General features: G+C 39.9%; 5 protein-coding genes across 17 annotated transcripts; 2 read left to right on the forward strand and 3 right to left on the reverse strand.

The window, feature by feature from the left end:
- The first annotated feature begins 218 nt into the window (after positions 1-218).
- Positions 219-2,064, forward strand: socs1a (suppressor of cytokine signaling 1a). Of its 2 annotated transcripts, XM_003454927.5 has the most exons (2): positions 219-431; positions 1,312-2,064. In XM_003454927.5, exon 2 carries the CDS (start codon positions 1,369-1,371, stop codon positions 2,014-2,016), a length of 648 nt encoding a protein of 215 aa, XP_003454975.1. In that variant the 5' UTR covers positions 219-431; positions 1,312-1,368; the 3' UTR covers positions 2,017-2,064. The 2 variants fall into 2 exon arrangements, with proteins under 2 accessions (XP_003454975.1, NP_001297020.1); NM_001310091.1 differs by lacking the exon at positions 219-431 and having other exon boundaries at positions 1,369-2,016.
- A 10,795-nt stretch (positions 2,065-12,859) lies between these two features.
- clec16a (C-type lectin domain containing 16A) lies at positions 12,860-66,942 on the reverse strand. 5 transcript variants are annotated; one of them, XM_013277400.3, is made up of 24 exons: positions 66,703-66,942; positions 65,803-65,931; positions 64,561-64,694; positions 62,474-62,622; positions 59,236-59,341; positions 56,243-56,248; positions 53,812-53,935; positions 53,507-53,681; positions 51,798-51,848; positions 50,041-50,157; positions 44,863-45,160; positions 43,586-43,697; positions 43,328-43,428; positions 37,728-37,847; positions 37,273-37,382; positions 34,475-34,519; positions 30,942-30,992; positions 30,671-30,799; positions 30,080-30,200; positions 23,633-23,784; positions 21,779-21,983; positions 20,015-20,185; positions 17,027-17,164; positions 12,860-15,222 (listed from the first exon to the last, which is right to left on the reverse strand). In XM_013277400.3, the coding sequence occupies exons 1-24, from the start codon at positions 66,774-66,776 to the stop codon at positions 14,732-14,734; spliced, it is 3,309 nt and encodes a 1,102-aa protein (XP_013132854.1). In that variant the 5' UTR covers positions 66,777-66,942; the 3' UTR covers positions 12,860-14,731. The 5 variants fall into 5 exon arrangements, with proteins under 5 accessions (XP_013132854.1, XP_013132851.1, XP_013132853.1 ...); XM_013277397.3 differs by having other exon boundaries at positions 12,860-15,327; positions 66,703-66,941; XM_013277399.3 differs by having other exon boundaries at positions 12,860-15,327; positions 44,929-45,160; positions 66,703-66,940.
- Positions 66,310-70,636, forward strand: dexi (Dexi homolog (mouse)). Of its 4 annotated transcripts, none has more exons than XM_005459433.4 (3): positions 66,310-66,393; positions 67,477-68,082; positions 68,687-70,636. In XM_005459433.4, the coding sequence occupies exon 2, from the start codon at positions 67,646-67,648 to the stop codon at positions 67,913-67,915; it is 270 nt and encodes an 89-aa protein (XP_005459490.1). In that variant the 5' UTR covers positions 66,310-66,393; positions 67,477-67,645; the 3' UTR covers positions 67,916-68,082; positions 68,687-70,636. The 4 variants fall into 4 exon arrangements, with proteins under 4 accessions (XP_005459490.1, XP_013132857.1, XP_003454976.1 ...); XM_013277403.3 differs by lacking the exon at positions 66,310-66,393 and adding an exon at positions 67,056-67,223 and having other exon boundaries at positions 67,303-68,082; XM_003454928.4 differs by lacking the exon at positions 66,310-66,393 and adding an exon at positions 67,056-67,223.
- Positions 70,637-71,308: 672 nt separating this feature from the next.
- ciita (class II, major histocompatibility complex, transactivator) lies at positions 71,309-91,997 on the reverse strand. Of its 4 annotated transcripts, none has more exons than XM_013277415.3 (23): positions 87,610-87,776; positions 87,261-87,341; positions 85,851-85,916; positions 84,859-84,894; positions 84,673-84,714; positions 81,576-81,701; positions 81,373-81,432; positions 80,788-80,835; positions 79,396-79,623; positions 78,908-78,958; positions 78,578-78,691; positions 78,431-78,490; positions 78,099-78,316; positions 76,672-78,011; positions 75,940-76,476; positions 75,230-75,409; positions 75,072-75,143; positions 74,904-74,984; positions 74,714-74,797; positions 74,499-74,582; positions 74,318-74,401; positions 72,219-72,302; positions 71,309-72,120 (listed from the first exon to the last, which is right to left on the reverse strand). In XM_013277415.3, exons 2-23 carry the CDS (start codon positions 87,298-87,300, stop codon positions 72,045-72,047), a joined length of 3,711 nt encoding a protein of 1,236 aa, XP_013132869.1. In that variant the 5' UTR covers positions 87,301-87,341; positions 87,610-87,776; the 3' UTR covers positions 71,309-72,044. The 4 variants fall into 4 exon arrangements, with proteins under 4 accessions (XP_013132869.1, XP_019213964.1, XP_005459511.1 ...); XM_019358419.2 differs by lacking the exon at positions 87,610-87,776 and adding an exon at positions 87,522-87,573; XM_005459454.4 differs by lacking the exons at positions 87,261-87,341; positions 87,610-87,776 and adding an exon at positions 90,613-91,997.
- Positions 91,998-93,434: 1,437 nt separating this feature from the next.
- On the reverse strand, positions 93,435-110,653 carry nubp1 (nucleotide binding protein 1 (MinD homolog, E. coli)). 2 transcript variants are annotated; one of them, XR_003219933.1, is made up of 11 exons: positions 110,496-110,653; positions 108,476-108,580; positions 108,220-108,353; positions 100,563-100,631; positions 100,416-100,448; positions 100,233-100,323; positions 99,991-100,145; positions 97,096-97,206; positions 95,778-95,964; positions 94,793-94,906; positions 93,435-94,689 (listed from the first exon to the last, which is right to left on the reverse strand). XR_003219933.1 is itself a non-coding variant. In XM_025906856.1 (10 exons), exons 1-10 carry the CDS (start codon positions 110,524-110,526, stop codon positions 94,854-94,856), a joined length of 969 nt encoding a protein of 322 aa, XP_025762641.1. In that variant the 5' UTR covers positions 110,527-110,653; the 3' UTR covers positions 93,820-94,853. The 2 variants fall into 2 exon arrangements, 1 of the variants encoding a protein (XP_025762641.1); XM_025906856.1 differs by having other exon boundaries at positions 93,820-94,906.
- Positions 110,654-126,478: the final 15,825 nt, after the last annotated feature.

Here is a 126,478-nt window from a genome sequence, read left to right on the forward strand (position 1 = left end):
ACCAACAAAAACTGCTCCCATTACTCGAATATGCCACCTCTTTCTGTAAACGTCCTGCTGTCATGTGGCTTTGCGGTTTTTTGTTTTTTTTTTTTAATTCTTGAAATTTCAGTTCACAGAAGTCAAGAGTAAGCTAGCTCTCGTCCCTCTCTTTAGTTTCACTTTCGTATTCCAAGAAAGGAGGAGGCGGAGCAAAGCCCTCTGTTAAAAAGCCTGTGAACTGTTTACCAAGCTTCACACACACAATCTAACGGCTGGAGCTCAGAGCCCAGAAGGTGTAAAGGTTAACCCCAAATGCAACTGTGCACCCTGCATCCTGACACCCGGGGGATTATTTGCAAGGATTTCTGCTCTTTGCCATCACAGCTTTCGCACTTTGGGATTACAGACCATACGGATCCTTAAACCGCTACATCTGTCAGAACAAAACGGTGAGCCTTTATTTCTCTCTATACATATTTTAAGAAAAGGAAAAAGAAAAAATGGATATATTTGGTTGGGTTGCTTTTGGGGGGTGGAAAATGGCGATGGAGAATCGTGGCTGCTTTTGTTTTATGGGAAGACAGCGTTCAGAAAAATGTTAAACCATTGATCAGGCTCAGGTTTCTCTGAGCGCACTCTGGCTGAAGTGAACGGTAATCATAAGAAACTTTACAAGTCAGAAGTATTCGTCAAGTTTAAGAGATCTGAACGGCTTCAACATGTGATCGTGTCGGATTTATCAGCACAGGTCGTCACCAGTGTTAATCATTACTCTTTCCTTGAATTTAGCTCAACTTCCATCCACTGATGGCGCAAGTTTTTTTTTTCTTTTCCTTTTAGATAATTCGCGTTAAAGAAGGAAGGAAAATACTATTAATCACACAAAGGATACTGTTTATATTTTATTATGGGGGGAAATAGTAAGAACAGGATGCTTTAAAGAAATCAAGTCAATGCATTTCAGCGTAAATATTTTATCTGAATTCTTAGTTAGATGATGCTCAAGTCATTACAGAAGAAGCAGTAAAATACTTTTTGTGTGTGTGAGTGTGTGTGAGTGTGTGTGTGGGGAGGGGGGGGGCTTACGGATTGTACAGTAGTCTGGCTGTGGCAACCATCACTGTCGATTTTATGCCGGCTAAACCGCAGATCCAACTCATAACAAAGCTGAACTGCTCAGTGGAAACTACAAGGCGTTTCTCGTCTATCGCGCACAAGCGCTCTTTCTGCTTTTAGAAGTCTGGGTTTTTTTTAAGCTGCTGTGAAAGTGATGCTAGCCTCAGTTGTGAGTGAAAAAGTCAATGACCTTTCTGTCTGTTTGTCTCTCAGGATGTCAGTGTGGTGGTTAGAGATGGGAGAGGGTCTGGGGCCTCTCTCCCCTGTAGGATGGTAGCCGACGGCACGGTCGAAGGCCATGACAAGACCCGCTTGTCAAGCTTGTCATCATCCTCATCCTCATCCTTGTCTTCCTCCTCCTCCTCAACACTTCGCACCGAAGTGGAGCAGCTTCAGCGTCAAGCCAATCAACACCGCAGGACGCCCTCCGTCTATCTGACTCACTTTCCTACTTTCACCTGCAAGGAGGACTGCAGAATCATCACAGACACAGCGTCCAAGCTCGAGCGCTGCGGCTTCTACTGGGGTCCCCTGGGAGTGGAGGACGCTCACCGCATGCTTCGGGACGCCCCGCTGGGCAGCTTCCTCATCCGCGATAGCCGTCAGAAAGACGTCTTCTTCACGCTGTCCTACCACGCCAAGACCGGACCGGTCAGCGTGCGCATCGACTACAAGCACCAGAAGTTCTCACTAGCGGGCAACGAGCGGTCTTTCCAAACACTCTTTGCCCTCTTGGAGCATTACATCAATTCTCCTAAGAAGAGCTTGAGCGTCCCTTACAGGAAATGGGAACCGACGCTGCAGGAGCTGTGCAGGAAGCGCATCTTGGAGCTGTGTGGAGGGGCAAGCCAGGTTCCAGAGCTGCCGCTCACACATGTCGCCCAAGACTTTCTGTTGGAATTCCCTTACAAACTGTGACCAGCTTGCCATACAAACTGTTGACAGTATTATTTATAATTTCAAGAAGGTCGCCCTTACCAAGTAACAGCAAGGGATTGGTAAAGCCTGTCTGCGACGCAATGGAGATTGAGACTGCTGAGATATGGTTACAGGGAAAACCCTTTGAGCTGAAAAGCTCCCAAATGCTCGAAAAGGGAGAACACGTTAGCAGTCGAGTGCAGACGGCCTCCAGCCGGAGTGGGTTTGTGGCTGACATTTCAACATATATTACCTCTAGAAACTCAACTCCCAGTTTCACATGGACAGAGCACCTTTTGCTCTTGAGGAAGTATGAAAAGTTGGGACGTGCTGCATTAAAAGAAAACTACAGACACAACAGAGCTATTACAGAGATGAAAGAACCGGTGGGCTCGCCTGTGAATGCTGCAGTTCCACTGGAAACTGTAGTCCAACATAAATATTATCCAAGGACGTTAAGAGAGCGGACTTTTAGACGCATGGAGGGATGGCGAACGGTACTGTTGCCGTGCAACAAGGGAGATATATTTTTGTAGCAGGTTTAAATACTCTAATAATGTGGAATGTTTACATCACACATGAATGTCAATCAGCACTGACTCTCGAACTCTGTGAGCTGTCTCATTCTTGAAAACCCAACGGGGGATGTCAGATTGTGTTGAAGACAGGCCTCAAACATGTACTGTAACTTAGCTTTCCTGTCTCCCTCACAAAGCTCACATGTGAGAGTTTCGTGACTGAATTGAACATATTTTTTTTACATGTCTTATTATTCTATTTTAAATAAAGTATTTAAACTCACTGCACTAGTTATGTTTTACTTTTTAACTTTTCCTGTCATTCCGCACTGACTTGTGGGAGTTTTGTGGGAGTTAAGTGAGAGAAGGAGGGACAAACACACACACCCTCACATTACAGACAGGCAGACAGACACGAGGAAATGTGGAAGGTTATTGTACAGTATATCGTCACCGTGGTGATTCATCTCTGTAGGGCAAAGTGACAGGTGGGTGGGGTTACTTTGGTAGTAAATGGACTGTTACGCTTAGATACAGACACACTTACCAGAATCAGGGGGAGAGGTGACACGTAATGAAGTGTGTATGTGTGTGTATGTGTGTGTGTGTTGCTTTTTCAATCTAATTTGGATCCAGTACAGATTAAAATGCTCTCAAGAGGAAGTGGGAAATTTTTGGGGTTAGTGGTTAGACAGATACATGATAGATCAAGGTCAGGCTTCGAGTTATGAGAAATAAACTTTGAGTAGGTAGGAAATGCACTAATTGTATGTTAATGAATACAGTGAGTTGAAGTAATACAAGAAATCCGGTGATAAAAGTGAAGCCAAACTAAACTACAGAAGCACTAACTTAGAGGCTTGCTTTTCAATCAAACCTGGGTTTGTCTTTTCTTTTGATATAATCAGTGCGGCGACAGCAGGTGGGCACACCTGGCTGAGTGTGACTCACATGACTGGAATGTCGGCGTATTTTTTTTAATGAAGGTAGCATTCACACTTCATTGTTACTACCACGCTGCCCTAAAATGAACTAAGGGGTGTGACTAATACCTGATGATAGTGATGCAAGTGTGACAGTACACATACTTAAATAAAGCTGTAGAAGTAGCAGTAGTAGCAGCACAACCTGAGCGGCCTCAGCCGATACTTAAGGCACTTGCGTCTGACTTTTTAGACCTCAGTATGAATGGATTTAAAAGTCATTGTTTGCCTGTTTACATGTGGAGTATCCGGCTTGTGAAGACATTCACAGACTGCCAAACACCAATCAATCTTTTCAAATGTGAGTGTACACAGTGTGAACAGCTCTCAGCTACCTGGGAGTGGACTAAAGTATTGGGCCATGTCACTTAATCTTTGAATTCACATGTTTTCTGTCCCTTTGCTACAAGTGTATAAAGTCAGTCACCTAGCCATGTGGTTTGCCTTTACAAAGATTTGTGAAAGATTTGTGAAAGCTCACTAAAATAGAGTGTGGTGTTGTAATAGGATACCATTGTTCCGGCAACCTTTGTGGCATGGATTCCTATGGCTCAGCAGCTCCCGTGGACACAATGGCTCAGTACTTTTGTCCATGGAGAGCTGCCTATCTTCCAGCCTTCCAAGGCTCTTTCCTGTTGGCTTGTGTACTGCTTAAAGGAAATCTGATGTACTAGTAGAGAATGCTATGATGGTATCCGCTGGTTTACACTTTGGTTTTTACAGAAATCAAAGTGAAGTGGAAGTAGAGCAGGTCATCTACTAACTGGAAGGTTGGTGGTTTGGCCTGGTTGGCTACTGGCGGCTCCAGTCTGCACGCCAAAGTATCGTTGGGGAAGAAACCGAAGCCCAGGTTGGTCTCTGATGTGTTCATCGAAGTGTGAATGTGTGTGACTGTCAGATAGAAAGCACTTGGGTGTGGAAAAAAGTGCGTGTATTAATGGAAGTGAATGGGTGAATGAGGTATGTTGTATAAAGTGCTTTGACTGCTGAAGCAGAGTAGAAAAGCACTATATAAGAATCAGTCCATTTCCATTTAGATATAAAATATAGGATGTTCACGAGTGACCGTATTAGTTGGTGTCAATTGTATATTGTCATATTGCTAATTACTGAAAGAACCAAGCTAAGTGTTAGCCCCCCAGGTGCCAGTTTCCCAGCTGATTAAGCCTTTCCTTTCCTTCCTAAAGTCTGATTTCATGTAAACTGATGTTGTTTTTGTACATGTAAAACTGCAAATGCAGAATGTGTGGGAACTGTGATCTACATGTGACTCCAAAAAAGGTTTATCGCCTAAGAGCATCACAATTTGGCTGAATTTTGCAGTTTCATGACATTTGTGAGAGCAGTGTGTCACCGTTTCACACTGTGAAGAGCACATTTCATTTCTGCTCTGACGTTGTCAGCTTACCTAAACTCTTATCCTTTCCTCACACCTAACCAAAACTCCAACGCTGAAAACCAAACCTTACCAATAAAGCTCTGTGTTCTTTAGGGGAATTTTTTTTTTTTGAAGAGTCTAGACAATTGAAGCCACACACACACACACACACAAACAAACATAAAACAATGAGTCATACTGAATATAATACTCACAGTTGATTCAAGTAAACTTGACTAGTTTGAGGATATAATTACCTCAGCTTGAGGAAGAGGAACACAAACCAAGTCATAGAGTTGATTATGAGTAACGATAATGATTGTAATGCCCTTGCTTATATAGGCGCTATCAGTCATCCATTCTTATAAAGACTTATCATGAAATTATATTTGATATTGACATTTGAGCGCAAGCTGTATCTCGTGGAGTGGGGAGGGAGGGAGTTGAAGGCTGGTGACGAGTGAGTCACACAGCGGCACAGTTTCACTCTGAAGCGTTTTGGTTTTAAGGACATTCCTGACTATTTTGAGAAGTGAAAGGTGAAGTGAGGTGTTCTGCAACTATGTGCTTATCAGCTGATTTCTGTGGAATCCTCCGCGTGGAGTTTTCTGTCCTTTACTTGCACGCGCTTCTACAGAAATCAATTGACAATCAATGCCCAAGGGGAGAGAGAGAGAAAGGGACACTCAGAACGAGGCTGGCGGAGAAATGTAAAAAGAGGAGGTGTTGCATGACGTTCAGTATGAATACGATGCTCCATTTTCAGAACTGTGATTCTGCTGTACTTTTATTGGGAGGGTTCTGATGAAAGAGATCCGCCCATCATCGCAGCACACGACTGCTTCTGCGGTGGAGGCTATTAGCCCCCTTTTAGCTTCCAGGCAGGCTGCTGGAGAGCCTCGCTGCTTGCTTGAGTTTTCTTGGACGAGTCTTTCCTGTTACTTCTTGTTGAGAAGTGATGAAAAAACAGATTTCCCTGAAGAATCATTAGTCATCCATTTCCTGTTTTCCATTTCCTTCTTCCAGTTCTTGTTAGTGGGGATATTTCACAATGAACGATGTGGTGATGGCAGATGTGTGGAATTGCTGGTCATCAGATAGCTGCAGCAAGCTTCAGATCTGACTTTGCTAAAAGCGAAGAGGCTCTTCACTGAACCAATCTTCTTATCATTTCACAGATGACCACGTTGTATAAACAGCCTTCTGGTCATTTTTCCGAAGAAGTAAGAGGGAGGGTCTCACACTGAATTGACGACACCGATCCTGGACATTAGCTATAGCTACGCTCCTCTGCTCTTTGAATCACGTGAGTCTGGTGAAAGCCCCAACCAGACTGGTTGGAGGAGGCAGAAGCGGTTTTTCTAGTTTTTGCTTCATACGATAGTGTGGGAAAAATATGTACAATGCTCATGTCTAAATAGTTCCCAGCTGCTAGGTCATGGCTGCAGCATTTCCAGACTTCTTAACAAGAGGAACACACACACAAATAATTAAATTTTTTCTCAAACGACTAGACCAGGGGTGGGCAATCTCAGTCCACGAGGGCCGGTGTTCCTGCAGGTTTTAGATCTCACCTTGGGTCAACAAATGGTAAATGGACTGATTCTTATATAGCGCTTTTCTACTCTCCCGGAGTACTCAAAGCGCTCTATACAACATGCCTCATTCACCCATTCACACCCACTCATACAAGCACTTCTAAACTCAAGTGCAACGTAAACTACATTCATACACATTCATACTCCGATGAACGCATCGGAGGGCAACTCGGGGTTAGTATCTTGCCCAAGGATATTTGGCATGCAGACTGGGGAAGCCAAGGATCGAACCACCAACCTTCCGATCAGTAGCTGATCTGCTCTACCACCTGAGCCACAGCCACCTCAACACACCTGAATCACATGATTAGTTCGTTAGCAGGCCTCTGGAGAACTTCAGGACATGTTGAGGAGCTAATTTAGCCATTTAAGTCAGCTGTGTTGGTTCGAGGACACATCTAAAACCTGCAGGGACACCGGCCCTCGTGGACTGAGATTGCCCACCCCTGGACTAGACAATCACATTTGATCTGATTCCCTCGTTGGATTCAAGACATACGTCTTTCATGAGTATAGCAGGTACAGTAGTAGCAGTAGCAGTTGTAAAAGTAGTAGTAGTAATAGTAGTAGGACAAATTTATATTATATATCCATATCATATCACTGTAAACCAACACAGTGACCTAAACAACCTACTAACCAAACCTAACCAAATAAAGCAATCAAGATGTGATTGCAGTGCAGACTTTTAGCTTTAATGAATGGGGAGCATGTAGCTGAATCTGAGTACACTTCAGAATTCATCAGCAGTCACATCTTCAATTAGTTGTTTCTCTCTTACTCTAGACTTTCCCCATCATTCTGGTACAAATTAATCTCGGTTTCATGTGTCAAGAACTAAGCAGGCAAGTCTAATCTAGCCATCTTGTTCTTGAGTGTACTGATATTCAAAGTATCTTCTCTCGCAATATCTTTACAGTCTAATGTAAAGATATCAAATGCAAGTTCAGAACTTGAAATCAACCTCAGGTCTTTTACCCACTTGATATGTCATTGAACAACGAGGAAACAGGTCTCACCTGTAATTGCGATTCAGTCAATTGTTCAGTTACCTTTGAGTCTTTGTAAATGAGTTCTGTGTAGGAGTATATTGCTGTAACTCCTAAGCAGTTCTTCCAAACTTTAATGAGGTCCCTTGAAGTAAAGCTGAACATCTGAGACAAAATGTCAATAAAGTGTCGTTGTCCAAACGTGTATGGATCCAACTGCATATGTAATGAACAAACAGTTTCATGCTTAATTATCCTTCAGTAAGCATATTTTACTAAATACTTAACCTATGACTTACATTGTGGGTGGTTGCAACTAATAACTGATATTAAGGGTACACCATAGAGCCTTGTAACTGGTAGTAGGATTATGCAGTATAACACAGAGGGACATAAGAGTGCGCCAGCAAAAGATAGAAAACCATCGACCCCTTCACTTTGTGACCAATGTTAATTTTACATTATCTACATCTACTTGTCTGCCCTCAGACTCAGGTAAATGAAAAAGGAAAGAAAAGACCATATTTAAGTTTTTCCCCCTAAAATAAAGCTCAGATTTAAAAATTTTCACATGAAGTGCTTGTTATCTTTGCATTATTACGCAGAGACGTCAAAGAGACTTTTAAATGGTCCATCATTCATTGCTTTGTGTACTCCTTGAGAACATTTTGAATTACCGACACTTACGAGGAACTTGACATTGTGCAGTTACCAGAACAATTTCAGATCCTTGAGTCACAGAACAGCAATTTATGTTTATGCTTTGGCCTCCTCCCTCCCCCCCCGACACCCACACGCACCCACACACACTTGGTTTTGAAATGAATTTGTGCGTGTCTTGAAAAGTGTCAAAGAGGCACACTTTGACTTCATTCCATGATTTATCATATCAGAAATACCTGACTGTCATCCATCTACAGCCTGTAGCTAGCATGAGTGTGTTTACCAGAAAAGGTCATAGGGTAATTTGGCCAGAATAACATCTTAACTAACTTAGCCTCAACCCAAGGTAACAAAATCTGCCTTCTAGGTCTCCTAACACGTTGAAGGACATTCAAAGCTCTTTCAGCTTTTACAATATCCCCAACACGAGTGTCTGAAGTGCACACATAAACCTTGACAGAGCTCCCCTTGCGTTTATGGATGGCTGGAGACACTCACTGTTGTCCCTCTCTCTCGAACTGATATCAGTGATGATTTGAACCAAAAATTTGTCATTGGATTCGTCATACCATGAATTTCAGATACTGTTCCTCTTCTGTAGATAGGCTTGATGCTTTCTTTGTCCTTCACTTGTCCAATTTCCTCAAATACTTTAAGGACACACTGCACACCATGTTGAGATAGGCCAAGTTTTCACCTAATAGCTCTTTGGGAATCACATTGTTGGTGCAAAGTTCCTATTTTATGTCTATCAAACTGTGTCATCTTTGGCAATTTTCACAGATTTAACTAAAGACATGGAAATTGTTGGGACTTGCCTCTAAAAACGATCAGGTACAAGGGCTGCACTGAAAATGAGTGAAACACCAGCCAATGTCCAAAGAAAAAACTTCGAAAGACCTTCAGAAAGTCTAAAGAACTACTGCTGTGATAAGTTATTGCTGATCAGATAAAACAAAAGAAAACAAATCACATGAAATCTTGTTTCCTTGGAAGCAAAATATAGAGAAATGATGGATGACTCAAGACTTTTGCACAGCACTAAATATCACAGTGTAAAAAAGACATGGTGCGGGTGGGGGGAGTCAGGCGCTTAAGCATTTCTTAGCGGAGCGCAGTCACTTCCTGGAATTTGTACTGTTTGCCTGGTGATACTAAGAGCTAGCTGTTTCCCGTTTCCAGCCTTTGGGCCAAGTTAAGAAAAATTACTTTTGTCTGCTGCACATTGTGGCACACAAGTCTCCTTAAAACATTACAACTGTTCTACACGTTATACTTAATCCATTTCTACTAAAGCTGCCAAACGCTCGCAAAGGTAACCTCAGTTCAGCTGCACCGTGCACCACGAACAAAACCAGAGTGTAAGTGCACCAGTTATCTTTGATCAACTGCATCATCTTAAAAGTGGCACATATGTAGTACGATCCACTTTTAAAGAGAATCATCGTTTCATACATACGAAACACACATGAGTGCACAGACTAATCTCCAATTATCGCAGTCACTGCGGTTAGTACAGAGAAAACACACACACCGAGTGTTGCTGCAGTACCAGGAACCTCTTCACTTTTACGCACACATCACCAGACTTCCCTGAAGAGAGGAACCGCGATAAACAAAAAAAAAGTTGACACGTACAGACCACACAATGACTGAGGGTTCCTGCAGCAGCCACAGGACCATAACATAAAGGTGCGAAGCGTAACGTCATAGGCTCAAGCATATTACCTCTCACATGCACATGCACATGCAAATTCAAGTCAAAAAGCCTCATACTTGGAAACATCCTCATTATATTTGTTAGAACTGCGGATTAAAAAATGTTTCTTTTTAAAGAAATGTCAGATATCTACATCGAAGTTTCATAGTGACATCAAGGTGGTTGTTTCACCTTTGTCCTGATGACTCCCCAGATTTTAGGGCCAGATTTTGAAGGCCTGATTTCTCAGAAATCACCATGTTTCAAAACCAAATACATCTGAACTAAAATTCAATCAAATGACAAATCAGCCTTAAAAATATTCTGCGAATCCCTTGTGTGTGTGTGTTACTTGACACCAAACTCAGTCGGCGCGTCAGAAAGGAAATGCAACCCAAACATCAGTGGAAATCTTCCCACACTCTCAGAAACACAGAGGAGAACCTCCTCTGCTGTGCTAGAGTATCGAGCTGTGATTCTGTGAAGAGGGGAAAGAAAACCACAAGCAAAAGAAATGAGCACCATCCTCTCTCACTTTCTGTCTGCAAGTAAAACCTGAAGGGCACTCAGAGAGCACAGACCTCAACCAAGGCCAAAAGTCCACTATTGTCATTAGTGGACTGGGCTAAATGCCTTTTTTTGAAAAGTGGATGCCCAAAGTGATCAAAAGCCAGACAGTTTGTTTTTTTAAAGGCTTTCTCAAAACAATGTTTCGATTAAGTGCAGTGGAAAAGTACTTTTTAAAAGCCAAAATCCATATGATAATGTGACTTGGTCTAGGGATCATCTGTCAAAGCTGAAAACAGACTGATCCACACACCATATAAAGTTTGTTGTATGGGGGGTTTGAACACAAGGTTATAGACTGCCTTGTGATATAAAATGTATTTGTCTTGAACTCCCATACCACTCAACACAGAGGTGTAAGTGCGAGCCTTTTGATAGTCTGTAAATATCCATCAATGCGTCAACTTTGTTCCACTTATCAGAGTCATGTCTACCAAGTGTTGGCAGTCTATCGTATAGCTAGCAAGGATAATCTGTGCACATTTTAGAGACATGTTTTTATGAAATCCAACATTGGGATCATTGAACTTGCCCTGACTCATTGATTTCAAAGGTACCTCATGTGCTACATTGCTTATGGGACAGAAAACACCATTTAAAAAGTGAAGCTAATGCTAAAACGCTCAGCTTAAACAGCCAATTAGTCCCTAGAGGATTTTTTTTTTAAAGTGACTACCTTGACTTTTAAAACTCACCTGTTTAAATCTTAATATTACTTAAAATTATACACAATTAAGCCTTTTGCAACACTGAGTAACAGGTGAGGGCGGACTTGGCTGCTAGCTGGAAGCTAGGTGTCACCTGAGCTAACCTTTCGTCAAACAGGCCCAGAGAGTTGCCAGTGACTCGCTGCCAACCACCAGTTGGTAGGGAAAAATGTGTATTTCGCATGTGGTTGGTGAAAGGTTGCTGGAAGTTTCAGGTTGTCGTGATATCAGTCCCAAAGTTGGTGCTCTCCAAGCTACTACTGTGGTCACCTGCAGCTTGTACAGAAGACGCTGATTTGTCTGTAAATACTCACTCATTTACTCTCAGAGCAGTAGTGAAACTTGAAAAAGGATGACACAATGTAGGGAAGTATTGCTCAAGACCACTTAAAAAAAACACACACGCAAAAACAAAACAAGTCTGGTGCCTGGGATGCAAAATTTAAAGAAATGAGGTTCCATTTGCACAATACTGTAAATTACAGTGCAAAAAACTAACTTGTGCGGGTGAGCAGAGTCATGTGCTGAACCATTTCTTAGCAGTGTGCATGCACTGGAATGTGCAGTTTTCCTAGTGATAAGTAGAGCTAGCAGTTTCCCCATTACGGGCGTTTGTACCAGGTTAATAGAAATGACTTTTTTCTGCTGTATATTGTGGCACAGAAATTCTTTAAAACGTTACAAGTCAGCCTGTACTTCAAAGTGCTAATTATTATGCATTACTTTAAGCGTTAACGAGACTTAAATGCGTGGGTTTGGAAAGACGGTTTATCTTCAAAGTGCCTTCAAAGGAAAAGTTGTACCTCAGCACAAATTTTACTTTGAAGGAGAAAGTTTGCCATTTGTTTTTCATATTTTCACTGCTTGTAGTTTGCAAGTGTTTGTAGACAACTCTTCCATCTTCCATGCACACTACTGGCAAACGGAGCTACTGACCAAACCAACCCCAGGCAGATGTTTGCTGTAACAGCGTATACCTCGATGCAACCACTTGCCAACTAGTTGTGGAATACACACTTTTCCCTAGTAACCGCTGGTTACCATGGGGTGACTGACTAGTCTGTAGGCCTGTGTGAATGGGGCTGCCAGGTCTTACATCTGGGTGGGAAATGCACATTTCTACCTTGCGACTGGAGGTTGCTAGATGGTCGCCGACAGGTCTCTAGGCCAGTGTGACTAACAACCGAAAGAGGACCTGTCTTTGTGGTACTCATTTATTTTAAAGCATCATCATATTCTGCTGATCTGAAATTGGGTTGCAGCGGAAGGAGGCTGAGCAGGTTATTCCAGATATCCTCCTCCACAGCAACACTTTCTCTTTCTCCGGCACTCCCAAGCCTGATAAGATAAGATTTCTCAAGTATACCCAGGGCCTCCTGCTTGCGTGCATCTGGAAAATCTCCAAGGGGAGGTGCCCAAGAGGCATCCTAAACCTAAGCCTTTTAAAGCAATTAAAAATAAATTATCTGCTAAACAACGGTGTGTTTAATTGTAAAAGGTTTTACACCATTTAAGCCTAATTTGCAGTTGTATCTGTTGACCTAAAAAGCTAGCTAGCTTCAGGTGATAAGTATAAATCCAGCTTCTCATAACCTCTATCTTTACAAACCATTGGATAATGCACATCTTTTATATACAGCCTGTGGCTTGCGCATCCGCCAACTTTTCTCTGACTCATCAGTCAGTCAGCTACATAGTCTGCTTGGCGGAGATAATAATAAGGTTCACACTGCTGTGTCACTGTTGTTAAGTAGAATAATTTATTGCATTTCTTTATTTAGTCATCTGTTTCAGTTAATTAACAATAATTACAGGTTTAAAAGCTCATAGCATTTACAGAGCATACAAACTTCTCACACACACACACACACATACACTCTACAATCAGAGACTTATGGAAGCTTGTGACTGCATGTTTTGGTAGAGATTGGTAGTGGTTGCAGGGAACATGAAAATATGCTCCCTGCAAAGCCTCTTATCAACTCTCCAAACTGTGCCAAGCCTCTTCAGCATGTCTGTGAACTTCACTATCATTCGGCTGCTATTTACAGTAGCAAGATGGAAATAATAAGAGACCGTATTGCTCCGAAGTTCTCATTTTAGAAACTTGTTGAGGACTGTACAGTTAAAAAAATAAGAATGTTCCGAGCATTAAGACTTCAGCTGCGTGAGGATGGCACAGAAAAAGATGGTGTGTGAGCGAGGAGGAGGTGAATGGCAGGAAATTATGGGAATAGATGGACTGAAGAGTGTGCTTTAATCCTATAATTTACAAATCAAGTCATAAATTCAAGTTAAAACACACCAGTTTCATTCAAATTGATCAAACACTGCTGTTTGGAGAGACAGGTTACCCATTACATTCATTTCTCCCCTCGTTGGTTAGCTCTTAAGATTATTGCAGTAGTAAAGCTTCATTCATCTGATTAAAAGAAAAAGGAAAAAGAAGAGGAGCATGTGAGGGTTTCCCCCCGTGACACTCATGTGAGAGCTATGACTTGTTCCTGAAAAAATGTAACTGTAATGCCACAAGAATAACGAAAAAATCCAAATACTGTGTTTTAGCAATTTTTGGAGGCAGTAAGCTCTTTTTTTTTTTAAATAAACTCTTTTTCGAATTAAGGTGTGAAAGCATTTATCTAGCCAAAGCCAGATCCATGGAGAATGAGCTCATGTTAGCGTGTCAGGAGGAAACCAGCAGATACATTCAACCCAAGTGTTGTTTTGTGCAGACTTGAACATCCAACATCACTAACATTAACCTGTGAGTTTAATTCAACAAACCAACTTTTACTTTTCTAAAATAAACAATAAATAGCTTCTCAGTTAGCAACCTGTGTCCCTACAGACTCTCAGAGTGAATGAATAACTGAATGAACAGACCTGAGCAGTACTGTTCCAGTTATTTTACAGCCCTTGAGCGATTCCGATCAGATTTCCCATTAATTCTTTTGGTTAGTCATGGCACCAATTGGTTATTCAGCTTTATGAATTAGATGAGATGATGAACATTTACAATTTGAGACCTGCTCCCTCCTAGCTTATGCTAGAGCTGACTTGATAAATTTTTAAATGCGCTGCTCACTAAATGGAAAAATATGTAAAACCTACAAACACGCCCCACCCAACCCAGCAGCAGTTGCAGGGTAACAGAAACTGCTAACCCATCTGACATGCAGTGGTGTTCTGTGTTTAGCATAGTCGTGAACACCACCGAAAAGCATGTGGTGACCCGGTATGTGAAAATATGACACAAAAATAGGTCTTCGAAAAGTGCAGCTCGCAGCAGTAGTGTGTGGTGTGTGTTTGAGCTCATACACAATCAGAATGAGTAAAAAACGTTGCTGGTTGCGCGCCTCGACACACATGTGCCAAAAAAAGAAAAAAAAAAGAAGAGAAAAACACGAGCTTAGAAAGCACAGAAAGCCAGATGTGCTTTGAGCCCTCGTTGACCAGTGCCTGTTTTGAGTCTTTCTTCATGTGCAAATACAAAATGTTGAGATGCCTCCGAAAGCCTCTTGGACTATTCACATCACTTTCTAACCTACAGTTTCCATCATGAGCTTGGTATGTTACCTATCACACTGGTGACTGCACGAGTACTGCATGTTCCTTAATCCAGCTCAGGTGAGTCTGGTGTTTCAGTGTCTAACTCTGCATTATCAGATTCTGCAGCTGTCACGCCTTCTCTTTCTTGCTCGAGGTCCCCATTAAGCTCTTTAGGTGTGCCTTCACCTTGTATTTCATCTGTTCTCTCTAGAACCTCATCTGTGGGTGTGACCGTCTCAGTCGTCTCAGTGGTTTCCTCTTTTACCGTTGCATCTGTTTCAGTCTCATCTATCGGCGAGCCGTCCTCCTCGTCTTTCCTAACCAACTCGGCGTCCCCCTCCTCCTCCTCCTCCTCCTCTGCGATAGAGGCATCTGGTCTCTGTAGGGACTGAGCCGCTGTGACGTGGCCGGTGCACAGGTGCAGGCGAGGTGGGTCGGCAGGCGGCAGCAGGGTGAGTGACTCCACGCTCAGGGTGTCTGCGCTGTTGTCGGTAAGGAGTGAGATAGTGGGCTGGGAGGCTGGGGTGAGGCTCGGGGCCAGGGCTGGAGCTGGAGCTGGGGTTGAGGGAGCAGAGGAGACTAATGTTACTTCTCCACCTCCTCCTTCACCTTCTCCACCTGAGGACGAGGGCGGAGTGTGCTCCAAAAGTATACCATCATCTAGGAGAGTGATAGAGAAGACAGTGAGGGAGCTTTTCTAAGGATTAGAAATTGGGTTGGCTTGTAGTACAATCCACAAGTCTTTGCATAACAGACAAAAACTTTTGAGTGCTCTCTTATTCACAGGGTGTCACAGCAACCGCTAACTCTGGATGTTAGATTTAGCAGATTTTCACACTAGTGCCCTTCCTGATAAAACCCCAAAGGAATCTGTGTCTCCTCCTGGGATCAAACCAGGGATCTTTCACTTGTTGGTTAAATGTGTACAATTGTTCCATATTCCATTTTGGCAAAATTCAGTATTTTCCAATTCTAAAGGTTTCTGAAACCTTTAGAATTTTAAATATACACAGCCAATAGGAACCTGAGACCACTGAGGATTTGCATCAACTGGAAATCGAGGCACAAAAGGCACTCTTGTTTACACTGTAAAGAATCTGCCAGTCCCCGCTGACAAGGTTAAGACTATTTTCTAAGCCTCTTAGAGCCTAAATGTCCTCCATCATGGAACCACTGCACAATCTGATTTTAGTAGCTGTAGCAACAGGAGCAATACTAACACAAACCCAGCCCTGACTGTATACTGCAAACTACGATGTAGGCATACTTACATCGTAAGAGAGTGAGGTATGTTTCACAAGATTAAACAACAACAGAAAAGCTGTTCTAGAGTAATAAAATAAACTAGTGTGTTTGTATGATTTGGAAACATTTGGTTTAGCCTGCTCCATCTCCACCCACATTTACGTCTTTAAAAAAAACAAACAAAAACAAAACAGTTTCATCTATCCAACTCCTGCATCAAAAGCATCGCTGTTCTACTGCTATCAATCCCATCAGTGAATCCGATCAGAGCGGCCTTTACCTGCTTTGGTATTTAATTCAATGATTCCCAGTTTATCATATGGTTGGTGGTTCAATCATGGGCCCTTACATATCACAGTGTTATTGTGTAAATACTAAACCCCAAAAATGATCAATATATCATCATACATGTCTGTGTAGAGGGTGCACACGCAGATTATAGCTTTCTATAATCTTATGTGTAAAGTCCCTTAAACAGCTGATAAGCCTCACTGTTTTCTCTTTTATTCAAACACTGTGCCTCCCTGCACATTCAGAAGATGGCCATGCTGGAGCACCTCTTAACTGACGCACAGGTCGTCATGCATACGTTGCTTTGCAAGGTTGACTATTGCAAGCTTGACATAAAAGTGGACTTATGAGCAAGAAAATGGCTGTTAGTCAATTTTTATTTATACAGCACCAATCCACAACAGTCGCTTCATGTAGCAGCAATCTACTGAATCTGCAGGGGAACAGAGCTGTGTTGTAAACATTTAACTGATGTGGGAGGTAGCCAATACGATTATTTACATTGTCACGTTGACCACACATAGGCATCTATACGACACAGTGAAACACCACTGCCAGCTACTGTGGTTTTGGAGGTTTGTGTATGTAGTTGTATTATAGTTACACCCAAAACTCTCCATATGCCAAGGAGGTATGTGTGCATGCATTGTAACGCGAATATAGTTGCTCGGCATACTGGCGTGCTACAATAATTTGCAAAGGACTGAGTTCCTTTGTCACTTAAATGTTTTATTTAAATTCAGAGCATGCGTAATATAAGTTTGTCTTTATGCTTACGCCTGCAGGAGCTGTGGTGGTTTGTGTGCGTCCATGTGAGCGTTACCTGCAGGGCTCTGAGCTGATGTCGTGCTTGCAGTAACAGAGTCGCATCGCCCCGTGCTCCCGCTTCCACTGGAGGGAGGTGAGGGTGAGGAGAGGGGTGAGGGAGTGTGCTGGGGCACGCAATGAGCCACTGCAAACCCTGGAATGAGTGCAACAGACAAACTCTGTTTACCCTTGCCATTAGTAACTCAAACTCTCTCTTAAGTGTTCTCGGCTACAAACACACATAAAAAGAGCCGTTTTTTATTCCAATATTCTACAAAATAAACTAATTAATGTGGCTCGTAAAAAAGCTTGGGTAGAATTTAGAAACCTCTATTCTTGGCCAGATCTCACAGCTTGCAAACATTTTCCAAGAAAAGGTGTCTGTTCTTGATTTAGAAAAGGCTTGATTTGAACTTCATCTGCAAGCTACTTGTTTCCACAATGAATCCAGCTCATCCAGATGTTATTTTGCTTAACCTACATATTCCCAGCTCAGTTCCTTAGGAGCCCATGGCTGTTACATATTAGCATAAGGGTCAGTGTATCACAAGCATTTACTGATGTCACGATAACTTTTACCTACCCACTGGGACACCTGTGGCAAAAGCCGATATGTTTTTGGATGTCTGTCTGTCTCCTTTTAAATGTGGAATCTCTTGAACATCTGAAGATAATTTCTTCAAGTGTGACACCAACTTTTACTTGGACTCAAGGATGAACTAATTAGAATTTAGTGAACAAATAAATAATAAAATCAAGGGCACAGTGACCTCGAAGTTACTGTGGAGGGAAGCTTCATTATATTGCATGAGACTCATTTGGATATGAGGGTGAACTGAGTAAAATGTGATGGTCAGTCAGACCTGTACCTAAATAAAAACCCTGCAGTCGTACCTCAGGATGTTCAGTGCTATTCGTTACACTATTTCACTGCAAAAAACGATGAAACTATGATTTCACTGTGACACTTTCAGGACATTATTCACCACCACAACTCAGCAACAGAAGCAGCGTATTTAATATTTGGGCAGATACAAATTTGGTAACACAAGCCCTTTATACCTGCTTGCACACTACACACACTAGACTGACATGGCATGCAATCGTAGTAATTCAAGCTCTGAACTGTTTCAGCTGAGGTAATGATAGCATGTCAAGATTTAAGAACAGGCTTCTTTTTCCATTTTAATCTACCTAAGGTGTTGCCCTCTGGAAAAATAAAACTACTAAATGGGTGCCTTGTAACTCCAGAGAAGATTCTCATGCTAAGGAGGGCAAAAGAGTCATATTCAGGAACTGAAGATACAGTGAGTACAGTGATATAACCCATGGAAATCCATTGAAAAGGGATTATATTACTGTACTCACTGGGACTCACTCACAGGGATTATATTACAGGAACAGACAGAACGACCAAAGTAAGGCATAACAGTACAAACAGTATTCACTGCTTTATCGAGTGAGGAACCATATACAGGGAACTTCAACAGATATCAAAATAGGCCTAGCCACATCACTGTGAGGTTTTAGAACCACATAGATTTCTCCAAGCCAATCAGCATAGATCAGGCTATGTAACAGATAGTGACATCATTGCTTCTAACCAATCAGCAGTAACCCACAGCATTTCGACTTCACCGTTCTTTTGGAATTTGGGAAATTCGGTTTTGCGCCCCTGCCCACTCTTTCATCTGTGGTCATAATACTGAAACTAACAGTGGTGGGTTGATGACACTCACACATTGTGTGGTTGAATAGTTGCCCTAAATGTTCAGATATGTGTTGTTTGTGTAGGATTTCTTGAAATGAGTGAAATTTTGGAATGAAAACGGTGGCGCCACATTTGATAGTTTGACACATTCACCTAAAACTGGAAAGTTTATTTTTAGATGTACACCAGATGCATGTAGTAAGCCATACTTTGGGTATAAAAAAAAAAGATATCTCACATTGTAATGTAGCGCTCAATAAGTAAATCCCAGTAAACTGGATGTTGCCACAGGATTGCGTACCATTATACAATGAGAAATTCAACACATTTAGACATTTGCAAGCCATGAATAGTGAACAGTGTCATTATGTTTAGTTTTATGAGCCTATAACACCTTTTATTGCACTTACATTGCATACACTAGTGTCTTGTCTGCTAAAGTTGATTTAGTAATTCAAGGTGCATGATTTATTTAGTTTAGATTGACTTCATGTTCTATATTTACAATTTAGATCTCAGTAATTTTCAGTAGATCTACACTTCAATGTTAATGTTTCCTTCAAAGTGGGCTCAGTATCGACTTCAAAATGGACAGTTTTCTTCTTTAAAGCCGTCTGCTCGGCTTCTTTATGGAATAAGGGAACTGCAATTCAATTCAGGTTTATTTATAGCACAAATCCCAACAACACCCCAGGGAACAACTTCTATGCTACAGAATAGAACATCCTGTATACATACTCAGTTTTAGAGTTGGAGCGATCTTAACGCTTTGAATACGAGTATAAATATCTCAGCTGGGTTTGATTTCTCTAGGACCTTCAGTTGTATCAGATTACAGCCTCACTAAGAACCATGAAGCAGTTAAGTCATTGGGCAGGACTGCACTTTGATGTGTGTGTTATATCTGTGACAAGTAGACATGTCAGTTAAGGAAGTTAAAATAAACATTTATATGTGTTTTCTTGTACATTTCTTGTACTTTTAACATGTAAACAGTGTATATTAACTTCATTGACCTTGTCAAAGTATTTTGATGAGCGCACTGTAAAGGATGAACAAATGCAAGAATTTTAAAAATGCAAGTAATGTGAAGGGACTTTTCAGCTCAGTTCCAAAGAATCCCTTTTCTATTCAAAGCATCTAATCTATGTTTTTAGGGAAACACTTATCTAATGTTCAACCCCAACACTAAAGAAATAAAAGAAATAACAAAACCCTAGTTCCACTGGGTCAGATGCTATAAACAGCTGGTCTGAGATAAAAGCTGAGACGGTACGTGCATCTGTGTGTTACCTGGTACTTTATCGACAGAGGCAAAAACTGATCTATTTGCCGTGGGATCATTTGGTGCCCGCCTAGACTGCTCGTAGAACCGGAAAGGTAGGCCGCTGGCTGAAGTGTTTGCAGTCTGAGTGAAACCCAACACCTCTGTTGCACTGGGCTGCACAGGGAGGTCCAACAAAGCTAAAGAGAGAAAGAAAAAGTGAAAGTGTAGCACTGACCTGTGGGACAGGTTCATGTTACAGTTAAGGATCTAGTGCAAACTCCAGGACACAAAATACCCACTTGTTTTTAATACAGTGACAAAATTGTGCAAGAATCTTAAACCACTCCTTATTTTTTATAATTTGTGAAGCCGGTGCAAAGACGTCTTTAACATGCAAACATGGAAATAGTATAAAGGATATGAGGAAAAAATGCAGCTGATGCCAGGCAGAAGCTTTTCAGAAGGTATTGCATGGTGGTACAATTGCTCAAATTTGGATTCATCACTCCATCAGAACTGTTGCACTGACTTTCAGTCCAGTTCTTGTGTAATTAGGCACAACTCAGCCTTTTCTCCCAGTTTCCCTTCCTTAAGAATGGCTTCCTCACAGCTACCTTTCCACTGACCTCATTTCTGATGAGGCTTTTTTAAAGGGCACATTACACACCATACTCAGGTATGCCAAGGGTTTGGATAAAAGAAAAAAATAAGTTCAGCAAGCCTGGAGAACTGTTGCTCAAGACTTCTGTAAAATTAAAAGCAAAAGTCTGGCTCCATGGAAGCAAAACAAAGTCATGAGTGATGGCTTTCTATACAGTACAGTAAATTTAATGTAAGCCAGAAATGTTTTTGTATGCACAATTATACTGGCTATGAGTCAGTCTGACACGGTTGTTGTGACCACACTGGCTATTTTGGGGAGGAGCACATCCTCCTCAACTTTGCTGCATTAGCAAGATTTTATATTGTTCTGAGTTTCGTGTAATTCTAAAGAATCTGTACTTCAGGGGGGGGGGGGGAGTACAAGTGAATGACGGGTAAATCCATCCATATTTGCCAAAGGACTTTTTATTAATATTTGCGTCAAAAGAAACACCCGCCACTTTAGCCAGAAGATGATCAAACATATCCTGGCATAACAGCAGGCTTATTATAGCAGTGTAAGAAATGACTTTGAGATCATCAGAGCGCCACAAAAAGAAAACAGACATACGACTGACAACTTTGAAAAAAAGGGGAAGAAATCACTTTTAGAACTTAGAAGAAAGACAGAAGCTAATTCAGGGAAATGACCTACACTACGTCAGTTAACAAAGAGATGAACTTTCACTTCTCTTGGACTGAAGTTTCCCAAACACAAAATTTAGTAAATTGAAATGTCTTTTAATAAATATATAAATGAATAAATAAATAAATAATTGTCTCAATTTACATTTTGCTTAAATTGAATTTTAGCATTTTCGTTGAGGCTGCTGAAGCCTTCCTAATGTTTGCTTCAGTTCTGGATTACTGATTTAATTTTTCACTGTTAAATTCTCACTGCAGGTTACTTCTGTTTTTTAAGTTTCTGTTGACCGTTTTTCCATGTTCACCAGAAAGCAGCGACTTTCTGTTTTAAATAAAGTGCGTTTTCTTGTAAAAGCCGCTGTACCGAACAGTTTCACAGCAGTTTCTGGAAGACTTTCAGTCTCAGCGAAAACAAGCCACTAGCTTAAAGAGAAAAGGGTCATTTTGGGTAAAAACAAAAGGCTTAAAAGGTGGTTTGTTTTTCTCTGTGTGTGTTTTCTAACCAGCAATCCTTTGCATCTTCATCCGCCGGGCCTGGATACGGCCTTTGGCTAGCCTCTGTTTGGCGATGATGCAGCGAATGTGGTCTGCAAAGATGAAGTTGGCCTGCAGAATGGGCAGGGGCTTGGCGTGGGGGTTGGAGCTGGGTTTATGAATGACGATGTTTAACGCTCTGCTGTCGTCCTCAACGCCGGATACCTGCATGTCCTGTTGAAAGAGGATGAAAATTTAAGATAAGATGGATCACATTGGGTGAAATTGTGTGAAAAACATCCGCATTTTAGTGTCCCCAGAGGGACAACAAAGCTGCTTTCAGAAAGAGTCAATAAACACTGAAACAGAAATGAACAAATCCATCTGCAATGTCAAACCACTCAACATAGTAACAACAAACACTCCACAAAACCCGTCGTGCAGATACGTTTTAAGCTCTTATTTAAAAGTTCAACATATCTTGGGGCAAATGCATTTTTGAAGTGATTCTGCACGCTTTTTAGGGATCTTCTGCCAGAAGGCAACAGCTCATACTCAGGTTGGGAATATTCAACAGGCCTGATAGAATCCTCTGTGCCTCTCTGATTACAGACAGCTCATAAATGGACTGGAGGGAGAGGTCTTCAGTCCTCCCATCACCTTCATGGCAGACTGCACCAGATGAGCCAGCTTCGATTGTCCCTGGACAGAAACAGTGCCATGCCATAATGGTATGCCATGCCTTACCAGAAATAAAGTAGTAATCGATGTGAATGCCAAGAAGCCTATATGACGAAATTAATTTGTTTTGTTTTAAATGACATTTTTATAGGTTAGCATTCCTTTAATTTCTTCATTTTGCTGTGTGGGCTCCCATTGATGACCGGATGTTAATCATCACACCAGCAGTACCTTTGTGAAGTACACTTAGGGATCTGTGTTTTTGTATAGTGTGGAAGTATAGTGTGGCTAAGTGTGGCAGTGTCATCCAAAAACGTAACAATTAAGTTATCTGGGTTATTGCTAGTACATGTATTTGTATAGTAAGTAAGTATAGTAGGTGAGCTAACACAGCCCTGAGGTATACACCAGTGCTGATGGATTTGAAGTTGGAGAGCGTACTATTAACTGTAACACTTTTACCTGTTAAAAAGGTATTTGACTCAGTTTCTGTTAAAGCACATGAGGCTGCAGCATGCTAAAACAACCAACAGACAATATACGGGCGTAAGGTTTGGGAATTTCCAGGTGTAACGAATAAGCTGAGTCATGCTGGTGGTTGCGTCATCTGTGTTCCCTTCATGCCTGCAAGCAAACCGTAGATCAAATTTAACATACTCATTTTACTAAAATGCTTCAAAACATTTCATGACAAGTTAAAGCCACTAAAATCACTATTTTCTGTAGGACACGGTTTCTTTGTAATTGGAGTTATGGTGGATTATTTTCAGAGAACAGGAACCGTATACGAGTCTTTAACTTCGGCTGCTCAAGAATTACCTGCTGGCAATAGTACATGGGACAAAATTGTTACTCAGCATGACTATTTTCACTGAAACAGGCCCTCGCACATGCCCTCAAGGCATCAATAAGCGCTTTGCATGTCTCCTGTAAAAAATGAACTGAGCATACAAAGAAAATGCCTGAGTAATGACAACCCAACAAGACAGCAATAGGAAACATATTGTGCTAGAGAACAAAAGAGCAGAATTACACTGGATAAGAAAAAAGTAATTATAAATCAATATGAACAGAAGTGAAGTGAAGAAGTAATGAGTACGATATTGCAGAAAAAAAAAAATCATGGTTTTCACTCAACTCTTAATTTCAACTTAAAAAACATAACAACAAAAACAACACACGCGTACACTGTTTTTTCTTACTTGCAAGAGGCCGGCAAATTTGACGACACCCCATCCAAGACGCTTGCTTTCTGGTTCCACCAGACTCATCTGGTACACATCTACAGCGAGGAATCTCTGGGCCTGTCCCCCATCTTTACTGACCACCATACAGGCTATCAGGTCACTGTTATCTGAAAAAGGGATCACAAACATAACCATCAATGTTTTTTTATGTTCTTTTTAGATCTTTTTTTATATAAAAAAATTAAATCACATTTTTGAAACTGTTGTATTTACAACATATTTAATATGCCCTTTGTAGTTTGAGCCAAAAACAGTGTATTAATAATACATATATTATTAAATAAAGGACTATTTACTCCTGCCAAAGTGTTTCAAGGTAGCTCTGAGGTGTTTCACACACACCAGTTTGAAATGTCATGACATGTCTGTAGAGACAAGCCAAACATGCGTCATGTCTCAAACCTTGGTATGTACTGAGTCATGTCAAATTTATTTGTGTAGCACTGGAGGCCCTTACATCAGGGTAGAAAGAGGAAAACAAACATTTAAAAAATGAAAAACATATGTATATAGGTCATGATATAAATCATGCATAATCATGATAGAAGTTTGATAAAAATCACAAGCAAAAAGCAACCGAGACTAGACTTGTTTTCATGTTCACAGATGTCTAGTTATTTACATCTGCCACGCTAATGTTTACCATAGATGCGACTGTCACCACCAGTCCAGGTTGTTTCCACTACAACCTTGGTAGATGCAATGTCAAACACTGTGAGAGGACCCAGTCCTGTATGGCCCCGGGACAGCTGCTTTACTCTGCAATGTGCATGGGAAGCTACCCACTAAATATATAATCAAACAAAAGTTTAAGAGGAGGATACAGACATGATTTATTGATAAGCCACTTCAAATAATAAAGTTGCTACCCTCGATTTAAATGACTGAGATCAGCAAAAATGACGTTTTAGCTGATCGCAGGTGTTCAGGAAGTTTTTTCATGCTCGGTAGAGCAAGGCCTTGCTCTACCGAGCATGAAAAAACTGCTCGGTACAAGGCATTCCCGAGGGAAATGTGAGAACATTGCAGTACTGGACATGCCAACTGGACATGATTACACAATACAACGCAGTAGCAAAGCACATGACAATAATCGTTGGACAGGTATCGAGGCAGGTGAGATCTAATGTCAGTAATCCAAGTGTTTAAATACAGTCATAGTAATGTCATAGCCAATAGTAGTTGGATTACCATGGGAAAACTTTTCCAAGAGGTAATGAGGCTCTCGGGGACTGAGGTGAACACCCCAAGTAGTCCACACACCAGATGCATGTGACTGTTTATTCACCAGAGTTCAGTCCCCAGAGTAGTGGGAAATAAGCGCGCCACTCCCCAGGCCTACCCTAATTTCTTTTGGAAAGCTTGCCTGGTGAAAAGGGCTTAAAATATGGAGGACAATTTAAAACAAAATAGTTTGGCCACTTAAAAAATAAAAAGGTGTTTCCATAAAGTGTACCAGACAGGACAATAGTTATTTATAATATTTCATATGTATTATTAAATGCATACTGCATAATGTATAGGACGGATAGGTCCTTAAGTATTTGGATAACAGGAATTTCTTTTTGTAATTTTGTCAACACACTGAATGTTAACTCAATGAATCAAGATGCAATTCAAGTCCAGAGTTTCATCTTTAATTTAAGGAGTTTAACAAAAGCATTGCATGAAGTGTTTAGGAATTATGGCCCTTTTTATACTCGGTGTAAGGAAGAGGGCTTCCCAACACGTGTCATTTGTATTGTGGTAACTTGTACAGCACTTTCGGAGCACCTTTGCACTTTATTAAAAGCACTTTAAAACTAGAACTTTATTTAGCACTGCACTCAGTACCCCATTTTAAAAAGCAAATCAGACATCTGACTGACAAGCAGTTTTGTGGCCAGATGAGAGCTGTTACCGTGTTATTACATTATATATAAAGCTTATAAATGACCTTGGATTTGATGGGCAGACAGAGGCAGTGAGTTGACGCACACAAACACACACAGTCAAAACACACAGAGTGCTTTAAAGGACAGTGAAGGTGCTCTGCTCCCACGTCTGGAAAATACATCAAGACACAATAAGCCCACATGTCCAGTTCTTCATTTCAGTTTACCACAAAACCTACTGTAAAGTAAACACGAAATACAGAACTGATGATCTGATGCGGCACCACTGGTTTTGGTGTAATTATCACCCACCTCTACTGACTCTAAATGTAAACCGGTAACATTAGACTGACGTACAACCCCCATGAGGAATTTCTCTTGCAGTCTCTCACACGTCCCTTCCACTTGATGATATTTATGTTTCATTTTTATTCCTTAATTTGAATTCTCATGTATTCTGACTAATCTACTTTTACAGTGCAACATGACTAATGCTATGAACATAAAGCAACTCAGATTCACATATCTGAGAAAACTAGTGGCTTTAATTTAGGTATTTAACAACAATATGCTTCTTACGCAGGGCCAGCAAGCTTTTGCTGCACATTCATTCATACATGCGGCCTATTTAAAGATCAATGGGGATTGCCAAGAACTCAACAGTTCCTACTGAAACAGTGAGCAGTGAAAGTACCTGCAGCTGGAGATACAGTCATCAATTTTCGATGGTAACACAAGGGATGCCGACAACCAAATGGTCAGAGAAACTAGGGGAAGTTCTGCACACTCAATCCCCAGAAAAAACAGGGGAAAAAACCGTGCTACCCCCTCATGCCTACCTAATTTCTACTGGAAAGCCTGCCTGGTCAAAAGGGCTTAAAACATGAAGGACATTTAAAAGAAACCGAGTCGACTCCATTCATTTATCACTGAACTTAATAAGACTGAAATTACTTTTATTAACATAGACAACTGGCAGAGAAAGACTTGAACCTTTGATCTATTAGTCCAGAAGAAGAAAGGTCTTCACAAATGCAGTTCTTGTCCTGTTTTTCTGATTCAGATTTTGAGGTAATTAGAATGAGACACCTGGGGCAATAAAGCGAGATATGACTTGAGATGTTCAGCCAAAAAAACCAAAAAAAACCCCAAACAAATTCAAACAGCATATGGCTGCCTAACTTCAGTATTCTCTTAAGCTTTTAAGTGTTCCCAGTTGGCTGTAGGCTGCAGAAACAATACCCCTATTCACCAAGATGAGAAGAGAAAAGAGCAAAACATGTGACTCCAGTTTCGTTACAGGCTGTCTTACCCACAACCAACAGCTGGTCACATTTCCGAATAAATATCTACATATATCATCAGTTCTGAGTTACATAAAAGTATAATAATTTGTTTTACTCATTTCTTTCTACGTTCGTTAGGGTTACAAAATCAATACACCTACATGACATGTTTTCTAGCGAACTTGAAAAGTTTGTACTGAAAAAGGTCCTCCGTGGAGGACCAGTTTAGACTCGACGCTGGTTTCTGGAAACCGGAGAAGCACGAAAAATGAATTGTGAATGCAACTGAACATTGTTCACTTTGGTCTTATTTCTTACGGCTGAGGAGATAAGAAGGATTTTTACTGTGTGGACCTTTACAGGGATAATAAACAGAGTATTAAGCTCCATGTAAACACAGCCCATGTGAACTCTAAAGGCAATAGTAGAGCGCAGATATTTATCAAGGTTAAAACAACTCCATGCACACACAACTGAATATTTGTGGCCTCACAATAAAGCACATTTGAAGTCAATTATATACTTTCCCACTATGCAACACACGGTGTGCTTTGAAATTCACAAAAAATGTGGCCCAATCAGGAAGCTTTTTTCCTCCATTATCCATTGTTTAATATAATAAAGTTTGTCAGGCTTTAGGGGGCTCACTAAGAAAACAAAAAGGATCCAACCCACACAAACACACACACCCTACATTTAAGGCAATGTTCATGAATGAAAATGTCACACTTCCAGTGTGCGTGTGACTATGCAACCACAGATTTATTCCTCCAGAGACTACATATACTAAAATACACATATGCTGTGTAATATAAGAGTTAGTAAAAAAAAAAAAATGTTGTGAATGGAGGCGGAGGGAGCCTAATGGTCAGAAGAAGAAATTTGTGGGTGGAAGGTGGCAGGTTTAAATCCCCCAGTATACAGGAAAAACCCTCCACCCTGCATTATTATTCTGAGAAGTTGTGTTCTTAGTCAACCACCTTGCTTTAAAGACAAAGCCAACAAAGGAAAATCTTTTAAACCATACTAGACTAAGATATATGACAGAAAATCAAGAGGCATAAAAGTACTGGAACTCAAGTCCAGTCAAACCTGATATGATCAAGACTCTGTTAAAGGCTATCTTTACCTTAATCTGCCACAGACTCTTGACTGGCATTTGGAATCATCAAAACATTCGTGGTTTCAACCACTGAATTAGACTTGAAAGCAAAGCTACAGGGAGACATTTGGTTTCAATAGCTGTATTGCCATCTATTTGTCACGAGTGTGTTTGAGGTATCAGCCCGGCTTCCCAAAAGACGGGCGTGAAGAGACATTTTGCACTTATAGCCTGTTCACATAATCACAAGACAAAGAGATCACTTAACATAAGCAGCACAACTGTGACACTGACTGAAAGCAAGTTAAAAAAAAAAGAAAAAAAGACAAATTGCTGTGACACTGGTTTGTTCCATCCATAAGGCCACAGGTTTACATCAGCGTGGTTTCCAAGCACCGACAGTGCAGCTGACTCAACAGATGAAATGATAAAACTATAAAAGGCCGTGGCTCACCAATACTAAGGTAACAACCCCGGTGGAATTTATTAAGCCCTCTCCCATTTTGTGGTAATTCTAAGAAGTCAATTTTATTGGTACTACCTTTTTAAGGCGATTGAGAAACAGAATGTAAAAAAACAGAAACAAATACAGGCCTGTGCAATATCAGAAGATTATCATTACAAATAATAAGACGTCTCAATCGTCTTAATCAATGACAGCAGTAAAGCCGAGTCTGTGACAGAAAACCTGAACAAAAGCCCCATAATTTGCATAATAGAGCAGATATGCAGAAATGCTCATGTTTGGGGAACTAAATAGGTGGGAATACACATGACTACATAAACAAAATCAAAAAACTTATTGATAGATAAGCATATAAAAATGATGGAAAGAAATCAAGCAAATACAACTTTATATCAAGTTTTTAAATACATTTATTACATTTACTATTAAATCTGAGACATATTATAGGTTTACCACTTGCCCTTTATATAATTTTGCTGCTATGATTGTAGTAAAGTCTGCTTTTACTGACTCATTTTATCCTTTCTGTATGGTTTAGGGAGTTTCAGTCTGGCGTCTTTACTGGAATGTGTTAATTTGTAAGGGTTTCTGATAAAGACATGGCAACTGCATGCAATTGATATTGGTTTAATGATAAGAAATGTATTTGCCTTTGTCCTGGCTCAGAAACAGTATTGTGTCATTTGGCCTTTTCTGACATTAAAAGGATTAATGGTTTCTACACGTTGCTTAAAAAGCTATGCTGATGATTTAGCGTGTAACAAATCTGTTTATTGCTTTTGGAATAACTCTGATCTTCATAAAGATTTCAGGACGTGTTTATACTGCAAGCTGTTGCGACTGTGCTGATTGTTACTTCTCTAAAGGTGCGCTTAGTCTCTCTCGAACTGTTTTCAGATGTTTGATTTTCATATTCCGTTTAGATACAAAACCTTTACCAGCTAAAGAATATAGATTCTGCAATACTCCATTTCTTGAAATGCAAAATTTTTGATGCTACTGCACGTGCACACGCACACATACGTATGTTGTTGTTGGTAGAAAGCGGACTTGCGTCGAGAAGTGGTTTGCTATGAGGTTGACACCTGTACTCGGAAAACCTTGCAAAAAAAAAGAAAAAAGAAAAAAAAAAGGGAGCCACAGACGCATGCAGAAACACGTAAACAAGAAATGTTTAAGTATGGATTTGCACAATTTGAGCACTTGCTGTGTGAGACACTGTCATCACTCTCGCTCACATTACTCTGCAGTTATACTTGCGATCCTCAACAGCAGAGCAGCGCTAACCACGTGTAAGTTTCTATTACGTCTGCATGTAACAACTACACACCTGTGCACAATATGAGAAGACAGTTCAGGTTATCTCTGTGTAAGATAAACCTCTGTGCACAGGTGTTTGTGATTGTTCCCTAAGCTCGTCTCTGTGTTTCTGTGGTTGCGAGTGCTTGTATTTTCATTTACCCACGGTAGTGTGTTGCATCTGTGCTGTATACCTACTGGGTGAAGAGCGTGAGTGAGGTAAAGGGGGTGAGAGAAGAAATGAGACAATCTCGTGTCGTTATTCTTTTATCCTGTTGTAAGCATGGAAATAAATCTGCACAGCAGCTGTAGCTTGTGGTCTGGTATTACACAGTGTACAATGAGAATGCCTTTGAGTCTCTGTGTGTGTCTTACTGAGGTCTAAGACATCGTCTGTCTTGATCAGATCTTCAGGTCTGGTCAGAGGGAGCTGTGTCTCGGGTTCTCCCTGAAGCTGAAGTGATAAGGACCGCAACATGAAGAAAACTCGAATCGCCTGAAGAGATGAGAAGGCCCACTCATAAACAAACAGGCACAAACACATACAGAGAAATTGCATGCTACAACAAACCTTCTGTCTAAAACTGGCAGTTTTAAACAAAGCATAAGAATAAACGCCCAACAGTGCTCCTCTAAAAATCCTAATAAGGCTTTTTTTAGATGACAGATGCAAACCTTTGATCACAAAAACAAAACAAACCTTTTAAAAAATTATTTTAAGTAAAAATGATTTCACTGGTTTGCTTCGATGTGTCACAACTCTTCAAGGAAAACTCAACCACAAGTCCTGACTGTCTATGTATGTCCACTGAACTTGGGTGTGTCAGTGGATTTTCTTTTGCCTGTCTGCTCCTCATTTGTGAGGACTGAGATTTCTGGAAGTGTACCAAGAACACCCAGCATGAACTACAACAATAGATTTCTCCAGGACACTGTCACTGAGCTTGTGTGTGTGAGCGGACGCACCCTGCGTGTCTTCTCCACGTCTCCACACGGAAGTCTCTTCACAAAGTCAATACCGGTCAGAGGAGTGCCAGTGGGTGGCAGCAGTATTGAGGCATCCATCATTAGATACTCCACATTCAGTGGCTTACTCTGCAACATAGAGACGACATTGTATGAGAACACCCAGGCCTAATAGCAGAAAAAGAAATGTGCTTGCAAACTCGGGCTGATTTTCATTTCATTTTGAATAGGGAGGGGAGGAAAAGCAAACATTAAACGAAGGCTAACCCACCGTCATGCTCCTGTATTCGTCCTCAAACATGTCCAGAAAGATTTCTTCGCCCTGTGTTGACAGTGACATTGAAAAGAAGTTTAAAAACAAGAGAAAACGGGGGCAGAAAATAGATAAATTCAGTACTAAAGAAAACCATTTAGGTGAAAGGCTTTCTGGGGATTTTTTTTTTTTTTGTGGGCGCAAGTCTGTGCATGCAGGGTGTAAAAAAACAGCATATGCAAGTGCATATGTTCCCATAGATACATGTTAAGTATCACTTTTATATATAATCCAGTGCTTGGTTTATTTGGGTCCATGGTCAACTTCCCAGTGTAATGACATTCTTCTACTGTTGAACACAAGAAACAGAAAGTACTGTTCCCTAGCTAATATAACAAGCTTATGCATGCCCTGTCATAATAAACATGCTATTAGGAGCACAGGGCACAAGTCCATCTCATCTGTCAATTCCCGTCAACAAAATTAAGGTGTAACATTAAACAGGATATCCAGGACAGAAAAAAAACACGACACAGACACATGTTTACGGTCTACAGAGTTCATGAGGATCTTTTTTGGAGACACTCAATGTGGTTTCGGTTTCTTTTTGACACCTTTACCTTTTGACACATTTGCATTACCTGCCTATGCAAGCAGTTTGTCTATGACAGTTTAATAAGAACAAGGTGTTCTTCTTCAGTGTAAAGTACATTCAGAACTGGCAGACGTAGAAAAGAACTGGTGACTTTTCCGACGTGTTCAAACACACCACCACCTGATTCTCTTTCAAACAGTGGATATTAATGGTGGTATAATCAAAATAAATTGAGATTTTAAAATCTGAAATTAATATGTACTAAAAAAAACCAAAACCCTCACTTTGTAGAAAGCAAGCTGTTTGCCGTCCAAAAAGAATAATTTGTCAAACAACTGAAAGGCAGGTCTTCTGGCATAATGTAGTATAAACAGAGACATGGACAGAGAGTGCTTTTCTCCTATGCCCAAGTGTTTGTAACCTAACAGTCACACAGTCACACTCCAGTGGATACATCAGGGGCAACTCTGGGTTCAGTATCCTTCCCAAAGCTACTTTGACATGCAGACTGAAGGAGCTGAAAGATCGAACTACCGACCTTCTAGATCTGCTACAGAAAGCTCTAAGATTTAAGATCATTGATCTGAAAGTGATGTTCAAACAGAAGCAGACTTTTCAGCTGAATAATAATCCAAAACACATTAGCCATTTCTCATAAAGAAATCAAGGTCAGATCTAAATGGCAATGGCAATTATATTCAATTACATAAAAGTATTATATAATATGATATATCATACATGATATTATATAATATAAATGAGTAATTGTATTAAATTAAACGTCATGTGCTTGCCACAAAAAATAAAGATACTGGCGGTTGCCAGTGCTACTAATCAGTCTCTTAGTAGACATGTATGGTATAAATGTGAAAATCCTTCTTGAGCTACTGCATTTCACGATTGTCAGAAGAATTGACCTCTGACTTTGACCTTAAGGTTGAGGACACTGAGATTCGAACTTGTGTGAGATTTTGAAGTAGATGCACCTATGGTTTTCATTTCAAAATCCTAAGTCGTCTCGTTCTTGAGTTATCACATTCACAAAAGTGGGTGTCCATACCGGCCCATCCAGCGGGGTGACAACAATAGCCTACCAGCCTTTAACAGCTGAAGGGTAAAAACACAAAGACCTGTGTAGGTTGAAGGAATTGTATTTTAACATACTTAGCATTAACTTGGTTAATTAGCAGCACAGACAGAAAGCAAAACACCCAAACGTGTTACTTTTTTTAGCTGAACGATGACACAGACGTGACTTAAACTGACCTAAAATTGATTTTCAAGTCAAAACCATAGTGTGATCGATGGCGGTATACTGATAATAGATTATCAGTATACCGCCAGGTTAACTGATTTTATTGCTTCAGCTTTATTTACCACGTGGCTATGATTGCATACGAAAGTGTGGAAAACTCTTGAGCTGATGGTTAGTTCTTTACTTTTTGCATCCAAGGGCACAATTTTCTGGTCAGTTTTTATGTACTCATATGATGTGCCTTGAGCACTGCAGACTTTCTAAAAGTCTTTCAAAGTCAGTATCTGATCATTTTCAGGATCTTTTTTTGATTAACCACTTAACACGGACCAATGAATCATTCAAGAATAAAAAAACCACCTAACTATGTCCCAGTGTTGTGTCCACACGAAGAACCAATTTTAAATTTTATCTTTAGGCGCTTTGTTACTAGCAACCAGTCACAAAAATGAGTTATTCCTGTTTTTTACAATGCCTTAGGACAGTAAACACACAAAATCAGACTCTCACTGAAAAGCTGTGGGGGGGAAGTACAAACAGGAAGACCATATGAGAGAAAACCTGAATCACATTTCAAATGAAAGACTATGTCATGAATGAGGTGGTCTGAGTTTCCAGCTTATAAGGCCAATCGTGTACTCACTTTTCCTCCAGAAGAATATTATATCACTGCTGATGTTTTTGCTCTTTGAACAAATGGCTTCCCCTTTAGTTTTTGTTTAAATACAATACATTTATATAGTACTGTTTCAAAGACGATCAAATATCCTCTTGTCCAAATAAATCAATCCCTTTAAATTTGTTTATGTTGACTGGACATGTTGAAGTTTCTGAATATTTAACTACAATTTTGTTTTTCTTTTGATTTGTTTTTGTTGTGGTTCATCAGAAAACCCTGTTCAGACTCACAGAACCATAAAGTTTCCACTCTGAGTTTGTAATTGCACCAATACATTTTTTCTCTGTAAAGGCAAAACCTCCAAATGAACAAAAAACAAGAATTAAACATTTTCTGTGGTTTTCCTTTGTTTCGTCTACAGATTTAAACATTTTTTTGGTATTAGTTTCAGTCACTTCTCTTCAACATTTTCCCAAATGTCGCAAATAACAGAATCATGACTGATGCCAAAACTGATATTCAAATAATCAAAATGAAACAGAAAGACATCTACCGGCTATTTAACCATGCAACTATGACATATAGGGTATGGAAAACACTTTCAGTTTTGTCTCTTATACAGTACCTTCAGAGAAATGGCTCCAGTTATTGTCAGTGTCTCATGCACCTACAATAAAGTCTTATCTCCAGAAGGTTTTACTTTCATTTGTAAAGTTTCATTGTCAGACAAACCAGAATTTACCGGCAGGTGCTGATTGAACTGAGCTGATTGAAGAGACTAGAAGGACTGGATTTAAAACCAGACTTTTTTTTACTTCCTATTTTGACTCCTTGTAAAGTATCCTTGTCTGTCTGGCAGAACAACAAACTTTACATTGTACGAATGCCAAAAATCTATCGTTGCAACATTAAACACTTTAATGTTTAACGCTAATGACAATGTTAACCGCCGTGCAAGTTCTTTACATTTTTTTCATGCTGATATACAATCCAATGTGTGGGCAGGTGAGACATAAAAAACAAGGCTCTTATTTTTGTAGGTTAGCATATGAATGAATGAATCTGTGTTATTATGTACTCGCCTTGTAGAATTGTCGCAGTAAATGCAGACTCTCCTCTCTGGCACCCTGCAAGCACAAACATGACAGTCTGAACAGTCACTCGGGTATCTCACACACACGCACACACACACACACAGACAGACAGACTCACAAACACATAAACATGTAACATGCAAAAAGCACAGTACAGATAACAGTGGAGGACACAGGGTGAGATAAAACTGTAAAGGATTTGCATTATATTTCGTGCTTCCAGCGAAAACGGTTTTTCCTCTACTAGAAGTTCGAGTCCGTATTTGTGTCAGATATCTGTGGTTTCATCTGCACAAAAAAAACAACAAAACAATTTGCAAATCTTTTTTTTCTTTTCCCCCTCTTCATCTAACTATTTATTGTTCTATTATACTTCAATTATTATACTTCAATGCAACCAACACCCTTACCTCTTTAAACTGTATTTATTATAACATTATTTAGTATAGCTCCAACAGCACCCCCCCCCACTCCATGTGCAATATCACTGATCACACTGCACCTCTCAATGCACCTGCTAGTTAGATGGCATGTATGTGTATGTATATAGATGTAAGCGTGTATGTGGAAATATGTGTGTGTATGCATGTACGGATGCAAATATGTATATATACATATTTATATACATCGCCTCTGTCAGTGCGCCCCAGGGTGGCTGTGGCTACAATGTAGCTTGCCATCACCAGTGTGTGAATGTGTGTGTGAATGGGTGGATGACTGGATATGTAAAGCGCTTTGGGGTCCTTAGGGACTATTAAAGCGCTATATAAATACAGGCCATTTACCATTTACCATGTATGTATGTGCGTGTATGTTTGCAGGTGTATGTATAACTTGTACATATCTTTCTTGTGTAAATGTAAATTTGTCTGTTATTGTGTAAATACTTACGCTACTGTGTACTCCACACACATGGAGAGATACCAAACTGCCTTTCACTGTTCTTGTAACAGTGACAATAAAAAGCTATTCTATTCTATTCTACTGTCTCTCAGCTAGCTGCTAACAGAAAGCCCTATCATACCTCATATCAAATTCTTCAAAGCCAATAAGTGTATTTCCCATAACATGACTCAATTCCTCTAAATAATTCTGCTATTGCCATTACTGGAAAATAACACAGTATAATAAAATGTCAAATCTGCAATGGAATTTTCCAGATAAGTTTTTCTATGGACATTGATAAGATATAGACTCAGTGAGCACCACTTACGCAGCAGCTTACTTCACTTGTAAAGACAAAAACTGTGTTACTGACTGCTGTTCCTGAGAAAAACAGACATGTCAGCAATACTTGATGAACACCCACTAGTGAATCCCATTCACAGGAATCTGTAAGTGTAATGAAACTGTAACATCAACGCCCACGTGTGTTTTAAATGCTGCTGTGATGAAAGTAATGATCTGAAAGTTAGTAAAATGGTTGATTATGGATGATTATAAGCAGACAGTAATGTTCTTCGAATTAGTTTAAAATGTAAGCTTTAGATTATATGGGCCGTACGGTGATGCAATGGTTAGCAATGCCACCTCACGGCAAGAAGGTCCTAAGTTTGAATCTAATCTGGAGTCTTTCTGTGTGATTTCTCTCCTGCAAGAGTCCTCTCTGGATTCCTCTCAAAGTCTAAAGACAAGCATAGGGTTTGGTAAATTAATAATTCTAAATAGACTGTAGGTGTGAATGTGAATGGATGTCTCTCTCTATGTGTTAGCCCTGCAACAGACTGGCAACTTGTCCAGGGATAGGCTCCAGCCCCCCTTAGACCCTGAATTAGGATAGGAGGAATTTTAGCCATGGTCAGATCACCATCTGTGTGATATTAGCCGTTAGAGCTAAATTAAGAAAACAGGAGGCTTGACGTGCAGCATGTGGTGGGGTTGCTGTGCTCCTCCTGTGAGCTGATGCCCAAAATACCCATATAAAGGATAATCTATTGTACAAATTGAACAGGAAAGACAGTCTTGGAAACTGGGCATTTTTAGCAGTCCAAAGCCTGCTTGTTTGGGTAATAATGCTCTTAATGAGCACTTAAACCATCAACACAACCCTTTAAGCTTAAACAGCCTGGACTCCCCTCCCCCCTCCAAAAAAGTGTCTCTTCATTACTATTAAACTGTGTCAGAGGTGGGAAATTCTCCAAGCAGAAACCCCCCAAGTGATGTTTAACCAATACCAAAAAAACAGTTAAAGTTTCACCAAACCCGCTGCGAAAAATAAAAGCTTTTAAAATGACCAACATAAGGTTTCAGTTTAAAATTGTGAATTTTGTAAAAAGAAAAGGAACTCGTTGACAGCTGTGCAATTTCTTCCTTGAACTTGATGTGAGTGCAAAAAACAAAAAACAAAGGGAGTATTACCATGAAGTGACAGAAAAGGAAATATAACTTCCCTGAAGGATAACGAAAAAAAAAAAAACCCCAGATATGTAAAACAGTGTGGGCTGCAGAAAAAATGGAAGAGACAGGAAGAGTGTCTGGTGTCAGAGAGAGCAGGACTAAATGTCAGTGTTTAAACAGGGGGAAGGAGGAGATGAGATGGGAGGTCTGTAAAAATATCATCGGTCACTAAGTGGCTCTAACGAAGAAGCCTTGCAGCTGTGAATTCTACAGAAGTGACATAATTACATGGAAAAGGGTTGCTTCACTCCTATGGATGACACAATTTTCAGGATGTTACTTCCTGCTGAGGTCCCATGTTCCCTTAAGCAGTTTGTGTTTGCGAGAGTCATAAAGTCTGCTAACAGGACTGTTGAAATGTCACAGGAGCATGCTTGGGTGTGCTGTACCTCCAGGCAGGCCAGATGAACGTCTTTGATAATACAGTTGCTCCCAGACAATACAGACTGCTTTAACAAAAGGCAGCTCAGCTCGAGGGTAGCTAGACGCACTTTACCATCTGCACACAAGTAAGAGAAATGCATAAATAAGTATCAAATATAACATATTATTTCCTGTTAGGTCGAAAATCTAAGAAATGCACCACATGCATCACATCATGCAAAATGTCTATACATGGTTTGTGAGCTTTAACAGCTAAAATTTCTACCTCATTTGCATTTGCTGGGTTAGAAGTTCTCGTAACAAATGTTTTTGCTCAGTGTGCCAGTGCATACACTATATGTTCAGCTTAGCAATATGCAAATAAAATGAACATCAAAAGAAAAAAAAAAACAAGGGTACTTTTTTTTAAAAGGTATGAAACACCACACCAAATGTGGAAGTGTGTGTGTGTGTGCGCTACCTGGCAGTGCAGCTTGGCTCATAACTCTAATAAGTCTTTCTACGAGGACCACGCTGTAAGAACTCCTCTCCTGGTCTGGAACTGGCAACTGCAGACGCTCCAGAAGATCAAGGTTGATACCTACAAACAAATTAAACAGAAAAACAAAGTAAAAGAAAATGCTAATTCAGAGCCACGATCATTAAGGCTGGCACAGACGGAAGGCAAATCACTGTAAGCCGTATAGTTTTACTTCCTAAACAGCTGCGACACCACTCCACCACATTTAGGTTTTTTCAGCTGAAGGATGACACGGACATTACTTAGAACCTAAAATTATTTATGAAGTCAAAACTGAGGTGTAATCATAAAAAAGGGACCTAACTCACGAGATAAACCACTGTTGTGCCCACAAATAACAGACAAACTAGCAAAGAACCAATTTTAAATTGTATCTTTAGGCACTTCGTTACTAGCAGTCGTTGCAAAAACACATTTAATCCCATGTATTTAGCTGAATGAAAAGATAACAGTTTGACAGGTAGTAAATAGTATTTTTGCACCAAGAAGTTGATTCCCAAAGAGCTGTTTACCAAAAATGTGTGTTCTGAAAAACTGTGAAAAAACTGAAGAAGTGGGGGACATCTGTATAGTGACAATAAAGGCATTCTATTCTACAAAACAAGAAACTTCATGTTTTATGAAATAGGAAAAAATCCTTCTACTGTTCACCAGTGTTGGGACTAACGCGTTATTAAGTAACGCGTTACAGTAACTACGTTATTATTGTGGTAACGAGCACGGTAACTAGTTATTATGCCAAAACCAGGAACGCGTTACTCGTTACTGGGATTTAGATAGGCTCGTTACTCGTTACTTCGTGTGGTGGATATCGCGGAGCTTCCACAGATTCAATAACATTAGCAAGTGGTGGAAGCCAGCAGGTGGATGAAGGAAAAGGGAGGCAAGAGGAGAGACCCGAAGCGGCCGCCGGTCTGCGTGTCAGGTGAACTGAACTTCAGGTAAGAAGTTATGACCTGCAGTCTATCTGGGTCAGATATAAACCAAGTTTAGGTGGAGTTTATTTTCGGTATGCTGACATTTTCGTACTGCGCGCTAGCTAGCATGACGGAGTTTCTATACAGCTGGGTGGGTGCTATGTTACTGATGTTGAACTTTATTTTGTTCATAAGGTTAATTATTAGAGTTGCCAACCGTCCCCTAAAAAACAGAATCGTCTGGTATTCAGAGAAAATATTACGCGTTTCGTACTGAGGTGAAAAGGAACAGTTTGTCCCGGACTTCAGCTACAATGAAAAAGACACAAAGCTGAAGCTGCACAGCTGCCTCTTCTTCTCTCATTCTCTCCTCTCCTGTTTCTACTTCAATCACGAAACTGATCGATGATCAGCTGATTGGCTTTTCTCTCTTGTTTATTTATCGCCCACTTTGCGCCAGAAAGAGGAAACCAGTGGATGTCGCGTTAAACAACAGCAGCACGTTTAAGCTTGATCAGCTGTTGTTAGAATTTATTTAATATTAATTTCTAGTATCAGCTGATGTTTGCTGGAGCCACAGCTGTAAAGCTGCTGGTCATGATATCGGTTTGGTTATCTGGTGAGAGGGAAACATGCAGATGAAACCAGGAGATGTCCTTACTGAATCATCAGAGCTGAACAGGTGATGTAGAAACAGGTTTACCTTTTAGGTGACATGAATGAGTTGAAGGGAAGTTATAAACTGTTTCTGAGAGACAAATAACACCAGGATCCTTTTCTACGTAGCTGACAGCTGGTAACTGTGCAGGGGCGGATCTAGCAAAGTGATGCCAGGGGGCCAGGTAGGGCATTAACAGGGAAAGGGGGGGGACAAGGAAATACTTTTCTTTATTATTCTCATTTAAAATGTCTCGCTTTAAAAAAAAAATAATTATCTGAGTCTTACAACAAACAATTGATAGATTGATACATATATACCACCAGAACAGTGTACATCACTGTCACAACAGTGTTTGTTTTCATTCAAAGGCTTTATGATTTTTCCTATAATGGTGGGCCGGTCTCTAGTCAAAATGCCCGGGACGATTGTTTTGTCCCAGTCCAGCTCTGTATGCAGCTCATCTGCAGTCTGGTGTTACCTACATCTTCCTATTCAGAAGGCAGAATTTCCAAGTTCTGAGTACAATCAAAAGCACCACGACTGCAGTTTTTGTGTTGGATGTAAAAAGCAGGCTAGAATCATGGCGGCGGTCAACGACGGTCCAGGCGTGGGATTTCTCTCGTGGAAATGTGCACATTATTTTTTCCTTTCTATTGGTAGGTGGCACAGTGCACTTGTGGCATGTAAGCAAGATAGAAGACTGACAATCTTGCTGGGTATCCAGTTACGGAAGCAACACATTAACAAGAGAATTCTGAGTAAAACCAAAGTTACTTTCCCTAGTAACTAGTTACTTTGAAAGTAACGAGTAACTTGAAGTAACTGAGTTACTTTTTTAGAGAAGTAACTAGTAATGTAACTAAGTTACTAATTTAAAGTAACTTACCCAACACTGCTGTTCACTGAATCCTTATATGAAATAGTCTCAGTGGAAAGGTGGCTTGTCAAGAAGCCATTCTTAAGGAAAAATGCTGAAAAGATGGAAGTATGCTAAATTACAAAAGAACTGGACCAGAAATCAGTGGCAACAGGTCTGATGGAGTGATGAATGCAAATTTGAAAATTCTGGTTCAAATTGTTGTCAGTATCTACAAAGGCCTTCAGGAGAGAGGTACAGAAGTTTGCAGCCATGTGTAAAACAGTGTGGCGACTCAGTTATAGTTTGAGGTGCCATTTTACCAACTGGTGTTGCAAGTCTTGTCAAAATGTATGAATTCTGATCCACCATGCAATGCTAAAAGTATGAATTTTTCCGCCTAACATTGATCCCAAACACATTCCCAATGCAGTGAAAGCGTATCTGGATAGAAATACATACAGTGCAGGGCTCGCAAAACCTTCGAGCAGGGACTCTTCAGTTTTAGGTAGCCCAAAATAAATTTAAGTAGCCCGAATAAAACAGAGCAATTTTTTGATTGATGTTTTGTTTCCTGTTTTGTTTCATTTATAATATTATAAATTAAAGTATAATATCGTAACGGAAACAAAACCTTAATCAAAAAATTGTGAAACACAAATTACAACATTGTATAAAAATTACAATCATCAACTCAAATACTTGGTTCTAATTGAACAGAAATTTCTATGAACTTGTAAGAACTGTGTAGAACATGAATCAGTCTGTGTCAGATCCTGAATTTGAAATTTCCACTGAAGTCACGGGTAAGAGGCAAGTGGAACCAAGATCTAGGCCATTTGCTTTTTGAAGTTTGCAAAGACTGCTAAATTTTGCCAATGGTAGTTCAGTCTTTGCAACATAGTACGCTGCTCTAAACAGATTTTTCAGGTTTATTTTTAGTATGTTCTTTGCAATTGGTGTTTGTTCTGGAAAAGATATTGCAGACTGAGCAATAATGCATTTCTTGCATTTCTCATGGGTTCTAATGGGGGTCTTTCTTAAAATTACTGGTCCCAGTAACAAAGGTGCTTGTCGACTCAGAAATCGAGGGAAAACCAACAACACACCCGGCAGAACATTATGTTATTTACAGGGGTGCACATAAGTGGTCCGCAGGTGCGCATTCGCTATCAAAATAAAAGACGCGCACCAGATAAGAAGTTGCAACGCGCGTTTGCGTACATATAAAAGGGACTGTTTTTGTCCACTAGAGTGGGATTTTCACGGCATATTCTGCACCACATCTCTGTGCGTTCAGCATTTGTTTGAAGCCAGCTCACCTCCTGCAACCACTTTTCCAACAATACACGCTTCTTTTGCGGTTTGGACTCCTTCTGACATTTCTTTGGAGGTGGAGGAACACCAAAGTAATTGCTTAAAGGAGCTTCTTCGACATCTTTAAGAGTTCTAAACAAATGTCTGTCCTCCTCCAGAAAATCTTATGTACGCAAACGCGCGTTGCAACTTCTTATCTTGTGCGCGTTTTTTATTTTGACAGCGAATGCGCACCTGCGGACCACTTATGTGCACCCCTGGTTATTTAGCTCGTCATATTCCAGCCACAGAAATTCTTTTGTCCATGAAACCATAAAGCTGCACTTTCTTTTTGCCTCATAGTCTGATTTGTCATAACTTTTCCTTTTTGTGGTAGGCTTTTCTTTGGCTGTCACTTCTTCACCCTGACCTGTCCTATTTGGCTCAGCAGAACTAAAATATATATCCTGCTGCTTTTACACACACACTCACATAACGGTCAGCGATTCTCTGCGCAATCAACCTCTCACATGTTTAAGCTTGCTGTGGGAGATTTCACTCGTCAGGTTTGAATAGTAAGCTAATGAGTGATAAGACGATGTCAGAGGAATAGGTGCGCAATTAATCGTCACTCACCAATCAGTACTGCCGCTCTCTATACACCGTTCGCGCGATCGCAAAGTGAAAGCAAAAAAACAGCAAATTCAAACGCGATTTCAATATGTCACATATTGACAGTGGCTCACAGATGCCAATGACATAATTACTCAGCTACATTTCCGAAAGAATGCAAAAGCATTGACATATATTTTTCCTTCCTATTATAGCCCGACGGGCAGGGCTGAGATAGATTTTGGTAGCCCGACTGGAAAAAATCGCTAGCCCCGGGACGTCGGGCTAGCAATTTTGTGAGCCCTGCAGTGGATCACTATCAGTCATGGATTGGCCGCCCCAGACATCAACATTACTGAAGCCGTGTGAGATCATCTTCGCAAAAAACCAAACAAAAGGCAGCCGATATCTAAAGAAGAGCTCTGAATGTCCTTCAAGAAACCTGGAGAAGTATTCCTAAAGACTACTTAAAGAAATCAGAAGAAAGCTGCCTGAGAAAGTTCAGGCTGCGATGAAGAATAACAGTGGGCATACCAGACACTGACTCTCCATCTGGTTACAACAAACAAACCTTTTGCTTCATGTACTGCATTTCCTTGTATGCCTTCACATGTTTCAATAAATCACTGCAACTATTTCCAAGACCTTTGCACAGTAAAACACTGAGTGCTCAGGTAGAGTAGAAAAGCACTATATAAGAACCAGTCCATTTACCATTTGCTGTACACAAACAAATGAATCTACATGTGTTTTTAAAGAGAACAATCATACAGCCCTTGGAGTAAACAGACGTCAATAATTTTCTTTGTTACTTCATATTCATTTACTTAAATAGAGAGACAAAAGCCTTATTATTACATGTCAAAAGGTTTGTGCCAGGAAAAGGCAGGAGGAGATGAGAAGGGAGGTGATTAAGAGGCTCTAACTAAAAAAACTATGCAGCTGTGGATTCTGTAGAAGTGATTTTTCATGGTTTTTTTATACAATGTGAAATCTAAGAACATCAGTCTTTAATTAATTTATTAAGAATTACCGGATGATAGAGAGTTAAATTATGACTCCTAGAACCTTTAGAGCAAGATAAAAACCATCTTATTACAAAGTAAACATCACAAGCCTGCAAAGGAATATCTGGGTATGACAAAACCTCTTTGGAAGTGCTGTGGACAGATGATGTTAACAGTGAGCTTTTGCTTACCTTTGCTGTGTGAGACAGCGTAAAGCAGGCAGAGGACAAACAGCGCGTGGTAGTCGTCACTGGTGCAGTCAAGGGCACTGTACACCATGTCTAAGAACGGCCTGCAGGGAGCGAGAAACAGACAATAAAGAGAACATAGCTTCAGTTAACAATTCTGTCTTTCCCATTTTCAATTCGACTTTTAGATGAGCTTTACATTGCAGTGCACTCACGTGTGTGTGTGTGTGTGTGTGTGTGTGCGTGCGCGTGTGCATGTACCTGCTCCTCTGTGTGTGTGTGCGAGTAGCTGCAGCTGTCTTCTCCTCATCAGTGATGTTCTGCTCTGTCAGCTCTGGCACCTTACACTTCTCCATCACCACCATCTCTATCTCTGCACAGATACACACACCGAGAGACACACACTTAGTATTTACTTACATAAATCTCCACATATTTGGACAACCACCTACCTCACAGAGTATCATTCACATTCACATCACAAATTTAACACACTTACAGACACGAAACAAAGAGGCTCTAAAATGTATGAACCAAATGAAGTGTGAATGTCGTAAAATGTATTATAGCTGCCAGGAAACCTCACATTTGTTCCTTACAGTATTTAGAGCAAGCAGGTTAAAATTACCAATTAATAGTAACACATCAAAAGACAAAGGAATATTTAAATCTATTATGAAGAAAAAAAGATCTATTTTTAAACATATTCTTTAAAATGTTTGTAATTTTATCACTTGTTTTATCAGTCTGTTAACAGTGGTAGGCGTCTTTGTTCCATCCCAAATGGTACTCATGTCATTCTGAAACCATCTTCCCCTGCAGCCCATGACCACATTTGTGCTTTAAAAAAAGGTAAAGAAAAAAAAAAGGTTGAAGCTGTCAATGTTTCAGTATAAGTCAAAGCATAAAAAAATGAATCATTTCGGATGAGTGAAATGGTCACATTTTAATATAGACACGAACACACACACACACACACGCACACACAGAGCAGGAGTGAGAGACAGGCGGAGAGATGAGGAGCACAGGATGGATGGTGTATTGCTGTGGGACCCGATACTGCTACGTGGATTGTGTTCAGTACAAGATCAGTGATAGCCATGATAATCATGGGGAAATTAAATGGTGCCAAGAACAGGATGCAGCAAAAAGAGGGAGTCCTCATCTTAAAACAAGCTAAAGAGACAGTTTCTGTTCTGATTTTGCATCTTTGCCTGTTTTTTTACTGCTGTTACTTTTTCCAGGAATCTTTTATTTCCTGAAAAAAAACCCAATGATGAGGCTGTATAATATAAATTTAAACACAGCTGCAAAAGGATGGAGATCACATTTAAGCATTTACTTGTAGGCGCAAGTGAAAAGCAGCAAAGCCACCACATTTCCAGTGAAAAATGTCGGTGTTCTTTCTTTAAAGAGTTCTCTCTCTTTTCTCTTGAGGATAACCAGAGTGCATGGGAGACCACATTGGATTTATGGCGGTGAAGAAACACTCACAAACACAGTCCTGTACTGCTGTGTCCAACGAGACACACACTCACCTTCCGCCGTCTCCCCACTCGCTCTGCTTCCCTTAGAACTCCCACCTGCTCCTATTCCCTCTGTACCTTTTCCCTTTTCCCTCTCTCCTCTGCCACTGTCATCATCCCAGCCCTCTTCTAGTCCTCCTCCTGCACTGCTGCTTCCGCCCCCAGCCCTTTCATCATCTTCCTCCTCGCCCAGGTTCTTGTAGTTTGGCCTCTTCTGTGTTCTTTTGCGGCCACGATGGCGGGACAGCTCCAGTGAGCGCTCCAGAGACTCCGGAGGCTTGATGAAGCGGCGCATACCTCCCGCACTTGCCTGTTGGATAGAAGCAAAACAGGATAGCGGCCAGGGTATGAGGAGAGAAGGAATATATCACCTGTGTATCACTGAGTTATTATTTTAGTCAACAACACATAACCATAACCTCCAAAACAGTTTTAAACATAACATCACAAATGTACGAGTTGCAATCCAAAAGACTGATACAAAACTTTTCCATAAAAAGCCAAAGGAATTCCTGATGTTCTGATTTGTGGTCGATCAAATTTTTGAGGTTGTCTCATTGTGCACCTCTAGGCTGTTTTCAGTGCTTATGCTATTTTTAAAACACTCTGTGGAAGTCCAGTTCTGACAAGTTTCACATTTGTGTCTGCAATGCAAGTCTGAACTTCTCCACTGTTTCAAAACAGAGAGCCTCAAGAGTTTCCTTTTGGAGAAGAAAAAGCAACTCAAGCTCAAATCAGAGGACCACAGCTGGTGTTGAGAGAAGATTCCACTGGTTAAAAAAATCAGCTTAAAAAATTCTTGCACTTTAAATGCAATGCAATTGGGTGTCAAATAGTTTGATGGCTTGTAACAAAGTTTGAGCCATTTCGTTCAGATGCTTCAGGATATCAGAGTAGTCAATAGTCTGTCTGACTCTGTGAATAACTGTGTGAGCTGTTGAAAATGTTCCCAACTGCACTCCTCACCTGACCGAACATCTTTAGACTTATAAATTGTTCACTCCTATGCTCAAAGCTGCTGTTTGCTCTCTGGGTTCTAAGCTACAGACCCAGCAATTATGACTGCTGATATGCATGTCAAGTATGTAGACTTCAAACTTCTGCAAAACACAAAATCGACTCTGAACACTTGCACTTGTGTCACAACAGGACTTCCATCTAAAAACAGCAGATGCACAGAAAGCAGCTCAGAGGTGCACAAAGAGAAAGCCTTGCGAGGCAATAAAAATCAGTTATGTAAACTCGATATGATGTATCATATCATATGATGTAAGTCTTTTTGGCAGGGCAAAAGACAGGCAGTGGTCCAAACAGGAGAAACAACAAAGGGAAGCAGTCAGGTGGTAAAAGGAAATTAGATCAGCCCCGCCCCCCAAGGGACAAAAAAAAAAAAAATCACACATGAACAAAAGTATTTGCAGAAATTGCATATTAAATTCTATCTATATATATATAATTATACTTGTGTCTATTTATTGTCACACTAATTACAAAGTCTTACAGTAAATGTACACTGATGTTAATCAAAAAGCCACTTCCCACTTCATACATTTTTGGACTATTTCCTCTCTCTCTTACACAAACACACACAGGCTTTGAGGCCACTTCTGTGTGGCCATACTCGAACTTTGAGAAACCCACTTTCCACATACAGCCCCCAAACCGACACCAAAATGCACATGCACACAATCCCACAGGAAACAACTGGTAAATGATAAAAAAAAAAAAAATGCTGAGCAGTGCTGTCAGGGCTGACTTACAGTAAGTATAACATGTGTAACTGTGACAATCTTCCTGTTGCACATTTTAATGACAAACTCCTTACTGCAGCTCATGAATATGAAACTCCCGGACGTTTCACAGACTGCAAGTAATCATAAAGCAGTCATTTCAAAACTTGATGATCCTCTAGTTCATTTTCTACATACAGCACTATTAGTCTAGTCTGACGGAGTTATGACTTCAGGTAAAATTACGGTTAAACAAAAAGCTGACCAAACATCTTAGTTAAGAGTGGAAAACAATGTCTCATATTCATGTCGATGTAACTGACATGTGTTACCCGCGTTGACATTTCTGGACACCACGTCCTTATAGGTCAGAGCTGTTTTAGGGTTTTATAAACAGCTTAAATTTGTGGTTGATTGGTGTATGAAGCCAATAATTAGCAAATTAAACTATTAACTGACTGATTGATAATTAATGAGCAACTACTGTTATAAATGCTTCTTTTTTTTTTTTAGAAATTATAAGAAAATGATGACTAGGGATCTTCAGAGATCCACGTTGATCCATGCATTTTCAGCTTTATGTTCTACCAGGGAAGCTTAGCAGGATTGTGTTGAAACAGCATCCTTCCTGATGTTTTATCAAGCCTTGGTGCAATCCCTCACCTGATCCACTGTTTTAAACAAGCCATTTGGCTCCCTTACTTTTTCCTTTAAGCCATTGGTCCTCTGATTGGCTGCCCTTGCAAATAAAAAAAAGATTTCAATAACAAGTAAGTGGGGCTCATGGGGACTACTTGTGCACGTGCTAACCGTGCACTTGCAAAAGAGCAACCACTATTTAAACAATACATTGTAAAAACAGGAACTATGGAACATCGTAAAAGGAATTGACATATTTCATTCATCCTCTGATTTAGTAATTAATTTAGTAAGTAGTTATCAGATTATTAGTAAATTACAAAAATGATGGTAGTGGCTCTAAAACTAAAACACACACACACTTTAATGGGTTCAGTGATGATGTGAAACAGGACTGAATTCCAAGATAATCCTTTTTCTCTGGTTTCATTTCGTGAAAAGGTTCACCTGCTCTTACACCGAGAGGAAGAAAACTCTGTATCTCACACTGAAACTGGGTGGCCTGATTTCACTTAAGTTCTTGCGCTAACACAAACCACCAAACACAAACATGAGCACGTGACCACGTCAAAACATACATGCACATACATTTGAGCAGGTGTCTGAAACCATCCTGCCTATTCAAATGTGTGCCTAGGATAAACCCAGTATCAGTTTCTCTGCATCAACCTCTGGTGAAAGTATTGTGGATGAATCACAGCAAAAAAGCAGCAAATTTATATACATCATTTAAAAACCCTCGCTTTGGGCCTGTCTCCTCCATCTTGTCTTTCTTTATTATTAATTTCTTATGACTTGAAGGTATTCTTGTAACATTTAAACTCTTAAACATGTTGCCACTATTATTTTATTTTATGTTTTTAATTTAAAATTCAGAAAACCTTAGGTATTAGGTCTGTTTCCATGCTTTAAAAATACTCACATGTGTATCTCTGTGTGTTACTGGTAGGATTACATTGTAGTTGCCTCTAAAAACACAGTGTGTATTTTGTCAGAGACAAACCACAAACCAGTATCAGTGTGTGTGTGCGTGCATGTGTGTGTGTGTGCATGTATGTGTGTGTCACACCTGCTAGCTGACTATATTCTGGTAAACCGCTCGCAGTCTAAACCAATGCTGAGAAATTAATGGAGGTCAGGGAGCATGCACGACATATCTACAAACACACACACTCGCTTGAAAGTAGGGTGCCATTTGCAGGTCAAAAGATAAACCGAATTTTCTGCACAGTAAACGAACTGCACGAACTTACATTATACAAAAAAAAAAAAAAAAAAAAAAATACTGCCACATGCATGCAAATATCAAAAACATGTATCTAACTGGTGCACTTGCAAGTAAACACATCTACAAAAGTGTGAGAGAAAGAGAGAGAAAACACTTCTTCCAGGAAAGAGATCTGGGTTAGGTGAGCCAGCTCTGTCAGTGTTCCATCATGTGACCTAATTTCCTGCCACATCAAAGACGAACAGGAGGTGCCATTTGACCACCTGCGCAAAAACAGAGCCCATACCTCATATGTCTGCTGTTTTATCTACAATAAATCAAACAATAACACGGTACATGTGATTTAGCAGATACGCTACTCACAGTGCAACTTCTGAGTATCTACTTGGCATCTTTAGGAATCGTTAGTAGCACTTCCTCAATAAACCATGGTGATGTCACACAAATGCGTGGCATGCATAACACTTGTTCACTGCACTAATGTGCTCATTAGCGTTTTTACATGCATCAGAACAAAATGCCAAATACACTGCGGCAGGGTAAATGCCAGTAAATCACACAACCTGCACCGGCATCCATTTTATCAATGTTAATCAGTCAGAAAAAGAATAATTAATGTGCAAACGCAAATTTGTGTTGTGTAGTGGAACAAAAAAAAAAAAAAAAAAGAAAAAAAAAAAGAAGAATAAATCCCCCCCCCAAAAAGAAAACAGTAACTCATGGATAAACACGAGAAATATGATTGTTAATCTACCTGATTTTACTTGAGAGAAAAATATATAAACAGGGAAAGTGATCTTGAATGAATATCTGGCAGGTATGTATTTGGGTCTGGCTGCCTCCTGTTGTGGTACACCAAAGCTGTGAAGACATCACGCCTCTAGTTATATTCACTGAAAAGGTAGGCCGTTTCTTACAACAGCCAGAGAGTTCTTGCGCGCGCACGCACAGACACACACACTCAGCACAGAGAATAACCACAAGGGTTCTCAGAAACGCTCACTACCTCGGCACACCCACCTGGCTTTAAAAGCAGATGGTCAAAAAAAATTTAAGAAGCAGGGGCGGGGCGATGAGGGAAGAGAAACTGAATCAAGAGTAGAAAATGAGAGGTGAGGGGAACTGGATGGGGAACATTAGGTGATGAAAGGGGAAGATTAAAACGGTGGCAGAAAAGAAGAGGGAAATTACAAGAATATGCAGATGGAAATGAAAGGGCACGGAGCAGTAAAAGGAAACCGAATGCTGCTATCCAACGCCGTGGCAGGAAGACAGAGAGAAAGACAGGAATCAGGAGTGTTCAAAAAATGGAAAGGGAAGAAAAAGAAAAGTCAAGTAATTTGCATACTGTTGCCTTGATGTGGGTGAATCATGGAGAAAACCATGACCCTTCAATCTCATAACCACCTACGCACACTTCTGGAACACAACTGTGTGTGTGTGTTGTGTATGTGTCCATGCGGTTGCTTCGTAGGCGTGAGTGTGCACATTTCTTGTTTGTATGCTGAACTCACTCACAGTTTTACCTTTTACAGTGCAGTACAGTTTACAGTACATTAACATATACAGTCAGTGTGTGTGTGTGTGCGTTACCGTGCTCTTGTGCGTGCTGTGAATATCTGTCGGTGTGGTGAATACAGACAGATCTCCGTTGAAAATAACATCTGCAAGGGCATTTACCAGTGGCTGATAGTGGATGATTAGAAACACCTGAAAAACAAGTATAAATAAATTATAGTGTTAAGTCTTCATTTAGACATGTTCATCTGGACCAACATGTAAGCATTGCAAATTACACAAATATAACTGGCTCCCTTTAATTAACACGATTTACAGTCACTGGCCACTTTATTAAGCGTGTGTTAATGCAAATACCTGGCAGGAATTCATGTAAACATGAGCAAGGAATTCTGCCAAAGCTCAAACAAAGCATCAAAATAGGGGAAAGAGGTGATTTAAGTTATTCTGAACCTGGCATGACTGTTGGTGCCAGACTGGCTGGTCTGACCATTTCCGAAATTGCTGATCTGCTGGGATTTTCCCACACAAACATCTCTAGAGTTCACAGAAAATAATCTCAAAAAACAAACATATCCAGTGAGCAGCAGTTCTGTGGGAGAAACTGCCTTGTTGATGCCAGAGGTCATAGGAGCGTGGCCAGACTGCTTCGGTAACAGTAACTCAAATAACCACTTGTTGAAAACTCAGAAAACTGAGCCTACAATTTGGAACATAGGTTCAACAAAATTGGACAACATAATATTGGAAAAATATCGTCTGGTCTGATGAGTTTCTCCATGTATCCATCCTGCCTTGTATCAGCAATTCAGGCTGCTGGTAGTTCTGGTATAATGGTGCGGGAGAAATTTTCTTGCACACTCCCAGAGTATTGTTGCTGAGCCTTTATAACTACAGTATACCCACCTTCTGATGGCTGTGTCCAGAACGACAACGCGCCATGTCACAAAGCTCATATAATCTTAAACAGATTTCTTGACCATGACTATGAGTTCAATGCACTCAAAAGGCCTCCGCTGTCACAAGATCTCAATCCAGCAGAGCAACTTTGGGATGTGGTGGAACGGGAGATTCATATCACAGATGTGTAGCACCTGTGATGCTGTCATGTCAATATGGATCGAAATCTCAGGAATATTTCCAGGACAGCAAGGTGTACGTAATAACTAATGCAGCACAAAGTAAACTTTTATTTCCTCTATTCACATAATAAAGCTTGTAGAAAAAGCTTTACAAAGAGCAGCTTGACTGTATGACAATACATCACCGAGTTAAGCAGCCACAGCAAGATTACAACTCACAAGAGTGTCTGCAGGCAGTTTGGCATTCAACTATAATAATAACATTTCCTGAGGAGTTAAGATGATAAATTAGTAGGCCAAAATACTTTTGTTGGGTGCTGGTGGTTTTTGAGATTTTTCTTTGTAAAGCAAGTCTGTTTAATAGAAAAAGTCTGAAAAGGTCCGGTTAGTCAAGCCTTTTTGGAACACGATGACCTGACCCTGTAAGCTGACCTCAAAGTCTCTGCTGAGAGACCTCCCTCATTTGCATCTGTGGAGGCCCCAGGGTCTGATAGGGCTCTTTTATATAAAGACAGGATAGGACGGGAGCTTAATGTTCCCTTTTGGAGGTAAAGTTTTAATCACTGTATCAGGAAGAGGTAGAAAACTATAAATTGTCCTTGTTGCAGGACAGCCTTCAGATTGTGTTGACCACCTCTGGTGGTATTTTTTAACAGTTTTTCTGCTTTGACATCCGGGTCTCCCAATATTACAATATCAGTGCTATCTAGTAGGAGTGTGTGTGTGTGTCTGTGTGTGTGTGTAGCTTACTTGAGACAACAGATAGAGGGACACCTGAGGGTTGATCTTCCGCTCTTCAGACTAAAGAGAAAGAAAGAAACAAGATGATTTAAGTTGATATATAATAACAACAAGAACATAATGTGTGTGATAATCATTTAGTAGTATAACAGTCATGAGCCATACTGCAAACAAATAAACTTATCATGTCAAAAGAAAAAATATTTCATTTAAACAGTGTTTTAACTGTCTACTGTTCAACTATCTGCATTTATAATTCATAATAATTATGCTTTCACTTGGAATATCATCTTTTTAGCTCACCTTTGTTTTTTTATATTAGGGCTGTGTGATATGACAAAACACACTGGATAATGAAACGTGCTGTTGCAAAACATGTTGCTGTTGCATACCGCAATATTGTTTCATTGCTTTATATGATGATTTGCAATAGTCACCATGTCAAATAGTGTGCAGAGTTTATAAATGAGAAGCAAAAAAAAGCTGTCAGGTACTCAAACTAAACTTTACACTCAAACGTAAGAATAGGCTTTCTCTATGGCACGCCATATAATAAAGATCAAAATAACTGGTCATTACAACTTGCATTTATAAATATATATGGCTTCATGCATTGGTCAAAACACTCGACCCCAGGTATACGATGCCCAGCTGTAAACACTTCACACAAGCCGAGTTGCCTCATTTATATTAGGAGTGTCTGCAATGTAGCATACTATGCAAAAGATATGTAGACGAGCAGAACCACACGTCTCTGCATGAACTTAACAGTGTGCTTGGACACTCTGCATTCGAGTCGAGTTTTCCGACAACCATACAGGAGCAGTAATGATAGCCAGAGTGAAGAGTGAAGTTGTGTATGGTCATCTAGTGTGTAACTATGAAAGGGGTGGGAAACCTGTCCTGCAGGTTTTAGATATCACCTTGGGTCAACACACTTGAATCAGATGATTAGTTCATTACCAGACCTCTGCAAAGCTTCAAGACATGTTGAGGAGGTAATCTATACATTTAAATTAGCTGTGTTGGACCAAGGACACATCTAAAACCTGCAGGACACCGGCCCTTGAGGCCTGGAGTTCCCCACCCCTGCACTACGGGATAATGCCACATAAGGCCCATATTTATTTCATTTTTGATTATTTACTTTAAATATAAAAAAAGAAATAGTACTTTTCATGCAGTAATTACATAACTATTCACTGAATTTATAGAAACGCACTATATTGTGATATATATAGTATTACTGGGATAATTTAAGATTTTACCAAATCACATGCAGGCACAGAAGAGCATGCAAACTCCACATGGAAAGGCCCCTGAATGGTTTGAACTCAAAACCTAGTGGTAACCTCTAAGTCACCCACACAGCACCACCTGCACAAACTGGCAAATACCTAACCGTAACTTCTAACTCATAGTTTTTCTGAGGTGATCAAGCAAAACCACTAGTTAGTCATTAATCAAGCTAAGGAAAAAAACCTACTACTGCAAACTGGACATTTTTCTGAATTCGTACTGTTGCTTTATTAAAAGAAGTGCGAGGATGAAAAGGTAAACGATTCAACTTCATAATTAGCTTAGGAACAGAACCATGCTACACTGCATGTGTGAAATGAATGGAGGAAACCACTTTAACACAACACACGCCTCAGCTTTGAACCTGTGAACACCAGTCTAACCAGATGTATTCAGAAATGCACTTCAGGGTAACGTACCGTCTCAGGACTGACCAAAGAGTAAACATAGAGTGGCAGAAAGAGACGGTTGAGGAGGTGGTCGGTTAAAACATCATTAAGGAATTCACAGTTGATGATGAGGATATCATTTAGGTAGTGGAGGTGGTCAAGGTGCTCTGCTACCAGGTCACTTAGCTTCCCCCTGTTTTTATGTCTAAGACACAGCAATGAGAGACAGAAAATAAATAAATATATATAACATAGAATAATAAGCATGAGCCAGATCAAGGCTTCAAACAAGGACACTCCTGACATCTAGAGGCTACAGTGAGAAAAACACTTACTCTTCATCTGTCTGTACACACTTGTCTAGTTCGATGACGTGACTGCCGATAAACCAGACCAAGTTACTGAAATATGGGACCGCTGTCTTATCTCGAATGTAGTGCAGCATGTGCTGGTTGTCCACTAGAGAGAGTAGAGGCATGGAGAGTTATTACCAAGGTCAGTTCCACAAATACAAAGACTCATTCATGTGTACACAAAGCTTGTGATCCCTTAGAATTACCAGAATATAACCAGATAATTATACACATTTAAAAGCATATTAAAATAAAGGATGATCTTACTAAAAGACAAAAAAAGTAATAATTAAAAAAAAATACCCAAAGGGTCAAAATAAGGACACAAATTGTCAATCCACTATCAATAAAGCCAGATGAATTTTCCTTTTATATGTTAATTAGTCAAGAATAAAATGCTTTGCCAGTCAGTTTTTGCTCCGTTTAACCCAAGCTTGTGGCGTGAGCTTTCCAGATGCACCCTCTTGAGAGGTGGCCAGTAAGAGCAGTTTTCACACATTAGGTGTGTTTACATATTGGGAAGTGTGCACCAAAAGGGTGCACAGTCTGATTTACTGCTTTAAGTAATGCCATTCAACTGAGGCCTGCAAATTTAAAGAAGAGGAAAAAATCTTTGAAGAATGGGCTTGACCTCTTTGGCTTGCTCCTAACCTCTGCTTAGAGAAAGGCAGCTCAAGGATTATTAGCCACCGATATTTTTAAGACCAATACAGACACTGATATTTGCTGATATTTTATTTCTTCCAGCCAAACAAATCAGAAAGAGTTTCCTAAACATTTGTTATTAGTAAAGAATCATTTAAGTTGTTTATATTCTACTTGGATCATTTGTTTATGTGTTTTGTCAAGAGGCAGGTTGCAGAGTGCCCTCTGGTGGCCAAACTATGCAACATCAATGCTGAAAGCATGCCTGAAAAGTATTTCTCCTCTGTCTTTACTACTTAAACATGAATTTATCGGTCATTAAAAATGCTGATACTTCTGGATCATCAAATAACTTCTATTGATAAATCGGTCAGTCTTTAACCACTGCACTGCTTGCAGTCAGATTAGATTGAGGGTAAGCCATGTCTTGGGGAAGATTACTAGAAAATAAACTATCTGTCCTATTGCTGTATTAATTTTTATTTCTATTATACTGCAAGCCTTTCAGTGTTAGAGCACAGATTTTATTTGGGGCAAATATACACAGAACAAAGTGAATTTGTTCACAGTTAACTGGAAGGTGAAAATCTTTTTTTAAAACCTGACAATGCAATCAAAAGTTCTGCAGCTCTGCTTATTTAGAAAAAAACTTGTTAAAAAAAATCTGATCAATTTGGCTGTTCTCTTATTTAAGATCATCGCTTGTGGCTGCCTTTTTAGATCACTTTTTGGAAGTACTGTTTCAGCTTTCTGATAAACATCACACCAAAACTTCTGTCAAACGGAAGAGACCAAAGAGCGGTTATCGGTGGAAGAGTGCCGTTCGACATGAGTTTTTTGTGCAATGTAAATTTGTCCCCCAGAGGTCAGCCGGAGTTTTACTGCCCCACTCTGGTGAAAGGGTAACAAAGAGATGACCCCGAAGAAGAGAAGAGCTGAGGTCAAGTCAATATGGTTTCTGATGCTTATGGGTCTAACTGCAGAACTTTAACAAGCACTGTTACACTGAACTCCCCCAATAATAGACATCTTTTTTTTGTTGTTTTTGTTTTTTTTGTTAATTTAATCTGAAGTAAGAACCGGCTTCACTTTAACATACAGGGTATTTCAGGGGAAAACAGAAAGTACAGACAATCAAAGAAACACAGAAGTAAATGTTCTTAAAGTGTCAACTTAGCTGAATGACAAAAGCAACATCCTGTAGTAAACACCAACAGTCGCATTATAGTAACACTTTTTCATGGAAAATCAAAATGCAAATAAAACCACATGGTTATTATACTTCCAATCCACACAGGTCAAAGTGAGACAAGTAATGCATGAGCAGCCAAATTAAATTCATGAATTACACAATGGATAGGGCGACACTGACTAAATAACCACAGTGATCAAAACTGTTGAGCCCATCACCAAAATGAATACCAACATGTGGGGCTTAGCTGAAAATTAGGTCGGTGGAACAACAAACCCAAGAACCAAAATGAGATTGTTTTTTTACTGCATGAATGAAGTGGATGATACTGAATGATTGAAAAGAATTGTGATGATGCTAATACCCCATACATATAGAAGAAATACACCATTTGGAGCAAGCAGGGCTGGGTAACAATTCATGTTAAAGCTTCCCCAAAACCCCCCAGACTAAGTTAACACACTTTAGAGCTGAGGTGTCTTGGCACCATTCAACACATGAAGAAGAGTAATTGTAAAGAAACTGAACAGGATACCAAGCCCTGAGAAAAAGACTGAATGAATGGAACCAACTTACATGAAACTGGAGTTAGGCAGATGGGACGCGCAGAAAGAGGAGGAAGAGGGAGGGGAGAGACAAAAAGAGGAAGAGTGGTTGTTGAAGAGGGAGAGGGGGGAAACAGACATAGGTTCAATGTGAGTAAAGGGGCGACTGTGGAGGGGTGGAGGCTGGGAACGACCTCGCAAACATTTATTAAAAAAATAGCAAGGGCACACCTGGAAAAGGAGTTGGATATGTAATGTACATATTTAAAACTTGTTTTGGGATTTTATGGAGGAATATTTGAACAGCAGACACTGAAACAAGCAGCCCCCACCCCCAAAAAGAGCAGTTACATTACTTGAAAAATCAGCACAATAAGAAAACTTGACTCTACACAATGACTGAATGCTTTGGGTTTTGAATTAAGTCCTTTTTCAGGTGGCCATCTGTTGCAAGGCATGTCCCAAGGAATCATTAAGGAGCATCAATACGAAGTAACCTTCACTGCAATATTTTTAGTGTTGTGATACTCTGAAAATCCAACTCATTAAAACATTTAAATCAGCAAAGGGTTTTCCACAATTAAATTATTATTATGCACAAGTGTAGTAAGCAGTCTAAAATTCAGATGTTGTGGGTGGTCCCATGACAATTCTCACAGACTTGAAGTCAGAGTTGCTGCATTAAAATGATGCTTCCTCTTTCAAAGATTCCTTATTAAAGCATAGCCCGTGGTCGGTTTAGCAATGACACATCCCCCATAATACTACAATAATTCATAAATGACTTTTGTTCTTATACTGTCCAAACAAGTTGTGCTAACGGTACCTTTGGGAGTTATAGAATCAGGATGTTATGGACGGCGGAAGAAAGCCATGTTGTACAGAACAAAGTGTTACATGCGGGACGAGACGGACACAAAGCTACAGCTTGTGAGACTTTATAGCCTTTACACTGAGCAGCTGTTTTATTTAAGGTGACAATAAGCATGACATGTACAGAGAAGCCAAAACCATACAAGGCAATACCCACTTCCCCTGCAATGAAATGCGGACAGCTTGGACGCACAAGGAGCGCACATTGACGGCAGGAAGGAGAAACACTGCTCCTGAATAAGCCGCTGGAAAGGTGTCGATGTTCAGACTGCTACTAGTTTCTGTAGTCTTTCTGAAAGACCTGCAGCCCCCAGCATGACAGCGCTACAGGTGAAGGGATTTCAACACCTAACTGTGCATGGTGCTGGATTGTGTGGACTGAAGAGTCTCTTTACAGTATGGTGATTGTAAAGTTTATACTACCATGACTTATCGTGAACTTTAACCCTGTGAGTTGCCACCTCAGGAAATTTTTTTAGAACAAAAAAACCCCCCAAAACAAACTACAACAAGTCTGCTATTTTGTCGAATTTAAATTTGTACATCAAAATGTATAGCTTCTTGTTTATTTTTAATTAAATCCTAAGTGTAAAAGCATCCAATTAGCTTTCCAGGGACTATAAAGAATAACACGAGAATCTTAAAAATGTTAAGGATAAATAGTTTTAGTTTGCAAGTCAGGATAAAAAGTTATAATATTCATATTATCATATCCAGTTAGAATTCTATAAAAAGTAAATGCATGTCATGGTTATAGATAACAACATCGCTTGAACAAAATCTTGTAATGAGTAATTCTCCTAAAAAGGCTAATGCATATAACCTAATGCATATATATAATATATCCAGACCTTGATGTGCATCTACATTTACAAAAAGATTTGGATGATGTACAAAATTTAAATAAAAACAGAATGCAGTGATTTGCAAACCTTATAAATCCAATCTTATTTTATTCACAGTTGAAGACAGATTCAACCGGAACACTAAAACCGGAAAGTTTAACTCTCATGAAAAGGACTGAATAATGTTTAATTTGATGGCAGCAACAGATATCAAAAATGTTTGAAGAGGGGAGGAGAGGGGAGGAGGTAAGAAGCTGGGAGAGTAATTGGTGCTACAAAGAAAGAACATTTTGCAACTAATTAGGTTAATCAGCAACAGTTTAGAGTTAATAATGTGCACAAGAAAAAAGCAAAACAAAAAAAACCCTTGTTAACAAATTTTTTGAACAATTTTAGAGTAATGTTCCTCAATGGAACATTGAGGATATTCCTCAATGGAACATTAGTCTTTGAATATTTCATCATCTACAGCACATAATATCAGAAGATTCAGAAAATCTGGAGAAATCTTTGTGTGTGAACGCCAAGGCCAAAACTCTGAATTCGATGCCCGTGATCTCAGGGCTCTCAGTCAGTGCTCTATTAAAAACAGGCATAATTCTGGCCTCAGGAAGGCTTCCAAAAGTCACTGTCTGTGAACACAGTTCACAGTGCCATCCAAAAATGTGGGTTAAAGTTCTATCACGCAAAGAAGAAACCAAATATGAACAGATATGATACAGAAATGCTGCCAAAGCTCTTAGCTGCACTGAGACAAAGTGAAAGACTTTTTTTGTGGTCAGACAAATCGAAATGTAAAATACCCAGGATTGCTGAGCAACTCAAACTCTATGTCAGACAAGAATTGAACGGTACTCTCAGAAAGGTCCAGCAGCTGGTCTCCTCAGTTCCCAGATGTTTATAGACTGTTGTTAAAGGAGAGATTATGCTATATAGTGGTAAACATGGCTCTGCCCCATATTTTGAAACATGTTGCTGCCATTAGTGTTAGAACATAATTATTGGTTTATGAGATCTGCAAATCAATGCTTTCAGTGTTACCAACATTTTACTCCTTGGCCCCAATTTTTTGCAACTGGGGGTTGCATGTTGACCCTAAATAAGCAACAAAACATTAAAAGAAAGAAAATTTGCCAGACTGCTTTTTAGTGTGTATTTGTTACAGTGTTACCTGTCAGTCATGCTCATGCACCAGAAGCAGCAGCAAGAAGAGGGAAGAACAGAGAAAGGCGGTGGGCGGTCCCAGCATCCCGTGAGAGTGTGTGGATGTAAGCAGCGTGTGCACGTGCGTATTCACGGCACTCACCTTTGTAGACGTTGAGTGTGATGGTTCGGACTGCGATGCGGACCATGCTTTCAGGGTGGTTGAAAAACTTAATGGCCTCGGTGTACAGGGCAAAGTCATTAGTGTGCTGTGTGTGGGAGACAGAGAGTGGACGCTGGTGAGCAAGACAAGGCACTGCACCATTTTGCTCAGGATGCAAATGACCACAGAGAGAGAAAGAAAGCTGCTAAAGGAGACAAGAGTGCTGAATTTTGAAGCTTAAAACTTAACAGGAGCAGTAATCTTATTACATTACTGTTGTTTTAATGAGAAAATACTTTAAAAAATACAATATACAGGTTTTTTGAGATTGAGAATTACAGTATGTTTAGTAAATAACTAGTCCTCAACTAAAGTTCAGAGGGGTCATCTACAAAGCTAGATTAGTGAGTTAGTGAGCTATGTTGATTCTAAAATCAAGAGCTTTCTGTGTCATGTAAGTGGCTCTCTTTCCCCCTGGCTAAATCACTTTGGTAAATTATGCTTATGCTGAGTTTTGTTTTATAAACTGGCTGGAAGAACCACTTTTTTTTATAGATTCTTTGCTGCAGCAATATGTTTCATATATGCAAATTGTTAAGCTGAAAATCACTAAAACCAATTTGTATAAATTTGGGGGTTTGGAAAATATTTTTTTAAATCTTAGTATCCTTGATTCTAATTTTCTGCTTAGTAACAGCTGGAATTGGAGCTACCAGAACACAGTACACACATTAAAGTTAAAATTAATTTGACTTTGATGTGCTCACAATCTAAAGCGATTTCTATGTCTCCTTTATTAGGCAGTCTGACAGTAACGTTTAAACTGGATACAATTATACATTAAAGTTTCAGAGCTCTAATGTGCAGCTGTCAACTTAGAAATAAACAGCACTGCAGAGAGTGCACTCAGTGATAAAATTCAAATTAAAATGTTTATTTTATTGCCATGTGTGCTCTTCAGATTAATGATTTTCTTCAGGATTAATCTCTTGGCCTTTTGCAACACTGTTGAAAGGCTTTTATTTTTTCTTTACTTTGACAATGTCTGATTGGAAGAGGTGGCACTCATGTGTGAAAAAAGGGTCACATGACATGTGGAACGCTCCTTTTTATATGAGCGTGCACAGAGCCTTGACCAGAGAACCCAGCTTAACAGGGAAACCTGATAACCACCGTTGTGATACCAGTTATGTCCAACTGGTGTTTTAGGTTTTGTCAAGCCAGCTAAGCTAAACAAAGCCCAGCTGTGTCAAACGTCCTCGTAGTATAACCCCTGGACCACCTCACATACTGCTAGACTCATAATAATCTTGTGGGCATTGCAGTGTTGTTTGTTTTGCCATTAACTTTTCAAGTTTTCATCTTTTAACTATAAAATTCTAGTACTGGCGTAACAGTTCCTACAAGAAATTTGAGCAAACCAATGTACTTAATTCTGAGCATAATGAGCTTAACAGCAGGGACTTCTTCTTCTAACCATAATAAGATTTTAGAAGCTCAACACGTCTCAACATACCAGCACGCTCCACTTAGCAATTCTGAACAACAACCTGATAACTCTGGATACTACTGTTATCTCTCTCTGTGCCAGTGCCCGATCCTCCACCCGACCATTCCTCAGTTGCTGTGACCTCCAGGCAGTCATAGCTGCGAGTCAAGCATTTAAACAGTCACCCAGAAGTCACAGCAAATGAGGAGTTCTGAGCCTGACACCAAACCCAAACCGATTTTGTGCACTAGTTTTTGTTTTGTGTAGCTCTGAGAAGGAGGAAAGTTGAGCAGTTATCAAACGGCGCCATCTGCAGGAGAATAGACTACATAGCTAAGACTCCAAAATATGAATAATAATGATAATCAAACTAATAGATTAATTTAAAATATTTATATAACATATAATAATATAAATTGCTTAAAAAAGGTTTTAATTATTTTTATATCAAAAAATATATTAGACTTTAGTCCAATAATGTGTCAAGTTGGTTTTTAACACACAAATTAAAACAAAAATTTAATAGTTAACTTAAAAAGACAGATAAATGTTCTCAGATCTACACAACAGGTCTGGTTTTGGCTTCAGGGGTAACGCTACCATCGACAGTACACCAATAACTTTCCCCAGCACAAAGAGGCCAATGGAAAGACTATAGATACTGCTGAAACATCAGAGGTTAACAACATCACAAATTAATTAATAAAATCTAAAACCTCATTTGCAAACAAATAACACACAAACACACACAATATGTATCATATAGAAAAACAGATTTAGAAACAAGCCCAAGAAATTATGTGTTTGTGCCACGTTCTAAAAATACAGTTATTTGCTGTGTGCAGTATCTCCTAAATCAATGCATCTACACAGGAAGCCAGTATTTTGACAGAGAAAATGTGCTGCTGATTAGCAGAAGCTCTCTTTCTATGTTCTGCTGCTAATCTGCATGTTGGGATAAGCACACTGATAAGCTTTACTGGCAGAAAATACATGTGACAAATGCGGTTCCAGACTGAAACTTACTTTAGGTGTTTTTATTTGTTTAATTGAAGGCATTTCATTTCTAAGGATTGTGAATAACAAAATCAACACAGGCACAAGTGCAAGTGTTGTGCAGTAATTGTGACTATATAGACATACAAAAGAACCACTTAGATGCCTTATTTTTTCCTGTGCAGTCTACAGCTTCCTCATTAAACCACAAAAACAACACTGCACATGTAGAAACAGCCTGCTCGGCCTGCTGGTGTTGCCGCATGCTACTCTCTGCCCTGAGTTCACACAATGAAAAGTATGCCTACAGCAGGGCAACAAGAACTCAGTACTACAACTCCTTTTGAAAAATGGCCAAATGTAATGACAAAGTTGACAATAAGGAGGTGAACTGAAGTTTGCACAACTGTCACCCAAGCACTATTTGTATATAATTTCATATTAAAACAACTGCATGTATGTAGTAAATTAGATAAAGTATTATATGTATTCCTTAAAATTACTTACTGAGGGGTAAAAAAATTCAACAGTTTTGTCATTTGCAGTTTCAGACAATTGGCTGATATTACAAATTTGCTTCATTACACACTGCTTCCATCCTTAGTCTCTCATGTTTCACCACTTCCTTCCCTCCCTCTTATCTCTCATAAAGATAAGATATGCAGACACTGAGCGGAAGGTCCTCCATGTTTTGTTAGCCTATCTTTGCCCTCTCACAAATCATCACCCCCCACCCCCACCCAGTGGCCTTACCTCATTATAGAAGAAGTGCACGGTGTGGTTGTTAAGTTTGAGTGACAGGGTCTTAAGGAAGGAGATATAATAAGCCATGATCTCCTCATCCGAGAAGTCAAACTTGTGGACAATAATGGAGTTGACGTGGTTGTTTGATAAGAGATAATCTGTAATGAGAAAGGAGGCGACAAGTTTAGGGTACAGAGAAAAGATGGCTTTATTAGGCCTCCAGACTGTCATGCAATTTATCTAATAGCTTAGCATTTACAGAAAATAACAGTGTTAAAAGCTGAAGCTGGACTGATTAATTTTAGGTTTTCTTTCACTGTTATTGGAGCAAAGGTGAGGTAAAGCTCTTGTGGTGACTGCAACACCTTGCTGAAATACCAACTTTAGTTTATATTTATAACAACCCATTTTAAAATGGACAGTATATAATCTACTAAGATTTTGGTTCCCCAGTAACAATGAAAAATTGCAGCAGTCTGGTATGTATTGTTTATTTAAATAAAATAAAAAGGGTAGTGTTGCAATGCTTAGCTTACAAAACACAAAATATTTACATAATTATTTCCATGCACTCTTAAAGTGGACACTACATGTTTAAAAGCTAATTTACACCATGGAGCCTTGCTCTCAAAAACTGACACAGTTTTAAGACTGTCTGTGAAGTTGGATTTAAGAAATAAGTACTGAAAGTTAAAGTTTTTAGAACTTGTTTAGTACCATTGTGTGCCATTTACAGACTTATATTAGTTTATGTTAGCTAACCAGTAATAGAAACGATACCTCAGTGGAATATAAGGAGACTAAACCTGAAAATCAGTCTAAAGGGATCACTTTTGTACTGCCCCTCGCAGCAGCAATGAGTTTCATGTTAACATTTCAAGGATATCCTGTCCACTTTCACTGTCTGTCTCTTTAGCTGCAAGTGGTTCTTCATTATTTGGTTAGTTGCACTGAAATGGGATAATCCACACATTAGCTGTAATAATCAGGTTTGTAAAGCACTTGAAACCAGTGTGAAGGACAGTCAGTTTGAATCACCAGCTCGACAAACTGGAGTTAGAAGCTCTTATTTTCCTTGACAGGCTGAATGCACCGAGCCACGCGATCAACTGGCAAAGCAGTTTGCAAAGTGCAATCAGCACTATTTTATGCGATAATTTTTTTTTTTTGTCCATTGCACACATCAACCTATTTTTCCTGCAAACGTGCTGAAGGAATTCCAGATCATGCATGAGTAAGAAAATTTTTTATGTTTGTAAGTGTGATGTGCATGTGGTAACCTGATATGTTGCAAACTGTTTAGGTGTGCTTAGGAAAAGAGAGACTATTTTATTGTATATCAAAGGGTTTATTGGGTTTTTGACTCCAGCTTGTCGGTCCAGTAAACCACCAGCCACCGGGGAAAAACAGACTCTCCTCCACACATACATCATTTACAAAGTGCTTTATAAACCTGGATATTGCAGCTAACATGTGGATTATCCCGTTTCAGTGCAACTAGCCAAACAATGAACCACTTACTGCTTAACAGACAGAGAACGAAAGTACATAGTATAGCCTTGGTTTATTAGCAACTGGACATAAACTGTAGTACTAGAAAACACAAGGTAAAAGAAATGGAAACATGATTAAAATTTATGTGGTTGAAAAAGAGAATAAAGGGTTCAAGAAGCTAGCTAAAACAATGGCTAATAGCTGTAATTGTGTTAATTTCAAGTATTTAATTAATGGTACAAAAATCTGTTAATTTGTTAGCAGAAAAAATGTTTAAGTCATTAAGTGAAAAATAATAGCTTGCTTAAAATGTGAATAAAAAGTTGTATATTATTAGAAATGGTTAGCAGTTTAATTATTAGCTGTATACATTTAAAGTACATAGAGTTACATTAATGTATGGATAAACTGTGGATTAGTTAGCTAACAACGCAAACTAAATAGCTAGAAACATAGTCACATGAAAGAAAATTTTCACAGAACTTCATACCTTTAGTGATTTTTACTGCTTTTACAGTTTTTACAAGGCAAGTAGTAGGCAGTTGCAAAAAAAAAAGGTAAGGAGAAAAAGACAAAAGTGGAAAAGATGTAATACTACTTACATAGGGAAGTCTCATGACTAATGTTTTCAAAAAGTATATTGAGGGTCTGGAGGAGCTGGACACACACATAACGTCCAGACTTCTGACGGAGGATGTTCAAGAAGAAGGCAAACATGTTCTTCTCCAGGAAGAAACTGATCACAGACAGAAGGCACAAACACATAAAATGATTTTCATTCGAGTTGACTGAATAACATACAACCATCAAAATATGGACAACATCTCTTAAAAAAAAGAGAGACATCACCCTGCTTACTAATATCATGGTAGGTGTTTATTTATCATTTTCATACAGTATTCTTGATTTACAGCACTGTGCAATTGAGCAACCTCTGAGTGGTGGCTCAAGACCTTTGAACAGTATTGTAATTCTTGTTCTTATCGCAGTTGTTCTACTCAATACACCCAAATCAATCTCAGCTGACTCTCACTTTACTTTCCAGAATATTTCAACACTATTAGACCATCATAATTTATGTGCAGCAATATACTGACTTTCTGCACTTACAGGCCGCAAACCTCACCTTTAAAAAATGATCTCAGACTAGTTTTTTGTTTAATATTATGTTCCCATTTTAGAGAAGTAAACACTTGGAGTACTTTGCATCATAGAAACTGGATAATGTTTAAAATCATCACTTTGATAGCATCTAAATAAATCTGCATTTTAAATGAAAAAGTACACAAAAAATACATTTTTATCCAAATCTACTAATCTACAGACATCATCAGACCAACCATATCCACGTTTATTCTTAGAATGAGATGTGGTTCAGTACAATAAAACCAAAAGTAATGACATGCAAGATTCAGTTTAGTTTTAGTCAACCTTCTGGTCAAAACCTGTGTCATGTGTAAACCCGAGAAACTAACTAAAACCCATCAGTTCGAGAGTGTTAGTTCCGTTTACTATTGGCCACTGCATATCAACTGAATAAATCATTTTTCCCTCTTTTTGGCACTTTTGGCTTCTCCAGTTTTAGTGTAAAAAGGATATTAGCAATAATGCATACATAAAGTTTTTTTAAAATACGTCTGAAAAATATAATGTGCGTACTAGTTTGAAAAGATCAGATTACACAGGAAATGTGCTGTGTACATGCAATTTTTGCTTGTACTCGAATGACCTGAGATATTAATGTTCAGAGTAAGATGTCACTTTGACTCCCACATTAGAGTGCCACCTTCATATTTGTACTTAAAAGTGATGAATCGCACACGAAGACATGAACTGGGACTTACTCAAACACAGAGCTGTCATTCTGGTCCCCCCAGATGAGGATCTCTGTGATCGAGCGGATGGTCTCCACCAGAAGGTTCCTGTTGTGATCTGTTACTGTTGTGTTTTTTGTCAAGACGTGGTACATATACCTGATAGAGAGAGATACAGAAATAAGGTGAAAATGTAAAAGAGAAGGTGACAAAAGCCATTTGTTTAAATTTGATTGAAGCCATTAACATTCACATATCTGTATCTGAACCTAGCAGGACAAAGATAGAGTGCAGTGATCTCGTGACATTGCAGAAAGCTGCCAGATAAACCTAACAACGTTTCAAAGGAATATTGACAGATGCAGTAGCGCTGTTACTGGGCTAGTGCAGTGTAATAACCACTAACCTAGAAACTTGTGCACACAAGAGGTTTCCCTCATTTGGCCTCACTAGATCCCTGGCTCGGCATTTTATGTGCTGATTCAGGTTGATCGAAATTAACTCTCAATGTCATGCACCTGTTGGGGTTGAACGAATACTTGTTTTCGTACTCTGATAAAAGCCAGTGTTTTCCAGCATGAGCTCTTTTAATTCAGCCTCCATGCAAGCTTGACAAAATTGGTAAATACAGTTCTTCGTGTATTAATGACATTCAGATTAAAATTGAATTTAAACACGGAATTTATCGTCTAAAATAGTGTCAATTCGGTTTTTCTCTGCAAGGACTACATCAGATTTTACTCACCTTGCAAAACATGATAAGAAAATCCAGTAACCCTTGCTTTATTACAATTTGATTGAATAAATGCATTTAAACACATTCACTACTGCTAAATATTTGGCTAAATATAACGCTGTTAAAAAACGACTGTCGTTTTCAACCAGCGACCACATAGGCTAACATTAGCTTATTTCATGCTAACTACTCACTTCAAATGGTCCAGGGAGTGGATATTTTTCGCTTTCCCCTGTCCTCCAACCCAGCTCCGTGACCGGCCAAACATGGTTGCGGTTTTAATCGGGCTGCAATTTTGCCGGGCGCCTTGTTTTGCTAGTGTTAGTGTTCGTATCTATCCATTACACCCACTTTCCCGTTCGGCTAGCTGCTTAGCAAACAGGGGGTGATAGGCGGTGATGGCAGCCACTGCGGGGTCATTACGTAATAGCGTGGGCAAAGGGAGTTGTAGTTCTTTTCTCTACGAGGGGGTTTGCAGTAGAGGTGAGAAAAAAACTACAACGAATGACTTCCCATGCTATCAATGATGGTTAAAGCACGCGACCATAACAGTTACAGTGATAGACAGCTCTAAGGCCAATCAGACGCCGAAGCTTTGGTTGGTCGCTGGTTGGGACTGTTTTGATGCGGTTGGCAGAAATGTTAAGACGGGACATTATAAACTATAAATAATTCGACGTGTGTTTTTGTGAATATTTCGTCTCTCTCGGTCCAGGTGTGTAAACAACAAGTCCGCAGTAGTTTTCTTGCAAAAATATATATTTTTAGACTGACTTTTATGCTACTGTTTTTAGCCCTAGCCACCAGCTGGCATGGCGTGAATTCAACAAACTCGAGGAGCCAGTGCCAAGAATGCGTCGAGCTAGCTGGCTGTGATATTTGAATGTGTTCCTTTGGTTATTATTAGCTATGGACGTTATGTTGTTTAGCCCGTATGATTTCCTGTCGTTTTCTTCTGGACCGTACAGATAAGCTACCACATTGAGGGCTTCCTCTGAATCATCGTTGCAGGCCAGGACGGGCCGAAATGGATGCCCCAATCCGAGCTACCCACACAGACTTCTAACGCTGACAGCAACAACTTCAGGCCACGCACACATACACAAGAACCAATATCCGTGGCTTTCTTTATTTTCTATGACACACCAAATTTATGCCCAGCTAGATTCGGTAGAATCGCTCCTGGACGAACTCCCATATATGTTTTATTTGGGCCTGTTCTTTGTGAACGTCCTGATCCTCTATTATGCCTTCCTGATGGAGTACATCGTCCTAAATGTGGGGATAGTATTCCTGCCTGAGGATATGGACCAGGCACTGGTGGACCTCGGGGTGCTTTCCGACCCGGCCTCTGTTCCCTACGATACGGACACGGAGCTGGATGTGTTTGAGGGATATCTGGAGTGACAAGGCGGTCCCGGAGGGGGGGAAAAAAGGAAAAATCAGATTTTGATAATGATGTTGCTGGGATCAAGAGGTCAGGCTGGTGCTCCCTGGTCAGCAATTTGTTGGGAAAATGCCTCAAAGTGGATGCATCTAAAGCCTTTTCTTCAGAGAGGCATATCAGGCAAAAAGTAAGCAAATGGCACAAGTGCAGTCAAAAGTGAAAGTATTTAGACAGTCATAGTTTTGCAAGTTTGATTCCATACACCACCACACTGTAATTGAAGTACAGACTGTCAGTTTTTCTTTTGCATTAACTTTTTAGGAATTACAGCCTCTTTTTTTATACATAGTCACCCATTTACATAGGCTGAAAAGTAGTTCAAATGTTCATTTGGTGATGATTTCTATGGGTTCAAGACTTCTAGACAAAAGATTTTTATCCAAGCAGTCCTTGCATTTAAAATTTAAAATCCAGTTACTTTTGAAGCTCTGAACACGGAGGACTGCATAAAAACAGCTGTAGTTTCTAAACTGTTAAATACTTTTGTGCAATCCCTTACTTAAAGCTGACAGTCTGCACATGATTGTTTGATTGTTAAAATCCACCGTGGTGGTGTACAGAGGCAAAGATTGTGTAGTTGTCCAAACACTTAAGGACCTGATTGTAACAGTCAATAAGTAAGCACCATATATTCAGTACACTTTAATAGCCAGTACATCTGTTATAAGGTCAGATTTTAAAATCAAGCTCCGCCTTTTTATGATGCAGTAAATGTTTTTCTGTGTCTCTAGGTTGTCTCGACTTAAAGGCAGGTAGCCCGAGGATTCATCACTTGCAGACTTATGATCTGCGCCTGTTTGAAAGAGCACTTTGGGAAGGCGCGTTCCCAGCAGAACATCAAGCAACCACAAGAGGTTAGCGCTGGCCTCTGCTACCCTCACTTTGGACACAGCGAAAATGGAAGCACAGCATGGTGCAGGAGAACGAAGAGAGACAGCTGTTCCCTTTGGAAGAAATATGAATGTTGCCAGGGATGTGGATCTATCCAGGAACTGGAAGTGCACTCTAAAAGCAAAATGTGTTTGAAACTTGCCACATCAGCCATGGTGTGATATCCTACAATGCGACATATGTCAGTAGAACTGGTGAAGTGCAGGAAAACAATGTCCAATAAGCATGATGCATACTTAATCACTCACAGAACAACTTAAGTCACCATTTTATCCTCTAATACAGAATCCAATTCTCTCTTAAGACCTCACCTAGATTTGGGTCCACTAACATCACCCTTCCTCTCTCAGGAGCACAGCTAAGAATTATGGGAGCACTGGTAAAGCATAACACTGTCTCTGGACTGAGGCGGGGAAGATATAGGACATGGAAGCGCCGTAAACTTTTTAATATTCTCACTGCGCTATTCACCACAAGTCAGAGAGTATAAAAGTGACGAGAAAGAGGTGTTTCTTAAATGCTGTACATCTTTGTTTAACCTGCATCGCATCAGTAACTAGGCGGAGTGGTGACCACTGTGATCACAGCTGGCCAAGCTTGTCAAATGTCTGAAAGGGAGCCTCTAAAGAAAGGCTTCTTTCTTTTCTTTTTAAAAAAAAAACATTGTCATCCTCCTTTTGTTGACAAGGTTTTAAATTTAGTGTGAGGACCGAGATGCATTATGCCGACCGTCTTCAGAGGATTTTGAGTCAGCTGTTTAATTCCTTGTGTTCTCTCGCTTTTGCTGTCACAAATTTAGAGCTACTTTTTATGAAGTGTATATTCTCAACAGCAATAATAAACTGGATTCAAGCAGTGGATCAGTTACATAGTTATACAAAATGAATTGGTTCACAGGTAACCATTTCATCCACGAGCTTGGCTCAATTGTGAATGGGGAGAAAGTAAATATAAATTGTCTATATTTTGCTAGGCAGCTTTTCACCAAGATTGCTGGTGCTGGTATTTTCCCTCGTCAGCACTCAATATAGGGGGATAATAATCCACAGCCACACTGTGTAATCAACTAATAAGCAAAAAAGGGGAGAAGAAGCTTCAAGAACATGGATGAAAACACAAAGTAATTCAAGAATGTTTTTCAGAGAGTTGGCACCAGAGTTTAACAAAAGCTGATCATTGATAGCTGATACCAAATTGTTTTTTATGTGGATTAAGCTTGGCGATATTTTGTTAGTTGTTTTTGTCATGATGTCCATAGCTGAGTTTTTTTGGAGGGTAAACGTGCGTTTCGAAACAGCATTTAGACTACAGGGCACTAAAACTCAGGATACTAATAAAATATATAGTATGAATACTGTGTGTATTCCATACGTTTATATGGAATTTAATCAAACAGGAACAGAATCAATACGAGGTAAGGCTGTGAATAGGAGATAATATTTAAGGAAGTGTGTAATCTCACTGTCTCATGCTGTAAACAATGTTAACAGGTGGCTTTCTTTTCATTGACCATCAACGTCAGTACAACGTGCTTCTTAGTTTTGGTATGAAAACAGTAGCATCTGAATATGTAACAGATCTCCTAATTTTGTACAAAAGTCAGTGGCCATGCTGTTTCCCAGGCATGCTGCCCTGTTCAGGGCCATCATCATCATCATCATCATCTCACGGGCAACATACAACCTGTGCTTGTGTCGTCCCACCGCATCGGCTTCTTTCCAGACATGCACATGCTCGAATGAGATGTAGAGTTTTATTTTCCAGTGTGTATTTAATAAACTTTGAGCGAATGCCAGCTTGCAGCCTCTTGCTTTAAACCATCAGCCTGTGTATTTCTGTAGGTGTGAGGGTTTTATTAACAACCATGTGCGTCAGCGTGATGTCATAATGCTTTTTAACCACAAGAGGGAGTGAGTGCAACAGACAGCAGCAGCAGCAGTGGCGTCTAATTGTGGGAATTCTTTGAAGTCGCCACAATTCGATAATGGAAATCCCCAACAATGCCAAGTGTTCAGATTTGTTAGAATCTGCAAAGCGTGGTGGGAGTACGCTCTGCATGATAACCGTCAGATGTGATGGACTGTTATTTGACTCGACTCCGAGAAGCCGTGCTGCCAGGAAACGTAGATGGACATTTGCTTACTTTCAGGTCTATTCATAATGTGAATCCAGTATTTTCCCTTTCTATTTGTTGAGATTCAATCTTGACCCAGTTCTTTCATTACCAACAAGTCATGCTTCACATGTGAGATTAGTAATGAAGTATCTCACGAATGTAATTTTGTTTTATATCACTTCGTCGAGTGCGCACGCAGAGACTGACGTTCTTAAAGGTCAGTTTGCATGAAAATGGAGAACAGAAACATGAAGTGAAGGAAGTGAAAAGAAGGTTTTTAAAAAACCCCATTGAATTCAGTGAACACAGGGTGATCAGTGGAAAGAAAACACTATAAAAATAGTAGTAGGGTGACAGTGTCAGAGCATTTTATTGTTAGAAGGGCAACCAACAATCAGTACTGTATAATTTAGAGCCAGAAAAACACACTGTGTCCCCCCCCCCCCACACACACACAATCTTAGTGAGGACCCTCATTGACATAATGGTTTCCCTAGCCCCTTACCCTAACCCTAACCAATAAAAATGAATGCCTAACGCTAACCCTTACCCTAAACCTAACCATAACCTAATTGTAACCCTGACACTAAAACCCCATTTTGAGTCTCAAAAATGCCTTTAAATGCCTTCAAAAATGATGATAGATAGCTAGACAGGAACACACACACACACACACACACACACACACACACACACACACAGCACTACAAATACACTAATAAAGGCAGATAATGGCAAAAACTTGGACAGACGACTATAAAAAAAAGCCACCTTTAATAACAAAGGGCGACTATAAAAGTGCAATTGTGCTTCTTGAAGTTGTACAAAAAAATGAAAAACAGTACACACACACACACACACACACAGTTTGTAATGCAGATAGTGGAATCTTATGAAGAACCAGCAGCAGAGAACAAGCAGCAGGTGCTTCAGTTGTAGTGCAATCTCAAGTTTCACATAATCATTTGTTTGTGTCCTTTCCTTGCAAGCACACATGTTTGAAAATGCATTGTGCAATTTAAGTATACATCATGAGATGCATGATGAAAACAGTTCATAAGCTCATAGAGAGGAATTGCATTTTAGTGCAATAGGATGCGGCTGTCCTGCTGAATGAGTCTCTCAAGCACACCGAAAGGGATGCACTGGTTCCACATCCTGTGATGATGAAATGAGATGAAACCGGGTAAGAAAAAATCACAAAAAACTGAAAAAAATTAAGATATGTCATGAAGTAACATGAAAGAGCTCCTCACCTTAAAGTCTTAATTTTTGTACAGTTTCTTAGGCTGGCTCCTAAGCTTTGTGCGCCGACATCTGTTAGTTTGTTAAACTTTACACTGTCAAAGAGAAGTGAGACAGAAGTTAGATGTGTTTTAACAGAAAAAAGCCTATAGTGCAAATCCAGACATCTCAATATGTTTTGTCTATAATATGAATACATGAACGCTAAAAATAAAACCAAAGCAGAAGTAGCAAAAAATGTGGAAGTGCTCTTTGCTTTTCACTTGAATTCCCAGTGAACTTGTGTTTGTAAAAGCTTCATCGCAGAAATAAACATTTTTACAACCTGGTATAAAAACACAGCTTTGGGACCACCGTACAGGGCAAAGACAAAGATAACCTACATAAATATAAAATGCAGTTTTTAAGTGATTTATTTGGATTTAATAAGGAAAAAACTATTCATATGTCACGGGGTGGAATGGACAAGTATAACTGAGTGTTTTTTATTTTGCATGTGTTGCTGTGTTTTATTACTTTTAATCTTTTAATAATGTACAATGTTTTATTCTTATGGTTTTATTGCATGTTTTTATTGTATATATTTGTTAACTTGTCCCGGAGAGACTCCACCCCCCTCCTGATCACTAATTGGACACTCCTGGGAGGTCACAGAGGAAAAAAGAGGGCCAATTAAAGGGCCTGGCAGGACAGAGACAAGGGAGTGGACGCCGGAGGAGGGCAGCAGGACGCTGCCCTATCTCCTCTCACGGTGAGACTATAGTGCAGGTGAGACACAGCAAAGCAGCAGGCAGAGTTGAGAGCTCTGCCCATCTGGAGTAAGTCCCGAGTGATACTGTGCTAGAAGAAATCCCAGTGATAGGAAAGAACAGTGACTGTCGCTGCCCCCCTCTCTCTTCTGGCTAAGCTGCTAATAAATCTTTATTTTTTATTTTTTTGTGCTATTCGAAGGTGTACTTTCTAGTGTATTTCAGATCATCGTGGTTGGAGCTCTACAATGGATGCTTTTTGTGCCCACTGTCTTCCTTTTTGATGAATTATGAACTACACCCTTAACTGAAGGAAGCGAGGCCTGCACTTTAGATGTTGTTGTGACCTCTTGGATGAGTCACTCATGTGGTCTTGGAAAGTTTCACCACTGTTCTAAGTTTTCTCAAGCTGTGGATAAGAAGCAGAAGCAAGCAGTGGAGTCCCTGAGCCTTAGAAACGACTTTATAACCTTTTTCATATTACTTTGTTTCTAAATTGTTGCTTTATATTGTGGGGTGATGTTGCTTTTTGAGATCTTTTAGCTTGCTTCACTTCATCAGACAGGTTCTTTGTAATATAACAAGTCTGCCAGTAATCAGCCCTGAATGTGGGTAGTAAAACTGAACTCAGCTTTGTCATTTAAAAACTGCATTTTGTATTTACTCAGATTATCTCTGACTTATACCAAGATATGTTTGATGATATGAAGATTTAAGTGTGATAAATATGCAAAAAACTAAGAAATCAGGAAGGGGCAAGTAAGTTTTCACAGCATGTTAAAGCGATACATTTTTAGGGGTGTGGCCACTTTGACTGACAGGTGAGCATCACCTATAAACCTGGGCCTCCTGTCTGCTGTCATCACGTCAGCTAATTCAAATGACTGAACCGCACGTCTCAGCCATGTTTGTCGTGTTGTGGTGTAATTTTTAAAAGTATGTGTACGTTGCTTAGCACTAAACTCGGAACTTGTCTCACTGCAATGCATCTACACAGTCTATGGAAGCACCTTGATATCCAAGCTTGCTAGACTGACTCACTTTCATCACAAACCAAGACCCCTTCCTAATTTTAAGTAGTTACTGGTGCCTTACTGTGCGTGAAAATATAACCAAACAGCAAGCGAAAAAGGAACTTAAAAGTATATAAAAAATTAAATAAGTGAAACTATGTAGAAAAATAACTTTCAAACATGTGAGTTGTCTTGTGGTCAGTTCCCTTCCACACCCAGTCCCTGCCTGTATAAGTGGACTTTCTCAATCTTGTAAACGGGAAGACATTTGCCAAAAAAGAACCTTTTACACTGAAATGTATGAGAAATTCTTAGCCATCATTTCCAAATAAAAATGCCAAGTCTTACTCAAGGTCAGTGAGGGAAGCCATGTGTGGGAGAACAGCTGCTAAACTCTCTGCCCCTTCATCAGAAATCATGTTGCTGTAGAGACTGGAAAAAATAGCAAGACAAAGAGGGAAGTGAAATTATGTGGGTCAACAGCAAGTGCCACTTTTAGGTTCCTCTGTAGTCTGTAGGCAGATGTTACCTTAAACAGTGCAGATTAGGCAGGTCCTTCAGTGTGTCTGCTAATTTCTTCACACCCTCGTCTCCTATGCAGTTCTGTGATAGACTGGAAACCAGAAAAAACCCACACAACTAAACACATGTATCAAGTTAAAAGCTAGACTGTGCGATGTTTTTTGTGGGTGTCATGTGAGCTCATATAATTGTGTCTTCATACCACCAAAGATAAATACTCACTTAAGTATCTCCAAAGAAGGGAGTGAGACTAACGCACTGGCCAGCTTCTCTGCTCCTTTGTCCCCGATCTTGCTGTTCTCTAGGCTAAAGGTGGTGAGAGAAAGAGGCTGTCAGCTACTAGAGACATCTCATAAACATAGAGCGATGTCTTAAGTGTAATACAAATAGAAAAAGTGTGCTGTATACTTACTCCAAGTGCTGTAGGTTATGCAGCCCTGGCAGGAGATCCCACAGCTTCGGAAGAACCAGAGGACCATTTTCTGGACCAAGTCTACAGGGAACATTATCATCATTATCATCACCAGCTTCACAGTGACAACCATAATAACTTCAGATATCAAACATTAGAGCTACTTACTCAAACTCCAGCTTGTGTAGCTCTTTAACTGCCGGCACTCCCTCAGACAGGATGGAGTGAGACTCGCTGGAGCTACAAGTGAATATAACACGTTTTCACCAACCAGACACAAACCACTATGTTGCACTGTAAATCTGCATGTGGGTGTGGTGTATTACCTGTCTGATAGCCTCTTGTGAATGTGTATGTTCACCAGCTTTTCCAGGTGCTCTATATGACACACCTGTTTAGCTTTCAGAGGATGGATTGTGAACTTGGACACTGCCCTCTGGAGGAGACTTTCTTCGTCACTCTGCTCCAGCAGCTGCCAGAGGGTGATGGTGTCAGCAATGCATGACCTGGAGGACACACAACACTGTGTTTAACACTGCTATTGGTGCCGGTGAAGATCGGTGACTATCAAGTCACAAAAAAGTTCCCAATACTATCCGTTAGAGCTGTATATAACCACGGATGATCTGATATCGTCGTGTTGGTGTTGTTCCCAGATCATCATACTAAATGTTGTTCCAGGTTCAACATTGCAAGTGACCAATCACATTGTTGTGACGTTATTCTTTTGCACGCCAAGCCATTCGTGCATTTATGAAATTCCAATGTTGCAAGGACAATATCAATTCTGCTTAGCGTTTATTAAAGGTTTAGGGTTAGGATTAGGGTCAGGGTCCGTTGATCGGCGGACAGAGGCGGTTTCTCGCAGCTTAAGTACAGTTTTTTGTTTTACGGCGGTTTTTCCCGAAGTCGCAAAAGTATGACATCACAACATTCTGATTGGCCACTTGCAATGTTGATCCTGGAACAACATTTAGTATGATGATCTGGGAACATCACCAACACGACGATATCAGATCGTGCATATAACCACTACCTGTATGTGTTGATGTCGTTGAGGCCAACCAGAGCTCTAAGTCCACAGATCTGGATGCCAGAGTCCTCCAGGTCCAAACAGAAACGTCTGCCTTCAGTTCCCCCCTGTTCAAGCGCTTTCTGAACAGTGAACACATCTGGTGGGCTTAGTTGAACTCCATGAAACGTCAGGAACTCTGGAAGATTTGCTGCCAGGTGTGTCACCAGCCGTGTCCTGCCAGCGTCTCGGCCACCATCATTGTACGTAAAACTCGCCTCGTAGACGTAGTGGCATGCCTCCAAGATTTGGGAGGGACTAAGGTCAGCGTAGGAAAGCCCTTCCAGGTGTTTTGTTACCAACCCCTGCTTGTTAGCCACCATATCTCTAAAGGCTGTCTCTGTATGTGTGTGGAATCGCTGCAGTTCTGTCCTATTGTGGAACAAGAGGCCAACTGCAAATCGCTGAGTGAGCTCAAGTTCCTCCCTTTGAGGTCGCCGACGACCTTTCCCTCCAGACTGGAAAGGGAGGGTCTGGAGAAAGGACCGGTCTGTTACAGTCCTGGAGAAGCACAAAGAGAAAATGTGTCAAGGGAGATTAGGGGATTCTAAAGGTCTGAAAGTGGAAGAGAAAATAGACAGCAAGTAGAAAGGCTTAACTCGCTTTCATTTTTAATCTAACGGCATATAAACAGTGGATATTATGATATTTTAACCCTACTGGGTTTTGATGAATCTGTAAACAGTTGATTTCTACCTTGACAAAACCAGATGAACTGCTGCAATGTAACTCTGAAGGAAAGGGTTGGCCCACAAGAGGATCTGGTCATTTTGGTGATCAGTTATATCATTGGCAGTCCTTTCACTGTGTTCAGTCTTCTGTTCTGTCTCTCCAGCTTCTGTCTCATTTTCTCCTTCCTCCTTGGCACCACTTGAGAGGCATGGACTCGCTCTCAGGTGGTGAGAGAGAAAGAGGCCTGTTCTCAGGCCAAACGCCTTGACTTTGGCAGATATGTCCCGTCCTGTGGGAAGGATGGAAGAGTTGGCTTTGACCCCTTCCCAGGCCAAAGTGCTCAGCTGGGACAACAACTCCCTGTCCTCCGTTACGGCTTCTCCGCCACTGCTCTTGAGATCCTGATCCACCTTGTCTACTTGCGCCTCCTGTTCGTGTGCCTTCTTTGCTCTTTGGGGGCGAGAGGAAGTGCGTGTCTGTGTTCTGGACTTTGCCTGATTATTTTTCGAACACTTCTTCACCTGAGAGGTATTTGAAGTTTGTGTCTCAGTGTCTTCTACAGATTGAGCCTGAGCTTCAGTGTGTGTGGGAGTACTCCTGCTGTCTTTAACCATTTTTAAACACAGCACCTGATGACAGAGCCCAGTTAAAGTTCTTGGTAGGACATCCACACTTTGAGACTGCTCTAAAATCAAGCACACCAGCCGGCATAGTCCGGGGTTCCAGCAAAGAAGATTTAGGTAGCTCATGCTTTTTAGGCTCTCCAAAGCTGATTCTCTGACGCTAGGATCAGAGAAGTACTGGGACAAATATGTTTCCACATTTGCCGGGGTAAACCCGCACATCTCCAGAAGGCTGTCTGTACGCCTGAGCAGCTGGCTGGCAGTTCCCCGTGGCCTGGTGGAGAGTAGAAGAGTGCAGCCTGGAAGCAGGACCCTTTGAAGAATGGCAGAATACAACTGCCTTACTGTAAAAGTCTTTGCCTTGCTGTCTTTTTGCAGTGAAGCTGTTAGGTCTTTTTCCTGAGCTTGAAGTAGAGTTTCATAGTGCCGCAATTCGTCAAAACCATCAAAAATGATGAGCACACGCTTAGGGGCTGCGAGGACTTGAGCATACACTGCTTCTGGGTCCACACAGGATGGGGCAGAGGAGGAGAGGTTGAGCAGGAGTGTCTGAAGGCTGTAGACCGGCTCTGTCACACTCAGTTTTTTGCCATCTAATAGGAATACAAAGTCAAACTGAGGGATGCAGTCTCTGGACCAATCAATACACAGCTTCTTGATCAGAGTTGTTTTTCCCATGCCGGCATTGCCAAGCAGCAAAATGTATCGTCTGGGTCTTTCTCCATTTGAACCATCAAAGATCTGAGTGGAAAAAGATAAGCAGGCAATGATTTTAACAAGGTTTTTTTTCTAGTGATATAATCTGTCCAGTAAAAGTGACGCTCCTACCTGATTCAGTGCCAGCATGGTCTTTTGCCGATCTGTGTCTCCCTTGATGACTAGTTCCTTGTCCAGGCATTTGTTTGTATTTTTCCCAGAGCGAATTACCTCTCTTTGGCTCACTTGAACATCTACATAATGAGAAGACAGGCTGAGGCCCGTCTCCATATCCTGGTAGGTTTGACTCATGTGAGCTTTAGCTTCTTGAATGTAGTCCTTGACAGTCTCTAAAAAAGAAACAGAACTGAGTACCAAGCTGGTCCTCCACAAACCATTGTATATTCATGAGATCGTTGTGGACAAAATAAGAAGAGATCCTTAAAAGCCATGAGGTAACTTACGTGGAATATCAAGGACCTTGGGAGACTGAGGAAGAGGTGATTCCTTACATGGGGACATTTCTAAAGTGGAACAAAGCATGAAGTTTGTCACATGCCAGAAACTCATAACCACAAGGAGGAAGATTTGAGACAGATACCGATGCTCACCATTGCCTGGGGATACAGGTGAGGTACAAGGGGGAGACATGGCTTTGCTAGCTGTTTCTGACAGAGAACCCAGTGGGGACGAACTCATATGGACCGGAGCGACTGTGCCATCGACTGCAAACAAAAGAGAATGAAATGACTGCATCGGCACACAAACACAGCAGATGTTGTCTTTAAAAAGGCAGAAGCAAAACTATAATGAGGAACAACAAATAGCACAACACCACCAGAGAAGACATGAAGTAGAGAATAGCATGCACACGCACAAAACCTCTGCAACCATACCAGATAAAAGTCCTAGATAAAAGAGTTAACCTTTTTTTTACTCACCTGGGGAGAGTGGTGGCAATTGGCATTTAGAGGGTGGTGACACAGTAGGAACTATATTAGAAACAACAGTTAGACCAAGCACTACTTGTACAGGGTGTACACAATAATCAGTACACTGACATGAATAATACAGCCACCAGTGGACAGAAACAACAATGGCAAATCAATTATTACGACTGAAAAGAACCTTTTTTTGTATTGTAAATAGACATGACATGATTGTGTTACAGGTGTGTGATTGCTAATCAAGGCTGTAGCTAAGCTACAGTTTTTCAGAAGAAGCTTTATGGTCAGAAGCAATTAAATTAAAGAAGCAATTAAAACTGTACATCAACTCATTTTCTTTCCATAATGCTCAACACCACTAGTCTGCAGTGTCAATAAAAACTTGACACCAGAAGCGTCACAAATGTCACTTTCTTCTGGGCTGTGGCATAGCACTACACAGGAAACACTGTTAACTCTTAGCATGCCAGTATTTAACTCACCTAATATATATGTAGGTGTAGTGGCGCTGCCGGGGATTGGAAACCTAATGAGTGGAGGAGGAGGAGAAAGCTGGACTGGATTTCCAGCGGAATCTGAGATAGTGATAATCTGAATGGGAATCGCTGAGCCTGTTTGGGAAGGGTAGACACGAAAAAATCTTGGTGGAGTGGTGGTGACCGGTATTGGTAAAGTCTCTGCTGGACTCGGCCCTGATGCGGGATCACTGCCTGCAAAACAACCAGAGCTGGCATCAGTTTCTGGGAACTGGTTTAGTCAGCCTTGAGAGTTGGAAAAATGACAACAATGTTTTGTTTTCCAAAAAACAGCAAGAGATTTACGGTCAGAAACATCCTCATTGCAGAGCGCTGTCGAACTTGTTACTCAAAGACAATCGCATTACGTATTTACTTTGTGAAACTGCGTTGCACTATTTACCTCCTATTGACAGTTATTTCTTACACTACTCTGCATTACTTCACCACTTCATTTAAGATGTACTGAGAATGTAATAATAAATCTTACATTAAATATCTCCAAAAATGATTAACTCAATAAGGTGGATAGATTCGGTATTTGCTTTGAACCAGCACTTTCTTGCCTATTTGTGCAACAAATAGGAAGTAGTGTTTAACCCTCTAACCCTCAAAGGTTTCACGCTGCTCTGTCATTTCTCTTATCATCATGTTGGGAGATCATGCAAGTGCAAATGAAGAGGCACATTAAGCCAAAGACAAATGTACCAAAGTAAAGTGCATTACTGTGTAAATACAGACATGTATACTTAAACTTGAGTGTCTTATTTCTATTTGTGGCATAGTATTTCACTCTACGTTGAGCCAATAAATCTCTTCAGTGACCAGCAGATGCTGATGTGAATGGAAATACATGCTCGGGTTTTTTTTTTTTTTTTATCACATTGCGTGGTAAATTGGAACTATAAAAAGCACCAAACTCATGTGAAGCGAGGTGAGTAAGGTGCGAGTTCTTCTTTTAATTCATCAGCGTAAACTCACTTACAACTTATAACTTCAAGTTCCTCTTTTTTTTTTTTTACAAACTAACTGGTTCAAGCACAGATATGTAACTATCACCCTGTGATGCAAAAGTCTAACCACTGAAATTTCATCTGAATGACCTTTTTTGTAAAAAGTCACTCTCACATGGACGTGCTGAAAGTGGCTCTTTTTCATTCTAGCATTTTATCTTGGAGCTATTCAGAGGATATTTGTAATATGATATGATAATATGAATTGCAATCTTGCAACCCTGGTAGTCCTCTTTCAACTCCTATCCTGCAGAGTTTCACTTTTTCAGATCAACGTCACTTACAACGCCTCAAGTTCAAAGCTCCAGATGTTGCCTCAAAAACAGTTTCGGTTTTCATGACTCACCTGACTCAACAGCTGGCTTAGCCTGTGACTCTTTGGTTTTTGGTTGACCTACAGGAGTTGAAGAACCAAGATTACAACATGACAGTGACAAAACATGCTCAGAGCATCCTTAATGTGGAGATCTTTTACTGTTACTACACAATGTTATTTGAAAAAATATCCTTTTCTTTTTGTACCAGATGGTAGTTCATTTTCACCTGATAAGCAAAGCAACTATGAGAATGTTGAATCTTCTATTAATAGTATTATTCCAGATTTGATTAGCAAAAACCAAAAATCCCCCAAAGCATCTATTAATATAGTGATATGAATGGAAACCAGTGGCTGAATTTTAAGCTCTGAGTGTTTGAAGTTTTTCCACTAGTCTCAAACATACCAATGTAATTAGAAAAGTAATAAAGTGCAGTGTCGTGTGCTATAATCACCTGGACAGTATTATGACTACTATAAAAATGATAAATTGTCATTATAAGTTTAGTTATAGTAGGCTAAAGAATGTGCCTATTCCACTGGGTCCCAAATGTAATGTGGATTGGAAACTCCAGCATTTGTTAAACAATCAGAGGAAGGCTCTGGTTTAGTCACCTGATGGTTTTGGGCTTTTTGCTTTGGGGCTTTCATCGGAGCACAGCTGTGGCTGAGAATCTAGAGAGGGAAAAAAATGTAAGCAAGCCTTTAAACAATAAAGTGAAAGTGACTAATTAGAATCCTAAATTTAAGTTTTATATAACAAAAAGATGCTAGTAGGGTAGATGCTGTTCTTTGTGTAGTTACGAGCCAATCGTTACCTCTCGGTCTTTTTCTCCTTCGTGATTGGCCTTTTGCTTTGGGTTTCTGTATCTGCTCAATGCTGTTGGTGATAGGTACCTCAGCTGCCGTGGGGAGGTCATCAAAGGGCCATGAGGGATGAGGAACTAAAAAAGTCAATGTGGCATTTAGCAGATGCCCCTACTCGAACGTGTCGTCATTGTCATGGCATTTCATTACTGAATTAAAAATCATGGTTATCAAGGTATCCTGTGACAGTTAGATGAACAGTAGGATTTAATTGATTTTTAAATTATGGCATTCTGTTTTTATTTACATTCTTCCCAGTTTTGGGGGCAACCAGGTTGTACATGGGCTACCTTAGTTTCTTTTGTGGATACTAAACAAAATGTGCAGACTAGATCAGAGTCCAGTCCATTGTCTGTGGGCTTGTAGTTTATATTTAGTTTAAGAAGACTGCGTAACCTAGTCACTATTGTTTATGTGCAGGGGCGGATCTACTGTGGTGGCATGAGGTACCACCTTAAAATAATCTAGTGTCACCCAAGTTTACTCAAATAAGCTAGCGGTAACACTGTGAGCCTAGCTACAAGTAACACTGAATATAAATATGCATAATATTACCCCATGCAAAAATGCAAGACCTGCAAATGTGTAAAGAAATGGCTTTGATTTTGCCACCCTATCTGATTTCCATACCACCCTAAGAAAATGTTTCTAGATCCGCCCCTGTTTGTCTAGCATGCTAGGTTGTTAGCACCATTAAGAAATGCTGGCATCGTTTTTTAAGCTGAAGGCAAACAACCTCACATATCCAGTAACCACTGCTTCTCTGTGCAATGATCGATGTTAATGAAAATAGTTTTTAGTTGCATTAAAACACTGTTGCAACTAATGTAAAATTTAAATATTTACTTATTTAAAGTTTACTTACGAAATTTACTTTTACTTACTTAGTACAACCTATACTTAAGTCATATAACAGCTAACACTTGCATAAAACTTGCATACAAAAATCTTTATAAACGTAATTAGTTGTACTCCTTATTTAAGTGGTTTAGTTGACAATTATAAATAATCATAATTATAATTATTTATGATGGTATGTTTTGTTGCTGCTAAAGTAATGTGGTCCCCTTCAAAGACCTTTGAAGAGATTCTCCTAAAAATGTTTAGGTTCATATTTAAAAGATAAAACAGTAGCTTTGATGGTCAGTTACTCTTACAGAAAAAAATAATCAACATAAAAGACATTTATCTTATTGCTAGATTTGTCCAATGCAATGTTAAGCATTATAACAGATAATAAAACCACATGGGTCATGGCAACAAAGTGCCGGCCTTCAGATTAGAGCAGTAGCCTAACTCTGCTTTGTGATTGGGTCATCATTTAGAGGTTGTTTTTTTTCCTTAAGGTTAATTTATAACTACAAACTGAAATTGCTGAATTACTTGTGGACGTCACTTAACAAACTCTAAATTTCACTGAGCCCCTCATCCTGAATGTTCAGAAAAGGAAATGAACCTCCGACTGTGACACTGAAAAAAACAAACATTTTTTTACTACTGCATTTTGTTGTTTTGTCTTCCTTCCTCATTTTTCAGGGAGATCAAAACAACACTGGTGCATTTCTACAACTACATTACCACGCTGTGGTTGTAGGCCTCCACCACTCAGACGAATGTAATGTGTAGGACTCCTACACATTACACACACTGGAATTTCCCAATTTAATAGAAATATTTTTAATGTTATGTCTTACTGCTGCTTATAGTTTAGATTATGGCTGTCCAATATAAGTCCCAGGGGGGCAGAATTGGCCTGGCTTTGACTCCGATCCGGCCTATTATGCATGACTTTGAAAATGTGAAGGGTGGCATAAATTTTGGACTTTTAATTGTATTTTGCTAAATTTTACAACTTTTGCTACATTCATGTTACACCAAATTAATAGAAAAACAATTAAATGCCAGAAAAGATCAATTGTTTTCACTATCTATTGTGGAAATTTAGCAGTTTTAAAACATCTTGAGCTCAAAGAGTCCTTCTGACAGATTTCCTTCATGGGGAGACTCACCATGAAATTAATAAAGTTACAGGAAAGATTCATGTTCTCTGTATCTGACCAAATGACTACTAGTAAATGATTAGTAATGACACTGATACTTTGAACTTTTGTATTAAACAAATTAAGTCATGACTTATTTAAAATCATATTTGACATTGGTGTGAAACTTAGTCATAGCTTAAGGTCATAATACCATAACCTTTGAATATCAACTCATTTTACGCAGTTATTTTATGAGTCCAAGTGATTGTCTGTGACTGACATACAGAGATTCCCTCCTCATAAGACATCACATTCACATGTCTTTATCACTGCCATGTTCTTTGTTTTCTTCTGTTTTTTTTCCTCATGTTTCTAGTGGTTTGCTCTCCTCCTCTGTCTGTATCTACACTGGTTTGTTTTTTGTGTTTTCCAAGTTTGCCATTTCCTGTTTTAAGTTGATACATTTTAACCATTTCTTTGTTTCTGGTTGTTTTAAATCCTTTAATTTCTTGCCCCTGGGAGTCTTTGTAGCACTAACCAATTCCACCTGGACCCTATAAGCTCTCTATAAAGGTTTGTTCCTTGCCTGTATGTTTGTTTGTTTTTTACCTTTCTGTGAACCAGCCTGTGGTTGCTGCTTGTGGAACCCACCTCAGTTTACACTTTGTTTAGTTTTTGCTGCTTTTGAATTATGCTTTTGCATCATTTTGTAAATCTAAGCTTTTCTTGCAGTTCTTGCACTTGGTTTTATAGCCGCCTTTTTAAAAATTTAGATTGTCTTTTATGTACAACATTACAAGAATACAATAAAATCGCAATGATCTTGACCTTGGCTCAACAAAAACAAAGAAGCGCTTTGTTAAAACCCATGACTTGCACAAATATAATGTAATAGTATAAATGGTGTTTAATAACTCGGGATTGAGATACAAAATTAACAGTGAAGTTTTCTTTTTTCTTTTTTTCAGGACATCAAATGAAGAACATGTTTAGCCTTATTATGTTATGTGGTCTCTGTTAAACACTATGTGACAACAGGTACAAAGTAACAAAAGGAGGTTCTTACGGCTGTCGTTGAGTTCCAAGTATTCAAAGAGGGAATCAACATCTGAAAAAATGCACAGAGGTAATTATAATTAGATAATAAACTTCACATACATGTGAGACACGTAATAGAAAATTACTATGTGTGTTTTTACATATAGTACACTACACATGAGTAAACACATATAGATGTTTGGCTGCCACTTACCCAGCAATTTTTCATTTATCTCATCAGCCAAATCATCTGAAAAAGAACAATATCAGAAAACAGAATTTCAGTTTCAAAATATAAAATATGTAAAGTTGATGTATTCATTATGCAACACAATGCAACAATTCATTTAATATGTTAATTACTAATTACTGATGGAATAGACTGGTTATTAGACAGTCAATGTTCATTTATTATTTATTATTAACCCATGCTGTTTTTCAGTCTGTTTGTTTAAGCTTTTACTGTCCTGTGCTGCCTTCCTGACAACAACAGCTAGTTCAGTGAAATATTCAATCATATTTTGGGATGTTGGACCACCCCTACCCCAACTGTTAAGCTGTCAGTGGTACTGGTATATTTCCAAAGTGGATGGATTCATCATCTTCACTTCAACTGAACAGGAAGACAATGATCCCAAACACATGAAACCCAGTTCTGGAATGATAAAGCAGGCTAACTTTACGTCTCTGCAATGATCCTCCCAAAGCTCCCGACCTCAACCCTACTGAAAGTGTTTGGACTATTAAATAAAATTCACCAATTCTTCCGAGAATAACTGTCAGAAATCTAGCAAGAATTATGTCAGCAGCTTGTTAATGTAAAAGCATCTGGTCGAGGTGCACCTTCCTATAGACATTTAGCCATATATTAGTGGTGGAGTATGCATGTATTTGAGCCGGTATGTGAACTTTTGACCCCGTGTGGATTTGAGAAAAACTCAAATAAATTCAAACTTGTGCACCCAATTCTTGTTTTTATAATTGTGTGTAGAGCACGTTTGTATAAACTGTTTAAGATTAAACTGCCTTTCATTCATTACTTGGTGTTAATAATGTCTGCTCTCAGATAGAAAAATAGAAAGAAAGGAGTGATAATAACCATCTGTGTCTTCTATTTAGAAGTGTTTGTTTGTGTTTTAACAGCCTCAACACATAATTCACCTTTTTATTATCAATGCAGAAAAACAAAGTAGTGACAATACAAACCTAGCAACAGATCTAAGTCCAAAGCAACTGTGATGGGATTGGGATCCACTTCCAGCATCTTGACATCTGGTGACACGCACAGGAAAGAAATCAAATATCCTGATTGGTTTAACATCATCTAACACGTCATACTTTTAAAAAATATTATTATTATTATTATTATTGTTTAGGTTACAGTGGAGTTGATCTTTAACTACCAACATTTATTCAGCTTATCCTCGAGTACAGAGGGATGCTTTTGTCAAAGCTGCAATTCCCCCGAGCTATTCCTAACATAACGCCATAACAATAATGGGTTGGACAGATAGACACCATAAAAACACAATGCCTGTTGTAATAATAGTAATGTGAGAAAACAGAGGATTTGCTGAAAGAGACGAAAGAAGGAAAGAAGAAGAAATAAATCAGCTTCCTGTCAGTAAACGATACACTACAGTATCCAGCCACAGTGGGACAAACCACTAACACCTTGGCTTTATCACTGTGTGATTAACTGTTCAAACTGTGTTTACAAATATGCACTTTAGCTCTGGGGGGAAAGAAAAAGGCCTGTGCAGGCAGCTCAGGTAAACCTGCTTGCATAGATGACTAGTGAGATCTTTGCAGCCTAAAGAAACCTTTAGGATAACCACGATGTGGACAGTAGAAAAAAACCCAGCAACACCAGAAAAACCAAAAAGCAACTATTTGCCCTGATGGGTCATTACTTTTACAATAAAACACTACACTGACTAATTCTACAAATCACCCAAATTGCAGGAAAGCAGTTAAAAAAAGACAAAAAGGATTTTGTGCACATAAAGGTGCCCTTCAAAGCAATGTGATTGTCGAGCAATCTTAACCATGTGCCCATGTGTGGTGCCATTTGAGCAGTTAACCAGGTAGTTCACAACACACACACACACTAACACACACCCTGTTTATTAGACCAGACACAGAGGACTACAGTCGACTATGGACTTTCGACTCACATCCTTGTTTGAAATTTGTCACTGTTTTTCCAAAAACCACTAACCTCTAAGCAGTAAATATGTGCCTACCTGAATAAACAAACATACAAATAACAGTGCAGCTGGTTGAGTCACTGATCGCACACCACATAACAAAATATGTCTCTAATGAGGAACTTGGGAACCTGAAGCACACAAAGCACCATGCTGTCTGCACAACTAGAATAGCAAGACCTTAAAAACTAACAGTGAGGAAAAAACTATTAAAAAAAATAAAAGAAAGGAATATTTTGTTTAGTCCTGAGTCTGAATGCGTAAAATTCTTTGTTCCTGCCAAGTCCCACCCTACATGGCTGCCCACTATCACCAAAACCTTTTAAAAGTTACATAAGAAGTGATGTTCAACAGTTAATGTACTTCAGTTGCCTGGAATTCCCCATAAACCCCCAACTGGACTTACTTTCACTTAAGACAAGGTCTGATCTGTTATTTTCGTGCATTGTACACGTGTGGGGGTCTATGATGGTGGGTGCGACTCCATCTGGTCACACAAAAGCATAATGGAGTTGATTCTTCTTGCCATGGCTGAAACTTTCAAAGCCAAACTCAGAAAATCAATGCAGGTGCTGAAGCAGCCGCTCAATTAAAACTTTAACTTAAACTTGCTTAAAAAGAATTAAAGTGGCTCCTGTAAATAAAGGAAAAGAATGTGCGAAATTACCGAGAAATCTTATTATTCTGTGCCTGCGCACTTTCATAAATGCGCAAACCCAGTCCCACCGGAGCGGCACCGTGGCTGATATTCCTACCTGTCGGGTCTCTCTGGGTGATGCTCAGGTCCTGTAAACGCCCTGATGTATAGTCTCTATGTGTCTCATATAAGTTCCCCCAGCCGCTACATGTATCCTCAGGTGACCTACACACTGCGAGCGCGCTGCGCACTGTGGCTCAGAATAAAACCTGCTTTTGCTTTCACTTTGCCTAACAGACATACCAAACGCACCAAGCCGTTCAAGGGCGGTTCTGTGTGCAGGGTGGAGGGCATCCTGCGTCTGTTTTAACAACAACGGAAAAAGCAAAGAAAACCTTCAAGCCCAAGTAGCGCACCACGAGGGACCAGTTTATCATGAGGAACAAGGGTGATGTAAAGCAAACAGGTCACTGTGCGTTACAGTCGCCACAACATCCTCAAATATCCCTTTGTTTTTGTTTTTTCCCGGGCAACATGAGTGCCAATTGGGGCTCAACTATTTTGCAGGCTACTTAGCTTCATGTAGCCTGCTTGGCATGTTTTGATGGACTTTTAATTAATGCTTGTTGTTTTAGTTAGGTGACCTATATTTCTCCCTCATTCCTGCATTGGAAGTCTTAAGAGCTTAAGATATAACTGCACTTGACCTCTAATCTAAAGCTTGATCTTGCATGGGACAATAGGCATCAGTAGCTCAAAAAATTGATCAAATTTTGCTTTAATCTCTTACTGTTTAATTTCCTTATTAATATTATTATCATTAATAGTAATCCCCTTTTCTACATTCTACAACTATGATATTGTTTTCTATCCATTGCTAGCCAACAGTATGCTAAATACTGTATGTTCATAGTTTGCCTTTTGGGGATCACAGTGAGGTGTTCTTCAGTTTCTGCTCTGTGACCACCTTAAGACAACCGAAAAACAACATCAGCATTTACTGCCAGGTCTTTGGAATAGACAAGGAAACATGGGTAGTTTTTAACAGTGAAGTGGAAAGTACCCGCTCCACCTCCACCTCGCTGCTGCCAGGCAGATAAACCAAATAGCCTTGTTGCCAGAAACACTTAAATCAGGCTCATACCATTCATATCAAGCTTAATACCAGTTTCTACACGGTTACATAATAGAGGGAAGGCATTTTAAAAACAATGCATTCGTTTTACAGAAAGTCACGTGTCTGTCATTAATATGTTGCACTGGCCTACGTTTCCTTGAGACTTATCATTACACTAAGTTAACCAACCTGATTTTTTGTGGTTGATGTTTCGGAGAGATTTCTGTCTCACACAGGATGAGTAATATAAACACACACAAACACATTTGAGGTTAAGAAATATGCGGGTGAAGCCAAAACGAGGGGACGGAGGAATTAAAATTAGGCCTCTGTGTAATTCGGTGGGTTAAGCAGGTATGTCAAAAGGCTATTCCAGTAGGCAAGGATCCATTGTGGAGCATGCCACTCCCTTTGCTCTTTGTCCCCCCTTTCTTATCATAAGGAACAGTAAATGCCAAAAAAAATGCGGACAAGACACTCAGGTACATCCTTTTCTTTTCATTGCAGATTTATGTGGTGTGGTAGACAGCAAATGAACAAAAACTTGATCTTTTTATTCATTTTAAAAGCTTCAGCAGCAACAGAACTAAGCAGTGACGTCTACCTTTTAACAGGGCAAAGTTATAACACAGAAACCTGAAGCTGAAACTAAAGCTCCACCCTTGTTACTGACTCAAGGTGGTAACCTCTACCAGACTAAACATTATCAGAAAGCGTTCTTTGCCAAAACTTTGCATATACCGAAAATAGGTTAGCACAGCAAAGCTGAACATGGACGGTTACTAGTCAGACTGGCTTCACCTTCATAACAAATCTAAAGAATAACCTTTTGTGTCGTTTAACTATTTGTCAGACATGAAAAAGTATTCACAACTTCATATTGTCTTAGCTTTTTGTTGCATACAAATATGACAAAGATAACTCAAGTGAGTTTTTAAATGACGATTTAAATGATTAAGGGTAAAAACTTATCGGCCGTGGTCGAATGCTTTCTCCAAGTCTATTCCACCACTCTTTGAGAAGATAAGGCTTTTGTGGCAGTTCTTCAGATGTTGTTCTGGACCTCCTGACCTCCTGGATGAGTCGTTAATGCCATCTTGGAGTAAGAGCATTTGGTAGGTCGTCTGTTTTTGTGAAGTTTGCCCACTGTTCCACATTTTTTCAATTTGTGGATAATGGCTCTCACTGTGGTTCAGTGGAGTCCCAAAGCCTTAGAAATGTCTTTGTCTCTCCAGGCTGACAAACCGTTTCTTTAGATCGTGACATGATGTGATCTTTTAGTGTCCTTCGGTTTATCGGACAGGTTCTATATAATTGGAGTCTCGATTCAACAGGCCTGGCAGTAACCAGGCCTCAGTGGCGAGTGAAATTGAACTAAACCTTGGGGATTATTACTTTTTCACACAGGCCTCAATACGTTTGGATAACTTCTTTTTCTTAATAAATGATCATCATTTAAAAACAGCATTTTGGTCATCTTAATTATTAGATTTGTTTCACAATCTGAAATATTTAAGTGGCTTAAATATGCAAAAAGAAATCAAAAGGGGGCAACAACTTTTTCACAGCACTATGCTTTCTTCACAATGGCATATTTACATTAAGAGGTCATAAATTTGCAGCTGTTGTCAGGGAGTGATTAGCCAGCGCGGGGGATTTTGGAAATAAAAAAATGGATGTGTTTGGAAGCTCACCAAAACCTATTTTTAACAGGATCCAAGATCAGTCGCTCAAACTGAAACTGAAAGTAAGCCCACACTTTAACCACAAACTCATGTCCTGGCAGGAATAAAGCCTGGAGCAGGCTTTCTGTTTCCATACAGACCAAACCGAAAACGCCAGAGGATAAATATTTGTCCCTGCCCTGTGCTGACGCCTGAATGAAAGCAGCTTTTGTTCTTGTAAACCTGGGCGTTTCATATAAATGATAAATTATAGAAGGAAAAAGAAAGGAAAACAAGTGAAATTCAGAAGTATCTGAATAGAAGCTTAAATGACACTTACTGCAGTGTGACTCCATAGTGTCCTTCATGCCTGTTACTCCATCTATGTCCCAGGTTTCTGTTCCATAAACATTTTCTGTGACCCCTGCCATCATGTCATCTTCCGCTGTAACTGAAGCATCTTCTGGTGCAAATGAGGGACTCAAATGTTGAAAAGTAAATTGTGCAAGCGCCGAACCTGCGCCACACTGTGTGTCCTCAGTCAGACAACACAGGTCGTCTGTAGTTTCGCCTGGCCACCACGCATCCAGGAGGCCCCCCATATTGTCTGTGATGTTGTTGTTTGAGTCTGTGGCTTCACAGGCTTCCACAGGTGATGCATTTCCTTCTAATCCGAAAGTTTTGAAGGGATCCATGCAGATTCCAGGTGTCGGCACCTCATCATATAAAGGGTAATAGAACTCCTCAGGTGTGTCAGCAGCTTCCTCATCATCCAGCGTGAAGCTTGTGTTAAAGTTGCCGGTGCACGCATCGAGTGTCCTGCAAGCGGCTGCAAGCTCCATTTCCTCTTCCAGATCTAAAATAGCACATTGTGCTTCACTGTATGTCACTGTGTTATCACTAGTTGAACATCCAGTTGTGTTATAATAAACTAAAGGCTGTAACATCCTCCTTCCTTTGTCCCAGTGCTGCCACAGAGGTACAGCTATGCGCCTAGCAGCCTCTTCAATCTGTTCTAACCACTCCCTCTCAATCTCCAAATTCCCCTGATTTACCCTTTCACTATCACTTACCGGCTTCTGCATTGAAGGTGCACTTGTCAGCAGTTCAGTTATATCATCATTTAATGCAAGTCTGCCATCAAACACTGTGGGTACAGAGTAGAGGCTTTGTGTTGGGTAGTGTTCGTCCATTGCTGTCCCCTCCCTCAATTCCTGAATGAGTTTATCTCTGGAAATAACTTGATCCTCATATAGTGAGCAAGTCTCTGGCTCCAGTCTTGTGCTGTAATGATCATCCACTGATGGGACAAACTCTGATCCTGTCAGGTGGTAGTCAACGGAGGGAGACTGTGACCCACCTTTCCTTACCTTAATGAGCGGTCCATGGCTGAGGTGCTGGTGGGTGCTAGATGCTCGAGAAGCAAATACCCCATCGGGCTCATCAGATCCCAGTATCCACCCTGATTCCCCACAAAGCAGCTCCGGTGTGAGCCCATCAGTGAATCGATGCAGACCCAAGCTCTTGCTGTACGCTTCTGAGATTATCTGCTCCTCCACCAGACCCTCCAGCAGAGCTCGGATCTCAGCAGGTGAGGCCCAGGTAAGAGCCGAGCGGACTTCGTCCAGGACCTCCTCAAAATGAGCCATGACAACAGCGTCGGCTCCCTGGGCATGGAGGACTAGCAAAAGAAGCACCTCGTATTGGAGTTATTTGGGTTTGTTCTTTATTTTTAAAGGGACTCGGTGATTTTATCCAGGAGGCGGTCGCATGAATGGTAGGAGGCGTTATTTCCTAAAGCCAGAAATGTTATTATTGGTATCATAAGGAAGTGAAGTTACACAAGAAAAGGAATCTGATCGAAGACATTATGTCAACCTCAAACTTTCATCATCACACATTTCATCTTTAAACAAAGTTACCCCTATCTTTTTTTTTTAATTAAAAAGCTGGCTTAATATTTTGCATAAACTCGATTACATGGCTGTCATGTTTCTGCTTTGTCATCCATTTCATGTTAAGACAGAGGCAGTGCCACACTGCACACTTCTGCACAAGTGGGCTGTTTTTCAGCTCAATCACACGCCACAGAATTTAATAAATTGTTTAGTTTTGATTTGGGGACTTAATCACCAAATAATCACCAAGGCTGCACATTTACCTATTTTTCCCCTTAAGCTCATAAACAGAACAAACACAAAATTCACACAGAAGCCCCCCTCCCTAAACCCAAAGCCCTCTCCTCAGGTCATGTTGTGAATGCAAAGGTATGGTCCTTGTGTTAACTGATACAACCTTATGCACCATACTGTGAAGTTTTTTGGCAGGGATTGGAACCGGTTTGGCAAAACTACGCATGTGCCATGCCCAATGTTTAGCATTGCTGATTTACTTAGTAGAAAATGAGCTGCACTTTCTTTGTGTACCTGTGGAGCCAGTTTGTTGTCGTTTTAAGTAATTGGGAGTCACATGATCTCATTGTTTATTGGAGTTAATGATGTATTTTAAAATAATGGAAGAAAAAGCAGTTTTACCAGCTCTGCCTCACCTTCCTGGAGTGCTTTATTATGAGTAAATCTAACTTTACTCACAAGCTAAAGGTGAAGGTGTACAGGTATGCTTTACAATAAAGATATTACTCTTTTTTGTGTCATATCTGTGGGAAAGACATTAGTTATACGTGTGGTTATGATTGTTTTGTCTGCTTGCAGGATGCAGATACAGTTTCACATGTATTTTCTGCTTAGCTCTGGAGGAACTACAAGTGTGTAGAGTGTAGTGCAAATAAGGACACAAACACACACACACTGTGAAACAAAAATTTCCAACCAGACTGGTAAATACAGACCTGGCAAACCTGATCCCACACCACTCATACTAAAACAATTCAAAGAGCCAAAAAAAGAAATAATTTGAATATTACAACGCAAATGAAGCGTGTTTAATGAATGGATGCTGTTTTCATGTGGTCATCAGTCACATCAATAATTAGACATGAAGATTTTAACACAATTATGAAAAGACCAAATACATCCAGTGGTTCAAAATTTGTAAAGTGATCAGATTTTTATGACAGCTGAGAATGTGAAAAATCACCTGACCCTAACTGTAACTTTTGATCTCTGACGCTCGGTTTGAGTTGTAAAAGTTTAACTTTGAACATTTTTCAATAAAACACAACTTCTTTTCCTGGAGTTCGATGCCAGCGTTGCCACGCAGGTATGAAAATGTATGTAAGTTTTTAAAATAATTCCAGAAATCTGCAAGTGTACTTCTTTAAAAAGTAAAACACTGTTTGGTTTAGCTGTTCTGTACCTTTAAGTAGCCACTGCACCGTCGTCTGTAAATTAGTAATGCACACGTATGCACAGATATTGTTAAAATTGCACTTTCTGTTCAGAAATGCAAGAAAATGATTTGAAATCAGCATATTAAAAAATAACAACGATGTGCTTTACTACTTTTTTTTCCAGCTTTGAATTTGTTTTCAGCAAATTCGTGTATAATGACAATTGTGTTTCCAGAACCTACCTGTACTTCTTTATACTTCAAAAACAGGAAGCACTTGGAGGGGATATTGTAAACAATCTGCTAATTTGAAATGCGGAAGCGCCGATATTAATGACGAACTAAAATCCAAGTATTGTTTTTTTCTTTGTTGGCAGCTTAATCTGCACTTTGATCACAATAACCTGGTGCCATAAAGAGTTTAAACACAACAAATAAAACAAATTGCTGACCAGAATTCTCTTAAATAACACAAACATTACCACACCTGCTCAGGCACTGTGGAATATTTTTATATTCCTTTTCATCTACTGAGGCGATTGACATAATGTACACAAAAGCACCCGAAGCAAATGACTCACTCTAAGCAAATACAAGCTTAATGACGCGGTAAGAAAATAAATGGATCCTACAAACGGTACAGGCAAAGATTCTGCATGTTTTTTCCTTTTTGCCTTATTAACTCCGCCAAAACTTATAAAAACCCACACAAACGCCAAAAAGTGACATCTTGCATGGCCGGGCCTTTACTACCATTAACAGTTTTACTACCGTTTGTCTAACCTGCAGCTGGCAAACAGCCCACAACAAATGTGCTGTTAGTTAAAACTACAGTGCTCAAAATGATATTGCTGTTCTTCAAAACAAAGAAACATACATTTGTAAATCACTGTAAACCCTGACAGCCTCATAAATATCATTCCATAATGAGTGCATTCATATTCAAAACGGGCACAGGTGCTTATTTGAATGAGACCACTTTATTTCTTTTATGAAATGGGAAGTAATTTCTGTTTCTACAGAATCATTATGTATTCATTTCATTTACTCTCAGTAGTTCTTCAGGAAATACTGCTCTGGCAGAGAAACAGTGGCACGGCAGCATCTGATCAATGCACGAAACCTATCACTGAAAACAAAGAATGATGAGATTTCTCTGACAGTCTGACATAAATGCTGCGATGCTGATGTGTACGAGCTCTCGTGCTCTTCGTGTGCCTCTTATTCGGTACCCGTCTGCCGTCATGTGATCTGCCACGGTGTTCTGCTCCTGTATGGATGCCATCTGTGTGGTCAGGTTGTGTTTTGCTCCTCTGTTACCCTGTTGGAGCAGTAATCCTGGATGGCTTTGGGGGAAAGAGAAAGAGGAGAGAAGAGAATGATGATGATAAATGAGATTTGATGAAGCTGATAAATAAATGTTCGTCAATTGATGGTTTCAGTTAGGAGTGAATCAGCTGCTACGCAAACCGCATTAGACTCCACAAACTTGATCTCATGCTTTAAGCATAATTGAATTTCGATACAACTCCTACTCTTCCTCTTTTGATTGTCCGCTTCCCATTTATACAGCGACTGCTTCCTCTTTCATTGTTTAATCAGGAATTGAGCCGCCAGCTAAATAATCTAGTCATCAAAACTGGTGGGGGTCTTCACTGGAAGAAGGAATACGCCTGACAGTGCATCTAACTTCCTTCTAAAGAAAAACGCAAAGTATGACGTATGAGGTGCCAAAGGGTTTGTTTATAATGTGCAAACGAAGGGGTGGGAGTCAAAATGCATAACCCTACACTTGGCATATCTGCTGGATCCCTGCCTACAAGTCCTGCTCTGACTATCTGACCACTGTGTGCATTTACAACTGAGAGAAAACAAAGTCAACATCACAGCTGACAGCAACATCCTGAGGGGTGGGGGTAGTGTTGACATTTGCTGCAAGTGAGCCGAGATTGTTTTTTTTGGTTGTTTCGGCAACTATTTCACACCATCTTCCCATTCACCAGTTTTGGCATCCTGTGACTTTGCCCACTTCTCAAAACCTCTATTCTAGTTGCAGGATTGCCAGCTGACGGTCAGAAGGGGATTTCCAGGCAAGTCCAGCCGACCTTGAGCGGCGCGACGGCTACACTTAAGTCACGCAAGATTTGTTTTGGCCCTTTCTGGTTACTGATTGCACGATGCTCATTTGTGTGGGTCTCTTTCTGAAAACAAACTCACTTTTCACAATTTTCTGGTAGACTTCCGCAGCGGGGGAGTCGGGCACCTCGCTCAGGAAAGACTTGCCCTCGTCGCAGCTCCGTGCTATCCTGGGATCTAGAGGCACCTTTCCTAACAGGGGTAGTTTGAGGTCTGCACACATTTTCTCAGCTCCCCCGGTTGTGGGAGGGAAGATCTGTGACGTGTTCTACAAGGAAGAGTTTAAAGAAAAAATTATGCATGGATCAGCTAGGTACTTTCTTAATCTACACATGAGGAATTTGAGAATGATTAACTGTGTAAACACGACATTTTTCCACTGGGAATTCTAGCTCGAAGCTCAGGCCGTAACCCGGAAAACTAAAATATGCTGCACAGAGAGAGAGCAGATTTAAAAGGGTTGCTTAAATGACATCTCCCATGCTCCCACATTTTCTTTAAAGTGTGGTGATTTAAAATAAGAGAGATAAGATAAGATAAAATTTTATTAATCCCTCGGGTGGGTTCCTGTGGGAAATTCGGTTTCCAAAAGCACAGCACTGACAGAAGTTACAGAGCGTGAGCAGAATATTATCTATACACACACATATATAAATACAGAGACATATATAAATAAAATATACGAAGGGGATAAATAGAATAAATAGGAATAATAAATAATAAAAATAATAAATAGGATTTCACTGTTTAGTGATATGATATAACAGGACCGCCATATCCTATCCTCTAGGCTCAATAACCCCTCCCAAAAAATAAAATGTCAAATGTTGAATAGAAAGGAAGTGGCTTCAAGGCCCTCCCTTAAAGGGGTGTAAGAGCCTCAGGAAATTAAATCTAAAAGGAAAAAAACAAGACATAAAAATGGAGAGAAACACAGAACTTTGTTGATGTGATTTTGTGCAAGGTGAGCTTGCTTGTGGTTGTGAAAATGAGTGCACTGTATCCTGTTCAGTGTATCTGCAGTATATCTGCACAGAATAGCAGGCGAAGCCTCCTCACAACCTGGTTTTTTTTGTAATGAGCTAAAATAGCACAGATGTGAGCACATCTTTCAGACCTCCTCGCCTCGTTCCTCTTTTCTGTGTGCTCCATTTCTTCACTTACCAGAACTAATCAAGCGTATGCTCGCAATGCTTGTATACATTTCTCACCAGATTAGATCAGATTTTTTATTTTTTTGTCAATTATGTGGTTCTGATTTTTGCCCAATTATCTTATCCACCTCTTTAAGAACAAAAAAGAAAAGAAAAAAAAGATGTAATCAGAAAGTTAACAGAGACATGGATCTGGTGCATTTGAGCTTATCTGTGTTTTGTACAAGTGTGTGTGTGAGAGCGACCTTGCATTTAGGGCAGACAAAGCCGCTCATGTTCTCCACCACCCCGATGATCGGCAGCTTAACCTTCTGACAGAATCGGATCTCCTTTCGCACGTCCTGTAACGAGACCTCCTAGACAGACGCAGAAACAGGAACCACAGAAAGAGAAAGGCAAAAGCGAGGGTTGAAGTTTGTGTGTATGTGTGGATGGGTGGGCACGGGGAGCATACGGTGGACAGGGAGGGGGATGCAGGATGTGACACAAAATGCACACACACAAAAAAAAGTTCACAGATGAATCAGTCTGGCTTGTTTGTTTGGTAATTCCCACCGGGTGTGTGTGTGGTCGGTTGTGGGTTAGTGAGAGCAGGCGGAATGAGGAAGTGTGTCTGTTGCTTTCTGACTTTACCATACTGAGCCTAATCTAAGAAGCAGGAAACTGGTGCTTCACTTCACCAAGCGCAATAAGAACTTTGACACAGCTTATAGTGAGGTCTTCTTAACTGAACACAAGTAGAGTAAGCCACATTTATTGACAAGGCGCTAAATGTTCGCCACACTAGATCCTAGGAACAATTATCAGCAGGAAACATGACTGACAGAACTAGTATAGCTGCTGGATCACAGTCTTTTTACTGTCTGCATGAATAATAACATTGGGTTATCCTCCAAGTATTTGTGTGTAAATATCACGATGCCCTGCCGGCAGACATGTTGCTGCCCGTTCAGCACAAACGCCGCCCTGTGCCTATCCTGTCTGTGGCTTTATTACACCAAAATCACCTTTACAAACCAGGTAACAAAAACAGGTGATGTCAGCAGGTGAAGCGAACCGCTTTTGTGCCGAGTTGACTTCCTATTAAATACGAAAATTTATAGGAAGCACGCCGTGGAAGACGACAATAGAAAACTCTGAATTTATTTTTATTCTGCACAGCTCTGTGGCATGCCATTTCTTTAACAGTTTGTATACAAACATACCTATAAAAAACCTGTATAACAACATTTTATTGCGCGTTAGGCTCTCGTTTTCTTTTTACGATGGTTTCATGATGGAACAGCATCCTCTGTTGGTTGTGACACGCTAAAAGCATCTTGTGAAATAAAGCAATTCATCTTCATTGACACTCGGCCACAGCTCCATGATTACGACCATGTGGAATTGCTTTATTCCCAACAGTAACAGCACCTGCACAACAAATGTCTTTGTCTCATGTAATCCAACCTATTAAAACCTGTCATATCATATTTTTAAAACATGATTTTTGTGCATTAACGTGTGCATTCTAAGACAATCATTAGTGCCAGTGGATTCACTGTAAAGCCCTTACTCTGGATGATCCACAGACTTGTGCAATTGCTGGTGCAAAATTCAAATTTCTTATGTGTTTATGTTTCATAGTGGGCTGAAAAAGCAGGGGTCTCAAGGACATCTGAAATATGTCAGTATACTGTAGAGCCATAAAGGGGGAGCACCACCAATTCCACAAGGCAGCTGCATACAGCAGCAAGTGTTTTTTTTGTGGTAAGCCAGTTAACCTACCCGTGGCTTTCAGAGTCACTACTATGACTGAAATGACTCAACTTGTATATAGAAGTTCAGGTTGTTAAAGTCATTTGGGGGAAATTTAGGGAATCACCAAGTAAAGTCCGTTGGACTGAAAGCAGTCTTCTATCTGCAGGTCAAATTTCTATTTAAAGCTGATAGCAGGTAGTTTTCATAAGTATTTGGATACATGTTTATATATTATTCTTGTTAACCTAAAATAGCTGAGCTAAAACTGAGTAGGTTTTGAATAACACTGAAACCTCTGAGTGAGAGTTAGAGAGGTTTTAGGACACACAGCCCGAGCTATGTATCCGAACGCCTGTCTGCTAAAGTTTCAGTTTGAAATGAGCTCACAGATGGTTCAGAGTTAACTGAAAGATGCTGAAGTTTAGCTGCAGGTGTCTGTGCAAACAATAAAGAGGTATGTTGAAATATAATGACTGGAATTTCCTTGTCTGGTTTTCTTTCTAAGAACTATAACTGACAGCATATTCAAACAAAATTTAGCTTTTCATAAAGTCGGAGGTTTCTTCCTGTTAAAAAGGAGCTTATCATTCCCGCTGTCGCCAAGTGCTCACTCACATGGGGTCGCTTGATTATTGGGGTTTCTTTCGACAATATCGTTGAGATTTGTATAAATAAACTGAACTGAATTTCCCCCAAACTGCAGTCAGTTACAGTAAACAAAGTGCTCTGGAAAGAGGTACGAGTAATTAACTGTAAATGAGCTGCCATACACCAGCCTTGACCTGACATATTGTATGTTACCAAACAAAAGCAGGTGTAGCAAATTCATATAACTAAACGCATGTCAGGTACTTGCATCACTTTCTGGTTTGTTTATAACTCGTCACATCACTGAACATCGAACTTTTTCTCTTTTGTATTTGTCCCCAAAGTTTTTCCTCGTAAAAATGCTATGATCCGTCGCTCATACCGAGGCTGCTAGCTTGTAGGTGGCTCTGAGCTCTGGATAGCTGAAGTTTTAGCCACTTTGCCTTTGTTGGTGTCTTTGAAATCTCCATGTTCAGCTGGGTGAAGGGGCTTTAAGCATCTGATTAGCATTAGGTTACAAATGTTTTCATGGTGGTCACCCTGGAGTTTGTGTGTCTTTGTGTGTCTTCATTGAGCATGACAGACATGAACATGAAACCCAGCGGCTCATAACTGGACATGTATGAGGATGACTGGCTGCTCATCAGTCAAACAACATTTGAGAATGTACACACCTGCTTTTATAAAACAAAGAATTGCAAACAGAAGAAAACCCCTAGATTGCACCACAGCAGTGTTTTTAAAGGTTATTGACTTTAAAAAGCTCCCATAGAGCACTTTATACCTGCTCACACTAAAGCCGAGACTTGTACCTGTGGCGTGGTGATGATGATGGCTCCATCAACTTGGGTGGAGCTTAGGTACTGGACGATTGACAGGTGTTCGTCAGAGGTGCCGGGTGGAGTGTCTACGATGAGGTAATCCAGGTCCCCCCAGTCCACGTCCCTTAAAAACTGCTTAATCATCCCTGATTGGACACAAGAACCGCACAGGCTGTAGCTGTGTGAGATCTGGAAACATGAGCATCTCACATACACACATCACATTACCGCACCATTTTTCTTGGGTCCTCTCCAGATCACAGCATCATCAGGGCTACTTAGCAGGAAGCCAATAGACATGACTGCCAGGTTGTCGTCCACATACTGCAACACAACGCACAAGCACCTGTTTTATGATGCTTAAATAAAGAAAAAAATAATTTAAAAAAATAAATAGATCGTTCGAATCAGCTCACCACAGGGGACCATCCAGAGCCACTCTGGTGAACCTACACAGCAGATGACAGAAAGACAGCTCAAACTTTGTGTCCATGTGAGATTATGATTACAATGTTGCACCAATATATATAACAGCTGTTTCTGACAGCTGCCTACTGACTTACTTGCTCTCCCTCTAAACCCATGATCCTTGGAATGGATGGACCACAGATGTCTACATCAAGCAGGGCAATCTAACACAGGAAAAAGAAAGTGGAAGCATGAAAAGTTGGAAACAAATGATCTTTAAGCTCCAGTATAATGAAGGCAACTGTCTCCCTAAAGGCTACACAAGGCATTTCCTGTCTGCTTGACTGGGCAAAACATCAAAACAATGGAGCTGTGTCCTAGCACTAGCCATCCTAAAGCATTGCTTTGTCAGCATTTTCTCTGAGGAGCTGTTAACATATCTGGTAAGTGGAATGTTTTGCAAGGGAGTGTTACCAATTACCAATAATCATCCCACAGATGTAATATTATCTACAGCTACTTTTAGTACCATCGATGTTAAGTTAGACTCTTTTTCTCCAATTGATCTGAGTTAACTTCAATAATTACTTCCTCCAAACCATCAACGTGTCTTTTAGACCCCATTCCTACAAAACTGCTCAAAGAAGTCCTGCCATTAATTAATTCTTCGATCTTAAATATGATCAACCTATCTCTAATAATCGGCTTTGTACCACAGGCCTTCAAGGTGGCCGTAGTTAAACCTTTACTCAAAAAGCCATCTCTAGACCCAGCTGTCTTAGCTAATTATAGGCCAATCTCCAACCTTCCTTTCATATCAAACATCCTTGAAAGAGTAGTTGTCAAACAGCTAACAGATCATCTGCAGAGGAATGGCTTATTTGAAGAGTTTCAGTCAGGTTTCAGAGCTCATCACAGCACAGAAACAGCTTTAGTGAAGGTTACAAATGATCTTCTTATGGCCTCTGACAGTGGACTCATCTCTGTGCTTGTCCTGCTAGACCTCAGTGCTGCGTTCGATACTGTTGACCATAATATCCTATTAGAGCGATTAGAACATGCTGTAGGTATTAAAGGTACTGTACTGCAGTGGTTTGTATCATATCTATCTAATAGACTCCAATTTGTTCAAGTAAATGGAGAGTCCTCTTCACACACTAAGGTCAATTATGGAGTTCCACAGGGTTCAGTGCTAGGACCAATTCTATTTACATTACACATGCTTCCCTTAGGCAGCATCATTAGAAGACATAGCATACATTTTCACTGCTATGCAGATGACACGCAGCTCTATCTATCCATGAAGCCAGGTAACACACACCAATTAGTTAAACTGCAGGAATGTCTTAAAGACATAAAGAGCTGGATGGCCGCTAACTTTCTGCTTCTTAATTCAGATAAAACTGAGGTTATTGTACTCGGCCCTGAAAATCTTAGAAATATGGTATCTAAGCAGATTCTTACTCTGGATGGCATTACCTTGGCCTCCAGTAATGCTGTGAGGAACCTTGGAGTCATTTTTGACCAGGACATGTCCTTCAATACACATATTAAACAAATATGTAAGACTGCTTTCTTCCGTTTGCGCAACATCTCTAAAATTAGAAATATCCTGTCTCAGAGTGATGCTGAAAAACTAGTTCATGTATTTATTACTTCCAGGCTGGACTACTGTAATTCTTTATTATCAGGATGTCCTAAAAACTCCCTGAAAAGCCTTCAGCTGATCCAAAATGCTGCAGCAAGGGTACTGACAGGGACTAGAAAGAGAGAGCATATTTCTCCTGTTTTGGCTTCCCTTCATTGGCTTCCTGTTAAATCCAGAATTGAATTCAAAATCCTGCTCCTCACATACAAGGTCTTAAATAATCAGGCCCCATCTTATCTTAATGACCTTGTAGTACCATATCACCCTATTAGAGCACTTCACTCTCACACTGCAGGCCTACTTGCTGTTCCTAGAGTATTTAAAGTAGAATGGGAGGCAGAGCCTTCAGTTTTCAGGCCCCTCTTCTGTGGAACCAGCTTCCAGTTTGGATTCGGGAGACAAACACTATCTCTACTTTCAAGATTAGGCTTAAAACTTTCCTTTTTGCTAAAGCATATAGTTAGGGCTGGACCAGGTGACCCTGAATCCTCCCTTAGTTATGCTGCAATAGACGTAGGCTGCCGGGGATTCCCATGATGCACTGAGTTTTTCCTTTCCAGTCACCTTTCTCACTCACTATGTGTTAATAGACCTCTCTGCATCGAATCATATCTGTTATTAATCTCTGTCTCTCTGTTAAAAGGGAGTTTTTCCTTCCCACTGTCGCCAAAGTGCTTGCTCATAGGGGGTCATATGATTGTTGGGTTTTTCTCTGTATGTATTATTGTGCGATCTACTGTACAATATAAAGCGCCTCGAGGCGACTTCTGTTGTGATTTGGTGCTATATAAATAAAATTGAATTGAATTGAGTGTCCAGTTGATCCCCTTGCTATGGATGACAACATTGTGAATGAACCTTTGTACCCCAGTGGTTTATGGGTAACAGTCAAAGTTAAAAACTCCTGCCAAGTCTAACATGAGATTTTCTGTCAACTAAGAAATAATGATTTATGCAAACTACACAAGTTTTCATATGTCATGTTCACCTATATTCAGCCTAAAAACAACTTTATGTAATACAGTGGTCCCTCGCTATAACGCGGTTCACCTTTCGCAGCCTCGCTGTTTCGCAGATTTTTTTTGTGCAATTTTGCATGCTTTTTTTCCCCCAGTGGATTATGTTCTGTGTCCTGATTGGCTGAAGACCAGGATGTCTCCTGTACAGTACAGAATGCGTTCAGCTTGTCAAATTTACATAGATCCTCGATCGTTAGCAGTGTGACTCTGAAGTGCTGTACTGTATGTTTGTAAGTTTTCTCCCCAACAAACACAACAGTGTCGACGAAACGTTTTGCACCGTCAAAGGCAACCACGGGTTCCTTTGGTTTCATTCTATAATACTGAAGTTAGTTTTCTACCAAGGTTTGAAAGTGTTTAAACAAGAGAGAAAAGTGTGAAAATGTTCATGCCTGCCTGAGAAAAGTGTGAAGTGAGGGGTTTTACAGCCTGTATTTGTATAGCGCTTTACTAGTCCCTAAGGACCCCAAAGTGCTTTACACATTCAGTCATCCACCCATTCACACACACATTCACACACTGGTGATGGTAAGCTACGTTGTAGCCACAGCCACCCTGGGGCGCACTGACAGAGGCGAGGCTGCCGGACACTGGCGCCACCGGGTCCTCTGACCACCACCAGTAGGCAACGGGTGAAGTGTCTTGCCCAAGGACACAACAACTGAGACTGTCCGAGCCGGGGCTCGAACCGGCAACCTTCCGATTACAAGACGAACTGCCAACTCTTGAATACTCTAGACTCTAGAATAATTGTTAAAAATAAAGTTGGGTACTTTACGGATTCGCGGATTAAATCCCGCGATAAACGAGGGACCACAACAAAAACTGCTGCGCACTTATCATGCTATCAAGCACATTCAGGTCTGAAGAGCAGGTTTTTGGTTTGATCATTAATTCTGGCAAACTCCACAGATATTGCAAATTCATCAAAGTATTTAAAGCCGTGCAGATTTAAGGAAAGCAACATCTCTGGTATTACTGGATTGCCAGTTTGACACTATTAAAATGTCATTAACAGAATATTTTAAACAGAAGAAAGTGGTGTACGTCTTACGTAAGAAAGATGAGGACAGACTTCTTAATGCAAATTATAAAATTCTAGAAAAATGCCCTGACAGATGTCTAAAAAACTGATTCTCCCACACATTATATCTCCAGGTGAGACAGAGATACTTTGATGAGATACGTTTTGTTTTTTAAAGAAATGCACATAAACTTAACAATATATACAATGATTTCTATTGAGATGCCTCTGATGCAGGACCGGAGCCTGACTTTCATTAAATTTAAAGTGCCGTTGAGCACTTTGGCATCAGAGGCTAAGATATTACTGCCAATATTAGAAACGTTACTCTGAAAACAACAAGGAAACTTTACTCTTTAAGAAAAAAAGAAGAAATTTGTTATATTTAGTTCTTTAGGCTTTTATCTTTGGACACTGGCTGCTTTTTAACTAATCTTCACTCCAACCCTTCTTCCTGATCCCTCTCAGAGGAATGTGTTTGGTTTGTTCAGCCACTTAACACTGACCTATGAATCATTAACACATATTTTATCTTTATGCACTTTCTTATTAGGAGCCTGTCACAAAAACACATGATTTGTTCCCATTACTTTAGTTGAATCCACAAAAAAAATCCCCAAAACAAACATTAGACAGTTTGACAGGAATAAAACAGGATTTTTGCACCAACACAGTGATTCACAAATAAATCCAGAAATGGCCTGACACAGGACCCAAGATATGAATCTGCCCCTCCAGTTTATCCATCGACGGTTCATTGAAGCCTCATCAGAAATGGTTTCAGTGAAACGGTGGCTGGCAGTAATTTAATAAGAATGAGAGATACTGTTAGATAAATTAGAACAAGAGGCTAAGATATTACCTCAAATATGAAAAACTTTACTCTGGGGAAAAAAAAAACTTAACTCTTACAGAGTAAAGAAGAAATTTGTTAGATTTAGAAAGTGGAAATGTTCAATAGTTTATCAGTGGATACGAATAAAAAAAAGCAGAATTATGCTGAATATTGTTAATAAGTTGTGAGATGCAGGATTGTCTGCTTGATTTTAGTTCGTTGCTGCAATAATGAAGTGAATTCTTATAGATTTCAAAGTCTGTTTATAATGATTTTTTTTTTTCCTATTTCCTCTCTCAGCTCTCCGACACTTTTAGCTTTTCTCTCTTTCTCCAGGTTGCTTTAGGTGGACCACGTATATCAACAGTTCAGACAGGAACAATATGACTGCTCATTTGAGAAATGGCATCACAAAAGTTGTCCAGCACTTCATCTCACGCGGGAGATAGAGCAGGAGATATGGAATTAAAAACTCAGATAACTGATGTAGAGTTACGGCTAAAAATGTTTTTATATAAAACAGCGATCCCACCACCTGCCTGTTTGTACAGGTCCAATAAAAATACTGGTGGTGGCCACTGGTACCCCTCAGCCTCCTAGCAGATACACCTGTGGTGCCAGTTTTAAAATCCTAGGTGACGTCCTTCTTGAGTTATCGCACACTGATGTCCATGTCGCCGTCCGGCAGCAAGCCGACGATACCCCATCAGCCTTTTATGGCTGCGACTCCTGCGAGGTAATAAAAACTTTAATGACTGGCTAATGCTTTAATGAGCTCTGTATTAGCCGTGTCACCAAGACAGGTGTCAGTAATTACGCCAATAATAATAAATACTTGGACATTAAAGGAAGTGTGTTATAAATTATAGGTGGTGATAATGGCAATGAGATAAGGTGGGTTTAATGTATGAAAGAGCGCTGCATCTGTGAGGTTTGCTTACTGGCTTGCTGTTGGTGTCAGTTTTGTTGTTAATAATAATAATAATAATAATAATAATAATAATAATAATAATGATAGTACTAATAATAATAATTCCACTGCATTCCACTGTTAATAACAGGTTGTGATTATGTGATTAACATTGTATAATACTATCAAAATTAAATAAAGAGAATTCCAAAGAAAAATTCGATTTCAGCTTTTATAACGCAACATTTATTCATTAAATCCTGAACTGAGTTTTAAATATAAATGTATTTTTGTGCCAGAATCGCAGGTTAAAGCTCACAAAACTATTTCAACAACCACCAAACAGCTAAAACAGCAAATGAGAGCAGGTGAACAGATTCCACACGAAGCGCAGACCCAACGCATCAGAATCAGTGAGATGTCGGCTTTCTCACCTGACAGCACGTACACGGACACGGTGCTCATAACCGACAACTTACTGATTCTGAAGCTGCAGGTTTTGTCTCTCCGACCAAAATTCACTGAAGCAGCAGTAAAGAAGATCAAAACTACGCTTCACATTTGATAAATATCGTCATTAATTCCCTCTTACTTTTGCTGTTTTGCTTCCACCACGATAAAAAAAAAAAAAAAAAAAAAAAAAAAAAAAAAAAAAAAAATCACACTTCCTCCACAGCTCTCTCTTTCTCTCGGTGTACTACAAGAACAGTTTCCTATCTCAAATCTGCTTTAGGGATTATTTACTTGCTTATTACACACAGTCTACTGCTATGTACTACAGCTATTTACATTTTTTAAATTACACCAAATTGCAAAACGTTTAGCTGTGTCTGTAATAAAACCTCTGTAACTTTGCTCTGCTTCACTTCATATGTTGATGTTGGTTTTCTTCAGTTTATGATCTACTGCAGAAACTCCTGGCCTGGCTATAAAAAGCCAGGCCAGGAAAACCTTCATGTTTTTCTGTGTTTTATCCTCAATTACTTTGACACAAAGGCATCTGCTGCGATGCTTACACCTCTGATGAAGTCTCACAAGTGTCAGTACTGATAAATGTTCAGAATTAAAATATTTCTAACTGTCAGAATTTCCCCAATTCAAATCAAATGGAATCGAATCAAATCAGGACCCTGTGAATCGGAATCGAATCGATTATAGAAATCAGTGATGATACCCAGCCATGTTCCTCGTGTCATACATTTTACTTTCAGAATTCAAATAGATTGTTACTCCATGTCTGCAGTGACCTCTAGTGGTCAGTGTATTTTACTGTTTATATGAGAGGGCATCAGGATTTACACACACTGGCTACTTTAGACACCTGATCAACCACCTGTTAATGCAAATATGTAAATATAATAGCCAATCACATGGCAGCAACTCAGTGCATTTAGGCATGTAGACATGGTCAACGTGACCTGCTGAATTTCAAACAAGCACCAGTTCTCTGAGTGAAAATGCCTTGTTGATGTCAGAGGTCGAAGGAGAACAGACCAGACAGCTTCCGGCTAACAGGAAGGGAACAGTAACAAAAATAAGCACTCATTAAAAGCAAGGTAATCAGAAGAGCATCTCTGAACGCGGAACTCTGAACCTTGAAGTAGATGGGCTACATCAGCAGGCGAACAGACCTGCAATCCTGTCAGTGAAAGACAGGAAACTTGCGCTACTGTTCATATGGGCTCACCAAAATTGGACAGTTAAAAAAAAAAAAAAAAGAGAGAGAAAAAATGTTGCCTGGTCTGATGAGTCCCAACTTTTATCATTTAGGTTGTAGGTCCAGAATAGGTAGGTCCTGCCTTATAAGTTGTTGCTACCACTTAATGATCAGTGTGCCCATCTTCTGATGGCTGCTTCCAGCAGGACACAAAGCTCAAAATCATCTCAAACTCGATTCTTGAACATGACAGTGAGTTCACTGCACTCAAATGCCTCTAAAATAACCAGATCTCAATCCAGCAGAGCATCTGCGGGATGCGGTGGAACAGGAGACTCACATTATAGACGTGCAGCAGACTAATCTACAGCAACTGTCTAATGCAGTCGTGTCAATATGGACCAAAATCTGAGAGGAAAGGTTCCAGCACTTTGCTGAATTTGTGAGATGAATAACTACGGCAGTTCTGAAGGCAAAAGGGGCCCAGTATGATGCAAGGTGTGCCTAATAAAGGCAGAAGCCACAGCAGGGATTAATGAACTATATGATTTTCTTTTCACTAGCCTCAGACAATAAGGTCCTCAAAGTGGAAACAGTAAAAAAGGAAAAAACAATCCAAAATTTAATTGGATTCTGATTTTAAGACAATACTTGTTTGTTTGCTGTTGGATATGATTTGCATGTCAGAAAATATCAATATTACTGATATTCTGTATTACCTCCTTTGTGTTGTCACTTGCCAGAGCGTGGGCCAAGTGAGCGCTAAAGGTGCTCTTCCCCACGCCTCCTTTTCCAGACAACACGAGGATCTTGTGTTTGACTGTTGACAGCTTCTCTCCTATCTCTGCTATAGCTGTAGACACACGGGACCGAGATGAGATGTTTTAAGCTCTTAACTTATCCCCTAATGTATTTGCTGAAGCCCAAATATGTATCAAAATATTAAAGTGATGAGATAATAACACACAGTCTTACCAGGGTCGGGGGCTTTTGTGGCTCCAGAGGCACAGAGTTTCTGGTTGGGACAGCCCTGGCATGATGCAGACTTGCCGGCTTGCTCACTTGTTGTACCCGGACAGTCTAACAAGGATAAAACAGAATCCAGTCATCAAGATGTTGGTTTTTCTGAGCACCTTAAAGAGACTTAAATATCCTAGATCTGCTTTGAGTGGTTGTTGTTAAAATAAAATATGTAGTTGAACAAAATATCTAGAACCTCTGAAAAGTCTGATCAGCGCTTGACTGTCCTCAATATTCTTTCAAAAATACTTTCAAACAGATGTCATCGTAATTTTGAGATTTTAATGATTTCTTTGAAGTGTTCCTCTTCCACGGTGGAACAATTATACAGCACACATCTTAAATGACTTTAAAAACAAGAACTAGGTGCACAAGTTTGAATTTATTTTGGATTTTTCTTTAATCCACACAGGGTCAAAAGTATACATACAGCCTCAAACATGTGCCCACATTCATTTTAATGTTTTATAAATGATGTTTAAGGTTCTACACTCTATTTTAACTTGACAAAGCAAAGGCCTGTTAACTCATTAGTGATCATGATTGACTAAAACTGGCAGTTTGTTGTTGCTGGCATTAAAATGATTTTCTTTGACAGCATTCAGTAGACTGACCAACACTCAGAACAATGGGAAAGTCCCAAGAACTCAGTGAAGACTTAAGAAGGAGAATTTTAGCTCTACACGTGTCGGGAAGGTCTCTTAGAGCCATTTGTAAACAACTGCAGCTTCCAAATCTCATTTCAAAGAATTGTATGTAATTGCAAACTGTGCCACAATGTTGCCATTATCTGAAAGATGACCCAAACTGTGGCCCTCAGATGAGAGGAAAATGGTTAGGATGTTCAGGAACAACCAAGAACCACTAAGGATCAAGCCTGCCATAAAGTGGAAATTGCTAAAATACCAGCATCACTGTCCACAGTAAAGCGAGTTTTACATTGGCACCCTCACAGTCCATGGCAACTAAGAAAAAGGTCCCTGCTCCAAAATCCACACCTTCAAACTTGACTGAAATTTATGAAGCGGATAAAACAATGAAGAAGGAGGATTACCTCCCAAGTCTTCAACTTCACCTTACATCAGCAGCTACATCATTAAAACCTGGTAGCAGTTGGGTGTTCTAACAGGAAAATGACCCCAAACACACAAACTGGTTTTTGAATGGATAAAGCAGACTAATATTAAGTCTTCCCGAAGCCCCAACCTCAACCCTACTGAAAATTACTACTTTAAAAGCCAGGTCAAACAAATTTAAATGACCTCTAGCAATCCTGCCAAGAAGAGTGGTCAAATATCCAGAGAGAACAGTTCCAGAAGATTTTTGATGAGTACCTTAATACATCTGGTTTTGCTAAGGGATCGTGTAATACCAAAAGAAAAGCTGCTCGCATGCGATGATCCCTTATAATCATTTATACACATCTTAATATAACATTCAGCCAAGAGACTATTAAACTGATTTTATTAAAACTTATTTACATAACAAATTATATAACTGCATAGAACACTGTCATCATGACTCAGCAAAACTTGAAGACGTACTGCGATACCTGTTCAAATTCCCTTGTGTGGATATTATACGCATATTCACCACAGCAATAAAAACAAACAAACAAACACTTTACTTTAGTGACACATCAAACGATGCCTGATAAGCTACCTAATAAGCATCACATTCAACTTTTTGAATATCCCGAATTCAACGTGTAATAAATTGATTAAATTAAATTACAACACGTTGTAAATTAATTTATCTAAAACATCCTTATTAATATCCTTTCAAACACAGACTCAAAGCTATTAATGCTGATAATTCCAACAGTCAGAGATAACACAACGGAAGAGGAACAACTGCCGTGTGTTTAACAATCACCGCGACCTTACAGTTAAAAGTAAATTCCTAACAACCACACACAACTTGAACAACATGACTGAGGTATTAAAACTCAAGAAAAGTACGTTTAAAGACTTACGCTCTGGGGCATTTTCTGGTACGTCTGCCATGTTTGCTCAGTGTCCTCCAGTTAAAGTCTTCCCCTCCAAAGGTTCCGGATACGCAACATGTGAAACGTCGATTCGTTTGTTCTTGTACAGTTTTATCAAGGAACTGTGACAACAGCACTCAATGTACCCAATACAATACTGAGCACGGGAATGAATATGGGGAAAAATAAATAAATAAATAAATAAATAAATAAATAATATATCATTGTACCGCTCTTGTGAATACAAACACTCAGGATCGGTTTGAGGAATTTCTTTACATTTAAGCACAAACGTCGCCTTACATACATCAGCTTGTGAGGCTTTATTTCGAGCATGTTGCAATCGTAAAGCAGCTAGATAAAAACATAAACAAAACAAAACAAAAACATAAGAAAGGAAAAAAGGAAAAGCATAGGACATAAGGAAATTATAACAATAAAAAACATGATAAATAAAAGAAGCGGGAAGAAGCATAGTCTTATTTAATCCAGTATTCTCCACTATTTGTTATTAATTATGATCACTGTTACTTCCTCTTTATATCCTGTCCTGTCATAAATCCCGCGAAAAGCAACAACAATACACTGACCACTAGAGGCCACTGTAGGCATAGTATGACAATTTCAAATTCTAAAACTACTACTGCAACCATTCACAAGATTTTCAAAAAACCTTGAGTTCAAGGTCACTGAGATTTGAACTCGTCTAAGATTTTTAGTGAATGCACCTCTGGTATCAATCTGAAAATCCTATGGTGTGCTGTCAGGTTATCGGATTCAAAAGACTTTCAGAAAACCTGATCTCTGACTTTGACCTTGAGGTAGAGGTCACCGGGGTTAAAACTCATCCGCGATTTTTAGTAGATACACCTGTGATATCAGTCAACTTAGGTGTCCACGCTGCCCGCCTGCCAAGTAGGGTGACAACAAAACTGATGAGGTAAAAAGTTTCACCCTTACACGATGAAGACAACCCTATCGCTCTTAAAGATGCCACAGCTGCATCAAGGAGGAAATTCATTTGTTAAATTATATTCACAATGATGTTAGATTACACAAATCAGTAAAAGGATAGAGTTAGATATCCTCAGGTTATTAGTCAATGTCCACTGCAATTTGTCTGTGAGATAAACTTTTAGCACAATTTGTGATTGTTTGAGTAATTCTTTCTTGTAACAAAGACATATTAGCATTTTAACAATTTTTTCATAGTATGTGAATATGATGGCATTTCACACAGATGTGTTATAGAAGACAATAATTTTTGATGATGACTTTTTCTATCCATGGATGGAAATTGCATCACGAGAAGCTGACAGAGACACATGCTGTGGTAACTGTGGCTCCTAATGTAGTTATAATTTTAATTAATGCGTTATCTTATGATGTAAGATAATATAATGTTATAAAACTGGTGATAATGCCACATTTCCACTTAACTTCTATGGGTATATATACAGTACACTAAGAAAAAACCTAATGGACGGTTCTAAAACAACTTGTGTGTCCACTAGGGAGCGCTGTTGTTTTAATTATGCTCCAACATGTGCAGGGGGTGGGGGTGTGGGGTATACATTTTCAGGTTTAGAAGTCTTGAACTGAAGTTGCAGGTGTGGGCAATTAATTCTCCCAAGGGGACGTGTGAGAATCATGGACTGTTGTGGAGAAAATTAACACTGAGCAGAACTGAGTTCAGCTTATTGTGTCTCTCATGTGACTTCTTGAGAAAATGAATTTCCCACTCCTGATTCATAGTGTATTGTAATAGCTTCCCATATCGATCCTGGAAGGAAACACCAATCCCTTTAGGGTTGCACCAGGAAGGAAAATCTGCCAAATCAAACATAGCAAAGCCAACAGTGGCTACTACTGAAGTCAAAATATTTCTGACAAACCGTGTCGTAATCCTATACAATTAAAGCTGCTTTTTATGGAATTTCCATGTCGCTGTTTTCATTGTAATGACAATAAATTTGGGTACATGACTAATAATATATCGAGAAGTTCACTGACTCAGGAGGACACCAGGAAGCATCTGACCTACTGTAGAATTCACTGACTGATAATGTAACCTCAACATGTTCAATCTTAAAATAGACCAAAATGACAAATTACACACATTTACTTTGAAATCGTTACTTTGTAACTGCAGATTTAAGATATAAACTCTTTTTCCTCTTCTCATTGTTCATGTGTATTACACACCACATTAAGTGGGTCTTCACAGTTTGCAGTTGTTTGTGTTCAAACACGTTTAAACTTTATGAACAAGGCTGCCTTATTGGCTCACTGGTATCACAGGAAAAGGTGGTTGTTTGCGAGAGTATCATTTGTCCGCCTTTGTAACCACAAAACAAAATAGAAATGTTGTTTGCTCCAGTATGTACATGTGTCCTTGGATATAATGTGTTAAAAGCCAAAGTAGTCTAATAGCCTAGTACTGTTATAGTAAGCACTCGTTCACATTTCTAAAGTTTGAACCTGTGTGTGTGTGTGATTTTTCAGTGTATGTGCCTTCCCCTCCTCCAGCTGTTTGCAGTGTTCAGACTTTGTAATGTGATATTTTCTTTGTGTTGGCCCTCCCTTTGCTAACTGTCACGCTTATTCACACAAACCATTAATAAGCTTTGTGCACCGCTTACCCCTGCTTTGACATGTGTGGCAGCTTGTTGATCTGTTCTCAGACATGTTTCTGTGTCATCTAAGAAGAAAGGAACACAGCTAAAGATGACTGCAAATTACACAGAAAATAAGTGGAGCACACGAGATGCCAAAAGTCAGTTTCACTAAGACGAGGCTAGTGACTGTAATGACTGTATGAAGAGAACAACAGCATTACAACTAGAGTGTACTTAAAATAGCTTTGATGTCCTTCCTGTTTCCTCTTCACAAGTCCTCCCCTGCCCTTTACACCCTTTAATGTCAGGAGTCAAAGTGTTAAAATGGTATAGAAAAGACACTTAAAGCTTGGCATATCCAATGATTCAAAAAAAAAGTTACAAAATAAGCTGTCATGTTGTAGGGGTGCATAGTGCCAGTCTGTTTAAATGGTAAATATAATTGTACATCATCTTTGCAAAATATAGGATCATGGTTCCACTGGTGCCAGTGTACTTCTTGTGCCAATCGCAAGTCCTGATAAATGGAGCTGGGTTGCATCAGGAAGGGCGTCCAGCCTAAAGTCTTGGAGGAATCAAAAACGCAGATCATAAAGGAGGTGGTTTCCATACTGGAACAGTTGGGGCCTGGGTCAACAACAACTGCCTCAGGTGTTGTTGGCCAACAAGGTGAAAACCGTACTTTCGTCCGAAGACGAAGGAAAAGGAAGAGAGGAAAGGCATGTTAGGACGCAGTGAGAGAGGAAAAGAGGAAGACGTCAGAGGATGTTCATGGATGTAGTGTTTGACTCAATGTGTTAAGAATGTGTGGTTGATGCCCCACACTGTGTAATTACAGTGTAATTGTGTGAGAAATACATCAGTGTTTTTAATATTAAGAAGACTACTAATATGTCTGTGAATGTAAAACTTATATTTTAAATAAAAGTTTAGATTTTTCAAGAAGTTGTTTGTTTTTACAACACATATAGGACAGTTGTGTAATCAACTAGTTCTCATCTACATAATTACATAATTACATTATATAGTTACATAATTTCCTCTGGGCTCAATTATTTCTCAAATATTCTCTCAAATATTACAGTTTCACAAGATAATTTACTGTAGAAATTATCACTGTAAAGATTTTGTAAAATTTGTAAAATTAGACTTTAAATTAGACTTTAAAAATTACATTATTACTGCAAAGAATGGTGTAAAGATTTACAGCACCACTACAGCATTAAAAATATAGTATGTTCCTGTAAAAAATTACAGTAAAAACTAAAATGAATTACAATACGGTGGGTGTGTTTTACAGCAAAGTGCTGTCAACCCTGCTGCTAGTATTTAACTATACAGTTTCCAGCTTTATTTTCTTACTGTGAAGACATGCAGAGGGTTGGTGTGATAGAAGAGGATGCCAGGGATAGGATGAGATCGAGAAAGATGATCTGCTGTGGCGACCTTTAAAGGGATTAGCAGTCAAAACTATGAAATGAAACAAACATAAAACCATTTCTATGAATGATTTGAATTGGAGGAAAGATGACATGACAAAAACGTGTGTGTGTACCATTAATCATCACCACATACCATTACGTGTGGCTCCTCTGGGCATTTTAAGTATATGGGGCATTATGTTTGTGTAGCTGTGAAGGTTTTCAGTGATTACACCATCTTCAAATCTCGGTATTACACAGGCAAGACCAGTTAACCAGATACCACATAATGAAGTCAGGCGGATTTTGTCTATTCAGTGAGTGGCACACACACACACACACACACACACACACACACACACACACACACACACACACAGTCACAGAGTTAGTCAGCACAAAACTCAAGCCATCACACTGGGAGCAGTACCGCACACACATTTACACACACAGCCAGTCTTAACATAACTCACAATTTTCATAATAGGATTAGTAGAGGGAGTTTTCTGTGTGTGTGTGTGTGTGTGTGTGTGTGTGTGTGTGTGTGTGTGTGTGTGTGTGTGTGTGTGTGGGTGTGTGTATGTGGTGGGCCAGAGATGTCACCCAAGTAAAGAAGAAAGAGGAAGTAAACTGTTTAGAAAAAAAAATATTTGGGTGTTACCAGGATATGAAGTTAACAAGTCAGTGTGAAGAAAATGAAACACAATTGGAAACAAAGTGTTTGTGGATTTTATTTGAGGTTTTGAAGGGTGAACTCTTCACTTTTTTGTTTCCTAGAGTAAATCAGTAAAACAAAGACGATGTGGCCGCAAATATTAAATTCCATCTGATAACTAGGATTCATTCAAGAGTCTTATTGCGCTCAGTCACTGTTTTTTTTTGAGAAATCGTTTGACTAAGCTGTGGTGTTATTAATAAGAGTGACAGAGCAGAGCTTGTGTCTATAGATACGCTTCCAAAAACAGAGTTACTTAGTTTTGATTTGACCTCGATGATTTTCCTGCTTCAGATCTTGCCTCTTCACTTTTTTTTTTGTTTGTTTGAACTCCTCTTTCTTCTTCTCATATGATATTCTCAGTTGCTATAGCCATGAAAGGTCATCCCCTTGGAGACTGTCTTAAACTGCACCCACATGGCTTCTGTTTCTGGACATTGGCACAGATGTGTTTCACGTTTAAATTTAGTCAACTCAAAAGTGTCTCACACATTTTTGCCTTCAAAACTAACAGAAAAAGGATTGTCATTTTGTCAATGCAACGGAAATGCAAAGTAACCCACTCCCACATTAGGAATAAATACAGGCTATGCAAAACAGCTTCACAACATCATAAGGATTACATTGTGTATGTGTGCATAAATGACTGTGGATGTTGCCCAAGAGATAACGCATGCAAATAAATGATGTTACTCTTCCAAGCCATATTTAATTAATAGCGCACACTGGAGTGATGTATGCCGGTCAACAGATGAGACCACTTGCGGCTTAAAGTTGGGTCACACTCACTGTGTGACGAAATCGAATAAAAGTATATAACAAAAAAAATAATAAAACTGCGCTCTTTATTTGCAAGAGCCACGCCTTGTTAGTGGCAACTCCCTTTGTTGGTCCGGGGATGCAGACAGCAACACAGTTCTCCTGGAATGCATGGAGTCTCCATTCATTAACTCGCACTGACAAATGAGAGGCTGCAAAGAATTAGTTTTATATTGTTGGAAATACACTTCCATGGCTCTTGACCCACTCCGCATTTCTATTGGAAATAGTGGCAGTGATTTATCAGAACATTAAAAAACCCCCAAAACAATTTGTGTAATTCCAACAAGCTTTCTAATGACGTATTTTTCAGCACATCATGAACTTTCTCATGGCAACTTTCTTGTCATTTCCTTAAGTACTCTTTAGGAAGAGTTCTCCAGGACATTTACATTTGGATCTTGGCGGCCTTTTGTTTCGTTCTTTGTCAACATGATCCCACACTGCTTCAATAATGTTGATGTCCAGCCTCTGAGGAGGCCAATCCATGACTGAGCTTGAATGACACACTGAATGAGTTTCCCATTTATGTGCTTGGGATCATAGCCATCCTGTTCTCCATCAAATGAAGCTGTTGGCAGCCAGATGCTTTCCATATGGTATTGCATGGTGGATTAAAATCTGATGGCACTTTTCTGTGTTCATAATTCCATCAATTTTGACAAGCTCCCCAACACCACTGGCTGAGAAACCATAACAGAGCCTAACTGTGTTATCTTTGGTACTTTTTGAAGATTCAGCTAAATAAATGGGGACAGGCTGCTATTAAGAAAGTGCCTAAAGGCACAGTTTCACAAAACACATTTTGCATACAAGGGAAATATCCTACATGAAGAGAAGCAGCATTATACATCATGTACATGCATTTTGTAGAGGGAGAAGAATTTCAGATGGTTCTTGTGGTTATTTTGGTCAGTCTGTAGCCAGAGGAATCCCAGACATCAACTCTGTCTTGATGCTTCCATCCCCCAGCCTCCATTTCATCCACTAACAACCCAAACCACTGACCACATGCACCCCCTGCTCCCAGGACCAAGCTAATTAAATGGTGCCCCCCAAACAAAATCACAACACTGCCATGGCATCTGCTTTGTGTTCATAAGTAAACATGAGTAATCAGAGGGGTTAGTAAACTGGGGACTTTTGTAAGACACAGACAGTGTAATCATTGTGTGTGTAAATGTGAGCTGCTATAATAATGCCTCACCTTTGACCTGCAGCCTCCACCACAGTGCAGGGGGATGACACACACACATACACACACACACACACACACACACACACACACACGCACGCACACACAATTTAATACCATGTCAGAGGACATTATCCTGATTTATGGAGACTTACTTTTAGCCTTACCTTAGATTAAGCCTTCACCTTTACAGCATGTGTCCCAAAAAAGGAAGCTGAACCACCGAAACACGAGTACAGTTGGAGGCCGTAACAGGGGTCACGCTCACTAAAGGCTGGCTCGTGGCCCTTGCTCGATTACAGCTGTCACCGTCTGAGCAGAGTACTCCAGGATAACCATTGTTATCTTGCTTGCTCTTTCTGGATTCTTTATGTGTCTTCTTGTACTTGGGTGCAACAGTTGAGGCTGAGGGGTGGGGGTGGGGGGGTGATTATCTTTGTTCCAAGGACCCAAGGACGGGAAGCTGGTTGTGTGTTTGCCCTCGCGTGAGATAGTGTTTACGTAAAGGAAGGAAGATTAGCTTGGCCAGCTGCCTATTTCTGGCCACACAATGTTAGACATAAGAGTATTTTCACTGCGTTCATGTACACATGATGAGAAATACTTTTGTTTCCGTACAAATGACAAATGCAATATTTGCCGTTCGCAGATTGTGTTGTCAGTCTGACATCAGGGAATACGCATGCTAACAGGCATGGTAAGTTTTGTGCTTCACAAAAGGAATTTGTGTTTTGCTATTTTTGGACTCACGAATTCGCTTTCCAACAGTCAAGGGGCACAAAGGTCGAGCACAATGAAAATAGCTTGTCCAACAAGAGCATTTTATCATCTACAGCAAGTAACTGTATGTTTTTTGTATTTATAAACATGAAACTTACACACATTTGAGCTTAGCTCACTGGATTTCTTCTTAAAAAAAATTAAATGAACAGTTTTTCTGTCAGAGTATTGCATTACGTCAATTAAACTTCTGTGACATTGATCTGGTCAGTTAAATAGCAGAGGGGGGGTGTTAATCAGTTTCAGCTGCTTTGGTATTAATGAAATTACCAACAGGTGCACTAGAGGGGCAACAACGAGACAAACCCCAACACAAAAATGGTTTTATGTATGGAGGCCACTCACATTTTTCCCTCCTCTTCTTTTCTTCACTATTTTTACATTTGGCTGGGGTCAGAGTCACTACTGGTAATATGAGTAAATGCCTGGATCCTACAGAGGTTGCACAGGTAGTTCAACCTTGCTGTGTCAAGAGCATGGACTTGACTGAGAGCTGGGTGTGGTGGGTGTGGGTGTGGCCGTAGAAGGCCCTTAGCCGGCCCTTAGCCCACCAGCAGTGCTGTTATCTGCTTCTTTGTGCAAGGGTGAAATGGATGAACACTGGCAGACTAGTGTACAGCGTACATTCATACCTGTCTGGCATTCAATATCACCTTGATCTCAAAATATTTGTTTTGCTAATAATTAGGCGATTAGACAACATGCCCATTGTGCACATACCGGGAACCGTGCATTTGCATGAATGCATATTTTTGTGAGTGATCCGTGTTCATTAGCTTAGAAAGAAATTGCTGATAAAACATGATGACTAACTGCAGATCTTCAATGTTGGCCTTCTTATCAGACCTACAGTTCCAGTTGTCATTTCCTTTTTGACCCATTGGTTTTCATGCATTAGGAAGCCGCAGACCTTTCGCTGCCTAAATTACGCAGTCGCTGCTCTCGGTTTCTTCATTTTCTGTTTTATGTGTACCATTTTTTGGCTCTCTGTGTCTGAAGTTCTGTGCCTCCTGTGGCCAGATGCTTACGCAAATGAATGGAAATCTAGGGATGCAAATCCAACGGAAAGTAGCTTGTGATTGTCGGTTTGTGTGTGTGTACAATCTTTAGGCTTCAACCAGATTGGCCTGGCTAAACCAGCTCACCAGGGTGGGGTGAGAGAAAGGAAATAATAGCAGGAAAAGTAATGACAGGTGTTTTGCTGCTGAATTATTTCTCTTACTTATACTTGGCATCTAACACAGGCTGATGGTAGGAGGATAAATTTTAACACGAATAAGACAGCCACTTTTCATTATGTCTCTGAAACTGTGGAAACCCCCAAAGTGGTCCTCCTCCTTTCATTTTAAACAGTGAGCCTTGACTTCTAAAACAGGAAGCTTGGATACATTTGTGACTTTCTTTATTGCGCAGGACAAACACTGTACAAGTATGTTAGAGGAGTTTTGTCCCTCCTTAACTGAAACTCCCAGATAATATTCTGGCATGAGGTTACTTCGGCCAGTGTTTGAAAGGTCTGGATGACACACATCTTCAGCAAACTGAAAAAAAGTATGATTGTTTGTGTTGCCGTGTAATTCTAAAAGCAAACGCAATTATTTTAAATGTATCTGCATCAGTGTCAACACTGCCTGAGCCTCTCCCTCCGTCTACCAGGGGAGAGGAAGGGAGGGAAGAGAGAGGTGAAGAAAAGAGCCTGACTGCCAGCATTGTTCCACAATCACATCTTTCTGACTCGCTTTCTTTCTCAATGTATAATCTTCTGCATATTTTCCCCCCTGACCAATAATATTGCTTCTGTCCAGCACTATCTTCTATCTCTTGGCTTTGTGTAGTTTTTTCCTGCCTTGTTCATTCTGCCTCCTGCTGATTGCCTAGAGTAGCAGGAGTGAGCGCGGACACATACACTCTTGTACGCACTGTGAGAAACAGGAACAGAGGAGGTGGGGGTGCTTCCTGTCTGGCTGGAGATCGTTGTGTTTCTTTGCGCCTGTGTTTGTGTGTGTGTGCGTCTGGCGTGCTTCTAGTGGTAGAAGCACTGCAGAATAAAACGAATTTGGGAGGAGTGGGAGGATTTCAGTTTTAATGGTCACACACAGCATAAATGTCTTTGGATGAGCATTAATATGATTAAGATCAGAACAGAGTGCACAGGGAGGCAATTTTGCATGACTTATGATTAAGTCAAGAACAATTTTTAAAGGAGTATTTGAGTTTCTTACAGTTTAGACTATTTTTCTATCACTCACAATTTTTAAAATAAAGTGTAAATGCACAATTTAGCAGTTGGGTCTCTGGGACATGAGCAGCAGTACTAACAGTGCATAATTCACAGTGGCCTTCACAGTGTGGGCTGGGTGTGTCTCTTTCTGAAATGAAACTGTTAAAATGCTAGTTTTTCTGAGCAGACTGCTCTCAAGGCAACAAGCCAATGATCATATGCATTTAAATAAATATGTAATTTTATGTTAATCATGCAGAGATCATTGTATTTGGCACACCTGTTCAACCACTCTTTAACACAAATATCCAGTCAACCAATCACATGGAAGCAACTCAGTGCATTTAAGCATAAAGACACGATCTAAACCACCTGTTGAAGTTCAAGAATGGGGACGAAAGATGATTTATCTGACGTTAAACATGGCACGGTTGTTAGTGCCAGCCAAGCTAGTTCAGAAACTGCTGATCTACTGGGATTTTTCCAGCCATCTCAGAGGTTTACAGAGAGTTGTCTGACAAGAAAGAAATATCCAGTGAGCTGCATTTCTCTGGGTGCTGTACAATGTTGATGTGAGAGGTCAGACAGAGGACAGGAAGGCAACTATAATTTAAACAACCACTTGTTGCCATAAAGGTATGCAGAAGATCATCTCTGAATACACAACACGTCGACTGTTGAAGCAGATGGGTTACAGCAGCTGAAGACCACACTGTGTGTGACAAGTCCTGACAACAGAAGACTGGATCCAACCTCATTAAAGCTGTTCAGGCTGGTGGTGATGGTGCAATGGCGTGGTGGCTATTTTCTTGGCAGACTTCGGGCCCTTTAGCATTATTTAAACACCATAGCCTATGTGAGTGCTATTGCTGGTCATGCCTGTCGCTTTAGTGTACCCATCTTCTGAAGGGTGTTTCTAACTGTGTAATGCACACACACAAGGCTAACATAATCTCAAACTGGTTTCTTGACCAATGAGTTCACTACTCAGATGGCTTCCCAAGTCACCAGATCTCAATCCAATAGAGCACCTTGGGGATGTGGTGTATGAGAGATTGACATCATGGATGTGCAGCAACTGCATGATGCTATCATGTCAGTATGGACCAAAATCTCTGAAGAGCCTTGTTGGATCTATGCAACAGAAAATTAAGGCAGCTCCGGAGGCACCATACTAGTACTAGCAAGGTGTAACTAATAGAGTGTCCAGTGATGACCCGTATTGAATTTACACTTCCAAAAATGTTGTGATGTCCATGTTCGTTATGTCGCTACGTCACTTCCTCTGGAGGAGAACAAGAGCAGTTGCTGTGGTTCACAGTCTCAGGCCCCATTTGTCATATTTTTTCATTTCATAATGCTCCAGGTCTGAACAGCAAGCAGGTCAGTTTAGCATTGCTGCCACGCTGCTGTAATATGTGCAAAATACAGTTTGGCATTGTCTTGCTGAGATAAACAAAGAAAACGTTATCTGAATGGCAGCACATGCTATCACTGGGGTGCAAGCTAACCATGCCATGTCCATTAACTCCCAGACAGACCACTAGAGATGCTGGTTTTTGAACTTCTGGATCTTGTTTTTATACCTTTTTTTTTTCCTTCTTTCCTGTGGATGGTTAAGATTTAACCCCATTAGTGGATGAGGGTATTCTTATTTAAAGATTGAAATTATTTGCAAATCTTCCCAAACAGCTTTACATCACAAACAGGACAGCAGTAAGAGAGCAAAAATCTAATTCTGCTTTACTAACATCCTTTGCTGCAGGGTTTTGGGTGGAGATGGGTTTTAGCTTTTTGTTACCACCTATATTTCTACAACAATAGCAGGCCACTGATATGTGTCCATAGTGACATACTTGTAAGTGAGTGTGTGTGTGTATTTGCATGAGTAAGTCTCTCATTTTTGTGGTATGTGTGATGGACACCCAACACCTTGCAGAGAGGTGAAACCAGTTTGCATGGTGTGTTTATGCGTTATAGCAGTGGTATAGGGGTCGGACACCTGAGGGGCTACAGAGGATGGGACTGCTTTGTTGTTTAAACAGGTACAGGCTTCGGATGTGCGTGCATCTGCGTGCGAATGTGTGTGTTTGCTGCGCAACATGGGATGTTGAAACGAACAACAAGTGTTCACCAGGCTTAAACCAAAGCAGGCAGACAAAATAAATAAAAAAATTACAAAGATGACAAAAACATCCTGGAATATTGTTTTTAAGTTGCTCTCTTAAAACTGTAGCACAATAGTTAGCTTAAAAAAGAAAAAAAAAAAAGCATGTTTCTGTGTAGACACGCTTGCTGGAAGAATTCCAATAAGGAGAAAACGTAATGACAGCAAATGAGAGATAATCCATTGTATTAATTGGAATGTGGCACCATCAGCTCCACAGCAGATTCCATCCATTCCTATCCTGTCCTGCACAACACATTATGTGTGCATTCTTAAAAAATATGCATACATTATGTGCAAAACAAGGGAAGCCCAGTGTTTTCTTTGTCCATAATAACCTTCTTCTCACACAGCAACATGACCGGAGTGCCCTGAGGCTTTTTTTAAAAAGGATCCTAGCAGCTTTCCTGCCCAGCCCTGCCCTCTTTGCTATAAAAAATAATGGCATCAAGATACATCAAAGTAATTAATTTCTTCCAAAAAGCTATTGAATTGTCTGTTTTAATTATATCCATGTTTAAGTTTAACCAGGACATCCTGAATACACATTCATTTCAATGAAAATCTTACGCTGTCTGGACATGAGCTTTGAAGCTTTATTTAACCAGGATATTAGCATTATGCCTCTAAGCTCCATTTCCTCCTATTGTTTTAAATCAGTGGAGCTCTTGAACGAAGCAGCCCAATGCCATGTGTCTAGCTGGCATAACACTGCTGCCTCACTATGAAGGTGATGCTTAATATCAGCTCTTTTTGCATTTGCAGCCATTCTCGCACCGGCGGCAGTCACGAGCTGCGGCTGCCAGGAAAATGCACGGAATTATGGGCTGCACAATGAGCTCGGACAATGCCTTCTTCATTACCTCGTGCTTGTCTTTACCAACTGCTTCCTTATGACCACAGGAAAGAATTCCACCTTGTCAGAGCGGTTACGCCAGCCAGCAAGGCAGGCGACACAAAGATGCCCTAACCTCACAATGTAAGATTGGCGAGTATAAAAGAAGTGGTAACAAGAGATGGGATTCCTGATAGTTGTTGAGGTTTAAGTTAGGCTGTCAGTTATTTGCAAATGGCAAGTCTTGATGGGAGAGTTGTTTGCAGACTCAGTCCCACAGCGGATACGCCTTTAGAGATGGGTGTGACATTATATAAACGCCCTTAGTGGTAAATAAATGAAAACACTTATGTGGGAACAATGGAGTAAGTAAAACAAAATGAGAAATTATTTCTGTTTATTCATCTTACCTTTACATGCCTCTCCAGCACATGTTAGCACATTTATGAATAGGTGCATTCTGCTGAAGTCAAACTGTGCTCTCTCACATTTGATTTTTTTCATGTTCATTCTTATTTTGTGTGTGCTTGTTGCATCCGTATTACTGAAGGCTTCATTCACCCCATAAAAGAAAAACTAGCAATAAGGGTTGTTGAATTACTTTCTATGATTCCTCAAGACTTTATATGTGTTTGCATTTACTGGACCTATTCAGATTAGCAATAAGAGTGAATAGATTAACTTTTGAACCCTTTTGTGAACTTGCTTGATGCTCATTTTGTGCTTCTGGTAAGGCTCTCCAACCTCTAGCTTGGTATGAATACTGGAAACAAGAGGAAGCTTTGTCCAAGAATATAAACAAGAACTATGGCACCATGATCTTTAATATTCCCGATCTTCTCATGGAGTCTTGTTATCACCACGCCCTTTAAGTAGACATTGTTAATTCTGATGTTCAGTTTCTGACTTTAGCCTCACATCTAACAAACAGCTTCTAAGTTTCATTATCACATCTACATCTTTGCAAGACACCATCATGCATAAATTGCTAGATTGTTCTGTTACATTAGGCGAATGTTGCAGACCAATGGAACTATGCTGGCCTTAACTAAAACTACATCAACTGCATACCATACAAAAATACACTATATTACCAAAAGTATTTGCACATCTGCCTTAACACACATATGAACTTGAGTGACATCCCATTCTTAATCCATGGAGTTTAATATGATGCTCAACCTTTGCAGATATAACAGCTTCAAATCTTCAGGGAAGAAGAGTTCCACAAGGTTTAGGAGTGTTTATGGGAATTTTTGACCTTTCTTCCATAAGCAAATTTGAGATCAGACACTGATGTTGGATGAGAAGGCCTGGGTTACAGTCCCTGCTGTAATTCATCCCAAAGATTGAGGTCAGGACTTTATGCAGGCCAGTCACGTTCTTCCAAACCAAACTCGCTGATCCATGTCTTTATGGACTGTGCTTTGTGCACTGTTCTGCAGCCATGTTGGAACAGGAAGGGACCATCCCCAAACTGTACAACTCCTGAAAAACAACCCTACACCATAATCCCCCTCCATCAAACTTTACACTTGGCACAATGCAGTCACACAAGTACCATTGTCCTGGAAAACCCTGACCAATCCATCAGATTGCCAGGCAGAGAAGCGTGATTCATCACTCCAGAGAACATGTCTCCACTGCTTTAGAGTCCAGCAGTGTCTGATACACGGTCTTGAGCAATGTTCCCTCTAATTTTTCACGTGTCTGAGCGAACACACAAACTCCCTGAGCGATCCCTTGGACCACTGTGAGCGACATCAGACATGTGCACTGTGGTCACGCCAGCATCTAATCCATCCAAGTTACATGGTTTATTAAAATAATCAAATTACAGCATTTACATTTATGTTAGACTACTTTTAATTAACTGCTTTAGCCCACTTACAATGAAAATTTAAACAATCCTGTCATGACCTGTGTAGTATGTTAACATTATTGGAAGTAAAAATAACTTGAACTCCAATTTTGAAAACACAACTTTCTTTCTTTTTTAAAAAAAGCTCTGACTTGTATTATGAGTCTGTGGTCTGGGAGAGAGTCCTGTAACTCTGTCTGCAAAATACAGTATATAATGACCAATGTTGGGCAATTAATTATATAGTTACTTCTTCAAAAAAGTAACTCAGTTTGGCAAACAACAAAGATTTTTGCAGCTATTTTTTTTAAATGCAGCCAAGGCATTTTTAAATAAACATTTCAAACTATTTACAGAACAATCAGCTGTTCTGCATCAAATTTGATGCCACACAAATCATTTGTGCCACTCCAAAATATAATTTCTGTCCCCTATGAGATAAAGGAGAACAACAGCCTGATACCTGCAGGCCTGACAACAGGAGATGTATCACTCCTGTAACACCTGTAACATTCAGCAGCCGCCTCATTGTTCTGACACACCAACAAAACTACTGACTACACTACACACTAACTACACACTAACTACACAAGATTTGCGCTAAACTTCGCAAATCTCTCACATATCAAAGCACCGCCGTCACTCCTAAAACTTCCCCCCGTTTCTTAACAACTAGATGCCACGTTGCCATATCATTTTTTGATTGGTCGACATGGTACTTTTTTCGACCAATAGGAAAGGGAGAGGGGGGTGGAGTTTGTTTTTGCTCACAGGTGGAGAGTGCTTTCGAGCCTTTTTTCTTATAAAACGGCGTTTTTACCGTTTCTTCCTGCAGTAAATCTAAACAACGACGGTATTCAGGAAGAAAACCAAACATTGCATATTTTTTTTTATCATAACTCTGGTTTTACGTGGCCTATCAACACAATTTAAAAACTGGTATAAAGTCCACACATTTTCCGTCAATTGTTCCGTCTGTCCTGCTCACATCTCCAATGGTTGTACACGTTGTCATTAACGTGGCTTCACTCCACATCAGCCACGCCGCTTTGCCAGCTAAAACACCGGTGTCGGCACATAAGGACGCTGTCATAGCCTGTGAACGACGTTGATTAGTTGCGTATATACGAATGTAAATCGCATTATTGGCTGGACTATAGGATAAGGGGTCGTTCTAATACAATATGGGAGCAGCCAGTCACTCACTGACTAACACTGCAAGACAGAATTGTTAAAGTATTAATTTTAATTTCAATTCAGGTTAATTTTTTTTGTGCGCAACACAGATTTTCTGTGCGCAGAGACCGTGCCAGCAGTGCGCAATTGCGCACGTGCGCAG

The sequence above is a fragment of the Oreochromis niloticus genome, linkage group LG4 (genome assembly GCF_001858045.2).
Source record: "Oreochromis niloticus isolate F11D_XX linkage group LG4, O_niloticus_UMD_NMBU, whole genome shotgun sequence".
Classification (NCBI taxonomy): Eukaryota; Metazoa; Chordata; class Actinopteri; order Cichliformes; family Cichlidae; genus Oreochromis; species Oreochromis niloticus.

Excerpts from the sequence above, each read along its gene's own strand:
- socs1a (XM_003454927.5), top strand. The coding sequence starts at position 1,369 with ATGGTAGCCGACGGCACGGTCGAAGGCCATGACAAGACCCGCTTGTCA.
- clec16a (XM_013277397.3), bottom strand. The coding sequence starts at position 66,776 with ATGTTTGGCCGGTCACGGAGCTGGGTTGGAGGACAGGGGAAAGCGAAA. Across the intron at positions 21,984-23,632 it reads AATTTGCCGGCCTCTTGCAA|GACATGCAGGTATCCGGCGT; the intron begins GTAAGAAAAAAC and ends CTCTTTCAACAG. Across the intron at positions 17,165-20,014 it reads CTCTGTCGATAAAGTACCAG|GGTTTGCAGTGGCTCATTGC; the intron begins GTAACACACAGA and ends CACTCATTCCAG.
- dexi (XM_005459433.4), top strand. The coding sequence starts at position 67,646 with ATGACACACCAAATTTATGCCCAGCTAGATTCGGTAGAATCGCTCCTG.
- ciita (XM_005459454.4), bottom strand. The coding sequence starts at position 91,921 with ATGGCTCATTTTGAGGAGGTCCTGGACGAAGTCCGCTCGGCTCTTACC. Across the intron at positions 81,433-81,575 it reads AAGGAGAAAAAGACCGAGAG|ATTCTCAGCCACAGCTGTGC; the intron begins GTAACGATTGGC and ends TTCCCTCTCTAG. Across the intron at positions 79,624-80,787 it reads TAAGCCAGCTGTTGAGTCAG|GCAGTGATCCCGCATCAGGG; the intron begins GTGAGTCATGAA and ends GTTGTTTTGCAG.
- nubp1 (XM_025906856.1), bottom strand. The coding sequence starts at position 110,526 with ATGGCAGACGTACCAGAAAATGCCCCAGAGC. Across the intron at positions 108,354-108,475 it reads CACAAAAGCCCCCGACCCTG|CTATAGCAGAGATAGGAGAG; the intron begins GTAAGACTGTGT and ends GTGTGTCTACAG. Across the intron at positions 100,449-100,562 it reads TGGGTTTAGAGGGAGAGCAA|GTTCACCAGAGTGGCTCTGG; the intron begins GTAAGTCAGTAG and ends TCTGCTGTGTAG.